We start from the raw sequence: 139,059 nt of genomic DNA, 5'->3' as shown, positions 1-139,059 counted from the left end.
AAATGTACAATCCTCCTCGTTTTATCCACACGAGACACTAGCTTTAGATGAGACAGATCCTAGCAGTATATCAGACATATCCTACACAGTGTCTCGTTTGTACTTAGCATGTGACTTAGCTGCCAATATGCGTAGGTTGTTTGTCGCTTTAACGAAGGGTTTACGCTCGTAACGTTAGCTTTAAAGACTGCCTTTACATTAGTCGCCCTATACGAAGAGCTAACCGGCTCGATATCCTGCACAGTGTCCCGTTTTTACTTAACAGGTGACTTAGCTGCCAATACGTAGGTTGTCTGTCGCTTTTACGAAGGTTTTATCCTCGTGATGTTAGCTTTAGAACTGTCTTTACATCAGTCGCCCTACCGAAGAGCTAACGCGCGAAAAGTTAGCTTTAGAACCTCTTTGCGGTGGCCAATTTACATTTTAATCTAAGTTGATAAAACTAAATTGTCTACGATAGCTTAATTGGTCTATGATCCGCGAAATCGGTCCAAAAGTCTGAGGTTCGAATCCTTATAGTGGGGAATTAAAATATTTCCTTCTCGCATGTTCGTGACAAATGCTTGCCACCCATCACTGAAAATTTGGTTTCTAAATGACCGATTTAAAGAACATTTTATGCAACAAGTTTGGCTCTTTCCCCAGGTATTTTCCGACATTTTTTAAATTTTCAGTTATCGTTACAAAATGCAAATAAAAGGCGCCTGAAAAGGCTGTTAAACCATGAGACCTAAATTATGGAAAAAACAATGAACTTATTAAGTGCGTAGCCTATAGGTTGATTGATTGACTTTCCGAAAACGTTTCAGTGATGTTGACATTCAACAATACATGGAAATTGTACATTATTGTAATCACTGGTCGATGGAAATTACTAGGAAGTAGGATGGGCTCATCTACAAATACGACCAATGACTCGCTAACAGCAACCGAAAAATGACTGTACCCTGAGTGCAGTGAAATCGTCCGCGTCTATAAACCTCTATGAAAGCAAGGGGAACTTATGTTTTGCTTTCTTTAAGATATTTCCTGACGGCTGAATGGCTATTAGAATTTCACTCCTATTAAGAAATTGGATTAGCTTTCTCGGAAAGCCTGAATGCGAGGAAACATCGATCAACTTAATTTCTCGATGTAAACAGGTCTCTCGCGATTCACCAGAGTGCAAAATGTGAGATCCCCATCATTTTTTCTACATGAGACACTAGTTTTTGATGCAACAGATCCTCGCAGTATATGTAAGATATAAATCACGTTTGTAGCTTAGTTGGTCCATGATTCGACTGCGATGATTCGAAAAGTCTGAGGTTGGAATCCTCATCGTGGTGAATTGAAATATTTCCTCGCATGTTCGTGACAGATGTTAACATCTATCACTGAAAATTTGGTTTCTTGATGATCGATTTACAGGACTTTTAATGCAACAAGTTTGGCTCTTTCCCCAGGTATTTTTCAGTTATCGTTACAAAATGCACATAAATGGCGCCTGAAAAGACTGTTAAACCACGAGACCTAAATTATGGAGAACACGATTAGTATTTAGTGTGCAACCCAAAGGTCGATGGACTTTCCGAAACCGTTTCAAAAATGATGACACTTGGCGATACATGAAAATCGTATAATTCTTATATCACTGGTCGATGGGAATTACTAGGAAATTGTATGGCTCGTTCAGAGATGTTGCCAAAATAATTACAGCAACCGAAATTAAAGATGACATTACCTTTGAATGCAGTGAAATCGTCCGCGTCTATAAACCTCTCTAGAAGTAACGGGAATTTTTCCTTTCTTGAAATAAATTATGAATTTTCCTTCTTACCGCTCTTTTCCCTCGCGCTGATAGCACAGACTGTCAGTGTTAGGACAAAGGTGCAGCTTCTTATGTAGTGACTGCTTTCGTGGAAAAGCAGATTCACATCTGCTTTGTATAAGGTTTCATTTGTGACCAAAGTGACATGGCAAATGTAGGTACGCAATACGTACATGCGCAAATGTGCGACCGTTCGCGGTATTGGAGCTATTACGTTTGACGCCACTTGCTTTTACTCTAGACTGCATTTGATGATTCATGAGAACAATCATTGAATTTAAAGCTACCTGATCATTCCAAAGAGACACTGCTAACCCTTTTTTAAGCCGTGAAGAGTGGTTCTAAAGTCTTCGACGCACAATGCGGAGATTATTACATTAGTAAATTAAGCTGATATATTTTATCAAACTAATTGAACTTTGGAGGACGTTTGGGAGATTTTGATGAAAACTTGTCTGGTTTCTCAGCCGTTTTGTCAAAAATTCCGATTATATGATAATTTCATGCTGATATGTGTAGCATTTGACTGGTGACTTGCATTCTAACTTTGCAATGGTTTTCCTAATTCCAACATCTGTCTAATATGGAAGCAGGGGACGTGAATTCTCAGTCAAATTTCAAAACATAGCATACAGATGTAACAAACAAAATATGTAAGTGTTTCTAAAATGGGGGCTGAAATCCATTTTTAAGGTTTTGAAGTGTTGATTTTTATAGAAATATTTGGAATGTCCATACCTATTCAGAGACTTCAAAAAAAATATTTGGTGAAAAGATAGCTTTCCCAAGAACAGTGAGAAGGATTTATGAGAATTGTTTGTGTCTGAGCATAACTGTAAAGCTACGTGAGTTGTGGAGCTTTGTGTTCTTGTGCAAGGCCGCTAAACTAACTCTCACAGTTTCTCTCTCCACCCCCAGGAGTATAGATGGGTCAGTGACGAATTGTCAGGGAAGATTGATGAAATGCTTGGAGGTAACATCGCGATGGACCAGTATCTAATCCCAGGGAGGGGGGGGGGGGGAAGGGGGGGAGGGGTACTCCTAGTCGCTTCATGCTACATAAAAACCATAATAGTTTTTTTCTTCCATTTCTAAGCCATCAAAGAATGATAAAAGGGAGAAAACTAAAATAAAACGAAATCGCAAAATCGATAACATTCTGTTGCGATTGTTGTAACCTCGTTATTTACCATAATGAGGTTTTGCTGATCAAAGCTAAGAAAGGTAACCATTGACAGTTCAAAGTTTATACTCTAAGATTTATTTCAACCAGAGTTCAACAAACGATACATAGACAGAGTATTCTATGTGACACCACGTACGACCGTATGTCTCTTACGATCATCGTTTCTTTAGGGTGATAGGTGCCACAGTTTTACTCAAAAAGACTGAAGTACATGCTTGTCATACTTAAGTTTAAAAAACCAGTAAGGGAAAAAGAGTAACCATGATAAATGTGGAATGCAATTAAAGGGCAGGTCAAAACTAACTAAGTTTCAACACAGCAGCTCTCTATAACGTTTTTTATGCAGCTAATCAACAAAAATCAATCAAAGCTAAGGAAGCACTTTCAAACAAAGCTGTCTTCTACAAATTTAGTAAACTGGTAGCGTTGTCGCTGATCCAGGCTGCCGCGGTTGAAGGTCAGTTAAGAGGCTACTGGGAATCATTAGCCGCAGCAATTTCCTTTGCTCTTTGCAACCTGTACATCCTTGTCAGTGGCGGGATGTCATCCAAGAACATGAAACAGACCACCCCACCAGTCAACTGCAAAATGGAGAGAGAAATCTTCACGAAAGATACCTTTTTGTTAGTTAAGCCAGCTGTGATTTTACCGCTTGCTACACGTTTGTAAGTTTATTGTATATTTAATCTTTCAAAATTATCGGCCAATCTATGTTGCGGTTTTCATAGCATGGTCGGAAGAGTTTGGAGAAGATCACGTGGTTTTAAGAGGGGGCTGGGTAGGGATCATTCGTCGCTAGGAGAGCATAAAGGATGGCAGGGGGGTAGGAGCACCACTGAGCCTTAGGGGGTGAATAAGGTAAATGGTATTGTGACACTACCAAAATCCTCGCCCCTCCCTCCCCTCTCCCGGCGATAGATAACAAACAGTCTCTAATGCTTAACACACTCCTGCCTGGAGAGAGGAACTGTGAGAGTAAAGTGTCTTGCCCAAGTAGGCAACACGATGGCACTGACCAAAATCGAACTGAGATCTAGCGATCCAGTGTCCGGAGCGCTGATTATTAGGCTATCCCTGGGGGAATATATAGGAATTTTTGGTAGGAAAGGGGCAGAGAAGGAGGGGCGAGGGGTACCAAACTCATTAAACTCAGAAATTTTCAATGCTTCCTATTTAGTGATTTTTTTACCATCCTATTGTTACTAGTGTCTGTTAGGTAGTTAAAAAAATCAATAGGGAATGGGGTGGGGCGAGGGGAGTAGTTCAGATCCCGAGACCCACCCCTTGGATTCACTAGTGCCTCCATTCGTCAGAAAACAAGACACTATGCCTGATTGTTTCTTCTGCTCGCCAAGGCGGTAGGAACAGCAAATTTAGGGAAAAAGTTAAATAACGTACCAAGGCGAAACCAAGGAATACATTGTTTTCGTCGTAAGGTTTGCCTTCACCGTATTTATCACGGTGAGCTTGGTCAGCTTTAAACAATTCGACACCGACCATAATCAGGCTTGTAGTACTAGCGATGAGAAGTATGGTCATAAGGACATGAACAGCTATAACCTGCAAGAAAAGAACAGGTGTTTTTGACTGGTTAGAACAGAAAAAGATTAGTTTTAAACATTCCATTGCCAGTAACAACAATGGAAGAGCAACAACATGTCGTCTGTCGCCCACACGTCAAAATTACAGCCTCACAACCTCGTTCCTGACAGGGAAAAGCCTGAGAAAGTGTCAGACATCTTGAGTACAAGGCAATATATCTGGCGGTATTTTGTGCAACTGAGATAGTCAAGAATTCAGTCTTCCACAGTTCTTTAATTAGTGTTGATAGTCTGTAGTTAAATATACGAGAGCCTTTTTAGGTAATAACTTAGTTGGCCAAATATTCCTTCAAAGTTATAAGCTGCTATGTTTTTGTCCCCCCCCCCTTTGATGGCCATTTCCCAGTAAAGATGGTGCTAAATGTCCCTTTACCCGATCAGTGATATAAAATACCAGTCTGAGTTCCAAAAGTCAAGAGTGCAAAACCCTTCTTGTGAAAATGATTTTTATCGGAAGCACAAAAATGAGGCTGCTTTTTGTCCCAGCACCTTTCAGAAGCCTCACACGAACACTGACCCGATTTCAGAGAGTCTTTGGGCATCTTGAAAACGGCCATGTATTCGTATCACATTAATGAATTATCAGAATGAATTAGTTGCAATACTCACTATCAATGTGGAATTTGATGGTGTCCTGAAGTATCGCCGGTCTTTGTGGATGCCAAACATTAACACAATTTGGAGGACTATCACCATTACCCAACAAAATGTGGAGACTCCTGCGAAGAACGTTGCTCGACCATCCACACCGAAAGTACGGTTTGAGTAAACAACACCACATGGCCAGGCGATTAACAAGGCGATCTGTGTAAGAGGACAAGGTAAGCTTGTGATCAATGATTATGACCATCACTCTTTGATTGTTGGTACAAAGCTGGAGAAGGGCAAGAGAACATCACAAGTGGTGTTCCAACGAGGTTTCCTAATGAATTCGAACTTAGAAAGAGGGTATCCCGATGCGCGACATGAACCTATAAAGACCCATGCGATACTCATCAACATTACATTTGTAGGTCAAATTCATTTCATTGCATACATCATTAAGGAAAAAACTATCGAAACATTTAATTTCTAAAAATGTTAGGAAGTGATAAATTTAAAAGTTTGGAAATAAAAGAACAATTTGTTGGCTAAGAATACTAAGATGGCACAGCATCTACACATAGAAATCCAAACATGATATTACTTGGATCGAGCAAAGTTTTAAATCGAAAAAACCCCTGCTGATCCGATATCATTCGTTAAAACCCCTCCATATCCTTTAACTGCTTACAAACTCAACAAGTCTCGAGGCGCTCAGCAAAGTTTTCATGTAGGTTCTGTCGAGCCGCCCTTCCCTAGGTTGATTCACTGGAGGCTGCATAGGGACACCAGGGCCTGGAACGGATTGGACAGGTTGTCTAGTGGGGTCATGGACAGGTTGTCCTGTGAGAACATGGACAGGGTGTTCAGTAGGGACATGGACAGGTTGTCCAGGGATATGGCCTTGTCCCATTGGAAACTGTGCTCCAGACACTGTCCGTGGCTGATCAGGATATATCTGCTGCATGACTATCTAAGTGGTCTGACCTTGGCCGGTTTGACGTTTGGCTTCACCTGTGATTGAAATAACGAATTATTGCCTGAGCTAATCTGACGTTTGCCGTGGTCACGTGACTCTGTTTTGTCTATGAACTCTATTAACACTCTCAAAAGATATTTAAATATCAATATTACATTAGTTGATTCAATGGTAGAAAAAAGATGTTTAAGCTTTTCGAATCAAATAGCCAGAAAAGCAATTTACATTTTATTATCAATTGTTTCCTTGAAGATTCTATCAAACAGGAGTCAAATTTCTAATTATCTTTAAGATACTCAGGTTACCATGGGGACACTTCAGACCCTCGGTATTACCCTTTGCTGCTGAGGTTTTGTTTATTAAATCATATTAACTTGCGTTCTATGTTGGAAAAATGACTAGGTTGGATGGAAACTGCGACTTTATATGATGCCATTATTGAGGAAAAACATTTAAAAGGATATGTTTTCTATGAGCCACAAAACTTAAGGTCCTAAAATGTTTATTTGATGATAAAGCCGCATTTGTGCATGTTAAGAATTCAATTTTTGCGCTGTTATTAAAATTTGCGGAAAGATTTCAGTTTCTTGCTGAATAACGTATATTTCAGTTAAATGTCGCCCTTTTGAGATTATGTTTTGTTGATTACCCCCTTTATCAATAAAGGGCAAAATTACTGAGCGCTGATTGGTTGAGAGAGAGGGCATTTTTTTCTTAATCGAGGGCATTTTTAGTAATCAAGAGAGGGCATGATTACCTGTTAATGATTGGCTAATCCGTTGCATAGCAACCGTTCGTTATCTTGAAATTTGTTAAAAATAGACTGCGCGCGTGATTTTCCTTCGTATAAATTTTGCCCTTTATTGATAAACAAGTAATCCCATGAGACCTCGTACTATTAAGGATTAATTGCACTTGAGTTTTCAAAATTTTCCAAATTGCCCTCGTCGCTTCGCGACTCGGGCAATTTTGGAAAATTTTGAAAACTCTCGTGCAATTAATCCTTAATAGTACTTGGACTCATGTGATTACATATACTAATAACAGTAGTAATTATATCAAAGTAACCTTCGGGTGAAATCTAAATGGAACGAAGGAAATGTATTCAAGTTCCGAGAAATACTTAATGCTGTCACAAATGTAATACCTTTTGTTGTTTTACATTTGTTGTTCGAATTAAATTGCTTATTTTGATATTGGTGGGCTCATTTACTGCGAAGATCGCCTCTTGAGGGTGAGACAGAAGCCTGATCTCTAGCTCTAGACCGACTAACTTGCCAACTATGACGAAGCGATGTTCTGAAAAGGGATCAACTGTACTAGACCCGAAATAGTATAATTTTCATTGCACCCGTTTATCCTTGTATCGTATTAACTGCGGAATCTCGCAGCTATGGACATCAAATTGAATGAGGCCACTAAAGGACTCTTTTTTGTACTCCCTAGTTAGATTTTTACAACAACGAGTTGACTTTCTTTTATATGGAGGACGTGGCATGTCTCCCAAGCACGTGATCTTTGAAGCTTGCAAGTATCCGAATTGGAGTAGATTTCGTTTTGGCGGGAAAAATCAGTCAGCATTTCCATCTTCTGTACAAGAAATTCTGCTTCATTGATTTAAATAACACTCCATTCGTGTCCATCCATAAAATGCAAAACATGTGATTCAGTGTTGAGGAGCATTGTCTCTTTAGCGAGAATCTAAAATTCGAAATTGTAAAGTCGTTTTAAAATTTTAATGTTACCAGCACTTGGTTTAAAAACATACCTTCGTTTTCTGAGCGTTTTGAGACCCTTTAAAAATCCTCTTGCTTCAGACACAAACTGTACATTGGCAATAATCGTTATTTCCTCGACTCTCTGCGAAGAAACTCGACACTTGAATCACAGGTAGCCCAAGTTCCAGCTGTAAGATGGTCATCTTGACAATAACAGTCATGGCGGAATTAAAAGAGTTTGTATGGGAATATTTACGACCGCTCTGAGGAATGAAAAAAAAGTCAAATTCTTAATAAAAATATCTGACCTTACTTCCACAGCGTATCACTTGTTATCTGACCGCTTACTTTGATGATAAGAATCCATTTTAGCGAGTTGTACATTTCGAGGTTTCCAACGCACATAAGAAAAGTTGGAAACCACGAAATGGACAACTCGCTAAATTGGATTCATTTCGTCAAAGTAAGCGGTCAGATAACAAGCGATGCGCTATGGAAGTAAGGTGGGGTATGTTTATTGAGAATTTTACGTATTTATTTATTCCTTAGAGCGGTCGTAAATATTCCCATACAAACTCTTATAATTCCGCCATGACTGTTATTGTCCCTAGATGATCATCTCACGGCTGGAGCTTGGGCGGCCTGTGCTGGAATAAGACGCTTGAGCGGTTTCCTAGAAAGACAGAAGGAGCCATAAGTTTGTTTATGAAGCAACCCAAACATTTAAAAAGAGTTACGCTCAGCTCACCACAAAGACGACTCCAGTTACAATCTTCATATAAGCAATGATTATTTCGCCGATTTTCTGCGTAGGAACTCGATACCCGAAGAATTTGCATAGGCGATAGGTTTCCTAGAAAGATGAAGACAAGCTTTTAGGCTGTTTCCACAGCTACCAAAATATTCGTTGATGAATGACATTCGTGCGGTTCGGTTACTTTTTCCGAGAATGTAAATTCTAATTGTGGACGTATACTTAGAATAAAACAGACACGAACTTATTCAGAGGAATTGTTTTCGTTTTTTCCTGATTCGGAGAAATAAAGAAGAAGTGTTTATTACAGAATCTCCCGATAGAAGTGGTTAATCGCGCGCCCTACTTATGAATATAATCGCGTCCAATTTCAAATTCAAACACGCTTTCACAATTTTAATAACTTAGATTGCAAACGACACTCAATTGAAAGCAGCCGCAAACGCGAAATCAAGATTCTAAACAAACCCAGAGCTTCGATCATTTATTGACGGTGATTTCGCGGAATGCAGAGAGATGGAACTAACTTAAATTACCATCGATATTTAATACTCTGTTTAGTATAGGTAATCACATGATTTCGAGTACAACTTGGAATAAATAAGCGACGAACTGAAAAAGCATATCATCTCGAGTTGTGATATTACATCAGCAAACCAAACAGCGATCTACGACTTAACCGTTTAACCCCTAGGAGTGACTGGCATCTAATTTCTCCTTACAATATCAGCCCTGAATCAAACATTAAGGTCATGCGAATTAGGGAAATGATCAATAACTAAAGAACTCTTGACTGTTAAACGAATTCTCCTTTTCAGACCCGTAAGAAATGTCTGGAGAACAGTATACGGATAATATGCATACCGATATTAGGATGTAAAGGATTCATTAAAAGCGACACTTGCCTCATCGCTACGCGAAAATAATCTGCCAGAAACATCGAAAACCCATAGTTAGAACATTTTTCTGAATCAAGATGAGAACAACGGTGTTGCAGTTTAGGTCAGGAGCAATCTGACCATGAACAAACTTTATTTTTTTGCGTTCACATAAAGTACGTGACTAACTACATCTCTCTAAGTCAGTAAGTTAAAAAAGAGCATAAGAGGATATTGTTTAGGCCCAGCCAAGTAAAAAAAAGGCCTAACAAAAACCCATTACAGTGAAGTTTGTCGGTTTTTTTTTCGACTGATTGCCTTTTATTACATAACTATGAACAATCCGACTGAAAAAAGTACAAACAAACGTGATCCCATGGTGTAAAGCACTAAAACACGAAACCTAACATCGCAAAAAAAGATAGCTAAAATGGGTAACATATATCATCAATTTTACCAAACCGTATTCAGGCATCTCTAACTTAACGTTAACTCTTTTACTCCCAGAAGTGATCAACATAAAACTTCTCCCTATAATATCCCCACATTATCCAGCAAACAGGTAATGAAAATACTCATATGTATCAGGTGGAAGTTGTTATTTGATCTAACACCCAATTCTCCTAAAAATTCAAGGAAATGTGTTTCAGCTAGAGGAGAGAATTAACAATCAGATCTTGGGAGTTAAAGGGTTGACTACATTCAGTACGCTAGCATATCTCGTAATCTAGTTAAAAGTTTTCTTTCCTTGCTCAAATATCAGCTTTGGGTTATATAGCAGAAGACTGAATACCAGGCCCCTGAGCCGTCTGTGCAGTGTTGTCGGTTTCTTCCTCTCCTCTTTGTGTAACGATCATTTTGTAGAACAATCGAACGCTTTCGAAGAAAGAAAAGCAGACCAGGAAACCAAAAATCTGTCGGAAAAGGAAGAAAATCGTTATTACACGTTGAGGTTTTGTGAGTAAAAAAACTTTTTAGTACCACTCCTCAAAGGAAAACCCTCCGTCCTCTTATAAGGCGGCTGCTTATGTTTTGTAATTTGGCTTCAAACAATAAAAACGGATTCTTCTCGGCGAACCACCTATACGAATAATTTGCTCGGCTCTGATCTCTCTTCATACGCTTATTTTCCTTATAATGATAAAAGGTCCCATAGTATAATCGTAAACTTTTTTTCTGTGTGACACATATTAAGGCCTAAAGGAGAGACTGCCGTTGTAGATTACCAGTGCCAAGTAGAGTTCATCAAGGTTAATCCTTATAGCCGGGAGCAGTGAGTCGTAAGCCTTGGACATCTCATGCGCATAAAACACGAGGCTCAGTGTACAAGCCACCAGTAAGATGGTCAGGATGATATGCACAATGAAGCACTGTGGAGAAAAAAAGAAAAGCTGAATCTGATAGGTTCAGAAGTGACTATATCGCCGGACAAACGATAAAACTTCGTTATTTTTTATCATTTTCATTATCGTCATCGTTATCTTCATCGTTATTTTCATCGACATCGTCATCATCATTGTTGTCGTCATCGTCGTTATCACTATCATTGTCATTATCGTTATCATTTTCATTATCATTACTATTATCATCCTATAATTACAGTCATATTTAAGAATATATCTTTTTGGGGAGGGAGGGGAGGAGACAGAGGGGAGGGGGGAAGTCTTTAGAGCATTTATTTTCAAACCGTTGAATGATAGCTCGTCAGAAAAAGGCAAAAAGATTTTTCAAGAGTGGAGAAAATTAAAATGAATTGCAAATGATAATTATTGACGAACACACAAAGATTTGAGATAAGTCTTTCGAGATGCACACAAACTGTGAAGTGGCTTCTTTTAGTGATATGGTTCCCTAAGTTCATGCCCACGTGCAAAGAGGCTTGAAGTGATGAATGACGAGCGAGGATTTGCTTTGTTTTTTTAAAGGAAATAAATTTGACTAGAGGCCCAGGAAAACAAGCGCAAAAAAGGCAATTGGAGAAAGATTTCGATAAAAGTTAGGCTGCGAAATTTGATTTGGGCAAAACCTAGGCTGGAAAATGGGATTTCTACTTCACCTTGCATTCCTATTTGTGGTTTTGCATATAAATACTTGAGGAAAATGTGATGAACCACTAGTAAGATGACATTTTATTCTAGAGGAGTATCTATACACTTGAGCTGTCGATTATCGCGACAATCTTCCACACCCATGGGATTCTATTAACTGGTCTCAAATGTAAAATGTATTTTCACCAACGATAAACTTACCACAATTGTCAAGTGTGACGGTCGTGACAAGAAACGCTTGATGTAGTTGAAGCCAAAAACAAACCCAATTTGAAATACAATGGACACGATCCAGCAGAACACTGTGATTCCCTTAAAAAAATTCACTCTCCCGACTTCATATACGGGACTATCTCCGGAATATTTGAAATATGCCGAATATCCAATCTTATTCCAAGAATCGCTTCCACTCAGGCTGGAATATCTAACAATCGATATCCAAGCAGCTGACAGGAAAAGCTACAAACAAGAAATAAACTGTATAAGAAATGTTATAAGAGTGAATTACAGCGTGGGTTTTTCAGTGCCAGGTGGCTTTTTAGGCTGTAGTGGTCAATTTAAAGATTGTTCCCAAAACTGTATCGTTATGCTTCAGAGCACCAAGATTTCATTTTCTTCAAAAATCAGAAAAAGCTGTATCGCAGCCTAGCTCAATAAACAATCTTTCTTATAAAAAGGTGGCAGCTTATTCTGGCATCAATTTGTGGAAAAAAGGAACAACAACTCACAAACTCAACCACTCTTTCTGCAATCAAGGCACTGTTCCAATAATCGGTAGTCTTTGGCAACGTCGGTTCCTGAGCTGCTGCTGCAGGCTGAACCAGTTGGACCTGTTGTACAACCTGTCCAACTGGTTGTTGAGCATACTGTCCAGGAGGGGCCTGGGCCTGGAAATACATGGGCTGCGATTGACCTGGAGGGACTTGGCGAACTGGTTGCTGATAAGCGAAACGCTGGTTCCCAGAACTTTGATTCATTTTCCCACAAGTTCTCGTTTCTCTATCTAATAAAGGAAACAAGTCTTTTAAATCAAATCACCCATTGTGAACTAAGCCTGACAAAAAATGTTGTGTTTCGAGATTAAGTTTTTGTAAATCTGTAAATATGGGCATCTTGTTTCGACTTCAAGACGAGACTGACATGTCACTTTTCCTTACAATTTAGCATTACTATATATCATTATATCATTACACATGGAAAGATTAATATATCATCATGTAAAAATAAATTTCCGAGAGTAGATCAGTGCTTACTATTGCAAAATTCTACTACTCAGTATTAGCAGCTTTAAGGGTGAATTTGAATTAGATCTTAGGCTGATTTAGGTTTGATTAACTCCTGCAAAGAAGGCTGTAAATGCCTTACTGCTGGTCTTTGGCAACCATGTAAGAAGTTCAGTGTTTTGTGGTTACCGCAAAAACCAAGACGAACACATAAATTACAAACAGCAGGAGAATATTAACTAATATATTCTTGCCAACTAGAGAATATTAGTTTGCTTCCAAGATGAATTGGAAGCAACATTTTGCTCCTTTGCTTTCAAGCCTAAGTTGTTTACTCACGCTACTAAGTTATTTGCTGTAAACGCTATCTCACTTAATACGTAAAAACATACCTTAATCTAAACCATCTACTCGAGAATCATACGTTAGAATCATAAAATGCCCACTTCATGACGGAAAGGATTAAGAAAATGACATTTTCTGGTCGTTTTTACCTTTTTCTCGACAGTTGAACGGTTGTAAGAGCTTCGTTCCTATCAAGAAATTGGATTGGTCTTCTTGGAAAGCCTGAAGGCGATTACACCACATCACCTCACATTCCTTATGTAATCAAGTCTCTCACGATTACACCAGGATGCAAAATGTACGATCAATCTCATTTTCTCTCATGAAACACTTTCGACACAACAAATCATAGCTGTAGCAGTATATAGGATTCGTGTCACATTTGTACATAGCCTACGACTTAATTAGCTGCCAGTAGGTAAGTTGTCGGTCACGCTCGAAACGTCAGCTTTAGATACTCTTTACGGTGACCAATTTACATAAGTTGATAAAATTTACATCAATTGATAAAACCAAATTGTCTGTAGCTTAGTTGGTCGGTTATTAGACAACAAAAGCGGTCGAAAAGTGTGAGGTTCGCACCTTTATCGCGCTGCCGATTAAGATATTTCCTAGTAGCGTGTTCGTGACAAATGCTTGCCATCTATCACTGAAAATTTGGCTTCTTAATGACCGTGTTATGGGACTTTTCGATGCACCTAGTATTGCTCCTTCCTTAGGTCTTTCCCAATTGCATTTATCAGCAAGTACACTCTGTAAATTAGAGGCGCCTGAACCGAAGGGCTGTTCAGCCACAAGACCTAAATTATGGAGAAACACAGAATTAACTTACTTGTGAGTGTAGCCTGAAGGTTTATTGCCTTTCCGGAAATCAAGTGAATGTAAACTCCGAAAACGTGTCAGCTATGAAAAAATTAAGTAATTAATGAAAGTTTTACACGACTTATATCCCTGATCGATGGAAATTAAAGGGAAATGGCGTGGCTTATCTTGAGATGCGGCCTTTCATTGAAACGGTGTCAGCTTAAAGCCATTCTTTACACTCGCTCTGACGAAGAGCTAACGTTCTAAAGGTTAGCTTTAGAAACTCTTTACGGTGGCCAACGTACATTATCATCTCAGTTGACTAAACCAAATTGTGTATAGCCCAGTTTGCCTATGATCCGAGAGCGAAATCGGTTGGATGGTTTGAGGTTCGAATCCTCATCGCCTCTTCTCGGGGCGTATGTTCGTGACAAATGCTCGCCACGTAGCCGGCTAAAAATTTGGCTTCTTAATGATCGATTTATTGGAATTTTTTGATGCAACTAGTTTTACTTTTTTCCCCAGGTATTTTTCAACTGCATTTAACAGCAATTATACACTTTGAAAATAAAAGGTGCCTAAAGCCATAAACCTAAATTATGGAGAAACAACTAACTTACTTGTGTGTGCGCCTAATTAAAGGTTTGTTGACTTTCTGAAAACGTATGAACCATGATAACATTTAGCAAAGCATTCATGAAATTGTACATTACAAATATCACGGATCAATAAAATTTACTAGGAAATAGTGTGACTCATTAAGAGATGTGGCCGATCATTACAGCAACCGAAAAATAACAGAACCTTTGAAGAGTGCAGTGAAATCGTCCACCTGTATAAACCTCTACGAAGGCAAGGGGAACTTATATTTTTCTTTCTTTAAGATATTTCTTGTCGGCTGAATGGCTATCAGAGTTTCGCTCCTATCAAGAAACTGGATTAGCTTTCTGGGAAAGCCTGAATGCGAGGAAACATCGATCAACTCAAGGTCGCAATATAAACCATATAGGTCTGTCGCAATTCACCAGGATGGAAAACGTACAATCCTCCTTATTTTATCCACACGAGACACTATTTTTCGATGCAACAGATCCTAGCAGTATATGTAGGATATGTGTTACGTTTGTACTTAGCATATGACTTCTGACAGCTGCCAATACGTAGGTTGTCTGTCAGTTTGACGAAGGGTTTACACTCGTAAAGTTAGCTTTAGTAACTGTCTCTAAATTCGCCCTGACGAAGAGCTAACGCTCGAGACGTTAGCTTGAGAAAGTCTTAACTGCGGCCAATTCACATTATCATCTTAGTTTACTAAACCAAATTGTCTATAGCCCAGTTTGTCGATAATCAGACAGTGAAATCGGTTGGTTGATTTGAGGTTCGAATCCTAATCGCGGCGAAATGATATATTTCCTAGTCGCATGTTCGTGACAGATGCTCGCTATATATCGCTAAAAATTTGGCCTCTTGATGATTAATTTATTTTCCTTCTTGATACAACTAGTTTTGGTTTTTCCTCAGGTATTTCCCAATTGCATTTATCAGCAATCACTCTTTGCAAATAAAAGGCGCCTGAAAAGGCTGTTAAACCATAAATCTAAATTATGGAGAAACAATTGATTTTGATGATAACATTTAAAAAAGCATGCATAAAAATTGTGTATTACTTTTATCACGGATCAGGAGAAATTACTAGGAAACGGTATCGCTTATTTAGAGATATGGCCTATGTCATCAGTTACGGCAACTGAAAAATAACAGTACCTTTGCGGAGTGCGGTGAAATCGTCCGCGTTTATAAACCTCCACGAAAGCAAGGGAAAACATAGATTAAATCAAATTTGCAATATAAACAGGTCTCTCCCGATACACCAGAATTCAAAATGTACAATCCCTCATGTGGTTTATCCACATGAGACACTAGCTCCCGATGCAACAGATCCTAGCGGTGAATGAAGGATGTTTGTATATAGCATATCAGTCAGCTGCCAATACGTAGGTTGTCTGTCGATTTGACGAAGGGTTTACGTTCGTAACGTTAGCTGTAGTGACTGTCTCTACATTCGCCCTGAAGAAGAGCTAACGCTCGAAAATTTAGCTTCAGAAACTCTTTGCGGTGGCCAATTTACATTTTAATCTCAGTTGATAAAACCAAATTGTGTGCAGCTTGGTTGGTTGATGATCCGACAGCGAAATCGGTCGAAAAGTCAAAGGTTCGAATTCTTATCATGGGGAATAAAAATATTTTCTAGTCGCATGTTCGTGACAAATACTTGCCATCCATCGCTGAAAATTTGCTTTATTAATGATCGATTTACAGGACTTTTGATGCAACAAGTTTTGCTTTTTCCCCACGTATTTTCCGACATTCTTTTACAGTTATCGTTACAAAATGCAAATAAAAGGCGCCTGAAAAGGCTGTTAAACCATGATACCTAAATTATGGAAAAAACAACGAACTTATTAAGTGTCTAGCCTAAAGGTCGATCGACTTTCCGAAAACGTTTCAATAATGTTGACATTCAGCAATACATGAAAGTTATACATATCTTAGATCACTGTCGATGGAAATTACTAGGAAATGGGATGGGCACATCTACAAATACGACCTATCACTAACAGTAAACAAAAAAGGGCAGTACCATTAAGTGCAGTGAAATCGTCCGCGTCTATAAACCTCTATGAAAGTAGGATGAACTTATATTTTTCTTTCTTTAAGATATTTCATGACGGCTCAATGACTATCAGAATTTCACTCCTATTAAGAAATTTGATAAGCTTTCTCGGAAAGCCTGAATGCGATGAAACATCGATCAACTCAAATTCCCAATACAAACAGGTCTCTCGCGATACACCAGAACCCAAAATGTACAATCCTCCTCATTTTATCCACATAAGACACTAGCTTTCGATGCAAAAGATCCTAACAGTATATGCAGGATGTTTGCATATGACTTAGCTGCCAGTACGTAGGTTGTCTGTCGACTTGACGAAGGGTTTACGTTCGTAACGTTAGCTGTAGTACATTCGCCCCGAAGAAGAGCTGACGCTCGAAAATTTAGCTTCAGAAACTCTTTGCGGTGGCCAATTTACATTTTAATCTCAGATGATAAAACCAAATTGTGTGTAGCTTGGTTGGTTGATGATCTGCCAGCGAAATCGTCCGAAAAGTCTGAGGTTCGAATCCTCATCATGGGGAATTAAAATATTTTCTATTCGCATGTTCGTGACAAATACTTGCCATCCATCCCTGAAAATTTGCTTTCTTAATGATCGATTTACAGGACTTTTGATGCAACAAGTTTTGCTTTTTCCCCACATATTTTCCGACATTCTTTTTCAGTTATCGTTACAAAATGCAAATAAAAGGCGCCTGAAAAGGCTGTTAAACCATGATACCTAAATTATGGAACAAACAATGAACTTATCAAGTGTGCAGCCTAAAGGTCGTTCGACTTTCTGAAAACGTTTCAATAATGTTGACATTCAGCAATACATGAAAATAGTACATATCTTAGATCACTGGTCGATGGAAATTACTAGGAAATGGGATGGGCACATCTACAAATACGACCTATCACAAACAGCAACCGAAAAATGGCAGTACCTTTGAGTGCAGTGAAATCGTCCGCGTCTATAAACCTCTATGAAAGCATGGGGAACATATATTTTACTCTCTTTAAGATATTTCATGACGGCTGAATGGCTATTACAATTTCGCTCCTATTAAGAAATTGGATAAGCTTTCTCGGAAAGCCTGAGTGCGAGGAAACACCGATCAACTCAAATTCCCAGTACAAACAGGTCTCTCGCGATACACCAGAACACAAAATGTACAATCCTCCTCATTTTATCCACATGAGACACTAGTTTTCGATTCAACAGATCCTAGCTGTATATGTAGGATATATGTCACCTTTGTACTTAGCATATGACTTAGCTGCCAATACGCAAGTTGTTTGTCACTTTGACGGAGGGTTTACCCTCGTAAAGTTAGCTTTAGAAACCGTGTTTACATTCGCCCCGACGAAGCGCTAACGCTTGAAACGTTAGCTTTAGAAAATCTTTGCGGTGGCCAATTTACTTTTAATTTCGGGTAAAAAAAGAGCAAATTGTCTGTAGCTTAGTTGTTCCATGACCCGACTGCGAAATTGGTCGAAAAGTCTGAGGTTGGAATCCTCGTCGTGGTAGTCGCATGTTCGTGACAAATGCTTGACATCTATCACTGGAAATTTGGTTTCTTGACGATCGATTTACGGTAATTTTGATGCATCAAATTTGACTCTTTCCCCAGGTATTTTCGGAGATTCTTTTCAGTTATCGTTACAAAATGCACATAAAAGGCGCCTGAAAAGGCTGTTAAGCCACGAGACCTAAATTATGGCGAAAACGATTAGTATTAAGTGTGCAGCCCAAAGGTCGATCGACTTTCCGAAAAGGTTTCAATAACGATGACACTTAGCAATACATGAAAATTGTACTATTCTTATATCACTGGTCGATGGGAATTACTAGGAAATGGTATGGCTCGTTCAGAGACGTGGCCAAAATAATTACAGCAACTGAAAAATGACATTACCTTTGAATGCAGTGAAATCGTCCGCGTCTATAAACCTCTATAGAAGTAAGGGGAACTTTTTCTTTCTTAAGGATATAAATTATGAATTTTCCTTCTTACCGCCCTTTTCTCTTGCGCTGATAGCACAGACTGTCAGTGTTAGGACAAAGGTGCAGCTACTTATGTCGTGACTGCTTTCGTGGAAAAGCAGATACACATTATCTTCTTTGTATAGGGTTTCATTTGTGACCGAAATAACATAGAAAATATAGGTACGCAATACGTAATGTGCAAATGTGCGACCGTTCACGGTATTTGAACCATTACGTTTGACGCCACTTGCTTTTGATGATACATGAGAACAATCATTGAATTTAAAGCTATTTGACAATTTTTTTTTAATCCAATATAAAGAGTGGTTTGAAAGTCTTCGAAGCACAAGGCGGAGATTATTGCAACGATAAATTATGCCGATAAATTTTATTAAACGGATTGAACTTTGGATGACGTTTATAAGATTTTGATGAAAAATTGTCTGATTTCTCTGCCGTTTTGCCAAAAATTCCGATTATACGGTAATTTCATGCTTATGTGTATAGCATTTGACTGGTCAATTGCATTCCAACTTTGCAATGGTTTTCCTTGTTCCAACATCTGTCTAATATGGAAGCAGGGGACGTGAATGCTCCGTCAAATTTCGAACATGGCATACAAATGTAACAAAAAAAATATTTAAGTCTCTCTAAAATGGGGAATGAAAATCCATTTTTAAGGGTTAACAGATGAAGAATTGATTTTTATAAAAAAAATATTTGGAATACTCATAGCTATTCAGAGACTTCAAAATAATATTCAGTGAAATGATAGCTTTCCCAAGAACAGTAAGAAGGATTTCTGAGAATTATTTTTGTCTGAGCCTAACTGGAAAGCTACGTGAGTTGTGGAGCTTTGCGTTCTTGTTCAAGGTACTAAACTCTCACAGTACCTCTCTCCACCCTGTAGGAGTAGGGTCAGTGGCGAATTGTCAGGAAAGATTGATGACACAGCTTGGAGGTAACTTCGCGATGAACTAGTGTCTCGTCCCGGGGGGGGGGGGGGAGGGAGGGAAGGGGTACTCCTAGTCGCTTCATTCTGCAAAAGAACCAAAATAGCTTTTTTTCATCTATTGCTAAGCCATCAAAGGATGATAAAAGGAAGAAAACTAAAATCAACGAAATCACAAAATCGATAACATTGTGTCGCGATTGTCGTAACATCGTTATTTACTATAATGAGGTTTTGCTGACCAAAGCTAAGAAAGGTAACCATTAAAAGTTCACTGAGACTTTTTAATCAAAGTTTATACTCCAAGTTTTATTTCAAATAGGGGTCAGCAAACGATATAGAAAAAACCTTGTATTCTATGTGACACTATGTAGGACCGTGTGTCTCTTTCGATCATCGCTTCTTTAGGGTGATAGGTGCCACAGTTTTACTCAAAAGGCCTGAAGTACATGTTTGTAATAGTTAAGTTTAAAAAGTCTAGCTAGGGAAAAAGCCAGTAACCCTGATAAATGTCGAATATGATTATAGGAAAAGTCAAAACGAACTACGTTAATACGGGATCGTTTCAACACAGCAGCTCTCGATAACTTTTTTTATGCAGCTAACCAACAAAAATCAATCAAAGCTAAGGACGCGCTTTCAAACAAAGCTGTCTTCTACAAATTTAGTAAACTGGCAGCGTTGTCGCTGATCCAGGCTGCCGCGGTTGAAGTTCAGTTAAGAGGCTACTGGGAATCATCAGCCTCAGCAATTTCCTTTGCTCTTTGCAATCTGTACATTCTTGTCTCTTGTGGGATGTCTCCCAAGAAACTCAAACAGGTCAACGAACCACAAAACTGTAAAATGAAGAGAAATTTTTATTTATTTTCATCACTTGTCTGCTTGATACTGTATTGATATTGTAACGAGAAATTCTGTCTTGGTCACTTATGGGAGTTGAAGGGTAAAGAGGGAGTGGAGGAGGGATTAGTCGTCGCTAAGAGAGTTTAATAGAGTGGGGGGATGGGGGGGGGGTAGGAATGCTATTGAGCCTTAGGAGGGGTATGGGTAAATGTTATTGTGACACAACCAAAATCCTCGCCCCTCCCTCCCCTCTCCCGGCGATAGATAACAAATGGTCCCTAATGCTTAACACACTCCTGCCTGGAGAGAGGAACTGTGAGAGTAAAGAGTCTTTCCCAAGAAGGAAACAGGATGGACAAAGATCGATTTGAGATCTATCGATTCAGTGTCCGGAATGCTTATTATTAGGCTATTCCAAGGGGAAGAGCCAGGAAATTTTGGTAGGAAGGGGGCAGGGTGTACCCAACTCAGAAAACATAAACATATTCATCTACACACCAGGGCCTAAACAAGTTAAGAAATATTTCAATGCTCATATTTAGAGGTTTTTTATTGTTGCCAGTGATTGCCAGGTAGTTGAACTTATTAACAGGTCTAATGGGGAGGGAGGACGGGAGTGATCTGGATCCTGAGACCCACCACCTACGATTCGCTAATGCCCTCATTCGTCATTCGTCAGTAAACAAGATACTCTGCATGATCTTTTCATTCTGCTCACCGAGACAGTATTCAGATTTAGGTAAAATAGTAAAATAACGTACAAAGGCGGAACCGAGCAGTATATTGTTTAAGTGGTCACCAGGTCTGCCTTCACCGTATTTATCACGGTAAGCTTTGTCAGCTTTAAACAAGTCGACACCGACCATAATCAGGCTTGTAGTACTAGCGATGAGAAGTATGGTCATGAGGACTTGTACAGCTAAACCTTCAAGAAAAGAACAGAAGTTTTTGACTGGTTAGAGCAGAAAAAGATTGGTTTTAAACATCCCATTGCCAGTAACAACATTAAAAGAGCAACAACACGTCGTCTGCCGCCTAAACATCAAAATTACAGCCTTAAAACCTCGTTTTTAAAGTGGAGGAGCTTGAGAAAGAGTCAGTCATCTTGAGTACAAGGCAATATATCTGCCAAGTGACTGGCTATATTTTGTGCAACTGAGATAGTCAAGTGTCCAGCCTTCCACAGTTCTTTAATTCCTGTTAATAGTCTGTATACACGAGAGCCTTTTTAGGTAATAACTTAGTTGGTTAAATTTTCCCTCAAAGTTCTAAGCTGCTATAATTTTATCCTCACTCACTTTGATGGCCATTTTCTGGCGAATTTTTCTACATGGTGTTAAATGTCCCTCTTCCCAATCAGTGACCTAAAATATCACTCTGAATTCCAAAAGTCAAGAGTGCAAAACCTTTCTTGTGAAAAGAATGAGGCTGCTTTTTGTCTCAGCACCTTTCAGAGGCCTCACACGAACACTGACTCGATTTCAGAGAGTCTTTGGGCATCTTGAAAACGGCCTTGTATTCGTATTACATTCATGAATTATCAATGTGAATTGGTTGCAATACTCACTATCAGTGTGGAATATGATGGTGTCCTCAAGTATCGCCGGTCTTTGTGGATGCCAAGCATTAACACAATTTGGAGGACTATCACCCTTACCCAACAAAATGTGGAGACTCCTGCGAAGAACGTTGCTCGACCATCCAAATCGAAAGTACGGTTAGAGTAAACAACACCACATGGCCAGGCGATTAACAAGAAGAACTGTGTAAGAGGACAAGGTACGCTCATGAACAATGAGTATTGACCATCACCCTTTGGTTGTTGGTACAAAGCCGTAGAGAAGCAAGTGGTGTTCCAACGAGGTTCCTAATGCATTCTAACTTAGAGAGAAAAGAGGGTAGGAGACAAAGCATCTATTGAGGGCCACTAGTTCATCAGTTGAATTACTGTTGTGTGTTACCCTCCTTAAATAAAGTTGATATTATTATTATTATTATTATTATTATTATTATTATAGAAATCCAAATATGATACTACTTGGATCGGGCAAAGTTTTAAATCGAAACCCTTGTCGATCCGATATCATTCGTTAAAATAAAACCCCTTCATATCCTTCAACTACTTACAAACTCCAAATCTCTCGAGATTCTCAGTGCAGTTTTCAGGTAGGTTTTGTCGATCCGTCCTGCCCTAGGTTGGTTCACTGGAGGCTGTATAGGGACACCAGGGCCTGGAACGGATTGGACAGGTTGTTCATTAGGGGCATAGCCTTATTTTCCAGTAGGGAAATGGCCTTGTTGTCCAGTGGGGACATAGCCTTGTTGTCCAGTGGGGACATAGCCTTGTTATCTCATTGGAGACTGTGCCCCAGACACTGTCTGTGGCTGATTAGAATATATCTGCTGCATGACTGTCTAAGTGGTCTGACCTTGGCCGGTTTGACGTTTGGCTTCACCTGTGATTAAAATGACGAATTATTGCCTGAGCTAATCTGACGTTTGCTGTGGTCACGTGACTCTGTTTTGTCTTTGAACTATATTGATACTTAAATTAAGATATTTAAATATCAGTAACATTAGTTGGTTCAATGGTAGCAAAAAGATGTCCTAACTTTTTAAATCAAATAGCCTCAAAAGCAATTTATATTTAAATTATCAATTGTTTCCCTGAAGATTTTATCAAACAAAAGTTAAATTAGTGGTTATTTAAGGTACAAAGTTTACCATGGAGACACCTCAGCCCCTCAGAAGCACTCTCAGCTACTGAGGTTTCGTTTACCAAATCTTATTAACTTTCGTTCTATGTTGGAAAAATGACTAGGTTGGATGGAAACTGCGACTTTATATGATACCATTATCGAGGTTAAACATTTAAAATGACGTTTTCTTTGAGCCATAGAACTCAAGGTCCTAAAATGTTTGCTTGATGATAAAGAAGAATTTGTGCATGTCTATCAATTTTCGCAGTGTTATTAAAAGTTGCGGAGCAACTTCAGATTATTGCTGAATAACGTATATCATTTACAGTTAACTATCGCGCTTTGTCACCTACCCTTTTAATAAAAGTAGTAATTGCATGAACGTAACCTTTGGGTCAAATCAAAAAGGAACAGAGGAAATGACTCTAAGAGTCCTGGAATTGGAGATACTTCATACTGTCACAAACGTACAATTTCATTGTTTTACATTTGTTTTTCGAATTAAATTGCTCACAGTTTATATTGGTGGGCTCTTAAATGCGAAGATCACCTCTTTATAACATAAAAACCTGATCTTCAGCTCTAGCTCGACTAACCTGCCAACTAATGAAGAAAATATCATCTGAAAGGGATCAACTGTAGTAGACCCGAAATAGTATAATTTTCATTGCATCCTTTTATCCTAATTCTATTCTTTTAACTGCGGAATCTCGCAGCTATGGACATTGAATTGAATGAGGCCCCTAAAGGACTCCTTTTTGAAGTCCCTAGCTAGATTTTTACAACAACGAGTTGACTTTCCTAAATATGGAGAATATGGCATGTCTCCCAAGCGCGTGATCTCGTGATCCTTTTGGGGCAAAAAATTAGTATTTCCATGGTCTGTACCAGAAATTCCGCTCCATTGATTTGACTAACGCTCTGTTCGTGTCCATCCATAGAATGCAAATCATTTGTTTCAGTATTGAGGAACATTGTCTATGTAGCGAGAGTCTAAAATTCGAAATCATGAGGTCGTTTTTACAATTTTATAAACATACCTTCGTTTTCTGAGCGTTTTGAGGCCCTTAAAAACTCCTCTTGCTTCGGACACAAACAGCAGATTGGCAATGATCGTTATTTCATCAACTTTCTGCGAAGAAACTCGATGCTTGAATAAGACACTTGAACGGTTTCTTAGAAAGACAGAAAGAGAAGCCATAAGCTTGTTTATGAAGCAACCCAAACATTGAAAAGATGAGTTACGCTTAGCTCACCACAAAGACGACTCCAGTTACAATCTGCATATAAGCAATGATTATTTCGCCGATTTTCTGCGTAAGAACGCGATATTCTGCGTAAGAAAGCGATACCCGAAGAAATTATAAAGGCGATAGGTTTCCTAGAAAGATAATGAGACAAGCTTTGAGGCCGTTTACGCAGTTACCCAAACATTCGTAGAAAAATGACATTCGAGCGGTTCGGTTGCTTTTTCTGAGAACGTGAATTGTAACGGTGGTCGTATATCTAGAATAAAACAGACATGAGCTTGTTTAGAGGAATTGTTATCGTTTTGTCCTGATTCGGAGAAATAAAGAAGAAGTGTTTATCACAGAACCTTTCATTGAAGGCGGTTAATCGCGCGCCCTTCCTATGTTTGTAATCGCGTTCAATTTTAAATTCAAACACACTTTCATAATTTTTAAAACCTAGATTGCATTCGACACTCAATTGAAAGCAGCCGCATTTGCGAAATCAAGATTCTAAATAAACTCAGAGTTTCATCATTTATTGACGGTGATTTCGGGGAATGCAAAGAGATGGAAGTAACTTAAATTACCGTCGATATTTAGTACTCTGCTTGAAAGCATAATACATCTTTATAAATCCTAAATAACTAACATAGTTGTGGCTCAACATACTGCCAAATATTAGTATTCCTTAAGACAGCACGCAGACATTGTTAAAATAACCACATCATGTTTTAATTGACATATTTGTTTTTCTATATCATTGACCATAACAGGGAAATAAATTTCCCTAGCGAACACACATGATTTTTCTCCGCGGTGAACTGAACTTCTTTGCGCTTTTTCTACAAAGCAGATAATTTCGAGTTGTGATACTACATCAGGAAACCAAACAGCAATCTAAGAATTAACCTTTTTAACCCCTCAGAGTGACTAGCATCTAATTTCTCCTTACAATATCAGCCCTGAATTAGGTCATCAAGGTCATGAGAATAAGGGAAATGATCAGTAACTAAAGAACTCTTGACTGTTTCGCAAATTCTCCTTTTCAGACCCTTACGAAACTTACGGAGAACAGTATGGAGAATATATATACTGATGCTGGGTGTAAAGGGTTAACTAAAAGTGACCCTTGTCTCATCACTACGCAAAAATAGTTTATCTTTAATTACTTCAGAAACATTGGAAATCAATTGTAAGAATATTTTTCTAAATCAAAGACGAGAACAACAATGTTGCAGTTTAGGTCAGGAGCACTCTGACCATGTACAAACTTTATTTTTTTGCGTTCACATAAAGTGACTGACTACATCTCTAAGTCAGTAAGTTCAAAAAGAGTATAGGAGTATATTGATTAGGCCCAGTCAGGTTGAAAAAAACTAAACAAAAACTCATCTCAGAGAAATTTGTCGGTTTTTTTTTTTAACTGATTACCTCTATTACATAACTGTGAACAATCCAACTGAAAAAAATACAAGCAAACGTGATATCATGGTGTAAAGCACAAAAACATGAAACCTAACATCGCAAAAAAGGATGGCTACAATGAGTAACATATCTCATCAACTTTACCAAATCGTTTCAGGCATCTCTAACGTTAACTAGGCTCAACACGCTGGTATATCTCTTAAGCTAGATAAAGGTTTTCTTTCCTTGTTCAAATGGCACCTTTGGGTTACATGGCAGAAGACTGAATACCAGGCCCCTGAGCCGTCTGTGCAGTGTTGTCGGTTTCTTCCTCTCCTCTTTGTGTAACGATCATTTTGTAGAACAATCGAATGCTTTCAAAGAAAGAAAAGCAGACCAGAAAACCAAAAATCTGTCGAAAAAGGAAAAAAACTCTTTATTACAGGTTGGGTTTGATGAGGAAAAAAGTTTTGGATTACTTAAATCATTAAGTTTTACTCCTCAGAGAAAAACCCACCGTCCCCTTATGAGGCGGCTGTTTATGTTTTGTATTTAGATAATTTGGCTTCAAACATTGAAGACGGATTCTACTCGGCGAACTACCTACGAATCTGAGTTCTCTTCATACGCCTATTTTCTCTGTAATGATGAAAGGTCCCATAGCATATTCGTAAACTTTTTCTCTCTGGCACATATTAAGGCTTAAGGGATAGACTGCCGTTGTAGATTACCAGTGCCAAGTAGAGTTCATCAAGGTTCATCCTTATAGCCGGGAGCAGTGAGTCGTAAGCCTTGGACATCTCATGCGCATGAAACACGAGTGTCAGTGTACAAGCCACCAGTAAGATGGTCAGGATGATATGCACAATGAAGCACTGTGGAGAAAAAGAGAAAAGCTGAATATAATAGGTTCAGAAGTAACTATATCGCCGGACAAACGATAAAACTTTGTTTTTTTTTTAATCATTTTCATTATCGTCATCATCGTCTTGGTAATGGTCATCGTCATCATTATCATCATCGTCATCGTCATAGTCATCGTCTTTATCACTATCATTGTCATTATCATGATTATTGTCATTACTATTATCATCCTCTAATTACAGTCATATTTTAGTAGATTTTTAGGGGGAGAGAGAAAGAGAGGGGAGGAGAGAGAGGGGAGGAGAGGGGAGGGGAGGGGAGGAGAGGGGAGGGGAGGAAAAGCCTTTGCACCTTTTTTTTTTCAAACCGTTGAATAACAGCTGGTCAGGGTAGGCAAAAGCCGAAAATAAACTAAAGAAACAAATTTTTTGAGAGTGGAGAACATTAAAATGAATTGCAAATGATAATTATTGACGAACACACAAAGATTTGAGATATATCTTTTAAGATGCACATAAATTGTGATGTGGCTGTGATATGGCTTCTTTGGTTCATGCCCACGTGCAAAGAGGCCTGAAGTAGTAAATGACGAACGAGGATTTGCTTCGTTTTTTTAGTGAAAATAAATTTGACTTGAGTCCCAGGAAAGTATGCACAAAAAATGCAATTGGAGAAAGATTTTGACAAAAATTAGGCTGTGAAATTTGATTTGGACAAAACTTGGACTGGAAAATGGGATTTCTACTTCACCCTGCATTCCTATTCCTAGCTCTGCATGTAAATACTTGAGGAAAATCTGATGAACCACTAGTAGGGTTTCATTTATGGAGTATCAATACTCCCGAGCTGTCGATTATCGCGACACTATTTCTCAGCCATGGGAGTCTATTAACTGGTCTCAAATGTAAAATGTATTTTCACCAACGATAAACTTACGACAATTGTCAAGTGTGACGGTCGTGACAAGAGACGCTTGATATAGTTGAAGCCAAAAACAAACCCAACTTGAAATACAATGGACACGATCCAGCAGAACACTGTAATTCCTTTAAAAAAATTCACTCTCCCGACTTCATATACAGGAGTATCTCCGGAATGTCTGAAATATCCCGAATATCCAATCGTATTCAGGCTGGAATATCTAACAATCGATATCCAAGCAGCTGACAGGAAAAGCTATAACCAAAAAGTAAACTGTATTAGAAGTGTCATAACAGTGAATTAAAGCGTGGGTTTTTTTCAGTGCCAGGTGGCTCACTGGGCTTCTAGAGGTCAATTTAAAGATTGTTCTCAAAACTGTATCGTTATGCTTCAAAGCACCAAGCTTTCATTTTCTTCAAAAATCAGAAAAAGCTGTAGCAGCCTAGCTTAATTAATAAATAATCTTTCTTATAAAAAGGTGGTAGATTATTCTGGCAACAATTTGTGGAAAAAAGAACAACAACTCACAAACTCAACCACTCTTTCTGCAATCAAGGCACTGTTCCAATAATCAGTAGTCTTTGGCAACGTCGGTTCCTGCGGTTGGCCCTGTTGTACAACTTGTCCAACTGGTTGTTGAGCATACTGTCCAGGAGGGGCCTGGGCCTGGGCCTGGACATACATGGGCTGGAATTGACCTGGAGGGGCTTGGCCAATAGGTTGCTGATAAGCGAAACGCTGGTTCCCAGAACTTTGATTCATTTTTCCACGAGTTCTCGTTTCTCTGTCTAATAAGGGAAACAAGTCCTTCAAATCAAATCACCCACTGTGAACTAAGCCTAACGAAAAGGGTTGTGTTTCAGTAAATATGGGTATATAATGGTTCTTTGGGAAGCTTGTTTCGACTTCAAAACGAGATTGACATGTCACTTCTCCTTACAATATAACATTACTATATATCATTCAGTATCATTATACATAGATAGATTAATATATCATCACGCATAAATAAATTTCTGAGAGTAGATCAGTGTCTTAGCTATTAAAAAATTCTACCACTCCTTATTAGCAGCTTAAAGGGAGAATTTGAATTAGATCTTAGGCTGATTTAGAAAGTTTGAGTAACTACTGTAGAGAAGGCTGTAAATGCACCACTCCTGTTTTTATGCAATGATGTAAGAAGTTCAGTGTCTTGTAGTTACCGCAAAAACCAAGACGAACACATAAATTACCAACAGTGGGAGAATATAAACTAATATTCTCTTGCCAACAAGATAATAATAGTTTGCTTTCAAGCTGTATTTGGAAGCAACATTTTGCTCCTTTTCTTCCAAACTGAATTGTTTACTCACGCTCCTAAGTTATTTGTTAGAAAACGCTGGCTCACTTAAGCTATGCCATCTACTCGAAAATCATACCTTAGGATCATAAAATGGGTATTTTATGACGGAAAGGATTAAGAAAATGACATTTTCTTAATGTCGTTTTCACCTTTTTCTTGAGGGTTGAATGGCTTTAAAAGCTTCTTTCCTATCAAGAAATTGAACTGGCCTTCTTGGAAAGGCTGAAAGCGACTAAACATCAGCTCACATTCGCAATGTAATCAGGTCTCTCACGATACACCAGAATGCAAAATGTACAAAAAAAATCAATCTCATTTTCTCGCATGAAATTCTTTCGACACAACAGATCATGGCTGTAGCAGTATGTAGGATTCGTGTCACATTCGTACATAGCCTATGATTTAATTAAGTGTTTCGCCATAATTTAGGTGTTATGGTTTAACAGCCCTTCAGTTCAGGCGCCTCTAATTTGCAGAGCGTATTTGCTGATAAATGCAGTTGGGAAAGACCTGAGAAAGGAGCAAAACTAGATGCATCAAAAAGTACCATAAAACGATCCGCAATAAGAAGCCAAATTTTCAGTGATGGATGGCAAGCATTTGTCACGAACACGCGACTAGGAAATATCTTAATCGGCACCGTGATAAAGATGTGAACCTCACACTTTTCGACTGATTCTGTTTTCTAATAACCGACCAACTAAACTACACACAATTTGATTTCATCAACTGATGTAAATTTTATCAACTTATGTAAATTGGTCACCGTGAAGACCATCTAAAGCTGACGTTTTGAGCGTGACCGACAACCTACGTACTGGCAGCTAATAAACTTACTTGCGAGTGAAGCCTGAAGGTTTATTGACTTTCCGAAAATCAAGTGAATATAAACTCCGAAAACTTATCAGCTATGGAAACATTTAGTAATAAATGAAAGTTTACACTACTTATATATCTGATCGTTGGAAATTATAACGAAGTGGTATGGCTAATTTAGAGATGCGGCCTTTCAATGAAACGGCGTCAGCTTAAAAACACTCTACATTCACTCTGACGATGAGCTAACGCTCGAAAAGTTAGCTTTAGAAACTCTTAACGGTGGCCATTTTATATTATCATCTCAGTAGACTAAACCAAATTGTCTATAGCCCAGTTTGTCAATGGTCCGAGAGCGAAATCGGTTGGATGGTTTGAGGTTCGAATCCTCATCGCGGCGAAATCAAATATCTTCTGGTCGTATGTTCGTGACAAATGCTCGCCAAGTAGCCGGCTAAAAATTTGGCCTCTTAGTGATCGATTTATTGGACTTTTTGATGCGACTAGTTTTGCTTTTTTCCCCACGTATTTTTCAACTGCGTTTAACAGCAATTATACGCTTTGCAAATGAAAGGCGCCTGGAGCCATAAACCTAAATTATGGAGAAACAACTAACTTACTTGTTTGTTGCCTATTGACTTTCTGAAAACGTATGAACCATGATAAAATTTCGCAAAGCATTCATGAAATTGTACGTTACCAATATCACGGATCAATGGAATTTACTAGGAAATGGTGTGACTCATTTAGAGATGTGGCCAATAATTACAGCAACCGGAAAATAACAGAGTGCAGTGAAATCGTCTACTTTTATAAACCTCTACGAAGGTTAGTGGAACATATTTTTCTTTATTTAAGATATTTCTTGACGGCTGAATGGCTATTAGAGTTTCGCTCCTATCAAGAAACTGGATTAGCTTTCTTGGAAAGCCTGAATCGAGGAAACATCGATCAACTTAAGTTCGCAGCATAAACCATATAGGTCTGTCGCAATTCACCAGGATAGAAAACGTACAATCCTCCTCATTTTATCTACATGAGAGACTAGCTTTTCGATGCAAAAGATCCTTGCAGCATATGCAGAATATGTGTTACGTTTATAATAAGTATATGACTTAGCTGCCAATACGTAGGTTGTTTGTCGCTTTGACGAAGGGTTTACACTCGTAAAGTTAGCTTTAGTAACTGTGTTTATATTCTCCGACGAAGAGCTAACGCTCGAAACGTTAGCTTTAGAAAATCTTAACAGCGGCCAATTCACATTATCATCTTAGTTGACTAAACCAAATTGTCTGTAGCCCAGTTTGTCGATGATCCGACGGTGAGATCGGTTGGATGGTTTGAGGTTTGAATCCTCATCGCGGCTAAATGAAATATTTCCTGGTCGCATGTTCGTAACAGATCTTTGCGGCTTTGATTTACATTTTAATCTCAGTTGATGAACCCAAATTGTCTATAGCTTAGTTGGTCCATGATCCGACAGCGAAATCGAGGTTCGAATCCTCATCAAGGGGAATTAAAATATTTCCTTCTCGCATGTTCGTGACAAATGCTTGCCATCCATCACTGAAAATTCGGTTTCTTAATGATCGATTTAAAGGACTTTTGATACAACAAGTTTTGCTTTTTCCCCAGGTATTATCCGACATTCTTTTTCAGTTATCGTTACAAAATGCTAATAAAAGGCGCCTGAAAAGGATGTGGAACCATGAGACCTAGTTATGGAAAAAACAATGAACTTATTAAGTGTGTTGCCTAAAGGTCGATCGGCTTTCCGAAAACGTTTCAATAATGTTGACATTAACCAATACATGAAAATTGTACTATTCTTATATCACTGGTCGATGGAAATTTCTAGGAAATGGGATGGGCACATCTACAAATACGACCTATCACTAACAGCAACCGAAAAATGGCAGTACCTTTGAGTGCAGTGAAATCGTCCGCGTCTATAAATCTCTATGAAAGCAACGGAACGCATATTTTTTTTTTTCTTTAAGATATTTCTTGACGGCTGAATGGCCATCAGAGTTTCACTCCTATTAAGGAATTGGATTAACTTTCTCGGAAAGCCTGAATGCGAGGAAACATCGATCAACTCAAATTTCCGACACAAATAGGTCTCTTGCGATACACCAGAACACAAATTGTACGATCCTCCTCATTTTATCCACATGAGACAATAGCTTTCGATGTAAAAGATGTATACAGCAAATGTAGGATATGTGTTACGTTTGTACTTAGCATATGACTTAGCTGCCAATACGTAGGTTGTTTGTCTCAGCTAAAAAACCAAATTATCTGTCGCTCAATTGGTCCATGATCGAAAAGTCTGAAAATTTGGCGCCTGAAAAGGCTTTTAAGGCCAATACGTAGGTTGTTTGTCACTTTGACGAAGGGTCTACGCTCTTAAAGTTAGCTTCAGAAACTGTGTTTACATTCGCTCTGAAGAAGAGCTAACGCTCGAAACGTTAGCTTTAGAAAATCTTTGCGGTGACCAATTCACATTTAATCTCAGCTAAAAAACCAAATTATCTGTCGCTCAGTTGGTCCATGATCGAAAAGCCTTAGAATTTGGCGCCTGAAAAGGCTGTTAAACCACGAAACCTAAATTATGGTGGAAACGATTAGTATTTGTAAGTCTGCAGCCCAAAGGTCGACCGACTTTCCGAAAAGGTTTCAAAAATTATGACACTGGGCAATACATGAAAATGTACAATTCTTATATCACTGGTCGATGGAAATTACTTAGAAATCGTATGGCTCATTCAGAGATGTGGCCAAAATAATTACAGCAACCGAAAAATGACATTACCTTTGAGTAAAGTGAAATCGTCCACGTCTGTAAACCTCTATCGAAGTAAGAGGAACTTATATATTCTTTCTTGAGGAAATGAATTATAAATTTTCCTTCTTACCGCTCTCTTTCCTCACGCTGATAGCACAGACTGTCAGTCCTAGGACAAAGATGCAGCTACTTATGTCGTGACAGCTTTCGCGGAAAAGGTGTTAGATGTTACCTTGTAAGTATAAGATTTCATCTGTGATGGAAATAAACATAGAAAATATAGGTACGCAATACGTACATGTGCAAATGTGCGACCGTTCACGGTTTTAGAACTGTTACGTTTGACGCCACTTGCTTTTACTCTATAGTGCATTCGATAATTCATGAGAGCAATCAGTGAATTTAAAGCTACCAGGTGACAAGGCGAAGATTATTACACCAGTAAATTTAGCTGATAACTTTTATTTAACGAATTGAATTTTGGAGGACGTCTAGAAGATTTTGATGAAAACTTGTCTGATTTCTCTGCCGTTCTGTCAAAAATTCCGATTATATGATAATTTCATGCTTATATGTATAGTATTTGACCGGTGACTTGCATTCTAACTGTTCAATGGTTTTCCCAATTTCAACATCTGTCTAATGGAAGCAGGGGATGTAAATGCACACTGAAATTTCAAACGTGGCGTACAGATGTAACAAATAAAATATGTAAATGTCTCTAAAATGAGGGCAGAAAATTCACTTTTAAGGGTTAATAGATAAAGTGTTGATTTTCATAAATATTTTTTTAATATCCATACCTATTCAGAGACTTAAAAAAAAAACACAACAACAAACATTCGTTAAAAGGAAAGCTTTCCCAAAAGCAGTGAGAAGGATTTCTGAGAACTGTTTTCGTCTGAGCCTAACTGGAAAGCTACGTGAGTTGTGGAGCTTTGTGTTCTTCTTTTGCAAGGCCGCTAAACACATATCCAACTCTTTCCCCAGCGCGACGAATATTTGTTTTTCTCGGTTCCAGGTGTACGCGTCCACTAACCCCACTTCCGTTACGAATTTTCAAAATGGCGGACAGGTCAAAGAGGGAAATAAAAAAAGCAAAGCGATTTTGCAATAAATACTTAACATACACCCCCGTTAGAAAGGCGAATCCACGATAGAAAGATACAAAACTGTATGATATTGAGATCAGGGAGGTTGACAAAATCAACAAGAGAGGTTGAAAATTCATTACGTTGGCTATAGCACATTCTTCGATGAATGGACACCCTTCAGGGCCGATAGAGGATCTGGATATCTTTCCGTTTATTCGCAGCGAAAAGCTGTTCATTTCCTCGGAAAACTCTCTAGAGGATAGAAAAGAATCGTTCCATGGCCAACTTGCTCGTGAAATAAAGAAAAAGCTTTGGTCCGGACGGCGAGAGGACCCTGATATAAACATAGACCTTAATGTTGACCAAGATATTTTCATGGAAGGTCTTGGGAGTGTTTTGCCCGGCGTTCTTCAAAGAGGGAAGATGGTTTACCAGTTGGAGTCAAATAGGGTGCTTGATTCATATCTGGGGCTGAAGTGGGATGAAAGAATTTTAAATGTAGCAGAAGATTTTGCCTATGTAATTCCAGGAACTATTAAGTATTGGCTGGGACAAAGAAGTTTAATCATTGAATACAAGGTCATCGTTGTAGGTGTTCTTAGCCCTTTCATTACCTGCTGCCTCCAGGAACTGAATCCTGTTTTCCTTCAGAAACAGTTGTTTGAGGGCATCAACCCCTTTGTGATTTGTGGATCTGAAGAAATCTTTAGAAGCTCTACTATTGTATTTTTCCAAGCCTTGCTGTGTGTAATATGCTTTGTTCTGATAAAGTGACAGGAACTCAGGAACATGATAACATAGTGCATGCATGTAGGGAGTGACATCTTTTGCTTGGTAAACTTTGAGAAAGTGCTCAAACCATGATTTGATATTTCTTTACAGTTCAAGAATACCCTCTTCAGATGTAAAATCTAGCTTCAAATCACCAATTATGTCCATAAATTTAACCCAGATTACTTGTATGTATTTGTTTTGACTGCAATGAGGGACAAGCATAGGTCAGAATGTTTATATTCTGAAAGAGTTTCAACTTTTCTGGTTCAGTAAGATCTCTATATTCCAGCTTTTTGCTCTCTTTGTTGATTCTAAAATTAAAAGTGATTCCCATACTTTTGATAAATTCTTCATAACATGCCATGTGTTTATATTTATCCCTTGGGAATTCATCAGAGGTTTTTTTTTCTCAATAGCATCACTTCTTCTCAGCTCTCTTATGAACAAGTTAATCAAAACATCTGAAATCCTCAGAAAAAAATGTAATGTATCTATGATGACATGGTCCATAGGTATAAAATCAAATAATGGTTGTGCCTTACAGGCTAATTTCTTTCCAGTGGAAAACCTTGATATTTTGGTGACAGTTTTAGCACCAAATTTGGGGTCATTAATTGACCATGTTTTGCTTGTGTCCCACTGTTGCTCCCTGGGACACTTGCACCACACACAAGCATAATCCTCATTTGCCCTGCCTAAACCACATACCAGTGCTAAAAATTTCAAATCTCCACCTTAAAAGTATTCAATTTTATAGGTGCAATTATTTGCACTTATCTCGTTTAAGTTTGACATTTCCATTCGAAGGTCTGCTAGGCTGCTTCCCAGATTATCATATGTCTCTGTAGTTTTTATAACAGCAAGTATATAATTTCCCTTCACACCCATTGCCACATCCTTTTCATGGAGAATAGTAAAAGTGAAGTTGACAACTGTAAGCCCCTTTCCAATATTTGTACCATCACCACTAAGCTTGATCTTAATAGTTTCTCCATCATTGATTTCTCCATTCTTCTGAAGCCTAACAATGTGCTCTTGCAAGCTTTCTGCAAATCCTAACTGAACACCTTCAGCATCTCCTGGTGTTGGTTTCAAGTTCCATTCACTGTTTAGCTCATTAATTTGCTTCTTGATGGAATATGTATTTGGGAGATCATTAGCCTTAATGGCAATTTCATGCCACGCCTCATTTGAAATAATGAATTTATCTTTGAGGTAGAGCCACATATTTGTTATCAATATCATCATTATTAAGGGCCTCTGGGTCAGACTCTGTAAATGGCAGCTCTCCCTCTCCAACAAGATTGAAAGTTTCATATTGATTAGTCTCAGTGTTGAGGACTTCAATTTTGGTTGCAACAAAATTATACAGCCCAAGAAAGGAGAGTGTAGTTTGGCACTCCTCCTTCAGTTGGTTTTTAATTCTCTTTTGATGGTGCTTAGAATAGTCATTAAACTTCTTCTTAGCTGGGCCTCTAGCTTTTTTCCCATTTGTAATCACTTTTTTGGCCAACTGAATAAATTTTTTATTGTAGAAGGCCCCTTTCTTCTCAGCTTTCTCGAGAGCTTCTCAGGCTTTTTTATCCACTCGTAATCGCTTTGCCTTCTCCTGTACCAACGATTCTTCTAATTTTATTTTTTCTCCCCTCAACTGGCTGTTCTCATCTTTAAGCTGATGTACATCAACCTCGTTGTAATACACCTTAAATCGATACCGAGGGCCCGTTTCCAAATTGCTAAGAAGTGCATTTAATTGCCACGATTACTAGCTTTCTTGACAGCTTTCTGAAAACAGAATAGTTTCTTTCTGAAGACTTCTGATATATGGCTATTGATTATTATACCTGGTATACCTGATTGCTCAAACACTTTGTTTACAATTATTGAAAGGACCGACTTATGGTTTTCTCTGAAAACTTCTTTGCTTTGAAATAGTATAGATTAGTAAGCTGAAACGAAAAATTAATTAGGGAAGTTTACGAAAAATCCAGCGAACAAGCTTTAAAAAAGCATTTATTTAGACTTCATACTGCGATGAACTTCACAAATCTTACTTGTTTATCTTGTAAGTAAACAATGGCAGATTAATTCCCGAAGTGCTTTCTGAGTTTCCCGATCCCTCTCCTACTGCTTTCACGCTCACAAAATAGGAAAAAATCAAAAGGAGGAGAAAAAGGAGGAAGTTACAGCTGTTTTGAAACGCCATTTGACGAGGGTAACTCTGCTTTTTGTTCGACACGTTACATATCAAAACAAAGGAAATTTGTTCCTCTTTTTGATTCTGGCGGTACATTTTTAAATTGCGCTTGCATAAAAGGGATATCACCCGAGACGCTTCGCTCGGTTGTGTTTTGAACAAAAACGCCTTGTTAATTTCACGCAACCGCTCGGAGAAAAGGTTAAAATGACGAGGGAAAAACTTTACCTTCAAGTTAGAAAATTAGCGAAATAGGAAGCCACAATATAACAGTTTAATATTTCAGAGATACATTGAGTACTTTTTCCGTAGAGAATCCGCACGATGGTAAAATGTTCGAAAATTACACTCGATTTGAGTGGGGCGTTTAAGTGGGCGTGGTCACTATATTCATGTTAAGACTATTTGTACCCCGTGAGTTTGATATGACTCTCACAGTAACTCTCTCCACTCTCCCCCCCCCCCCCCCCAGGAATATAAATGAGTCAATGGCGAATTGTCAGGGAAGCTTGATGAAATGCTTGTAGGTAACTTCGCGATGGACTAGTATCTCATTGGGGGTAGGGGCTGAGGAGGGTACTCCTAGTTGCCTCATAATACATAAAAACCATAATAGCTTTTTTCTTCCATTGCTAAACCATTAAAGAAGGATAAAAGGGAGAAAACTAAAATGAAACGAAATCGATAACATTGTGTGGCGATTGGTTTGTAGCATCGTTATTTACCATGATGAGGTTTTGCTGATCAAAGCTAAGAAAGGTAACCATCGACAGTTCAGTAAGACTTTTTATCAAAATTTATTCTCTAAGTTTTATTTCAACAAGGGTTCAACAAACGATCTATAAAAAAGACAGAGTATTTTATGTGACACTACACACGATCGTATGTCTCTTACGATCATCGCTTCTTTAGGGTGATAGGTGCCACAGTTTTACTCAAAAAGCCTGAAATACATGCTTGTTATGCTTAAGTTAAAAAAATCTAGCTAGAAAAAAAAGATTAACCATGATAAATGTGAAATATGAATAAAGGACAAGTCAAAACGAACTAAGTTTCAGCATTGTAGCTCTCTATAACGTTTTTTATGCAGCTAACCAACAAAATCAATCAAAGCTAAGGACGCGCTTTCAAACAAAGCCTTCCTCTACAAATTTTGTAAACTGACTACTTTGTTGCTGATCCAGGCTACCGCAGATGAAGGTCAACAGAGAGACTACTGGGTATTATTAGCCGCAGCAATCTCCTCTGCCCTTTGCAATCTGTACATCTTAATCAGTTGTGGGATGTCATCCACGAAACACAGACAGGCCGACACACCGCCCGCCTGTAAAAAGAAGAGAGAAAAACTTTATGAAAGAGGTTTTTTTGTCAAGTGAGCCAGCTTTGATTTTACCGTTTGCTATGTGTTTGTAAGTTTTATTGTATATTTAATCTTCTATAGCATGGTTGGAGGAGTTTGGAGAGGATCACGTGGGGGGGGGGGGGGGGGGGAAGAGAGAGAGAGAGGAAGAAAGTCATGGTTTTTTTCAGCTGCCAATGAGAGGGGGGGGAGGGGGTCAGAATACTACTGAGCCTTAGGGGGGGAATCAGGTAAATTTTGTTGTGACACAACCAAAATCCTTGCTTCTCCGCCCCGGCGATAAATAACAAACGGTCCCTAATGCTTAACACACTCCTGCCTGGAGAGAGGAACTGTCAGAGTAAAGTGTCTTGCCCAAGTAGGCAACACGATGGCACTGACCAAAGATCGATCTGAGATCTATTGATTCAGCGTCCGGGGCGCTGATTGTTGGGCTTTCCCAGGGGAAAGATCCAGGAATTTTTGGTAGGAAGGGGGCGGAGAACGAGGGGTGAGGGGTACCAAACTCAGAAGACACAAATTTCAACTTCACACCAGGGTCTAAACAAGCTGAAGAATATTTCAAGACAAGCAGATCTCAAATGCTTTATATTTAGTTTCTTTTTTTTGTTTGTTTGTTTGTTTTTTTACCATCCTGTTGTTACCAGTGTCTGTCATGTAGTGAAAAAATTAACAGGTTTAATAGGGTGGGGCAAGGGGAGTAGTTCAGATTCCGAGACCCACCCCTTGGAGTCACTAGTGCCCCCATTCGTCATTCAGAAAACAGTACACTCTGCATAATTATTCCTTCTTCTCACTGAGGCGGTAGGAACAGAAAATTTAAGGAAAAAGTAAAATAACGTACCAAGGCGAAACCGAGAAACACATCGTTTACGTCAAAAGTTTTTTCTTCACCATATAGCTCACGGTGACGTTTGCCAGCTTTATACAATTCAACACCGGGCATAGCCAGGCTTGTAGTACTAGCGATGAGTAGTATGGTCATGAAGACTTGTACAACTAAAATCTGTGGGAAAAGAACAGGTGTTTTTGACAGGTGTTAGAGCAGAAAAAGATTAGTTTTAAACATTCCATTGCCAGTAACAAAAAATAAAAGAGCAACATGTCGTCTGCCGCCTAAACGTCAAAATTAAATCCTCACAACCTCGTTTCTAAGGGGGAGAAGCCTGAGAAAGAGCCAGACATCTTGAGTACAAGGCAATATATCTGCCGAGTAACTAGCTGTATTTTTTGCAGTTGGGATAGTCAAGTGTCCAGCCTTCAACAGTTCTTTAATTCCTGTTAATAGACCCAACGCTTCGATACTCCTGTCTATTGCCTTCATCAGGGGTGATCTAAACGCTGCAACAAGAGGTCCTTTTATGTGATCACTAATTAGCGGCCTTTTTTCTGACGAGGTGTAAATAGGCGTCAGGAAGCAAACCGCCATCGTCACGATTTAAAGGAGCGTGGGCGGAGTTAATATGTCAAGCCTCCAAACAAAGGCGCTGGTGGTAACACCCATTAGTGGTGATAATTTTAGAATTATCCCACTCAATTGTGTGGAAGCAGCATCAAACTATGTCAGTCTGTAGTTTAACATATGAGAGCTTTTTAAGGTAATTACTTCGTTGGTCAAATATTCCTTCAAAGTAATAAGCTTCTATGTTTTTATCCTCTCTCACTTTGATGGCCATTTCCCAGTTAATTTTTCTAGATAGTGCTAAATGTCAATTTACCCGATCAGTGATCTAAAATACCACTCTGAGTTCCAAGAGTCAAGAGTGCAAAACCTTTCTTGTGAAAATGATTTGTACCAGAGCACAAGAATGAGGCTGCTTTTTGTCTCAGCACCTTTCAGAGGCTCCACACGAACACTGAATCGATTTCAGAGAGTCTTTGGGCATCTTGAATACGGCCATGTATTCGTATCACATTCATGAATTATCGGAATGAATTAGTTGCAATACTCACTATCAGTGAGGCATATGATGGTGTCCTGAAGTATCGCTGGTCTTTGTGGATGCCAAGCAAAAACGCAATTAGGAGGACTATCACCATTATCCAAGAAAATATGGAGACTCCTGCGAAGAACGACGCTCGACTATTCCAAACGAATGTACGGTTTGAGTAAGCAACACCACATGGCGAGGCGATTAACAAGACGACCTGTGTAAGAGGACAAGGTAAGGTCATGAACAGTGAGTATGACCATCTCTTTTTAATTATTGATACAAAGCTGGAGAAGGGCGAGAGAGCACCACAAGAGGTGTTCCAACGAGGCTTCCTAATGATTTCTAACTTAAAATAAAAGTATCCCGATGCACGGCCTTAACCCTTAGGGATCCATACGATACTCGTTTTGATTACATTTGTAGATCAAATGCATTTTATTGCATACAACATTAAGAAAAAAAAAACTATCATAACATTAATTTTCCAAACACGATTCGAAGTGATAAATTTAAAAGTTTGGAAATAAAAGAGAAATGTGTTGGCTAGGAATATTAAGAAGACACCGAGCAAAGTTTTCACTCAAAACTCCTGCTAATCCGATATCATTCGTTAAAACCTTTTCATATCTTTTAACTACTTACAAACTCAATAATTCTTGAGCAACCCAGCATAGTTTTTAGATGGGCTTTGTTCATCCGCCCTGCCCTAGGTTGATTCACTGGGGGCTGCACAAGGACACCAGGGCCTGGAACGGATTGAACAGGTTGTCCAGTGGGGGCATGGGCAGGGTGTCCAGTGGGGACATAGCCTTGTTGTCCAGTGGGGACATAGCCTTGTTGTCCAGTGGGGACATAGCCTTGTTGTCCAGTGGGGACATAGCCTTGTTGTCCAGTGGGGACATAGCCTTGTTGTCCAGTGGGGACATAGCCTTGTTGTCCAGTGGGGACATAGCCTTGTTGTCCAGTGGAGACATTGCCTTGTTGTCCAGTGGGTGAGTGTTCTCCAGACTCTGCCTGTGGCTGATCATAAGATATCTGCTGCATGACTGTCTAACTGGTCTGTCCTTGGGTTTGACTTTTGACTTCTCGCCTGTGATTGTTGAAATGATGAATTATTGCCTGAGCAAAGCTAACGTTACCGGCAGTCACGTGACTCTGTTTTGTCTATGAACTCTATTAATATTCTAATTAAGATATTTAAATATCAGTGACACTAACTGCTTCAATGGTAGCAAAAAGATGTTTAAACTTTTTAAATCAAATAGCTTTTAAAAAGCAATTTATATTTTCTTTCCTTTTCAATCGTTTCCTTAAATTTATCATACAAAGTCAAATTATCGCTTATTTAAGGTACTCAGGTTACATGACGAGCTTTGCTCACCAAAAGAATTTATGCAAATGAGGCTGAGGCGGATCTGAGATCCGCCTGGCAATTATTAACTGTAAGAGAAGAACTGACTTCGCACCCACAGAACGACCGAGATGTTGCGGATGAATTTTCAGTAATTACTTTTTTGGCACTTTTCGGCGTCCAAATTGCATGGCGAGAGTAACCCAAAACCTTAAAGCAGACCCTTCTTGTCACAATACGAATGTTTTCCAGATAGGGACACGCGTTAATGTCAGCTCCACTCGCGTGATTGCATTTTTCAAGGTTAAACCATCGCGTGGATCTAACAACTCAAGTTTACTTTAAAGCGTACAATGTAAGCCAAAGTAATTTTATAATTTAACTCCATGATCGAAATTTTGTTTACAAAGGATAGTAACGGATCGACATCGACCTAGAGCGTCAGCTTCACTCGCGGGGAGTCAACCATTTTCTCTTGCCCCTTGCGCAACATAGAATGCAAATTTGCTGACCCACTCTATTGATACACACAACTCGACAGTCGGTTAAGAGTTGAAAAAGATTAAGGTTTTTTACCAAAACCATGTATTTCCGATTTTTAAACGCTAACAAAAATTTAGTAATGGTATGTCCACTCCGGAAAATAATACCGCAAACAACAGCAAGCCCTAACCGCGATGAGAACACTCATGGATCACACAGCGCAACAGAACTCATTTTGTTTGTTTGTTTGGGTTTTTTTCCGATAATATTGGCCTGTAAAGAAATATATAATGGAGTTTTTTTGTACCCTCCGCCGGCACCATATAATTGGCTAAATGCTAAGGAAGTAATATACTCTAAAGAGATCATTAAAGGAGTAAAATCTTTAAAATAATTTTTCCTGCTGGGGTTTCCTGGCGTACCACTGCGAACACAGCGAACCTCATGTATAAGGCTGCGAGAAAATAAACAAAGACAAGTAGAAAAAGTTCTTTACTCACAAATCTCTTTTACAATCTACGACCGATTTTACATCTCGTGTCTGAAGCAAGAGTTGGAAATGTAAATGCAATTTAATACGTTACGTGAAGAGGTATTTTACTCGTTGGTAATTTTATTCCTAAATTCGTTATTTATTTTTAATTGAAAAATCAAGGGATTTGAGGACAGACACCACCAAGGCAAACACAACATCGACGTAAAAATTACCAGTCAACGGAACGTGCACTTATGATGTGTAATTAAGTTAAGGTTGGTTGGTCATCTAAACAGGAAAACTATCTTTTTCTATTAAAACAAACATTGCTTTTTCATCACGGCTTTTCGCGGTTAACGTTCAATTAAATCTGCAAAGGAAAAAAAATCAAGACAAGTAAATTTAATTATGTCGCAATTCAAAATTAGTTTGTCATAAGATGAAAACGCACAGTCTAAAATGAAACAACTCCCAAAGAGAGACAGAACCAAAAAAAAAAAAAGGAAAGATTTTGCCTTCAGATAACAACAGCCCAAATAGGACTGACTACCCAAGAGGGACAGAACCAGGTGAAAAAAAAGGGAAAGGTTCTGCCTTCAGATAACAACAGCCCAAATAGGACTGACTACCCAAGAGAGACAGAGCCAGGTGGAAAAAAAAGGAAAGGTTCTGCCTTCAGATAACGACAGCCCAAATAGGACTGACTACCCAAGAGAGACAGAACCAGGGAAAAAAAAGGGAAAGGTTCTGCCTTCAGATAACAACAGCCCAAATAGGACTGACTACCCAAGAGAGAGAGCCAGGTGAAAAAAAGGGAAGGTTCTGCCTTCAGATAACAACAGCCCAAATAGGACTGACTACCTAAGAGAGACAGAACCAGGTGAAAAAAAAGGGAAAGGTTCTGCCTTCAGATAACAACAGCCCAAATAGGACTGACTACCCAAGAGAGACAGAGCCAGGTGGAAAAAAAAGGAAAGGTTCTGCCTTCAGATAACAACAGCCCAAACAGAACTGACTACCCAAGAGAGACAGAACCAGGTGAAAATCAAAGTGCTCTGTGAGCAAACTCGTGAATTGACACATGATTTTTTAGATTATGTTTAATGTTATCTGGTTTAGGGAATTTTGTGGTTGATTGTCATATCTAGAGTACGAGCAGTAGTTCAGTGTTCGCTAATGTAGCAAAGAAACAAAGTAACGTTGGGATAAGAAGGCATTACCATTGAAATGATCATGCTATTACATTTGGCAAGGTGGATGATGTCATGTATTTTAAACGTCTATCATTTTTGTTTCTGGTTTAAGAGAAAAGGTTGGAAGTAAATGTGGGTGAAAAGTGAGATTTACTGTCTTTCGTTGTAAATATTAGAAAATCAAGGCAATACTGTCTTAATGAAAACATTAACGATTCCCTCTTTATCAAAAGAGACAAACGGGAACGAGTTTTGAGTGATATAACTAAGCTAAGCCTGCCACCGTCATTTTGGATCTCCGCCTGGGTAGATTTAAGTCACGTGCTAGGCAACGTAAAATTAATAACAAGATAGAATTTCATTTCAGGCCTATTTACCAATTTTGTGGTGTGTAACTTTCGCATTTTAGTACGTTGTATGTATGTTGAATCTTCAAATTGTCTTGAAACTTAAAAGAAAATTGTTCTTTTAAAATTCACTGAAAATCGGTAGCTAAAACTGTTTGTTTAGGTGTTATTTGATTTTCGTGTTAACTTGTTATTTCGTCAGTCGCCGGCATCTTTTGTTGCTTCACACAGGAAAAACACACACGACGAAACGTAATGATCAATTTTGTCCTCAATCTCACGCTATAACAGAAAAAGCTTTTGAACATCTGTAAACTCCGAGCGCTTCGCAGTAAGTGATATTTTCAATGAATCTTCGGATTGTTTTCAAGTTCAAGGATTGTAAATTACAATTTTATGAAAAACGAAGGTTGTTCTGTTATTTCAGTGTGAATCCTTGCATGCCTGCCAGTCGCTGGCGCCGCTTGTTAAAACTAAAACGTAAAAAAAAAACTCTTTAAAGATTATAATTGGCTTCTTTTTCACCCCACCACTATTCTTAGCAACAAAGGTCACCATTTCGTCTTTTTATTGCTCGCCAAAAACTATCAAATGCACTCAAAAGCCTAAAATCTAAAAAAAGTTTACAGGAATCGACCAATCGAGCGAGCGAGCGAATGCCATTCCCCACATCGTACCTATAACTCGCTCTTGCGCATGCGCGCAATTCACGAGTTAAAAAGGGAAAGGTTTTGCCTTCAGATAACAACAGCCCAAACAGGACTGACTACCTAAGAGAGACAGAACCAGGTGAAAAAAAGGGAAAGGTTCTGCCTTCAGATAACAACAGCCCAAATAGGACTGACTACCCAAGAGAGACAGAACCAGGTGAAAAAAAGGGAAAGGTTCTGCCTTCAGATAACAACAGCCCAAATAGGACTGACTACCCAAGAGAGACAGAACCAGGGAAAAAAAAGGGAAAGGTTCTGCCTTCAGATAACAACAGCCCAAATAGGACTGACTACCCAAGAGGGACAGAACCAGGCGAAAAAAAAAGGGAAAGGTTCTGCCTTCAGATAACAACAGCCCAAATAGGACTGACTACCCAAGAGGGACAGAACCAGGTGAAAAAAAAGGGAAAGGTTCTGCCTTCAAATAACAACAGCCCAAATAGGACTGACTACCCAAGAGAGACAGAGCCAGGTGGAAAAAAAAGGAAAGGTTCTGCCTTCAGATAACAACAGCCCAAACAGAACTGACTACCCAAGAGAGACAGAGCCAGGTGAAAAAAAGGGAAAGGTTCTGCCTTCAGATAACAACAGCCCAAACAGGACTGACTACCCAAGAGAGACAGAACCAGGTGAAAAAAAGGGAAAGGTTCTGCCTTCAGATAACAACAGCCCAAATAGGACTGACTACCCAAGAGAGACAGAACCAGATGAAAAAAAGGGAAAGGTTCTGCCTTCAGATAACAACAGCCCGAACAGAACTGACTACCCAAGAGAGACGGAACCAGGTGAAAAAAAAAGGAAAGGTTCTGCCTTCAGATAACAACAGTTCACATACGAATGACAAAACCGGGAAAAAATTTAAAAATGAAGGTTCTTCCCTCACGGAGATAAGTCTGATTACACAAGAAATAACAAAAGAACGAGAGTATCTTCAGGATTCTACTTTCGAAACTGCGAAATAGTACAGTACGATTAGTAAGAAAACACACTAACCTGCCAAGAGCGCGTCATCTTATAGGGAAGGAATATTTGAGCTGTGATGTCAGGGTTCATTCCATAATTAGTTCATCTTGCTCATGTTAGGTTTCAACAGTTTGATAATACATCATGTGATTTTAAGCATCTGTCACCTAACTATCACAGAAATAATTCCTTCTCTTGCTTCGAAAGCACAGAAGTAAAGGTAAACCTTGCTTTGCTGATTAAATGGTTTGGGCATCATCATTTTCGACTCAAAGGTTATTAAGCAGCGAGATTTATCGCGCGTCATCATATAGCTCTAGACAGAAATTATCAGGCATACAACCTTATCTAAAAGCCAAACTGGACAGGCCAGCGAGTAGAATTTCTTCCTCGCGAAGTTTTACACAGTTAAGACCTTACCTTAAGGAAAGAACGATGGCCCCTTTTCGCAGATACCGCCGAATATACTCGTACCTTCGCACAGAATTTTCGCGGGATAAGTTCCCGCGCTTACCTGATGATTGGGACTACTGTCTATTTTATTCTGAAAGAGCTCCTCAGTATGGACGCCAGAAAAGTATTATCAAAATATCTACCCAATCGTTTCAAGTGTTAAATGATACTCTTGTATCTCCAGAACATACTGCAGTCGAAATCTCTCTTGAAAACAAGGTCCTTACCGAGCGGCTCACCGGCTTCCATGTTGACTTAGGGTCAAAGGTCTGATCAGAGTGAAATATAAGTTGGCTAACACAATTTAATTTTGGTACTGTCGTGACAGAACAGATAAGCGCTCTTTGCGTCACAAACCAATAAATCTGTAGATCACGAACAAAACATGCTGGGTACAATAACTGTTACTTGATAGTCATGTCACGCACTACAACCAGGCTATCCTCAAATGCCATGACACACTACGGCTTAGCTAAGCCGTTCTTGTCGCTGAATCATTCTATAATTATGAAAATTGCCATTCACGCCATGAATGCGTAGTTATCTCCAAAGAGAAAATTGTGCAAAAGAGTCCTAAATTTACGTAGCACTCCTAACGCGCAAGCCGCGCGGATCCTCGCGCCTGTTTACATTTTAATTGTTAACGTCAATTAATTTCACGCTCGAAGCCAAACACCTCGCTTTCACTTGCTAATTGAGCCCTCTCGCTTTACTTTGACAAGCCTATGGATCATTTTACGCATCCCTGGTGAGAATTCTTTTCTTGAGCAAAGCTCGTCATGATAGAGACATCTCAGACCCTCGGAAGCACCCTTCGCTACTGAGGTTACGTTTATAAAATCATATTAACTTGCGTTCTACGATGGAAAAATTACTCGGTTGGATAGAAACTGAGGATTTATATAATACCATTGAAGATTTAAAAATAATTTTTTTTGAGCCACAAATTTGAGGTCTTAATAGGTCTGCTTGATGATGAAGTAGCATTTGTGCTGTCAAGAATTTAATTTTCGCGGTGTAATTAGAATTTGCGGAACGACTTCAGATTATTGCTGAATAACGTATCTTACAGTTAACTCTCGCCCATTTGAGACTATGCTGTCACGTACCTCCCTTAATAAGAGTTAAAATTATGTGAACGTAACCTTCGGGTCAAGTCCAAATGGAACGAAAGAAATGTCTCCAAGTTCTAGGAAATTGGAGATACTTCATGCGGTTGCGAACGTAAAATTTCATTTTTTAACATTTGTTGTTCAAATTAAATTGCTCACTTTGCTGTTGGTGGACTGATTTACTGCGAAGATCACCTCTTTATGACACAAAAACCTGATCTCCAGCTCTAGACCGACCAACATGCTAACTAATGAAGAAGCGATGTTTTGAAAGGGATCAGTTGTAGTAGATCCGAAATAGTATAATTTGCATTGCACCCGTTTATCCTTTTATCCTGTTAACTGCGGAACCTCGCAGCCATGGATATAAAAATGAACGAGGCTCCATTTTAGACTCCTTACCTAGAGGTTTTTAAAAAAAACGAGTTGACTTTCCTTGATATGGAGGATATATAGCATGTCTCCCAGCGCGTGATCTTTGAAGCACGCGCGCCAGGATCCGAATTAGAGTAGATTTCCTTTTGGCGAAAAAAAACTTGCATTTCTATCTTCTGTACAAGAAATTCTGTCTCATTGATTTGAATAACACTCCGTTCGTGTTCATCTATAGAATGCAAATCATGTGATTCAGTATTGAGGAACACTGTCTCCTTTGTGAGAGTCTAAAATTCGAAATTATAAGGTCGTTTTTACAATTTTAATGCTACTACTACTTAGTTTAAAGACGTACCTTCGTTTTCTGAGCGTTTTGAGGCCCTTAAAATATCCTCTTGCTTCGGACACAAACTACAGATTGGCAATGATTGTTAGTTCATCGACTTTCTGCGAAGAAATTCAATACTTGAATGAGACACTTGGGCGGTTTCCTAGAAAGACAAAGAGGAGCCGTAAGCTTGTTTGGAAGCGACCCAAAAATTTAAAAAATGAGTCACGCTCAGCGCCCCACAAAGATGACTCCAGTTACAATCTGTATATATGCGAAGATTATTTCGCCGATTTTCTGCATAGGAACTCGATACCCGAAGAAGTTTTGCAGGCGATAGGTATCCTAGAAAGATAATCTAGACAAGCTTTGAGGCCGTTTACGCAGTTACCCAAACATCAGTAGAAAAATGACATTCGAGCGGTTTTTCCGAGAACGTGAATTCTAATTGTAGACGTATACTTAGAATAAAACAGACATGAGCTTGTTTAGAGGAATTGCTGTCGTTTTTTCCTGATTCGGAGAAATAAAGAAGTCAGTGTTTATTACAGAACCTCCTATTGAAGCGGTTAATCGCGCGCCCTTCTTATGAACACTTTCATAATTTTTAACCTTGTAGTCATGAGACAAAAAACGTATTGACCGAGCTCAAGAGAGGATGAAATGTTTGTTGACCGAGCAAAGCTAGACAAGCTTTGAGGCCGTTTACGCAGTTACCCAAACATCAGTGGAAAAATGACATTTGAGCGGTTTTTCCGAGAACGTGAATTCTAATTGTAGACGTATACTTAGAATAAAACAGACATGAGCTTGTTTAGAGGAATTGTTATCGTTTTTTCCTGATTCGGAGAAACAAAGAAGAAGTGTTTATTACAGAACCTTATATTGAAGGCGGTTAATCGCGCGCCCTTATGTAGGTTTGTAATCGTGTTCAATTTTAATTTCAAACACGCTTTCATAATTTTTAAAACCTAGATTGCAATCGACACTCAATTGAAAGCTGTCGCAACCGCGAAATCAAGATTCTAAATAAACTCAGAGCTTCGATCATTTATTGACGGTGATTTCGTGGAATGCAAAGAGATGGAACTAACTTAAATTACCGTCGATATTTAATACTCTGTTTAAACATAGTATTAACATAGTTGTGGTTCAACATACTGCCAAATATTATTATTCCTTAAGACAGCACGCAGACATTGTTAAAATAACCACATCATATTTTAATTGACATTTTTGCTTTTTTATATCACTGACCATAACAGGGAAATGAAATCCCCTGGCGAACACACATGATTTTTCTCCGCGGTGAACTGAACTTCTTTGCGTTTTTTCTACAAAGCATATGATTTCGAGTTGTGATACTACATCAGGAAACCAAACAGTAATCTAAGAATTAACCCTTTGACCCTTAAGAGTAACTGGCATCTAATTTCTCCTTACAATATCACCCCTGAATCAAACATCAAGTTCATGAGAATAAGGGAAATGATTAATAACTAAAGAACTCTTAAATGTTTATCAAATTCTCCTTTTCAGACCCTTAAGAAATGTATGGAGAACAGTATGGAGAATATACATACTGATGTTAGGGTGTAAAGGGTTAACTAAAAGCGACCCTTGTCTCATCACTACGCAAAAATAGTTTATCTTTAATTATTTCAGAAACATTGGAAATCAATTGTAAGAATATTTTTCTAAATCAAAGACGAGAACAACAGTGTTGCTGTTTGGTTCAGGAGCACTCTGACCATGTACAAACTTTATTTGTTTGCGTTCACATAAAGTGACTGACTACATCTCTAAGTCAGTAAGTTCAAAAAGAGTATAAGCGTATATTGGTTAGGCCCAGTCAGGTTACTGAAAAAACTAAACAAAACCTCATCACAGAGAAATTTTTCGGTTTTTTTTTTTAAATGATTACCTCTATTACATAACTGTGAACAATCCGACTGAAAAAAATATAAACAAACGTGGTCTCATGGTGTAAAGCACAAAAACATGAAACCTAACATCGCAAAAAAGGATAGCTACAAAGAGTAACATATCTCATCAACTTTACCAAATCGTTTTAGGCATCTCTAACGTTAACTAGGCTCAACACGCTTGTATATCTCTTACGCTAGATAAAGGTTTTCTCTCCTTGTTCAAATGTGACCTTTGGGTTACACGCGGTGTTGTCGGTTTCTTCCTCTCCTCTTTGTGTAAGGATCATTTTGTAGAACAATCAAACGCTTTCAAAGAAAGAAAAGCAGACCAGAAAACCAAAAATATGTCGAAAAGGGAAGAAAATCTTTATTGCAGGTTGGGGTTTTGTCAGAAAAAAGTTTTGAATTACTTCAATCATTAAGTTTGCTTCTCAAAGGAAAACCCACCGTCCTCTTATAAGGCGGCTGTTTATGTTTTGTATGTAGATAATTTGGCTTCAAACATTGAAAACGGATTCCACTCGGCGAACCACCTACGAATCTGAGTTCTCTTCATACGCCTATTTTCCCTGTAATGATAAAAGGTCCCATGGCATAGTCGTAAACCTTTTTCTCTGTGACACACATTAAGGCTAAAAGCGGGATGGACTGCCGTTCTACATTACCAGTGCCAAGTAGAGATTAAATTTCTGAGAGTACATCAGTGTGTTGGCTATTACAAAATTCTACCACTCAGTATTAGCAGCTTAAAGGGAGAATTTCAATCAGATCTTAGGCTGATTTAGAAGGTTTGATTAACCGCTGCAAAGAAGGCTGTAAATGCCTCACTGCTGATCTTTGGCAACCATGTAAGAAGTTCAGTGTTTTGTGGTTACCGCAAAAACCAAGACGAACACATAAATTACTAATAGTGAGAGAATATAAACTAATATTCTCTTGCCAACAAGATAATAATAGTTTGCTTTCAAGCTGTATTTGGAAGCAACATTTTGCTCCTTTTCTTCCAAGCTGAATTGTTTACTCACGCTCCTAAGTTATTTTTTAGAAAACGCTGGCTCACTTAAGCTATGCCATCTACTCGAAAATCATACCTTAGGATCATAAAATGGGCATTTTATGACGGAAAGGATTAAGAAAATGACATTTTCTTAGTGTCTGTTTCACCTTTTTCTTGACGGTTGAGTGGCTTTAAGAGCTTCTTTCCTATCAATAAATTGAACTGGCCTTCTTGGAAAGCCTGAAAGCGACTAAACATCAGCTCACATTCGCAATGTAATCAGGTTTCTCACGATACACCAGAATGCAAAATGTACGGTCAATCTCATTTTCTTTCATAAAACACATTCTACATAACAAATCATGGCTGTAGCCGTATTTAGGATTCGTGTCACATTTGTACATAGCCTATGACTTAATTAGCTGCCAGTACGTAGGTTTTCGGTCACGCTCGAAACGTCAGCTTTAGATGGTCTTTACGGTGACCAATTTAAATAAGTTGATAAAATTTACATCAGTTGATAAAATCAAATTGCCTGTAGCTTAGTTGGTCGGTTATTAGACAACAAAATCGGTCGAAAAGTGTGAGGTTCGCATCTTTATCGCTTGCCATCTATCACGGAAAATTTGGCTTCTTATTGATTGTTTTATGGGACTTTTTGATGCATCTAGTTTTGCTTTTTCCCAACTGCATTTATCAGCAATTACACTCTGCAAATTAGAGGCGCCTGAACTGAAGGGCTGTTAAACCATAACACCTAAATTATGGAGAAACACTGAATTAACTTACTTGTGTGAAGCCTGAAGGTTTATTGACTTTCCGAAAATCAAGTGAATATAAACTCCGAAAACCTATCAGCTATGAAAACGTTTGGTAGTAAAGAAAGTTTTACACTACTTATATCACTAATCGATGGAAATTATAAGGAAGTGGTATAGCTCATCTAGAGATGCCGCTTTTCATTGAAACGGTGTCAGCTTAAAGACACTCTTTACATTCGCTTTGACTAAGAGCTAACGCTCTAAACGTTAACTTTAGAAAATCTGAACGGTGTCCAATTTTTATTATCATTTTAGTTGACTAAACCAAATTGTCTATAGCCCAGTTTATCAATGATCGGACAGCGAAATTAGTTAGATAGTTTGAGGTTCGAATCCTCATCGCGACGAAATGAAATATCTTCTGGTTGCATGTTCGTGACAAATGCTCGCCATGTAGCCGGCTAAAAATTTGGCCTCTAAGGGTCTATTTATTGGACTTTTTGATGCAGTTAGTTTAGTTTTGTTTTTTTACCAGGTGTTTTTCAACTGCATTTATCAGCAATCATACACTTTGCAAGTAAAAGACGCTTTAAAAGGCTGTTAAGCCATAAACCTTAATTATGGAGAAACAACTAACTTACTTGTGTGTAGCCTAAAGGTTCGTTGACTTTCCGAAAACGTATGAACCATGATAACATTAGGTAAAGCCTTCATGAAAATTGTACATTACCAATATTACGGATCAGTGGAAATTACTAGGAAATGATATGACTCATTTAGAGATGTGGCCAATAATTACAGCAACCGAAAAATAACAGAACCTTTGAAGAGAGCAGTGAAATCGTCCATTGTATAAACCTCTACGAAGGCAAGGGGAACTTATATTTTTCTTTATTTAAGATATTTCTTGACGGCTGAATGGCTATTAGAGTTTCGCTCCTATCAAGAAACTGGATTAGCTTTCTTGGAAAGCCTGAAGGCGAGGAAACATCGTTCAACTCAAGTTTGCAATATAAACCATATAGGTCTGTCGCAATTCACGAGGATGGAAATTGTAGAATCCTCCTCATTTTATCCACATGAGACAATAGCTTTCGATGCTGTAGTTCCTAGCAGTATATGTAGGATATGTGTTACTTCAGTACTTAGCATATGAATTAGTTGCAAATACGTAGGTTGTTCGTCGCTTTGACGAAGGGTTTATGCTCGTAAAGTTAGCTTCAGTAACGGTCTCCACATTCGCTCTGACGAAGAGCTAATGCTCTAAACGTTAGCTTTAAAAACTCGTAACTGCGGCCAATTCACATTATCATCTTAGTTCACTTAACCAAACTGTCTATAGCACAGTTTGTCGATGATCAGACAGCGAAATCGGTTGGATGGTTTGAGGTTCAAATCCTCATCGCGGCGAAATGAAATATTTTCTGGTCGCATGTTCGTGACAAATGCTCGTCATATATCGCTAAAATTTTGGCCTCTCGATGATCAATTTTTTTCCTATTTGATGCTTCAACTTTTGCTTTTTCCTCAGATATTTCCCGACTGCATTTATCAGCAATTACACTTTGCAAATAAAAGGCGCCTGAAAAGGCTCTTAAACCATTGACCTGAATTATGGAGAAACAACTAACTTACTTGTGTGTATATAACCTAAAGGTTTATTGACTTTCCGTAAACGTACTGAATATGATAACATTTAGAAAAGTATGCATGAAAATTGCACATTACTCTTATCACAGATCAAAAGAAATTACAAGGAAATGGTATGGCTCATTTAGAGATATGGCCTATATCATCAGTTACAGCAACCGAAAAATAACAGTACCTTTGCGGAGTGCAGTGAAATCGTCCACCGTTTATAAACCTCTACGAAAGCAAGGGGAAACATAGATTAACTCAAATTCGCAATATAAACAGGTCTCTCCCGAATGAAAAATGTACAATCCTCATTTTATCCACATAAGACAATAGCTTTCGATGCAACAGATCCTAGCAGAATATGTAGGATGTTTGCATATGACTTAGCTGCCAATACGTAGGTTAACTGTCGGTTTGACGAAGGGTTTACGTTCGTAAGGTTAGCTGAAGTAACTGTCTCTACATTCGCCCTGAAGAAGAGCAAACGCTCGAAACTTTAGCTTCAAAAACTCTTTGCGGTGGCCAATTTCCATTTTAATCTCAGTTGATAAAACCAAATTGTCTGAAGCTTAGTTTGTTGATGATCCGACAGCGAAATCATTCCAAAAGTCTGAGGTTCGAATCCTCATCATGTAGAATTAAAATATTTTCTAATCGCATGTTCGCGAAAAATGCTTGTCATCTTCAAGATATTTTTTCTTGACGGCTGAATGGCTATCAGAGTTTCGCTCCTACTAAGAAATTGGATAAGCCTTCTCGGAAAGCCTGAATGCGAGGAAACATCGATCAACTCAAATTCCTAATACAAACAGGTCTCTCGCGATACACCAGAACACAAAATGTACTATCTTCCAAATTTTATTCACATGAGACACTAGTTTTCGGTGCAACAGATCCTATAGCAGTAAATGTAGGACATGTGTCACGTTTGTACTTAGCATAGGACTTAGCTGCCAATACTTAGGTTGTCTGTCGCTTTAACGAAGAGTTTACGCTCGTAAAGATAGCTTTAGAAAACTGTGTTTACATTCGCCCTGACGAGGCGCTAACGCTTGAAACGTTAGCTTTAGAAAATCTTTGCGATGGCCAATTTACTTTTAATCTCAGTTAAAAAACCAAATTGTCTGTCGCTTAGTTAGTCCATGATCAAAAAGTCTGAGGTTGGAATCCTCATCGTGGTAGTAGCATGTTTGTGACAAATGCGTGACATCTATCGCTGAAAATTTGGTGCCTGAAAAGGCTGTTAAACTATGGTGTACACGATTAGTATTTATAAGCGTGCAGCCCAAAGGTCTATCGACTTTCCGAAAACGTTTCAATAACGATGACACTCAGCAATACATGAAAACTGTACAATTCTTATATCACTGGTCGATTGAAATTACTAGGAAATGGTATGGCTCATTCAGAGATGAAGCCAAAATAATTAAAGCAACCAAAAAGTGAGATACCTTTGAGTGCAGTGAAATCTTCCACGTCTATAAACCTCTATAGAGGCAAGGGGAACATATACTTTCTTTCTTGAGGATATAAATCATAAATTTTGCCTCTTACCACTCTTTTCCCTCGCGCTGATTGCACAGACTGTCAGTGTTAGGACAAAGGTGCAGCTACTTATGTCGTGACAGCTTTCGTGGAAAAGGTAATACACATTACCTTGTATCTATAAGATTTCATTTTTGACCAAAATAACATAGAAAATATAGGTACGCAATACGTACATGTGCAAATATGCGACCGTTCTCGGGATTGGAACCATTACGTTTAACGCCACTTGCTTTTACTCTAGACTGCATTCGAGAATTCAGGAGAACAATCGGTGAATTTACAGCTACCTGACCATTCCAAAGAGACCATATAAACCTTTTTTAAGCCGTGAAGAGTGGTCTTCAACGCGCAATGCGGAGATTATTACACTAGTAAATTAAGCTGATATATTTTATTCAACGAATTGAATTTTGGAGGATGTTTGGAAGATTTTGATGAAAAACTGTCTGATTTCTCCGCCGTTTTGTAAAAAAATTCCGATTGCTTATATGTATAGCATTTGACTGGTGACTTGCATTCCAACTTTGCAATGGTTTTCTGTCTAATATGGAAGCAGGGGACGTGAATGCTCAGTCAAATTTCAAACATGGCATACAGATGTAACAAACGAAATATGTAAGTGTCTCTAAAATGGGGGCTGAAAGTTTATTTTGAAGAGTTAATAGATAAAGTGTTGATTTTCATATAAATATTTGGAATATCCATACCTATTCAGAGACTTCAAAAAAAATATGTGGTAAAAAGATAGCTTTCCCCAAGAACATTAAGAAGGATTTCTGAGAATTGTTTTTGTCTGAGCCTAAGTGGAAAGCTATGTAGGTTGTGGAGCTTTGTGTTCTTGTGCAAGGCACTAAACTCTCACAGTACCTCTTTCCACCCTGTAGGAGTAGGGTCAGTGGCGAATTGTCAGTGAAGCTTAATGAAATGCTGCGAGGTAACTTCGCAATGACTAGTATCTCTTATTCTGGGGGAAGTCATGACACTCCTAGTCGCCTCATGCTACGTGGAAACCGGAATAAGTTCCGGCTCGGTGGGCCACTTGGCTCGAATACAGACTGTACCTTGAGCTTTTTTCCTTCCATTGTTAAGCCATCAAAGAATGGTAAAAGTAAAAGAAAACTAAAATAAACGAAATCGCTAAATCGATCACACTCACTGTGTCGCGATTCTTGTCACATCGTTTTACCATAATGAGGTTTTGCTGATCAAAGCTAAGAAAGGTAACCATTGACAGTTCAGTGAGACTTTTTATTCAAATTTATACTCCAAGTTTTATTTCAACTAGGGGTCAGTAAACGATATATAAAAAAACATAGTATTCTATGTGACGATCGTAAGTCTCTTACGGATATCGCTTCTTCGGGGTGATAAATGCCATATACTTAAGTTAAAAAATCTAGCTACGGAAAAAGGTTAACCATGATAAATGTCGAATATGAATAAAGGACAAGTACAAACGAACTAAGTCAATACAGGATCGCTTCAATACGGCAGCTCTCTATAACATTTTTTTTTTTTTTTGCAGCTAACCAACAAAAATCAATCAAAGCTGAGGACGCGCTTTCAAACAAAGCTGTATTCTAAAAAGTTTTGTAGACGGGCTGCGTTGTTGCTGATCCAGGCTACCGCGGTTGAAGGTCAGTAAAGAGGCTATTGGGTATTAGCCGCAGAAATTTCCTTTGCTCTTTGTGTTCTGTACATCTTTGTTAGTTGTGGGATGTCTTCCAGGAAAGCCAAACAGGTCAACGCACCAGCCGCCTGCAAAAAGAAGAGAGAAAAACTTTTTGTCAATTGAGCCAGCTGTAATTTTACCGCTTGCTATGTGTTTGTGAGTTTTTTATATGTTCAATCTTTCAAAATTATGGGCCAAATAATATTGCGAGAGCATATTCCGGTTTTCATAACATGGTCGTTGGAGTTTTAACCCTTTAACTCCCATGATCTTATCAGTAATTTTCCTTACTGTCTGCCATAAAGTTGTTGTGATGTTTGTTCGGAGAATTTGATATTGGATCAACTAATAATCCCCTGATTGATATTTTTCTTTATTCTAATCATTTGTCTGCTTGATATTTTATTGATATTGTAAGGAGAAATTCTGTCTTGGTCACTCATGGGAGGTGGAGGGTAAAGAGGGAGCGAAGGAGGGATTAGTCGTCGCTAAGAGAGTATAATAGAGAAGGGGGGGGGGGGCTAGAATACTTCTAAGCCTTAGGGGTGGATCAGGTAAATGTTATTGTGACACTACCAAAATCTTCGCCCCTCCCCCCCTTCCCTCCCGGTGGTTCCCGAGACCCACCCTCATGGATTCGCTAGTGCATCCATTCGACAGGACACTATGCCTGATTGTTCCTTCTGTTCACCAAGGCAGTAGGAACAGAAAATTTAGGGAAAAAGTAAAATAACGTACCAAGGCGAAACCAAGCAGTACATTGTTTTTGTCGTAAGGTTTGCCTACAATGTATTTATCACGGTGAGCTTTGTCAGCTTTATACCATTCGACAGCGACCATAGCCAGTCTTGAAGTGCTAGCGATGAGAAGTATGGTCATGAGGACTTGTACAGCTAAAACCTGTGGGAAAAGAACAGGTGTTTTTGACTTGTTGGAGCAGAAAAAGATTGATTTTAAACATTCAATTGCCAGTAATAAATAATAGAAGAGCAACAACATGTCGTCTGCCACCTAAACGTCAATATCACAGCCTCACAACCTCGTTTCTATGAGGGAGAAGCCGGAGAAAGAGTCAGACATCTTGAGTACAAGGCGATATATCTGCCGAGTGACTGGTTGTATATTTTGTGCAACTGAAATAGTCAAGTGTCCAGCCTTCAACAGTTCTTTAATTCGTGTTAATAATCTGTGGTTTAATATAGGAGAGTCTTTTTAGATAATTACTTAGTTGGCCAAATGTTCCTTCAAAGTTTTTAGCTGCTATGTTTTTATCCTCACTCACTTTGATGGCCATTTCCCAGTGAATTTTTGTAGATAGTGCTAGATGTCCCTTTACCCGATCAGTGATATAAAATACCACTCCGAGTTCCAAAAGTCAAGAGTACAAAACCTTTCTTGTGAAATGATTTGTATCGGAAGTACAAGAATGAGGCTGCTTTTCGTCTCAGCACCTTTCAGAGGCTACCCACGAACACTGACCCATTTTCGCAGTCTTTGGGCATCTTAGAAACGGCCTTATATGAGTATCACATCCATGAATTACCGGAAATGAATTGGTTGCTATACTCACTATCAGTGTGGAATATGATGGTGTCTTGAAGTATCGCTGGTCTTTTTGGATGCCAAGCAAAAACCCCATTTGGAGGACTATCACCATTACCCAACAAAATGTGGAGACTCCTGCGAAAAACGTTGCTCGACCATCCATACCGAAAGTACGGTTTGAGTAAGCAACACCACATGCCGAGGCGATTAACAAGAGGATCTGTGTAAGAGGAAAAGGTAAGCTCATGAACTATGATTATGACCATCACTATTTGATTGTTGGTACAAAGCTGGAGAAGGGCAAGAGAGCACCACAAGTGGTATTCCAAAGAGGCTTCCAAATGAATTCTTACTTAGAAAGAGAGTATCTCGATGCGCGACCTTAACCTATAAGGATCCATGTGATACTCGTCAACATTACATTTGTAGGTCAAATGCATTTCATTGCATACATCATTAAAGAAAAAACTATCCTAACATTAATTTTCCAAAATGTTAGGAAGTGATTGATTTAAAAGTTTGGAAATAACATAAAAATGTGTTGGCTGAGAATACTAAGAAGACATCGAGCAAAGTTTTAAATCAAAACCCCTGATAATCCGACATCATTCGTTAAAACCCCTTCATATCCTTTAACTACTTACAAACTCAAAAATTCTCAAGCCACCCAGGATAGTTTTCAGGTAGGTTCTGTCCATCCGCCCTGCCATAGGTTGATTTACTGAGGGCTGCACATGGACACCAGGGCCTGGAACGGAATGGACAGGTTGTCCAGTGGGGACATAGCCTTCTTGTCCAGTGGGGACATGGCCTTGTTGTCCAGTGGGGACATAGCCTTGTTGTCCCGTGGGGACATAGCCTTGTTGTCCAGTAGGGACATTCCCTTGTTGTCCAGTGGGGACATAGCCTTGTTGTCCAGTGGGGACATAGCCTTGTTGTCCAGTAGGGACATTCCCTTGTTGTCCAGAGGGGACATAGCCTTGTTGTCCAGTGGGGACATAGCCTTGTTGTCCAGTGGGGACATAGCCTTGTTGTCCAGTGGAGACATAGCCTTGTTGTCCAGTGGGGACATTACCTTGTTGTCCAGTGGGGACATAGCCTTGTTGTCCCATGGGTGACTGTGCTTCAGACACTGCCTGTGGCTGATCAGAAGATATCCGCTGCATGACTGTCTAACTGGTCTGTCCTTGGGTTAGACGTTTGACCTCCCACCTGTCATTGTTGAAATGACGAATTATTGCCTGAGCTAAGCTAATGTTTCCCGTGGTCACGTGACTCTGCTTTGTCTATTAACTCTTTTAATACTCTCAAAAGATATTTCGATATAAGTTACATTAGTTGGTTGAATGGTAGCAAAAAGATGTTTAAACTTTTTAAATTAAATAGCCTCAAAAGCAATTTATATTTTATTATCTTTTCAATTGTTTCCTTAAAGATTTTATCAAACAAAGTCAAATTAATGATTGTTTAAGGTAAACAGGTCACCACAGAGACACCTCAGTCTCTCATAAGCACCCTTATAACTAGCTGCTGAGGTTTCGTTTATAAAATCATATTAACTTGCGTTCTATGGTGGAAAAATGATTAGGTTGGATAGAAACTGCGGATTCATATGATACCATTAAACATTTAAAAGTACATGTTTTTTTGAGCCACAAAACTCGAAGTCCTAATATGTCTGCTTGATGATGAAGTAGCATTTGTGCATGTCTAGAATTTAATATTCGCAGTGTTATTAAAATTTGCGGAACGATTTCAGATTGTTGCTGAATAACGTATATTACAGTTAACTCTTGCCCATTTGAGACCATGCTGTCACGTACCTCCTTAATAAGAGTAAAAATTATACGAACTTAACCTTCATGCCAAATTCAAATGGAAGTGTCTCCAAGTTCCAGGAAATTGGAGATACTTCATGCAATCGAAAACGTAAAAATTTCATTTTTTTACATTTGTTGTTCAAACTAAATTGCTCACTTTGCTATTGGTGGGTTGATTTACTGCGAAGATCACCTCTTTATGACACAAAAACCTGATCTCCAGCTCTAGGCCGACCAACATGCCAACTAACGAAGAAACGATGTTCTGAATGGGATCAGTTGTAGTAGATCCAAAATAGTATAATTTGCATTGCACCCGTTTATCCTTTTATCCGGTTAACTGCGGGATCTCGCAGCCATGGACATAAAAATGGATGAGGCTCCATTTTAGACTCCTCACCTTGAGGTTTTTAAAAAAAACGAGTTGACTTTCCTTGATATGGAGAATATATAGCATGCCTCCCAGCGCGTGATCTTTTGAAGCATGCAAGGATCCGAATTGGAGTAGATTCCTTTTGGCGAAAACAAATTAGCATTTCTATCTTCTGTACGAGAAATTCTGCTTCATTGATTTGAATAACACTCCGTTCGTGTTCATCCATAGAATGCAAATCATGTGATTCAGTATTGAGAAACACTGTCTCCTTAGTGAGAGTCTAAAATTCGAAATTATAAGGTCGTTTTCACAATTTTAATGCTACTACTACTTAGTTTAAAGACGTACCTTCGTTTTCTGAGCGTTTTGAGGCCCTTAAAGTATCCTCTTGCTTCTTACACAAACTGTTGATTCGCAATGATCGTTATCTCATCGACACTCGCTACTTGAATGAGACACTTGGGCGGTTTCTTAGAAAGATAGAAACTTGTTTAAACTTGTTGTTTAATTAAAAAAAATGAGTGACAGCCAGCTCTCCACAAAGATGACTCCAGTTATCATTTGCATATATGCGAAGACTATTTCGCTGTTTTTCTTCGAAGGAACTCGATACTTAACTGAAGAAGTTACATGGGCGATAGGTTTCCTAGGAAGATAATGAAGACAAGTTTTGAGGCTGTTTACGCAGTTATCCAAACATTCGAAGAAAAATGACGCTCGAGCGGTTCGGTTGCTTTTTCTGAGAACGTGAAGTCTAATTGTGGAGTATTGAAGCGGTTAATTGCGCGCCCTTATTATGTATGTGATCGTGTTCAATTTCAAATTCAAACACGCTTTCATAAGGAAAAAAAACTTATTGACCGAACCTAAAAGAGGATTAAATGCTTATTAACTGAGCTTGGTCAGGCTGGACGGGAAAATATTTGGCTTTCCGTCATGACGCACAGACCTCACTGAAATCGGTCATCATGACCTCGAGCCAAATATTTTGCAATCCGGCCCTACCACTCAGTCAATAATTAAATACATTAAACCATCTCAGAGGGACGTGTTTTACTAAGTTAAGATTGGTTGGAGAGAGTTTCCCTGAGAGTGGGACGATCATCATGACCATCAATTTTTGAACGATGTTTTACCCGGCGTGCCTAAAATACCTGTTTTATGTACACGTCGGTTGTCGGTTAGGATTTCATTACGGGGAGGACCTTGATAAGGATAATTATCAGCTAATGTCTATTAAAAAGAAATATATCACTTACTGTCAATGTCCATCGGGAGGAGAGGCCACAAAGCTTATCAAAGCTCAACACAAATGTCAGAGTCAAAAGAACAGCCATCACCCAGGAAAAGATGGTGACTCCCTTAAAAAAATCGGCCTTTGGATCCTCAGTCGTAGTCCAGAAGATATCCATGTCAAAGTATATGACAATGCACACCCATGCCGCAAACAGGAACATCTGAAAATATGTGTAAAATGTTGATGAAGATCGATGTTACTAAGATTATGTAAAACAAAAGGATTTTCAACGGACCATTTCGCTATGGAAATATTTGCATGTTTTTTTAATAACAATTCCGAAGTGGCATAACTGTAGTTCAAATTTTGTTGCTGCAGTGACTATCTTACAATGTAATACCCTTTACAGAGTATTGCCTCAACAAGGTTGCTGTTAAGGTTTTTATTTGCTATATCCTACGATAATTAGATTTATAAGATTCCAAAGTTCTAACTCGTCAAAAAGAAACTATCCGTTCTCGTGGAAAACAATTTCTCTCGAAGGCATAAACTTAATTCTGGTATATGAACGCTATGCGTGTGTCAATAAACACGCCCTTTGATGAGATAAGCAGTATTTGGTTTCAAGCTAGGTTCTAATTAAAAAAATAACATAAATGTTCGCAGTGTTGAGTTCTTAGGTTCTTAAGGTTCGCAAGGTTCAGTTCTTAAGGTTTACAAGGTTCAGTTCTTAAGGTTTGCAAGATTCAGTTCTTAAAGTTTGCAAGGTTCAGTTCTGAGATTCGTGTTCCGTTTCTTTACAGTTGCGATGAAAGGGATGGATTAAACGTGGACACTAAAATCTACATTATAACATCAACGATCAATGCTGTTAGCTGTTCACAGCATTTAGGGGGATACTAGGCATCGATATAAACAATAACCCAACCGCAAGGCAAGTGCACTCCATCGCGTCCAACCCAAACCAAAAACTTCGAAGTAACATCTTAATCGGCGGGGTAAAATATGTTAACTCTGATCGCAATAGTGTGAGTTTAATATAAAATTTTACAGGGTTACATCGTACCCTCTGGCCTTTCGGTTAGGACTTTGATTAACATCAAACTTAACAAAACAAAATACAGTGATTGAGCAAAGTACATTGTACTTCACCGGGTGATGCTAAGATATCTGATTCTTTAGTTATTGGTCCCTTGTGAAATCATTATCGTAGACAATAATAAAAACTTACAATTTCCACTAATTTCACTTTGAACGTCGTAGACTTTAAGAAGTCGTTATTGATATCCCAAACTCGTCTTTGGGGAGGTCCCTGAGAATGTTCAGTGGGTGTCCCTTGAGCTCGTTGCGTCTGAAACAGCTTGTAGTGCAACACCATATCCACGCCAAATGCCCCACACGATAAGAATCCAAACCCCTACCAGAGAGTAGATTTAGAAATATGGTATACTTTCTGGCCATCAAGGATTGAGAAACGTCCCACCAACCTAAATACCCACTGCAAAGGGTTCGTAATTCCAGCCTTAACTAAAGTTTCCCTAAGAGTCTGCCGGTAACTAACCCCCCCCCCCACCCCCCACCCCCCCCCCCCGAGTAGAAAGAGGCAATGTGAGAGTAAAATGTCGCGCCAAAGAATAGAGCACAGTCAGGACTCAAACCCAGACCCCTTGATGTGTAGTCCAGTAGGCTAGCCCAGAGGCCATCTTGTCTCCCATTGCACCCACATAAGAGTGTTGTGTACGTGAAGTATCCATACTTTAATCGAGGTAGAAATTTACAAATGTACATTTCTGTCAACGCTACCAGGTTGAAAATTCACCTCTGATTCGCGTCTACGAACCAATTCACACTTTTTCGAAACTTACATTCCGATAAACAGAGTTCTGTGTACAAGTTCGTGCGTAAGGTATATCATTTGTGACTTGCCGCCGTAAAAAATGAGCGTGCCCCGAAATTTCCACATAATTCATTGCAATCAACGTCATTCTTCTACACCCTAGGGCGTGTGCGTTCCTTCTTGATTACTTCAACCGACTGAGAGTTTGTTCTATCTCACCAAAATTGGAATTAAAGCAATCCAGCATATCGCGATAAACAATTGTCAATGTCAAGAACAACCGCCTAACTTAGAGTTCTGAATTCCGCGCCGAAGCGAAAGAAAAAAAAAACATTACATACCAGTCCTACAAACAGAGCTAGTACATTGGACTTGTAATCTGTAATCACATTTTTGTAAACCTTTCCAAATCTGACAACCTCAGGAGTCAGATTCCCACAGCAAGCAATTATCAACGAAAACAAGACAAAGCCTACGGAGAAAAGATAAAAAAAATTAAACCGAGATTGAAAAAAGTTCACATCTTCATCCCAGGCTCAATCCCCATATCAGAACATTTAAGACAAGGCCACATAGGAGTTGACGAAACCCAAGGAGCATAAAACTTATGCCATGTAAAAGTGCTGATCTATGCAAAACAAATTTGGCTGTAAAGGTTACACCTGGACAAAAAAATATGCGAAACTTAATAAGAAGGTTTTAATCATGTCACTGTTTGTGGACGAGGATCTTGAGAAAATTGACATTTTTCAAGTCTCACTGTTATTTACTTTTTAGTTTCGTCTTTCAAAGGCATACTCGTCCCTAATATGATCGCCTCTTTCTACCCATAGAGAACTCAAGTGCGGCCTTTTTAACCCTTTAACTCCCAAGATCTGATTGTTAATTCTCCCCTCTAGCTGCTACACATTTCCTTGTAAATTGGTTACGAAAATTTGGTGTTCAATCAAGGTAATATCTTGTACCTGATGAGTTTAAGTATTCTCATTACCTGTTTGCTGAATAATGTATGGATGTTAGAGGGAGAAGTTACATGTTCATCACTTCTGGGAGTTAACGGTTAAGACGAGCAGGGTCATTTTTCTATCAAAGAGGGGGCCATGGGAAGAAAAAGGGGATCGTTACTTGCCTTCAATGTCCAGTGTGAAGGCCGTGCACAAAGCTTGTCGAAACTCATCACAAATGTCAACGTCACAAGAACAGTCATCACCCAGGAAAAGATCGTGATTCCTCTAAGGAATTCTGCTGCCGGTTCTTCGTAAGTCTTATTCGTATATTTAAAAATATTCATGTCTAAGTATTTCAGGACGCACACCCATGCCACAAAGAGCAGGAACTGAAAATGGGGGTGGGGGAGAAAATGAAAAGACAAACCCTGCTTTCATCCTCACGTGCTCTTTCTGCGCTTCTTCGCTGATGTTTAAAGAAGTAAAATAGCTTTACACAGATTTCTTCCACAAACACTCATAATTTACCAATTCCGCTCGTTTGACGAAAAAGTATTGTGACTGTAAATACTCCTTGTTGATATCCCAGGCCTGTCTTTGGGGAGATTCCTGCGCTTGTTCGGTTGTGTCTCCTGAGCTCGCTGTGTCTGAAACAATTTGTACTGTAATACCATATCCAATGCTAACGCTATACATGACAAAAATCCAAAGACCTGCCAAGATTTAAAAAAGAGAAATTATATCTACATGGTTATTTCGACCGAGTGTCGGGGACCGAGCCTTACAAACCGATCAAAACGGAAGAAAACATCAAAAGAAGCTGATAAGAGTTAAAGAAGGTAAAAAGTAAAGGAAACCGCCAGCAGGTAGCGGTTTTCTTTAAGATATAAATATGATTGGTTTATAGCGTTGACTAAACAGAGAGTGCAATAAAGTAAGACCAATGATTTTTGAGAAGTCAAATAAGAAAAAATAAATTCATCAAACCCACGCTGCCTCGTCTATACAGAGGCATTTTCTCAGATTTCCCTGAAATACTTCGGTAAGCAACCAAGGACTGAAACAACCGACAAACCTTTTGGGGTTGTCGCGTGCACTGTTAGGCTTTTATCCGACAACCTTTCTCGAAACAGCTGTATACTTAAAGTCAAAGTCTTTCCAGAATAAGCTAAAGTGGGATTCGCCGCGTGAATATTCACCACGTATTGAAACTGATTTCGATTCAATTTGTTTCCCGTCCCTTTTTTTGTGTGTGTGTGTCACCGAAGTGTCCTCGTGTACAAGAGAGTCCAAAGCCTCAATTGATGTTTAATCCTGGTTCAGTACAATACGCCCATGGGGAATCAGAAATCATATTCATCTTCGGATATTTTACATTTTATTGTAGAACTTACCAGGGCAACACTAAGGGATGCCACGAATGGTCTGTATGTGCTTGGCATAATTTTCTGGAATTTTCCAAGGTCAACGGCCCTAGGGACCAAGTTTCCAGTACAGGCGAGCAGCAGCGCAAACATGATGAAATAAAAGACGAGAGACTGCAAAAGATAGAAAACAAATTATATATAAGAAGAATGAAAAAGATAACCATACAGGTTTAAATTAATAGAAAAATAAATGAACACATGAATGAGTGGATGAATAAATAATGAAAGACCAATAAGAAAGAATATATAAATTGATAACTAAATGATTGAAAGATCAATAGGCTAGTTTCGAATTGTTTGTGCGAGAAAGTCTGGTAACTAGTTTTGAGCACCAGTCGGGGCTGAGGGGAATAGGAGTCGTATCGACATGGCAGATTATGATGCACTGACCAAAGATCGAACTGAGATCTGTCGATTCAGCGTCCGGGGCGCTGATTGTTGGGCTATCCCAGGGAAAAGATCCAGGAATTTTTGGTAGGAGGGGGGCGGAGAACGAGGGGTGAGGGGTACCAAACTCAGAAGACACATAAATTTTCATCTTCACACCAGGGTCTAAACAAGCTGAAGAATATTTCAAGACAAGCAGATCTCAAATCCTTTATATTTAGTGTTTTTGTTTGTTTGTTTGTTTTTTTTTACCATCCTGTTGTTACCAGTGTCTGTCATTAACAGGTTTAATAGGGTGGGGCAAGGGGAGTAGTTCAGATCCCGAGACCCACCCCTTGGAGTCACTAGTGTAGCATAATTATTCCTTCTGCTCACTGAGGCGGTAGCGTACCAAGGCGAAACCGAGAAACACATCGTTTACGTCAAAAGGTTTGCCTTTACCATATAGCTCACGGTAACGTTTGCCAGCTTTATACAATTCGACACCGGGCATAGCCAGGCTTGTAGTACTAGCGATGAGTAGTGTGGTCATGAAGACTTGTACAACTAAAATCTGTGGGAAAGAACAGGTGTTTTTGACTGGTTAGAGCAGAAAAAGATTAGTTTTAAACATTCCATTGCCAGTAACAAAAAATAAAAGAGCAACATGTCGTCTGCCGCCTAAACGTCAAAATTAAATCCTCACAACCTCGTTTCTAAGGGGGAGAAGCCTGAGAAAGAGTCAGACATCTTGAGTACAAGGCAATATATCTGCCGAGTGACCAGCTGTATTTTGTACAGTTGGGATAGTCAAGTGTTCAACCTTCAACAGGTCTTTAATTCCTGTTAATAGTCTGTAGTTTAACCCTTAAGGATCCATGCGATACTCGTTTTGATTACGTTTGTAGATCAAATGCATTTTATTGCATACAACATTAAGAAAAAAAACTATCGTAACATTAAATTTCCAAACATGATTGGAAGTGATAAATTTAAAAGTTTGGAAATAAAAGAAAAATGTGTTGGCTAGGAATATTAAGAAGACATCGAGCAAAGTTTTCACTCAAAACTCCTGCTAATCCGATATCATTCGTTAAAACCTTTTCATATCCTTTAACTACTTACAAACTCAAAAATTCTTGAGCAACCCAGCATAGTTTTTAGATGGGCTTTGTTCATCCGCCCTGCCCTAGGTTGATTCACTGGGGGCTGCACAAGGACACCAGGGCCTGGAACGGATTGGACAGGTTGTCCAGTGGGGGCATGGGCAGGGTGTCCAGTGGGGACATAGCCTTGTTGTCCAGTGGGGACATAGCCTTGTTGTCCAGTGGGAACATAGCCTTGTTGTCCAGTGGGAACATAGCCTTGTTGTCCAGTGGGGACATAGCTTTGTTATTCAGTGGGGACATAGCCTTGTTGTCCAGTGGGGACATAGCCTTGTTGTCCAGTGGGGACATAGCTTTGTTGTCCAGTGGGGACATAGCTTTGTTATCCAGTGGGGACATAGCCTTGTTGTCCAGTGGGGACATAGCCTTGTTGTTCAGTGGGAACATAGCCTTGTTGTCCAGTGGAGACATTGCCTTGTTGTCCATCGGGGACATAGCCTTGTTGTCCAGTGGGTGAGTGTGCTCCAGACTCTGCCTGTGGCTGATCATAAGATATCTGCTGCATGACTGTCTAACTGGTCTGTCCTTGGGTTTGACTTTTGACTTCTCGCCTGTGATTGTTGAAATGATGAATTATTGCCTGAGCAAAGCTAACATTACCTGCAGTCACGTGACTCTGTTTTGTCTATGAACTCTATTAATACTCTAATTGAGATATTTAAATATCAGTGACACTAACTGCTTCAATGGTAGCAAAAAGATGTTTAAACTTTTTAAATCGAATAGCTTTTAAAAAGCAATTTATATTTTCTTTTCTTTTCAATCGTTTCCTTAAATTTATCATACAAAGTCAAATTATTGATTTTTTAAGGTACTCAGGTTACCATAGAGACATCTCAGACCCTTGGAAGCACCCTTCGCTACTGAGGTTACGTTTATAAAATCATATTAACTTACGTTCTACGATGGAAAAATTACTCGGTTGGATAGAAACTGAGGATTTATATAATACCATTGAAGATTTAAAAATAATTTTTTTTGAGCCACAAATTTGAGGTCTTAATAGGTCTGCTTGATGATGAAGTAGCATTTGTGCATGTCAAGAATTTAATTTTTGCGTTGTAATTAAAATTTGCGCAAAGACTTCAGATTATTGCTGAATAACGTATCTTACAGTTAACTCTCGCCCATTTGAGACTATGCTGTCACGTACGTCCCTTAATAAGAGTAAAAAATTATGTGAACGTAACCTTCGGGTCAAGTCCAAATGGTTGGAAAGAAATGTCTTCAAGCTCCAGGAAATTGGAGATACTTCATGCTGTTGCAAACGTAAAATTTCATTTTTTTAACATTTGTTGTTCAAATTAAATTGCTCACTTTGCTGTTGGTGGGCTGATTTACTGCGAAGATCACCTCTTTATGATACAAAAACCTGATCTCCAGCTCTAGACTGACCAACATGCTAACTAATCAGGGTCGGCCAGGGGGGGTAGTGGAATACCAATATACCCGAAAAAAAATCGACAAAATACCCCAAAATACCCCAAATTCCTCCAAATATACCCAAAAATAATCGAAGCTTTGAATACTTTATACCTGAAATTCAAAGAAAGTGATATACTGAATACCCATATTTAAGCTGCAATATACCGTATACCCGATTTAAAACACCCCTGAATACCGAATACCCAAAAACCCTGGCCGACCCTGACTAATGAAGAAGCGATGTTTTGAAAGGGATCAGTTGTTGAATTGCACCCGTTTATCATTTTATTCTGTTAACTGCGGGACCTCGCAGCCATGGACATAAAAATGAATGAAGCTCCATTTTAGACTCCTTACCTAGAGGTTTTTTAAAAAAAACGGGTTGACTTTCCTTGATATGGAGGATATATAGCATGTCTCCCAGCGCGTGATCTTTGAAGCATGCGCGCCAGGATCCGAATTAAAGTAGATTCCCTTTTGGCGAAAAACAACTTGCATTTCTATCTTCTGTTCAAGAAATTCTGTTTCATTGATTTGAATAACACTCCGTTCGTGTTCATCTATAGAATGCAAATCATGTGATTCAGTATTGAGGAACACTGTCTCCTTTGTGAGAGTCTAAAATTCGAAATTATAAGGTCGTTTTTACAATTTTAATGCTACTACTACTTAGTCTAAAGACGTACCTTCGTTTTCTGAACGTTTTGAGGCCCTTAAAATATCCTCTTGCTTCGGACACAAACTACAGATTGGCAATGATTGTTAATTAGTTCAACGACTTTCTGCGAAGAAATTCGATACTTGAATAAGACACTTGAGCGGTTTCCTAGAAAGACAGAAAGAGGAGCCGTAAGCTTGTTTATGAAGCAACCCAAAAATTTAAAAAATGAGTCACGCTCAGCGAACCACAAAGATGACTCCAGTTGAAATCTGCATATAAGCGAAGATTATTTCGCCGATTTTCTGCGTAGGAACTCGATACCCGAAGAAGTTTTACAGGCGATAGGTATCCTAGAAAGATAATCTAGACAAGCTTTGAGGCCGTTCACGCAGTTACCCAAACATCAGTAGAAAAATGACATTCGAGCGGTTTTTCCGAGAACGTGACTTCTAATTGTAGACGTATACTTAGAATAAAACAGACATGAGCTTGTTTAGAGGAATTGCTGTCGTTTTTTCCTGATTCGGAGAAATAAAGAAGTCAGTGTTTATTACAGAACCTCCTATTGAAGCGGTTAATCGCGCCCCCTTCTTATGAACGCTTTCATAATTTTTAACCTTGTAGTCATAAGACAAAAAACGTATTGACCGAGCTCAAGAGAGGATGAAATGTTTGTTAACCGAGCCTTGTCAGGCTTAGCTTGTTTAGAGGAATTGTTATCGTTTTGTCCTGATTCGGAGAAACAAAGAAGAAGTGTTTATTACAGAACCTTATATTGGAGGCGGTTAATCGCGCGCCCTTATGTAGGTTTGTAATCGTGTTCAATTTTTATTTCAAACACGCTTTCATAATTTTTAAAACCTAGATTGCAATCGACACTCAATTGAAAGCTGTCGCAACCGCGAAATCAAGATTCTAAATAAACTCAGAGCTTCGATCATTTATTGACGGTGATTTCGTGGAATGCAAAGAGATGGAACTAACTTAAATTACCGTCGATACTTAATACTCTGTTTAAAAATTGTAATTAACATAGTTGTGGTTCAACATACTGTCAAATATTATTATTCCTTAAGACAGCACGCAAACATTGTTAAAATAACCACATCATATTTTAATTGACATTTTTGCTTTTTTATATCACTGACCATAACAGGGAAATGAAATCCCCTGGCGAACACACATGATTTTTCTCCGCGGTGAACTGAACTTCTTTGCGTTTTTTCTACAAAGCATATGATTTCGAGTTGTGATACTACATCAGGAAACCAAACAGCAATCTAAGAATTAACCTTTTGACCCTTAAGAGTAACTGGCATCTAATTTTTTTACAATATCAGCCCAGAATCAAACATCAACTTCATGAGAATAAGGGAAATGATTAATAACTAAAGAACTCTTAAATGTTTATCAAATTCTCCTTTTCAGACCCTTACGAAATGTATAAAAAACGGTATGGAGAATATGCATACTGATGTTAGGGTGTAAAGGGTTAACTAAAAGCGACCCTTGTCTCATCACTACGCAAAAATAGTTTATCTTATGCGAATTACTTCAGAAACATTGGAAATCAATTGTAAGAATATTTTTCTAAATCAAAGACGAGAACAACAGTGTTGCAGTTTGGTTCAGGAGCACTCTGACCATGTACAAACTTTATTTTTTTGCGTTCACATAAAGCGACTGACCACATCTCTAAGTCAGTAAGTTAAAAAAGAGTATAGGAGTATATTGATTAGGCCTAGTCAGGTTACTGAGAAAACTAAACAAAAACTCATCACAGAGAAATTTTTCGGTTTTTTTTTTAAACTGATTACCTCTATTATATAACTGTGAACAATCCGACTGAAAAAAATACAAACAAACGTGGTCTCATGGTGTAAAGCACAAAAAACATGAAACCTAACATCGCAAAAAAGGATAGCTACAAAGAGTAACATATCTCATCAACTTTACCAAATCGTTTTAGGCATCTCTAACGTTAACTAGGCTCAACACGCTGGTATATCTCCTACGCTAGATAGGTTTTGTACGTAGATAATTTGGCTTCAAACATTTAAAACGGATTCTGCTCGGCGAACCACCTACGAATCTGAGTTCTCTTCATACCCCTATTTTCCCTGTAATGATAAAAGGTCCCATGGCATAGTCGTAAACTTTTTTCTCTATGACACATATTAAGGTTAAAAGCGGGATAGACTGCCGTTCTACATTACCAGTGCCAAGTAGAGATTAAATTTCTGAGAGTACATCAGTGTGTTGGCTATTACAAAATTCTACCTCTCAGTATTAGCAGCTTAAAGGGAGAATTTCAATCAGATCTTAGGCTGATTTAGAAGGTTTGATTAACCGCTGCAAAGAAGGCTGTCAATGCCTCACTGCTGGTCTTTGGCAACGATGTAAGAAGTTCAGTGTCTTGTAGTTACCGCAAAAACCAAAGCGAACACAAATTACTAACAGTGAGAGAATATAAACTAATATTCTCTTGCCAACAGATGATAATAGTTTGCTTTCAAGCTGTATTTGGAAGCAACATTTTGCTCCTTTTCTTCCAAGCTGAATTGTTTACTAACGCTCCTAAGTTATTTTTTAGAAAACGCTGGCTCACTTAAGCTATACCATCTACTCGAAAATCATACCTTAGGATCATAAAATGGGCATTTTATGACGGAAAGGATTAAGAAAATGACATTTTCTTAGTGTCTGTTTTACCTTTTTCTTGACAGTTGTATCAGTGGCTTTAAGAGCTTCTTTCCTATCAAGAAATTGAACTGGCCTTCTTAGTTGACTTAACCAAACTGTCCATAGCACAGTTTGTCGATGATCAGACAGCGAAATCGGTTGGATGGTTTGAGGTTCAAATCCTCATCGCGGCGAAATGAAATCTTTTCTAGTCGCGTGTTCGTGACAAATGCTCGTCATATATCCAGCTAAAATTTTGGCCTCTTGATTTTCAATTTTTTTCCTATTTGATGCTCCAACTTTTGCTTTTTCCTCAGATATTTCCCAATTTCATTTATCAGCAATTACACTTTGCAAATAAAAGGCGCCTGAAAAGGCTCTTAAACCATTGACCTGAATTATGGAGAAACAACTAACTTACTTGTGTGTATATAACCTAAAGGTTTATTGACTTTCCGTAAACGTACTGAATATGATAACATTTAGAAAAGTATGCATGAAAATTGCACATTACTCTTATCACAGATCAAAAGAAATTACAAGGAAATGGTATGGCTCATTTAGAGATATGGCCTATATCATCAGTTACAGCAACCGAAAAATAACAGTACCTTTGCGGAGTGCAGTGAAATCGTCCACCGTTTATAAACCTCTACGAAAGCAAGGGGAAACATAGATTAACTCAAATTCGCAATATAAACAGGTCTCTCCCGAATGAAAAATGTACAATCCTCATTTTATCCACATAAGACAATAGCTTTCGATGCAACAGATCCTAGCAGAATATGTAGGATGTTTGCATATGACTTAGCTGCCAATACGTAGGTTAACTGTCGGTTTGACGAAGGGTTTACGTTCGTAAGGTTAGCTGAAGTAACTGTCTCTACATTCGCCCTGAAGAAGAGCTAACGCTCAAAACTTTAGCTTCAGAAACTCTTTGCGGTGGCCAATTTACATTTTAATCTCAGTTGATAAAACAAAATTGTCTGAAGCTTAGTTTGTTGATGATCCGACAGCGAAATCGTTCCAAAAGTCTGAGGTTCGAATCCTCATCATGTGGAATTAAAATATTTTCTAATCGCATGTTCGTGACAAATGCTTGTCATCTTCAAGATATTTTTTCTTGACGGCTGAATGGCTATCAGAGTTTCGCTCCTATTAAGAAATTGGATAAGCCTTCTCGGAAAGCCTGAATGCCGGCGAGGAAACATCGATCAACTCAAATTCCTAATACAAACAGGTCTCTCGCGATACACCAGAACACAAAATGTACTATCTTCCAAATTTTATTCACATGAGACACTAGTTTTCGGTGCAACAGATCCTAGCAGTAAATGTAGGACATGTGTCACTGTACTTGGCATAGGACTTAGCTGCCAATAGTTAGGTTGTCTGTCACTTTAACGAAGGGTTCACGCTCGTAAAGATAGCTTTAGAAACTGTGTTTACATTCGCCCTGACGAAGCGCTAACGCTTGAAACGTTAGCTTTAGAAAATCGTTGCGGTGGCCAATTTACTTTTAATCTCAGTTAAAAAAACAAATTGTCTGTCGCTTAGTTAGTCCATGATCGAAAAGTCTGAGGTTGGAATCCTCATCGTGGTAGTCGCATGTTTGTGACAAATGCGTGACATCTATCGCTGAAAATTTGGCGCCTGAAAAGGCTGTTAAACCGCGAGACCTAAATTATGGTGTACACGATTAGTATTTATAAGTGTGCAGCCCAAAGGTCTATCGACTTTCCGAAAACGTTTCAATAACGATGACACTTAGCAATACGTGAAAACTGCACAATTCTTATATCACTGGTCGATGGAAGTTACTAGGAAATGGTATGGCTCATTCAGAGATGAAGCCAAAATAATTAAAGCAACCGAGAAGAGAAATACCTTTGAGTGCAGTGAAATCGTCCACGTCTATAAACCTCTATAGAGGCAAGGGGAACTTATATTTTCTTTCTTGAGGATATAAATCATAAATTTTGCTTCTTACCGCTCTTTTCCCTCGCGCTGATAGCACAGACTGTCAGTGTTAGGACAAAGGTGCAGCTACTTATGTCGTGACAGCTTTCGTGGAAAAGGTGATACTCATTACCTTGTATATATAAGATTTCATCTTTGACCAAAATGACATAGAAAATATAGGTACGCAATACGTACATGGGCAAATATGCGACCGTGCGAAATATGCGTTCTCGGGATTGGAACCATTACGTTTAACGCCACTTGCTTTTACTCTAGACTGCATTCGATAATTCAGGAGAACAATCAATGAATTTAAAGCTACCTGACCATTCCAAAGAGACAATGCGAACCTTTTTTAAGCCGTGAAGAGTGGTCTTCGACGCGCAATGCGGAGATTATTATTTTGATGAAAAACTGTCTGATTTCTCCGCCGTTTTGTCAAAAATTCCGATTGCTTATATGTATAGCATTTGACTGGTGACTTGCATTCCAACTTTGCAATGGTTTTCTATCTAATATGGAAGCAGGGGACGTGAATGCTCAGTCAAATTTCAAACATGGCATACAGATGTAACAAACGAAATGTGTAAGTGTCTCTAAAATGGGGGCTGAAAGTTCATTTTGAAGAGTTAATAGATAAAGTGTTGATTTTCATATAAATATTTGGAATATCCATACCTATTCAGAGACTTCAAAAAAAATATGTGGTAAAAAGATAGCTTTCCCCAAGAACAGTAAGAGGGATTTCTGAGAATTGTTTTTGTCCGAGCCTAAGTGAAAAGCTACGTAGGTTGTGGAGCTTTGTGTTCTTGTGCAAGGCACTAAACTCTCACAGTACCTCTTTCCACCCTGTAGGAGTAGGGTCAGTGGCGAATTGTCAGTGAAGCTTAATGAAATGCTGCGAGGTAACTTCGCAATGACTAGTATCTCTCATTCTGGGGGAAGTCATGACACTCCTAGTCGCCTCATGCTACGTGGAAACCGGAATAAGCTCCGGCTCGGTGGGCCACTTGGCTCGAATACAGACTGTACCTTGAGCTTTTTTCCTTCCATTGTTAAGCCATCAAAGAATGGTAAAAGTAAAAGAAAACTAAACTAAACGAAATAGCTAAATCGATCACACTCACTGTGTCTCGATTCTTGTCACATCGTTTTACCATAATGAGGTTTTGCTGATCAAAGCTAAGAAAGGTAACCATTGACAGTTCAGTGAGACTTTTTATTCAAATTTATACTCCAAGTTTTGTTTCAACTAGGGGTCAGTAAACGATATATAAAAAAACATAGTATTCTATGTGACGATCGTAAGTCTCTTACGGATATCGCTTCTTCGGGGTGATAAATGCCACATACTTAAGTTAAAAAATCTAGCTACGGAAAAAGGTTAACCATGATAAATGTCGAATATGAATAAAGGACAAATACAAACGAACTAAGTCAATACAGGATCGTTTCAATACGGCAGCTCTCTATAACATTTTTTTTTTTTGCAGCTAACCAACAAAAATCAATCAAAGCTGAGGACGCGCTTTCAAACAAAGCTGTCTTCTAAAAAGTTTTGTAAACGGGCTGCGTTGTTGCTGATCCAGGCTACTGCGGTTGAAGGTCAGTAAAGAGGCTATTGGGTATTAGCCGCAGCAATTTCCTTTGCTCTTTGTGATCTGTAAATCTTTGTCAGTTGTGGGATGTCTTCCAGGAAAGTCAAACAGGTCAAGGCACCACCCACCTGCAAAAAGAAGAGAGAAAAACTGAGCCAGCTGAGATTTTACCGCTTGCTATGTGTTTGTAAGTTTTTTATATGTTCAATCTTTCAAAATTATAGGCCAAATAATATTGCGAGAGCATATTCCGGTTTTCATAACATGGTTGTTGGAGTTTGTGGAAGATCACCTGGTTTTAACCCTTTAACTCCCATGATCTCATCAGTAATTTTCCTTACTATCTGCCATAAAGTTGTTATGATGTTTGTTTGGAGAATTTGATATTGGATCGACTAATAATCCCCTGATTGATATTTTTCTTTATTCTAATCATTTGTCTGGTTGATATTTTATTGATATTGTAAGGAGAAATTCTGTCTTGGTCACTCATGGGAGTTGAAGGGTAAAGAGGGAGCGAAGGAGGGATTAGTCGTCGCTAAAAGAGTATAATAGAGAAGGGGGGGTTAGAATACTTCTGAGCCTTAGGGGTGGATCAGGTAAATGTTATTGTGACACTACCAAAATCTCCACCCCTCCCCCCTTCCCTCCCGGTGGTTCCCGAGACCCACCCCTTGGATTCGCTAGTGCATCCATTCGTCATTCGTCAGAAAACAGGACACTCTGCTTGATTTGTTCTTTCTGCTTACCAAGACGATAGGAAAAGAAAATTTAGGGAAAAAAGTAAAATAACGTACCAAGGCGCAAAAGAGCATTGCAACGTTCACGCCGTCAGTAGACCTGCTTTTACCGTATCGATCTATTTGATCTTTGTGAACTTTATACCATTCGACAGCGGGCATAGCCAGTCTTGTAGTGCTGGCGATGAGAAGTATGGCCATGAGGACTTGTAAAGCTAATACCTGTGGGAAAAGAACAGGTGTTTTTGACTTGTTGGAGCAGAAAAAGATTGATTTTAAACATTCAATTGCCAGTAATAAATAATAGAAGAGCAACAACATGTCGTCTGCCACCTAAACGTCAATATCACAGCCTCACAACCTCGTTTCTAAGAGGGAGAAGCCTGAGAAAGAGTCAGACATCTTGAGTACAAGGCAATATATCTGCCGAGTGACTGGTTGTATATTTTGTGCAACTGAGATAGTCAAGTGTCCAGCCTTCAACAGTTCTTTAATTCGTGTTAAAAATCTGTGGTTTAATATACGAGAGTCTTTTTAGGTAATTACTTAGTTGGCCAAATGTTCCTTCAAAGTTTTTAGCTGCTATGTTTTTATCCTCACTCACTTTGATGGCCATTTCCCAGTGAATTTTTCTAGATAGTGCTAGATGTCCCTTTACCCGATCAGTGATATAAAATACCACTCCGAGTTCCAAAAGTCAAGAGTACAAAACCTTTCTTGTAAAATGATTTGTATCGGAAGTACAAGAATGAGGCTGCTTTTCGTCTCAGCACCTTTCAGAGGCTACCCATGAACACTGACCCGTTTTCGCAGAGTCTTTGGGCATCTTGGAAACGGCCTTATATGAGTATCACATCTATGAATTATCGGAATGAATTGGTTGCAATACTCACTATCAGTGTGGAATATGATGGTGTCTTGAAGTATCGCTGGTCTTTGTGGATGCCAAGCATAAACCCAATTTGGAGGACTATCACCATTACCCAACAAAATGTGGAGACTCCTGCGAAAAACGTTGCTCGACCATCCATACCGAAAGTACGGTTTGAGTAAACAATACCACATGCCGAGGCGATTAACAAGAGGATCTGTGTAAGAGGACAAGGTAAGCTCGTGAACAATGATTATGACCATCACTATTTGATCGTTGGTACAAAGCTGGAGAAGGGCAAGAGCACCACAAGTGGTGTTCCAACAAGGCTTCCTAATGAATTCTTACATAGAAAGAGAGTATCTCGATGCGCTACCTTAACCTATAAGGATCCATCTGATACTCGTCAACGTTACATTTGTAGGTCAAATGCATTTCATTGCATACATCATTAAAGAAAAAACTATCTTAACATTAATTTTCCAAAATGCTAGGAAGTGATTGATTTAAAAGTTTGGAAATAACATAAAAATGTGTTGGCTGAGAATACTAGGAAGACATCGAGCAAAGTTTTAAATCAAAACCCCCGCTAATCCGATATCATTCGTTAAAACCCCTTCATATCCTTTAACTACTTACAAACTCAAAAATTCTCGAGCCACCCAGCATTGTTTTCAGGTAGGTTCTGTCCATCCGCCCTGCCTGGCCTGGAACGGATTGGACAGGCTGTCCAGTGGGGACATAGCCTTGTTGTCCAGTGGGGACATAGCCTTGTTGTCCAGTGGGGACATAGCCTTGTTGTCCAGTGGGGACATAGCCTTGTTGTCCAGTGGGGACATAGCCTTGTTGTCCAGTGGGGACATTGCCTTGTTGTCCAGTGGGGACATAGCCTTGTTGTCCAGTGGGGACATAGCCTTGTTGTCCAGTGGGGACATAGCCTTGTTGTCCAGTGGGGACATTACCTTGTTGTCCAGTGGGGACATAGCCTTGTTGCCCCATGGGTGACTGTGCTTCAGATACCGCCTGTGGCTGATCAGAAGATATCTGCTGCATGACTGTCTAACTGGTCTGTCCTTGGGTTAGAAGTTTGACCTCCCACCTGTGATTGTTGAAATGACGAATTATTGCCTGAGCTAAGCTAATGTTTCCTGTGGTCACGTGACTCTGCTTTGTCTATTAACTCTTTTAATACTCTCAAAAGATATTTCGATATAAGTTACATTAGTTGGTTGAATGGTAGCAAAAAGATGTTTAAACTTTTAAATTAAATAGCCTCAAAAGCAATTTATATTTTATTATCTTTTCAATTATTTCCTTAAAGATTTTATCAAACAAAGTCAAATTAATGATTATTTAAGGTAAACAGGTTACCACAGAGACACCCCAGTCTCTCAAAAGCACCCTCAGCTGAGGTTTTATTTATAAAATCATATTACCTTGCGTTCTATGGTGGAAAAATGATTAGGTTGGATAGAAACTGCGGATTCATATGATACCATTAAACATTTAAAAGTACATATTTTTTTGAGCCACAAAACTCAAAGTCCTAATATGTCTGCTTGATGATGAAGTAGCATTTGTGCATGCCTAGAATTTAATATTCGCGGTGTTATTAAAATTTGCAGAACCATTTCAGATTGTTGCCGAATAACGTATATTACAGTTAACTCTCGCCCATTTGAGACCATGCTGTCACGTACCTCCTTATAAGAGTAAAAATTATGTGAACTTAACCTTCGTGTCAAATCCAAATGGAACGAAGGAGATGTCTACAAGTTCCAGGAAATTGGAGATACTTCATGCAGTCGAAAACGTAAAATTTCATTGTTTTACATTTGTTGTTCAAATTAAATTGCTCACTTTGCTGTTGGTGGGTTGATTTGCTGCGAAGATCACCTCTTTATGACACAAAAACCTGATCTCCAGCTCTAGATCGACCAACATGCCAACTAACGAAGAAACGATGTTCTGAAAGGGATCAGTTGTAGTAGATCCGAAATAGTATAATTGCATTGCACCCGTTTATGCTTTAATCCTGTTAACTGCGGGATCTCGCAGCCATGGACATAAAAATGAATGAGGCTCCATTTTAGACTCCTTACCTAGAGGTTTTTAAAAAAAAACGAGTTGACTTTCCTTGATATGGAGGATATATAGCATGTCTGCCAGCGCGTGATCTTTGAAGCATGCCATGATCCGAATTGGAGTAGATTTCCTTTTGGCGAAAAAAACTTGCATTTCTTTCTTTTGTACGAGAAATTCTGCTTCATTGATTTGAATAACACTCCGTTCGTGTTCACCCATGGAATGCAAATCATTAGATTTAGTATTGAGGAGCATTGCCTCCTTTGTGAGAGTCTAAAGTTCGAAATTATAAGGTCGTTTTTACAATTTCAATGCTACTAGTACTTAGTTTAAAGACGTACCTTCGTTTTCTGAGTGTTTTGAGGCCCTTAAAATATCCTCTTGCTTCGGACACAAACTGTAGATTCGCAATGATCGTTATTTCATCGACTTTCTGCGAAGAAACTCGATACTTGAATAAGACACTTAAGCGGTTTCTTAGAAAGATTGAAAGAGGAGCTGTAAGCTTGTTTACGTGACAACCCAAACATTTAAAAAATGAGTGACACCCAGCTCTCCACAAATATGACTCCAGTTACCATCTGCACATATGCGGAGATTATTTCGCTGATTTTCTGCGAAGGAACTCGATACTTAACTGAAGAAGTTACGATAGGTTTCCTAGGAAGATAATGAAGACAAGTTTTGAGGCTGTTTACGCAGTTACCCAAACATTCGAAGAAAAATGACGTTCGAGCGGTTCGGTTGCTTTTTCCGAGAACGTGAATTCTAATTGTGGTCGTATACCTAGAATAAAACAGACATGAGCTTGTTTAGAGGAACTGTTATCGTTTTGTCCTGATTCGGAGAAATAAAGAAGTGTTTTATCACAGTACCTTCCATTGAAGCGGTTAATCGCGCGCCCTTATTATGTATGTAATCGTGTTCAATTTCAAATTCAAAGACGCTTACCCTAGTAGTCATAAGAAAAAAAAACTTATTGACCGAGCCTAAGAGAGGATTAAATGCTTATTAAATAAGCTTGGTCAGGCTGGACGGGAAAATATTTGGCTTTCCGTCATGACGCACAGACCTCACTGAAGTCGGTCATCATGACCTCGAGCCAAATATTTTGCTATCCGGCCCTACCACTCAGTCTATAATTAAATACACTAGTTATAGTTCTCACTAGAGCTGCCCCCGCCCTACAGTACCATTTTCTATTGTTTTTTTTTTTGAGTTGGGCTTGTTGTTTACAGTTGTGTAATTTTTCTGTTATGTTGTTACGGAATTGCGGCTCAGTACTTTGGTTTTAATAATTTTGGATCTCAAAATACTACAAGTGTACAAAATGTAGTTTTGGGAAGTGCTTGGGATGTTTTTTTTTGCTGTGTGGTTCAACTTAGGATTTGTTTGTTCTTCACGATCAAGAAGAAGCAGAATGTAGGGACTTGGGTGAGTTTTGACATTGGAATGTTATAGGTGGCAGACTTGCCTCTGACAAATCCAGAAATTGCCGAGTCTTTCGGCTTTGTGCAATAAGCTTGATTTGCGGCTGACAAATCGGAGTTAACTGAGTCTTTCGGTCAAAATGCTAAACTTACACCGTCTTCTGAGCATCGGTGAAATTATTTCTGTATTAACTTCTGTATAACACAAATGAAACTCTATAACTCTGAGAATAATCCAACATCAAAGCAAACGAGTTAGAAGCTCAACTTTTTCATGTATTTGATATCTGGTTATACTTTAATTATGCTGCAAGTTCTTTGCTTTAAGTTCTCACGTTAGCTGACTGAGCTGTGGACCCTCCGTCGCCTTCGATCGAGACTTCACACAACTGTTTCTCTTTTGACGGATTTTGATCACCTTTTAAACTCAAAACTACCTTTAATTGTTAGAAAGATGCTATACACACTTACCGTTGGACTTGGAAACGCTTCTCGACGCTTTTCAGGGACGCTTAACTCGAAATCTCGACAAGGACAAAGCTTGTATCAAAGACGCCGATCCCAATAGTACTCGCGCGCGTTTTTGCTGGCCGCCCATGACCATTTGCGGGAAAAACGTTGATACCTTGCGGCCGTGCAAGCGATCAAATCGAGATTTTTTCTGGTTACGATCTACCGAAAATACCTACATTTTCTCTTCTCCAGTCTTCCTCTATATTACGCGGGGAGTCCTAAGGTGCCTCCTCGGGTTTTTGGCCCTCTGGGGCCAAAAACCCTGCGGGGGCAATTAAACCATCTCAGAGGGACGTGTTTTACTAAGTTAAGATTGGTTGGAGAGAGTTTCACTGAGAGTGGGCCGATCATCATGACCAATCAAAGAGTGAAGGAGAGCAAACCCAAGTTAATCGCGGATTGCAATCGACATTCAACTGAAAGCTGCCGCGAGCGCGAAATCGAGATTCTCAGTAAATAAACTCAGAGCTTCGATCATTTATCGACGGTGATTTCGTGGAATGCAAAGAGATGGAACTAACTAAAATTACCGTCGATATTTAATACTCTGTTTAAAAGCATAATACATGTTTATAAATCCTACCTAGCTTAGTTGTGGCTCAATATACTGCCAAATATTAGTATTCCTTAAGACAGCACGCAGACATTGTTAAATAATCACATAATATTTTCCTTGACATTTTTGCTTTTCTTTATCACTGACCACAATAGGGAAATGAGATTCCCCGGCGAACACAAATAATTTTTCTCCACGGTGACCTAACTTATTTGCGCTTTTTCTACAAAGCATATCATCTCGAGTTGTGATACTATATCAGCAAACCAAACGGCAATCGAAGACTTAACTAAAAGCGACCCTTGTCTCGTCACTACGCCAAAATCAGTTACCTTAGTTCTAAATTTTGCAAAATTGCTCTGCGCATGTTAAAGAAGACTTCGCTTTACAAAGCACGTTGTTACATTTCATTTTTCATTTTCTCCATTCTGTGCTTGCAAACCGTAGGCAGGAACTCCTGCCATCACAGGGTGTTGTCCCGGATACTGGACGGGCTGATGTCCCGGATACTGGACGGGCTGTTGTCCCGGATACTGAACGGGCTGTTGTCCCGGATACTGGACGGGCTGTTGTCCCTGATATTGGACGGGTTGTTGTCCCGGATATTGGACGGGCTGTTGTCCTGGATAAGCAGCTGGTTGATAAGGAACTTGTTTAGCGCCTTGTGGGACAATCACGACGGCAGGATGTTGGACGACACCCGACTGTGCCGAGGAGCCAGCCTCCTGCGCTCTTTGTTGCTGGTACAACTTGTACATAAGGATGATATCTACAATCACAATTATCCACGAGATGTACCCCAGCGGCTGTCAAGTCAAAATCGGTGTACTCTCATTATTCAGTGTTTCTCCTTCATCAGCTCAAAATTGTTGATGAAAACGATCGAATCATATACAAATGAATCAAAATAATTTTACTTTCGACTGTTGGTGAAACCACATTAAAGGTCGTTGGTCACAGGTCGTTCTGCTAGGGCGGAGGAGGGAATTTAAACTTTATTGAATCAGTGTGCAAACACACAAACATTACTTACCGCTGCTATAATCAGAGCTAATATATTAGCCCTGTTATTCGTGCTCACATATTTGAAAGTCTTTGCCCAGTCGATGGCAGGCTTAGTTAGGGTTCCGCAGCAAGCGATCAACAAAATGGCGACAAGGAGGTAAACACATAAAGTCTGAAAATATCAAAGATATAAACAAACATTTCAAATAATGCGTTAAAATTCTAATTTTCCCTTCTAGCATCAACAATCGATCTCTCATTTCCTTAGTCGATTTAATAAATCACCTACAGACTAAATACATAAAAATTGATTAAACAGGGCAACACAACCAATGCGAGGCACACGGTTTGTAGTTAAACTAATAGACAGGAGAGACCAACCTGAGAGAGAGCAACACTTTTCTCCACCCTCGATACGAACATTAGTCCAAAGGTTAATTTTCCATATAAAATCAAGTGTTTGGAGACTATCGTGATATTGCGTTACGTTCTCATTGCACGTGGTCTTGCGCGTGCACTTAATCCATCAGCCAATCCTGTGCAATTTTGTATGATTACCTAACGATAGTCCGAGCAGTTGAATTGTAGAATATTTTCGTGAGCATTCGAGATGAAGAAACCATGCAGAAAATCATCTGGGAAATTTACTGAGTTCAAAGTCTTCTAAGTAACGTGACAGAGATCCAAGAAGTATCTTGTAATAAAAAATTGTACCGCAAATTTTGCTCAGGCGCCTACCCGTGCGGCGGTCTTCGCTGAAACATTCAGCCAACGCGAGGGGAACAAGCGACAATTACGCGTAATCACGAAATAGTGTGGATTCTGAGAAGGGAGCCTCGACAATTTTTGAACGATGTTTTACCCGGCGTGCCTAACATACCTGTTTTATGTACACGTCGGTTGTCGGTTAGAATTTCATTACGGAGAGGACAGATTCATTTGTCTAAAAAATAACTTGGGCAAGACTGCCTTTGGAATAAGGCATATAGGTTACTCAGTCTCCCAGCTTGATAACCTCGATAAGGATAATTATCAGCTAATATCTATTAAAAAGAAATATATCACTTACTGTCAATGTCCATCGGGAGGAGAGGCCACATAGCTTATCAAAGCTCAACACAAATGTCAGAGTCAAAAGAACAGCCATCACCCAGGAAAAGATGGTGACTCCCTTAAAAAAATCGGCCTTTGAATCCTCAGTCATAATCCGGAAAATATCCATGTCAAAGTATATGACAATGCACACCCATGCCGCGAACAGGAACATCTGAAAATACGTGTAAAAATGTTGATGAAGGTCGATGTTACTAAGATTATGTAAAACAAAAGGATTTTCAACGGACCATTTCGCTATGGAAATATTTGCATGTTTTTTTAAAAGCGATTCCAAAGTGGCATAACTGTAGTTCAAATTTTGTTGCTGCAGTGACTATCTTACAATGTAATACCCTTTACAGAGTGTTGCCTCAACAAGGTTGCTGTTAAGGTTTTTATTTGCTATATCCTACGATAATTAGATTTATAAGATTCCAAAGTTCTAACTCGTCAAAAAGAAACTATCCGTTCTCGTGGAAAACAACTTCTCTCGAAGGCTTAAACTCAATTCTGGTATATGAACGCTATGCGTGTGTCAATAAACACGCCCTTTGATAAGATAAGCAGTATTTGGTTTCAAGCTAGGTTCTAATTAAAAAAATAACATAAATGTTCGCAGTGTTGAGTTCTTAAGGTTCGCAAGGTTCAATTCCGAATTGAACCTTGCGGCTTAAGGCTTAAGGTTTGCAAGGTTCAGTTCTGAGATTCGTGTTCCGTTTCTTCACAGTTACGTTGAAAGGTATGGATTAAACGTGGACACTGAAAATCTACATTATAACATCACCGATCAATGCTGTTAGCTGTTCACAGCATTTAGGGGGATACTAGGCATCGATATGTACAATAACCCAACCGCAAGTGCACTCCATCGCGTCCAACCCAAACCAAAAACTTCGAAGTAACATCTCAATCGGCGGGGTAAAATATGTTTACTCTGATCGCAATAGTGTAAGTTTAATATAAAATTTTACAGGGTTACATCGTACCCTCTGGCCTTTCGGTTAGGACTTTGATTAACATCAAACTTAACAAAACAAAATACAGTGATTGAGCAAAGTACGTTGAACTTCACCGGGTGATGTTAAGATCTCTGATTTTTTAGTTATTGGTCCCCCTGTGGAATCATTATCGTAGACGATAATAAAAACTTACAATTTCCACCAATTTCACTTTGAACGTCGTAGACTGTAAGAAGTCGTTATTGATATCCCAAGCTCGCCTTTGGGGAGGTCCCTGCGATTGTTCAGTGGGTGTCTCTTGAGCTCGTTGCGTCTGAAACAGCTTGTAGTGCAACACCATATCCACGCCAAATGCCCCACACGATAAGAATCCAAACCCCTACCAGAGAGCAGATTTAGAAATATGGTATACTTTCTGGCTATCAAGGATTGAGAAACGTCCCACCAACCTAAATACCCACTGCAAAGGGTTAGTAATTCCAGCCTTAACTAAAGTTTCCCTAAGAGTCTGCCGGTACCTAACCTCCCAGCCCCCCCCCCCCCCCCCGAGGGTAGAAAGAGGCAATGTGAGAGTAAAATGTCGCGCCAAAGAATAGAACACAGTCAGGACTCAAACCCAGACCCCCTGATGTGTAGTCCAGTAGGCTAGCCCAGAGGCCATCTTGTTGTTGACGTGAAGTATTCATACTTTAATCGGGGTAGAATTTACAAATGTACATTTCTGTCAACGCTACCGGGTTAAAAATTCACCTCTGATTTGCGTCTACGAACCAATTCACACTTTTTCGAAACTTACATTCCGATAAACAGAGTTCTATGTACAAGTTCGTGCGTAAGGTATATCATTTGTGATTTGCCGTCGTAAAAAATGAGCGTGCCCTGAAATTTCCACATAATTCATAGTAATCAACGTCATTCTTCTACACCCTACGGCGTATGCGTTCCTTCTTGGTTACTTCAACCGACTGAGAGTTTGTTCTATCTCACCAAAATTGGAATTAAAGCAATCCAGTATATCGCGATAAACAATTGTCAATGTCACGAACAACCGCCTAACTTAGAGTTCTGAATTCCGCGCCGAAGCGAAACAAAAAAAAAAAAAAAGATTACATACCAGTCCTATAAACAGAGCTAGTACATTGGACTTGTAATCTGTAATCACATTTTTGTAAACCTTTCCAAATCCTACAACCTCAGGAGTCAGATTTCCACAGCAAGCAATTATCAACGAAAACAAGACAAATCCAATGATCAAAGCCTACGGAGAAAAAATAAAAAAAAATTAACCGGGATTGAAAAAAGTTCACCCCTTCATCCCATGCTCAATCCCCATATCAGAACATTTAAGACAAGGTTTCCTCATAGGAGTTGACGAAACCCAAGGAGCATAAAACTTATGACATGTAAAAGTGCTGATCTATGCAAAAAAAAATTGGCTGTAAAGGTTACACGTGGACAAAAAAAAATATGGTAAACTTAATAAGAAGGTTTTAATCATGTCACTGTTTGTGGACGAGGATCTTGAGAAAATTGACATTTTTAAAGTCTCACTGTTATTTACTTTTTAGTTTCGTCTTTCAAAGGCATACTCGTCCCTAATATGATCGCCTCTTTCTACCCATAGAGAACTCAAGTGCGGCCTTTTTAACCCTTTAACTCCCAAGATCTGATTGTTAATTCTCCCCTCTAGCTGCTACACATTTCCTTGTAAATTGGTTACGAAAATTTGGTGTTTAATCAAGGTAATATCTTGTACCTGATGAGTTTAAGTATTCTCATTACCTGTTTGCTGAATAATGTATGGATGTTAGAGGGAGAAGTTACATGTTCATCACTTCTTGGAGTTAACGGTTAAGACGAACGGGGTCATTTTTCTATTAAAGAGGTGGCCATGGGAAGAAAAAGGGGATCGTTACTTGCCGTCAATGTCCAGCGTGAAGACCGAGCACAAAGCTTGTCGAAACTCATCACAAATGTCAACGTCACAAGAACAGTCATCACCCAGGAAAAGATTGTGATTCCTCTAAAGAATTCTGCTGCCGGTTCTTCGTAAGTCTTATTCGTATATTTGAAAATATTCATGTCAAAGTATTTCAGGACGCACACCCATGCCACAAAGAGCAGGAACTGAAAATGGATGAAAAATAGGGTAAGCTTTGGAGGAATTACTGATATTGATGTAAAGTAAGTGAGAATGATCTGAAATAGAGGAGAGGATTGGCCCACTAAACGTGAACTGTTGTTATAGAACCCTACACTCCACCGTTTGGAGGTCATCCTTCCAAAATTATCTCCACCCGCTCAAGCACTCCTTGCCCGTTGAGTGAAGGTAGCACCACCTTACGTCCCAACCAATTTCCGTTATTCATTTTAATCGTTCTGTTTTAAAGTTACTAATCTGTCAAGTAAAAAGGCATCATAGGCATGCATAACTGATTTTTGATCGTCGTGTTTATCAAGTGGAAGACAGTTAATCGTCTTTCGGACTACAGTGCTGCCCAGGAGTAGGACTTAAAGGAAAAAAAAACTATTCATTACAAAAAAAAACCTGTTGCCCCATGATTCTTGACCGTCTATCCTAACTGAGCCGCTGGTGCCTATATAATTATCAGTTCACGGGCCTTCTGTATTCTCCAAGTTTAGAGCTCGAGTTCCCGCGAGAACGCAATAAAAGGCGCTGGACATTTGACTAATACGAACACAAGAGCTTAGAGGGGGAGGGGGAGGGGGTGGGGGAGAAAATGACAAGACAAACCCTGCGCTTATCCTCACGTGCTCTTTCTGCGCTTCTTCGCTGATATTTAAAGAAGTAAAATAGCTTTACACAGATTTCTTCCACAAACACTCATAATTTACCAATTCCGCTAGTTTGACGAAAAAGTATTGTGACTGTAAATACTCCTTGTTGATATCCCAGGCCTGTCTTTGGGGAGATTCCTGCGCTTGTTCGGTTGGTGTCTCCTGAGCTCGCTGTGTCTGAAACAATTTGTATTGTAATACCATATCCAATGCAAACGCTATACATGACAAAAATCCAAAGACCTGCCGGGATTTAGAAAAGAGAAATTATATCTATATGGTTATTTCGACCGAGCGTCGGGGACCGAGCCGTACAAACCGATCAAAACAGAAGAAAACATCAAAAGAAGCTGATAAGAATTATAGAAGGTAAAGAGTAAAGGAAACCGCCAGCAGGTAGCGGTTTTCTTTAAGATATAAATATGATTGGTTTATAGCGTTGACTAATCAGAGAGTGCAAAAGTCAAATAAGAAAAAATAAATTCATCAAACCCACGCTGCCTCGTCTATACAGAGGCATTTTCTCAGATTTCCCTGAAATACTTCGGTTAAGCAACCAATTGCAAGGACTGAAACAACCCACAATACCTTTCGGGGTTGTCGCGTGCACTGTTAGGCTTTTATCCGACAACCTTTCTCGAAACAGCTGTATACTTAAAGTAAAAGTCTTTCCAGAATAAGCTAAAGTGGGATTCGCCGCGTGAATATTCACCACGTATTGAAACTGATTTCGATTCAATTTGTTTCCCGTCCCTTTTTGTGTGTGTGTGTGTGTGTGTGTGTGTCACCGAAGTGTCCTCTTGTACAAGAGAGTCCAAAGCCTCAATTGATGTTTAATCCTGGTTCAGTACAATACGCCCATGGGGAATCGGAAATCATATTCATCTTCGGATATTTTACATTTTATTGTAGAACTTACCAGGGCAACACTAAGGGATGCCACAAATGGCCTGTATGTGCTTGGCATAATTTTCTGGAGTTTTCCAAGGTCAACGGCCCTAGGGACCAAGTTTCCAGTACAGGCGAGCAGCAGCGCAAACATGATGAAATAAAAGACGAGAGACTGCAAAAGATAGAAAACACAATATATCCAAGAATAAGAAAAAGATAACCATACAGGTTTAAATTAATAGAAAAATAAATGAACACATGAATGAGTGGGTGAATGAATAATGAAAGACCAATAAGAAAGAATATATAAATTGATAACTAAATGATTGAAAGATCAATAGGCTAGTATCGAATTGTTTGTGCGAGAAAGTCTGGTAACTAGTTTTGAGCACCAGTCGGGGCTGAGGGGAATAGGAGTCGTCTCGACATGGCAGATTATGATGCTCTTTTCCCAAATATGAAAGTTCCTGAGCTAGCTACAGAAGTTTTCAAAGGAAAGGGATATTCAAATTTCTGTAAACGGTAAGAGGGCGGAAAGGGGCAGAACTGTTAGAGCTTGGTAAGAATGCGGACGAAGTGAAGGTTCCAAAACTTGACAAGGAAACAGTGCAACGCGACGAGTTGATTAATTCCAAGATAACACTACCAGGAGGAAAGTTACTTCCCCATCTACTTTCGCGCAAGTTTTGGACTCATGAATTCACCGGTATTCAATCAATCAAAATCGAAACAAAAGTTATTTAAATGAATCATAACTTACCACCAATGTAAGTCTAGACTCTCGACCACAACTACAAAGTTTGGTAAAGCTGAAAATATGAATGATCATGTAAAATATCACCATCAGCCAGCAAAAAATGGTAATACCCTTGAAGAAGTTGGCTTTTTCGTCTGCATCTGGAACGCTAAGATCACCAGAGTACTTCACGATACTTGCCCAGGCCCCTAGGAGAACAACCTGCAAAACAGATATTTTATAATTCTCGGAGGAAATAGGTCATGACAAATGCATCAATTTTTTTTTGCAATGCGGCTTCATCTTCTCCATCCTTTATCATATCTTTTAGTCTTTTCTTGTCCCTTATTGTTTTTCTACCCTGACAAATGTTTTGTAAATAAAGGAGAAGTGTGGTCCGGGAACCCATTAATTTTCATTTCCGCCATGAAAAAAATGAAAAATCACTGCGGTTTATTCTCTGCAACTAACAAGCTAACCAATCGCAAACCGTTTCCAAATGTGCAAATGTTCGACTACGGAAGGCCGCCATTATGTAAATGCTCGGTAACCTGGCCGCAAAGAGAAGATGACAACACATGGTTCATGAACTGTTCCTACCCTGTTTATCGCAGAAAAGCCTTTATGTATAGCTCCGAATTAGTCCAGCAGATTTATAAGACTCATTACTGACTTGTGAGCGAGCAGGTTGCCAGGTAAGAATCAAAATGGAGGCGTTCTTGGCCTAAGTCTTAGCACATTGAAAGAAAAATTCGAACGGCTATTTTTATTTTTAAATATCAAACTGCAGTCTGTGTCATAATCTCATAAATGAATTCTAATGGCAGAGGTAAAAATTGTATGGTTTCTGAAGACAAACTTTTCTGTTAAGGTTCTCTCTGGTTAACGACAACTACCATAACTGAGAAACAAAACAGTGCGACATAGTAATAAGACCTAACACTTAAGATTTGTGAACAATTAAGAAACCATACCATTGTTCTCTTAGGGTTGCATAAGCCGCGTAAACCTCAAATTTACACAAAATCGTAGGCACCAAAACCTTTTGTCTTTACATTAGAAACCAGCAAAGTCAGTACTTACAAATTCCACTATCTTAATGTAGCAGAGAGGGGACTTGAGGAAATTGGTATCGATCGTAAGGTCTAGACCCTGTCCAGCCTGTGGTTGAGAATATACAGGTTGACCAGGTTGGCTTGGGACATTAACCGGTTGAACCGGTTGCATTAATTGACCTGGCTGAACTGGTTGTTGACCATAGTAATACTGAATAGGCTGCCCATCTGGTGTTGTTGCTGGGTGACCAGCAGGCATTTGCACAAAAACCGGTTGTTGTCCGGGTGGCATCTGGTACATGATTGGCTGTCCAGGGGTGGGAGCCATGATTGGCTGGCCGGGAGCCATCTGTTGATGAGATGTTACAGGCTGACCAGGGGGACCCTTCACCTGGGTTTCGTGCTTGACTGGAAGTTCGGCTGGACTTTCACCCTCCATCTACGATAACACAAGACGAGTGTCTAAATGCTAAAGAGGATTTCTGCACTTGAAAAATATTTCTGAACTAGCGATTTAATGTTAGAGACAAGCTCGGAAAACTCCTCCCCTATACTAAACTATACTTTGGAAAAATCAAAATAGATTTTGAATCGCTTGACATTTCTAAACAAACATCAGATAGCGTTAAAATTTTGAAAGAACCTTTTAGTGGAAATTCTCTGAAAATTTCTCCCTTCGGGGTATTTCAAAGTCAATTAAAGACCATGCTTGGCGCACTGCGTTTCCCCTGGTGAAAATCTTTCAAGGATCTTTAAGGATCTTACAAGATCTTCATGAGGATCTTCAAAATTCTTGTTAAGATCTTCAAGGATCCTTCATTTTCTTGCCAAGATCTTCAAGGATCTTTCATTTTCTTGCCAAGATCTTCAAGGATCTTTCATTTTCTTGCCAAGATCTTCAAGGATCTTTCATTTTCTTGCCAAGATCTTTGAGGATCTTTGACTTTCTTGACAAGAAAGACTAAATACACTGAATTTACAGGGGCGACGGCAGATTGTGAGAGTTAAAGAAATATTATCAAATTTCCATTTCAACTGAAAAATAATTAGCTATAGCGACCACATACGTTTTCATGCTCTCTCCGCTACCATCACTTTCAGGATCGGATCATGTTAATGAAATTAGATATTTTGCGTGACAAGCCAAAATAAAGTCTGCGTGACATAATTGAGCGTGGGCCTCACTAGAAGTTTTTTTCGCCCAAAAAACCTAACGGACCGGATCACGGTTCGGAAAAAAAAGAGAGAGATTTGAGAAATAAACAATCTAAATTTCGAGATCATTACGCGATGTCAATTTCACTAATCCCTTGGGCATGGAGTTTCCACTACATATTTCACGGTTGTTCAAACAAAACCTTGCGCTACCCTTGAATCATTAATACCCACATCCATTTCTAATAAGAAATGATGACTGATCTCTCGCCAAAATCGTTTTTCTTGGACCTTGAAACAACTTTTTACCATACATTTCTTTCTAGCGAGTTGTAATTTTTGCCCTGTGGCAATCGCAGAACTATTTTCCGCAAACACAAGGCCCGATTACTAGCATCTCATTCATTAGAGAGGTTAAGTTACGACCAGCTAAGAAACAAGAGAAGTGAGTGTCGTATAGACAAAAGAAAATTAGCATATAATTTCGCAGCCGTTGAATTGCAAGCTATCAAGTTATCGTACACAGTAGTGAAAGCTCTTGAATACAGTTTCGAGAGCTCTCAAGCTCATTTTTGAAACAAAAACGGATCGTTCAACATCTAAACCGTTCTGATTGAGAGAAATTAAGTCTAACCGAAGCAGAATGCTCCATCGAATGGCGTATAAATCAACAGACTGTATCGAGCTTGTTTAAAAATGTTAGCTGTTTCCTAGATATTAAAGACAACACACCCTTTGAAAAGGTGATCACTTTACAACGCAAGTACCGATAATGAAAGGAAATCAAGGATTGCTAAGTAATAAGTGTGGTAAAAACGCAAAAAATTCAGGCGGAAATTGTTAAAAAAAAACGAGGTGTTGTTGTGATCTCATGGATGCTACAAATTTCGAATGCCGTGCGTTATCCTTACCTCACTTCAGCTATGATCCTTGCACTACTTTTTTCTCCTGTCACCGCAAATCGAGAGGCACGATGTTGTGTTCTGTTGAATATTGTAAAACTTCGACACGCCAGCTGAATACTCACGCTAACATATAGCCGTGGGTGTTGTCTAGACGTCATGTACGTTTCTCAGAAACTCCGGAACCAAATCAAATCAGCAAGCGATTGACTGAAGCGTCATGATCAAGTGCTTAGTAAACCGGAAGTAGTTTTATCAGAGGTATGTTAGCTCACTTCCGTTCAGTCGCATTTCAGCTTGAACGAGCGGGGGTCTTAATTTACCAGAAATTAGTGTAACCTTGCCAAATAATCCTTAACCTATCCATACTTTTGCAGCACAGAAGAGAAGAGCTGTTTTGAAAGTCGTCCAGGTCCTTGTCTGATTATTGTGTCTTGTGCTTCTGTTTCCGTTTTTCTCCGAATCAGTACGTGACTGAATGAAATGCCTCAACCGGAAATGACACAACTGGCCTATTGAAAGACTCATTTGAGCTCTGAAACGAAGAAAAAAGAGGAAAAATTTTCTGTATCGTCTAGTAACCACTAGTGGTTTAAAAGGAAAAAGTAGGGCACATTTCGCAGAGATCTGATGCTGGTTTATTCCAACGCCCATTAATAAAGACACGTCACGTAGTTTCAAGCAAATCTGATTGATCTTACAATATCTAACAACGCTCGTAATGTACTTCGTAAAACTCGAATCAGTAACGCGTTACCATATCATTTTATGTTAAATCCATCACTTCGTGTTAAGGTCAACTTTTTTTTTTTTTACGTTGAATTCTGGACACAAGTTTTGCTTTCGGTAGGCAAGCGTTTGCTTGCTTCTGGTGTGCCTAGACTGCCTGTGACAAAACAAACAAATGACAGAGTATCTTGCACAACCCAGCGTTGACCCCGAGATGTACAAAAATGGTCGCGCTAGGGAGCCTAACGTTCAAGAGGAAAATCGATACTGAGGGCCTCTTCATATGAGCCCGGTAACCGGGCTGGCCCGGTTACCGGGACGAATTTTGTCGTCTGTTCATATGGGAAATTTCAGCCCGGTTACCGGGATGAAAAAGAGTCGAAAAGGGCGCGAAACGTGGACTGAGGCCCTGTGAACGAGTTTGAGCATGCGTAGTTGAAAAATTTTCATCCCGGTAACCGGGCTGGAGTGTTCATATGGGAAAATATTTCATCCCGGTTACCGAGATCTCGGTTTCTACAACCGAGTTCTCGGTAACCGGGCTGGCCCGCCTTCTCATATGAACACATCGAAATTTTTACAAAGGAAATAGGAGTGAGGCGAGATCTCGGTAACCGGGCTAGCCCGGTCAACCGGGCTCATATGAAGAGGCCCTGAAACCGTCTGGATCCACAAATCATTTCTATATCTCATGATCTTATCAGTAAATTACTCAACGTATACTCAATATGCTACTCGACTTACTCGTTCCCGGACAGTCTGCTGCGTGTACCTTTGCATTTCGAAAAGTGTTTCTCGTTAAATCACTTGAATCAGATAAGGCATAAAACTTTCCACTACGCTTTCTAATACGAGAATTACTTCTGAACTATTCCCCCCTAAGTGGTCAGTTATCGGAAACACAAAATCAAACCTTGAAAGAGGTTGTAGTCGCTCAGGAAGTCAAAACCGCGTTCGTTTATTACAGTCTAGACCCTAAGTTTAAGAGACAGTATGTCTGTGTGTGTACGACTTTTTTTCTTAATAGCATTTTAGGAGAAAACTACGGAATCCGAGGTGGCTCAGTCACTATTCAAGTGTTTTGATTTTTATAGACAGAACGGTTACAAAATTGTCGCTTAAGAGCAGTGGTCGAGTAATAGAGTTGTTGTCGTTTACTGTCACATTCCAGACATGAAAGGCTTCAAAATAAACAGTAAAATGACATGTATGAGTAATACATAGAATTTTAGGAGGAAACTACGGAATCCGAGGTGGCTCAGTCACTATTCAGGTGTTTTGATTTTTATAGACAGAACGGTTACAAAATTGTCGCTTAAGAGCAGTGGTCGAGTAATAGAGTTGTTGTCGTTTACTGTCACATTCCAGACATGAAAGGCTTCAAAATAAACAGTAAAATGACATGTATGAGTAAAGACATATGACGAATACAGTGAGAAGCAGAAGATTAAAATGCGTTATTAAATGAGCCAGAATGAAATTTACGGAATTAAAAGTACCGCGATTTCCACTGATCTTAAAACATGGCGACATTGGTGATAGATTCTCTTGTAGATATAGAGAAAGCAACAGCTGTATTTTCTATGAAGCAGTCAAAGTTTTTCCTTTCCTTTCTACCATCAGGTTGTGGTAAACTCTGTGTTTTATTACGTGTTAAGCTCCCAATCTTAGTTCCTTTTTCGTAGTTGTCTGATTAAGGAACTACCAAAGTATTTAATTTTCATATAATATTTGACATCGTCTACTAAGGTGGATAAACTCAAAAGAGATAAGAAAAATCACAAGCAGGCAAAGCAAAGGAGTAGGAACCTCTCGCTAAATACATGAACGACTAAATTATTGACATATTTATTTAACCGATTTCTTTTTTCTTCCTCTCCTAAAACCAGTCTTTCAGCATGATTGTCATTCCTTCTGTAGCGTGTTATTTTTTTTAGTAATTCCTTTATTTATCTATTTGTCTTGCCCTCTAATTGTAATTGTGATTAAGCGCTTGAAGTTTCCCTCCTTTCTTTTCTCTTTTGACACTTATTACCATGGCTAACAACAGTATGCATGTTTTCCATACTGTTCTTTATTCCTTTTGAGCTGACTGGAGAAAGTTGCATGTTCAAGAGCTTCTTTAGTTGGTGATCATTCCCTTTACTCCTGTGATCTTAATGTTTGATTTAACCCTTTAACTCCCAGGTCAAACTTGTCATTCTCTTGACTGCCAACCATGCAATTCTTATAATGTTAAAAATTAGATGCTAAACACTCGTAGGGCTGAAGCCGGACTTATGACATAATAGATAACAACGTACTTTTTGGTTCATTCGCACAGAACGTTTGTTCGTGTTCCCTGAAGAGCTTTTATTTGGTCTCCTGTTCCATGACGAGACAAAACAACAGCTACGAAAAAAGGCACTACCTTTGTTGCGGGCTAATATTTAATAGGTTTTACCTTAAAAGCTGTACCATAATAAAGGACCATAAGTAGGAATAATGAAGATCTGAGACACATCCAGAAACGGCTATTTCGGTACCTTGAAAACCTTCCCAAAATCACTCTTGTTACTTCTTTTACATCTGGACAGGCAGCGTTTACTGATGTGACAGTATCGATAACGAAATAAATCGAGGAAATAAGAGAAAATCAAGCGCCTTTAGGGTGGTCCAAGTCTATAAAGCGATTTGCACTTGCGTCTTTCCAGTAACTTTTAGGAATTCCACAACAGCATCTCCAATGAACACAAACATGGCAATGAAGCCAAACGCCTTTAACAGAAAAAGTGTGAAATCGGAGTTAATTTCAGCGGAATAATGAATCTTAGTCATCCTTTCCTGTGCTAACGTCAAGAGAATAAAGGAAATGGTCATCAATAAAAGAATCTTTTGGTTTTTTAAAACGAATTCTCCTTGTCGGCACCATAGGAAATGTATAAGAGCAGTGTGGAGAATATGTATACTGATCTTAAAGTTTAAAGGAGTTAAGTATTCAAAGACGATCTGTGTCTTTAACCCTTATCGTGCGGCTCTTAACGAGTGATATTGTAGAGAGAGATTTAATTCTTGTCACTCTTAAGGTTTAAAGGGCTAAAAGGCCCTTGAAACACCAGTAGGTGTCATGGCTGATCAGCTAGCCGGCCTTCATTATTAACGCTGCAGGACGCGCGTTTCCACGCTCGCAGAAAGATTTGAGACGAGCCGGGGAGAGATATTGTGCGCCAGACACCTTGCAGATCCCTCGATTGCTAGCATTGCTCAAGGTCTCATACATATCCCTAGGGAAAAAAACTCTTGTGCCGAAACGCTGTACAAAGAGGGCATGTGCTCGCAGGCAGTTGAACTTTACGTAAGACATACCACAGCAGCGCGTAATGAGTCCAGGTTCAGGTTCAGGTTCCGTTGCAGGTTCTGCAGGTTCTGCAGGTTCGGGGTGGGATTTGCAGAAAATTCACGATAGGACATTGGCTTAAACTTCCTGACATCATCAGCCAACAACGCCGAACTGATCAGCAAAAGAAAAGCGACAACAGCAGCAAATATCAGGAGCTGGAAAGGAGAGCAGAGGACTTCATACAGATGATGAACTAACTTAAACCTTTAGCCTAATTTACGTAGATAAACTGATTAATTTTTCCTTAATTAAGTAGATTTGTCACGAGACAGCGTAATTGTCCAGTTGGCTGTAATCGGCTATTGACATCAGCCAATTAGACTAAGCACACTTCAATGAATCCTTAATCAGAGGATTGACTCGGTTCAGAGCCACTTTATCAATGAATTAAGGAGGCACCGAACGGTTTGCAAAGTTTTTTTTTTTTCAAATTTGCAGAGGGTTGTGTCTACTGATTGCAATTCAATGATTTAGTAGTTGCTTTTGAGCTTCAGACTAAAGAGAAAAAATTGGATGTTTTAGGGGGCTGCAGTGTTGCCTTGACAACTTTGCAAACTGTTGAAGTTACGTTACTTTTTTTATGGAGTTTAGTCAGTTGTTTTAGAGCTTTCATCCGCATAAAGTTGTTACCCCTTTGTTTGGAATTTGAAGAAGATTCGGAGTTTTTATTTTAGCCAAATTCTGTGGTTCATTTAACAGGTTTAAGACATATTTTTAACGGAGTTTGGACTCTAGCCTCTTTTTTCGTAAATTGATTTTCAACACCTTCTATCGACTGGAGCTTAATGAAAAAAAAAAACAATCTTTTACCGTAATATTCCAGTTAATGCTGAGGTTGATCTTTGTGTGCAAATTGAAGGTGAACAGCACAAACCAGGCGATTACAAGAAGCCATGAAGTAATGGTAACAAAAAGGAAAAAACTCATGCGTCCCCGGTCTGCGACGTTTATGTCAGCGGCGATAGAAAACGCTAGCAACAACAGGATCTGTGGAGAAGATGATAAGAAAAGTTACATTACTCTTGATTAATACATATCGCTTTTCAAATATATTCGGTAACTCAAAACTACAATAACCTAGAGGACAAATGCAAAATTACTTTAAAAAAAGAGAATTTTGAGTAAAAACGTGTAAACAGTGTTGAACCCATAAAATACAAGTGACTGAGTCACAAAGTTGTTTTTCTTCATCTTTCTGATTGTACTGGAAGAAATTAAAATTATAGTGGTGCGTGTTTCCTCGGCCAATCGCAAGACGTGATAGAGAAAAACCATGGACAGTCGATCATAATTGCCCTGCTGCGATTGATTTGAACATAATCAGCTGACAAATTTTTGTCGAAACCTAAAACAATTGAAATTCAGCGGCCTTTATTTTTTTCTGTCGACTGTTTTACAGTCGTCTGACATATTACATTCGAGCAAGGGGAAAGAATAGGAAAATCATTTTTTCTTGATTCGAGATGATAGAAGGGGGGAGAGGGGAGTTGATCCTGTGCCTTTTCCAGGCATTTACAAAGTGGGACAGCGAATGAGAAAAAACGGCGATTATCAAGAAAAGGTTTTCATGCACCTGCTCTCTTCCACCGACCGAGAGCCTCGCGCAAGCTAGAGGAATACAGATTTTACACCATAATTTAAATGTGCGCAAATCACACCGTTTGCCTTAGACTACTGAGATGAATTTCCCATCGAGTGTGAAAAGGGTAAAGGATTGCTGTGATTTTTGCTTTTCATCGGTCTGTGATTGGTTTAGAAAATTCCAGCCATTTCTCAACCAATTAGATGTATACTAATAGGAAGATCAATCGAGACTTAAGTTGCTCGCGTTTTCCCGCGCTTCAGGCAGTTCAAATTTCCTTTCTTGACGTTGAGTTCTCTCTCTATTTATAGATTAGTTTTTATGAATACTTTCTTTTGGTTTTATGACAGTGAATGGAAATGCACTTAAGTGGAACTGTAACGTAAGGAGCGAAGCACTATGCGCCAAATAAAAAAAAGTACCAAAAGTATCAGAACATCTTATCCACAAATAGTACGTACAAATTCCACGATCTTCAATACTCCAGGAATTGACACGACGTAAGCTTTGTTAAAAGTTATTGTAATGGACACACCAGCTCCACCTGCATTCCCTCCTCTAGAACTGTCCATAATGGCCGCATTAGGTCTGGATACAGCCTCTTTGTCCTCTGGGTTTGACATCTTTAAAATTGACTTCTAATAAATTGTAAAATAAACATTAAAGAAATACATCTAGATAAGTCGAGATCTACCAATTTGCACAAGAAAGAAAGGCTAGTCTAGAGCGCATCTCAGCCAGTAGTCACCACTGATGCATATGAGATGGAATACGACTGAGCATGTCTCCCTACACTTCATGTAACAAGCCTGAATTATTTTGGTAGAATCAACCTCTCCTCGACGTTCGATTGTCACCTATTCCTATATGCAGAAAAGCTGTCTTAAGTAAGTCACCAATGCTGCACTCATTATGGAGTTTTTTGTTTAGGCGATAATTTGCGGACACGTCGGGTCAATTACGCTGTTGGTACCCCAAGTGGCATATTCTTATCCATCAGATCTGTGTTTTTACTCGGCTTGAGAGACTTAAAGAGTAAAAATCAAAGCCAACGTTATTAAGCTTAAATTATTCTTAGTTTAAATAAATTGTCATAATTCTGTAACTGTACACTTTTGGCTACCGCGAAAAATTAGCATAATAGTTCCTTCGCACTCTAGATCTCCATTTGAGGTTAAAATGGTGGGTAACAACAAAAAATAATAATTGAAAGAGAAAGGGAAGAGTTAGTTCAGAAAATTAACAGTATAAAACAAATTTACGTCCTAAATCTGTAAAGTATTTTTTGGAAACTACTGTAGTAGCGGCTGAATGTGATCGTCGTTTCGGTAGCGAACACAATCGACGGAGTGTCGCGTCTGTTCTTTCTTCTACATAACCACCATTTTGCTTCCTGTTTGGCTTCTATACTTAATAAATCAAAATAGAGAAAGCAATAGACATTTTTAAGCGACTCACTGATTCGTTGGGCTATCTGAGACCAGACAGGAGCCACGTATAAACCTTTGTGGTAAACGAACATATTCACAAATATAAACTGTAGTGCAAATGTTTTTTGTAGTTTTACAGAAACGCCATATTGTCGCTCGGTACACTATAGTACATCTGTCTCAATCATTTTACTTTTTCTGAGAGTTTCTGCTAAATTTCCTCGAAAATGGATGATTTTTTACTTCATTCGGTTACCTTTAAGGTAAACGGTTCGCGTTTGATTCGGTTCAGCGGGAATCTATCTAATGTACCATGGTTAAGTAGTCCAATCGGTCTCGGAGCGACGGCCCAAAAGGTTTAAATTGCTCTCAATAACTAAGCAGACCGCGCCAATTTCGAGGAAACAGAAGACACGCTGAATTGCGAAGCAACTCCAACGATTTACAAAATGCGCGAATTCAAAATTGAGCACCCTCCATGAAGCTATCGAAGCTTGCATTTTAAACAATATTATTCACGCTTTAATACACTACCTTGATCTTACCAGTACAGTTTCAATTTCCTTTCTATCCTTTGATGGGTAGCTGACCAAAAAAAAAACCCCAAGCGAAATACTGCTTCGTGATTGCCAAACAAGAATGACTCGATATTTACTGTAGTAACTATAACAACTTTTAAATACAACGCAGAGGTCGCGTTAACGGAAACTTGACACCTAAACGCTAAAATTATATGCAATGAATTAAATAGAGACGATTTTAATTCACATCTCAAAGTGAGCCCGCAGAACTCTAAGATTTTTCAACTGAAACTTGTCTTTTAAACCTGAAATGCTTACTCCGCAAGAAAATGTGCCTTCAGTCGATGGGCGCTGAAATAAACAAAAATGGACATTTCTTATCGTTTTAATAAATTTACTTCCTAACGATTATGTTTGCAAATGTAAGCTCAACTGGGATGTTAATTCATGATCTGCAACCAAAGCGAACTCAGTCAATCGTGGAGTGAATCCACTTTGGCTGACACAGAATGTATTACTTCTATTACAAGCCACTTTAAATCATAAGCTACGCCACATTAATTATGCAACATGCAATATGATGAAATTTCTCAAACTTATAAAGCCATTTATTTTTTTGTCATATATATTTCAACTTAAAAAGAGAACGATCTCAATTCTAAAACTTTTCGGTGTTAAGGCTAATAGATCTTCCAGGTCGGGTTGTCGTGGTAATTGGATCACTGTTAGTTTGTTGACGCACTGGGATCGTGATAGCACGAGTTTGAGTGAAGTGAAATTTGGAGCAAAAGAAGCAGAGGTAATTTTTTTTCTGGGCTTACAAAACTTCACAAGTCTCTGAGAGCAATGTGCATAAATTTACAAGCACGTGTATCGATAGATGTCAAACTTTTGATTTGGAAAGTTTCAAGTCAAATCCATTCTATTTTAATAACTCAATCCCTAGCTGCGTTCCAGGATGGCTTGGTTTTCCTCAGTCAAGGTGTTTCCTAATGCGGTAGTTTGTCCTATTTCTGTTTCAATGGCTGAAACGCACAACTACTTTCAAAGTCGTTAGCTTACATGGCACACTTCCAATCAACAAAACGTGGCTGGCCATCTAAGACTACTGGACCAACTGGTTTTCTTAGGTTCAAACCGCTCAGCATACAAATAAAACAGAGTTGATGGAACATTTTCCCTTATTGACAAAGCTCAACAGATTATGTCTATATTCTTTTCCCAAGCTGCAATCAAACAGTTTCATTCTTTACAGGTGTTATTTACAGGTCTCCTCTACTTAGACAGTTCGCTGCGATTGTGTTTTAACCCTGTCAGTGGATACACCTGTATCATTCATAACATGTACATATGCACTTTTAGATTTGGACAGCGGTTTTCCCCGATTAGAAAACGGAAATGCCTCGTTATCAGGCAATTTTTCTTAGCGGAGATTACTTTTGGAAGGAAAAAAAATCTCAGCTCATGAAAATAGGTTATTCATAAACATAGCCTCACCTTTGAAAAAAAAAAAAAACTCACCACCATTGATCCTACAACAGGCCCTGAGGGACAGCTGAGGGTGGGGAGCTGGAGGTTTTTTTTTGGGGGGGGGGGGGAGCACATGGTTTTCAGGGAGAACGAAATGGGCATCAGTTGTTGCCAACAGAGTAAAAAGGTTGAGCTATAGAATATTGACAGCCAATGAACGAGGATTATAAGAACATTACAGAGCCTTATGGGACAAAACTAAGAAGTCGTGGTTCACACAAGGTTCAATTGAAGACACAATGAGCTCCATTCCTTAGTCATAATTACGAGGAGTCAGAGAGATTTTAGCATAAAACTGCCATTAGTTATACCAGAGAAAATAAAGTATATATCTATGGAACTATTACAGCACATGTCAAGTTCCCTGGAGGTTTTAAGGCCTTATTAACGCGCTAAACGATGAGAAAATCTCTTTTTTTTCTTTCTTTCCACATGGGTTTGATTACAACTACTTGCATTAACTTAACTTTGTTCGGTGGGTTGATTGTTTGATTGAGGTGAATTAAAGCTTAAAGCACGATATCAATAAATTCTAAACTACTATGCCAATGACTGGTATAAAAATTAATAGGAAGCTGCCAACGTCAATGTTGCCGTTGTTTAATGCCCATTTCATAATAAGAGTATAATCATATGGAATATACTCGTTAGTGATTGGTTAAAAGTAGAATATACGCTCAGATTGTATCGCTATCTAAGAAATTATTTGAGTGACTATAGCAAAATATACTTTTTTCCTGTAGTGCAGGCGTATAATTTGAGGTCTAGCATCGCAGCAAAGGTAGCATTTCTTAAGATTTCTCAGTCGTAGTTCTGATGCCGCTGAGGTTGGATGAGACAGCAGGCTCTCGAAGCCCAAATCAAACATGGCGGCTAAGTGCACAATAGCGAGCTGCTTACGTTATAACCCGTTCTCTCAAACACTACCTTTTCCCAAGATCTGATTGTAAATTCTCCCCTCTGGCTGCTCCACATTTCCTCGTGAATTCTTTGCGAGAATTTGGCTTAAGATCAAAAACAACTCACACTATCTGATAACTTTGGGTATTCTCATTACCTGTTTACTGGATAATCTATGGATATTGTAGGGAGAAGTTACATCTTAGTCACTTCTAGGAGTTAAAGGGTTAAATATACGCATTCTCCCTGTCTATTTCTAGATTTGTTTCATTCGTTATAGATTAAATTCTAATTAACGGTTACCGAAATGGCTATCAAAAAAGTTTAAACAAACTCGCAGGACTACACAGTTCATCAAAATGTGGGCGTTGGTTTACATCCTTCCAGTTCTCCTCAGGAAATAAACAACAGCATCTGCGATGAAGACGAACATGGAGATGAATCCAAAAGCCTGCGAAGAAAGACAATGCAAACATGTAAGTTGCCGTGGTATTTTTTTTCGCCAGAAATTGGTCAAAAGATATTCGTTTTTCTTTCAATAGTGCCGGATCTGGTATGAAATCAGGCCTTTTCTTCAAAATCCCGGTAAACATGATAAAGAAATTATCCTAATAGATTCTAAATGCTTTTGAAATTTTTACCACCCGCTGCCGCTCCCAGATAAGCGCCCTCCTTCTGGAAATCTTACGAAATTTCATTCAGTCGCTTGCTTTTTTCAACACGGAAATGGAATTTGATGATTGAAGAAAACTTAAAAGAATACCAAGTGTTTTCATGTGGAGAATGAAATAAGTTGGTTTAGCAAGGGGTTATCGGCTATACTCCGAGTGCTGTATGAAACATGAAACATGATAATTCTGTATATGGAAATTTTTCTCTCAGTGATAAGTTTTGATTTCCGGATCCGGACATCAATTTGGAAGAGGGTTTAATTCATGCCAAACACCATCTTCGTTATCCTTTGTATTTATGCTTGACATCTTTGTCGTATTGTAGAGCAGTCTCTTACCCAGACCTTTCAGAGCCAAGTGGTTATATTTCAGTTACAGTCACACGGTAGGATCTGGGTACGAGATTAATTGTAGAGTAAACTCAAACTCACCACAGCAGCGTTTAATCTGTCAGAGAACGGACCATAACCACGTGCTGTCTGAGCAGCTAGCAAGGCAGAACTCAACAGAAGAAGAAATGCTGCTACAAGAGCAAATACAAAAACCTAAAATGAAAACATCACGAGGTTATGGCATCTGATTTGTTTTTGTTTACGTTGAAGCTTTGACTTTAAGTTTCGTTGCTCGATAATTCACCGTTATTATTATTTTATGATGTTCTGTACAACTAATGAGATTGGAATACATGCAGTAGCTAAGCAGTAAAACATCGAGCATGCACAAGGGAATCAATGTTTACCAGCCGTGCGCAGTGCGCTCATTTCTCGCGCAAATTTTCAAAGTGGAACAAAGGAAACAACCGCTGTCCTGCAACATATGCGAAACGTACGTTGAGACTTCTCGTATACAAAGTTTGTGGTTGCACGTTTCCTGCTGAGTTACCATTTTGTTTTGAGCTTTACCAAAAAAGTGATATGGTTTTCAAACAACGTTACCTAATAGCTAGTGAGCTTTTTTCGAACACAGGGTAAGTTAGTCTTATCAACTGAGTTTAAAATGTAAAACTGTAAAGAGTTTAAAGGCTGACGTTTCGAGCGTTAGCCCATCTTCATCGCTCTTACGAAGGGCTAACGCTCGAAAGTCAGCCTTTAAACTCTTTACGGTAGCCAATCTACGTTTTCAACTCAGTTGATAACACTAAATTACTCTGTTCCCTTATTGATTTTGTTGGAACAAATAGTTACATCTCGTTATTGAGCTATGTATTTGTGGCTTTTCCACTCACCGGGATATTCCAGTCAATACTGAGGTTGATTTTTGATATGATATTGAATGCGAACAAGACAAATACGGCGATCACAAGAAGCCATGACGTCACAGTAACAAAGAGGAAGAAATCCATACGTTCCCAATGTACGACAATATACTGAGCTAAAGCTGCGTACCCATCAGCAGCTAGGGCAAACGCCAACAACAGCGTGAACTGTAGAGATTTAAGTAAAAATAAAACTTATTGCTTATTGAAATATGCAGGCATGGATTTCATCAAGTTTAAAACTCTTAGTACCCAACAAACTTAGTAGGTACATATATATAATGGTGTATAGGGAATAATGGTAAATACATGGCCCCAGGTGGATAACGCTATCCAATGGTTAGATCTCTATCCAGCGCAGTCCTTTTTATTAACACTTATCCATCAGATAGTGATTTATTGGCTGGTCAGCGTTATCCGCTTCTTATATACCAGCATTTTGCAACAGCTGTGCTAAACCCTTTGACTCCTAAAAGTGACTAGTATCTAATTTCTCCTTACAATATCACCCCTGAATCACATATTAAGGTCACGAGAGCAAAGGAAATGATCACCATATAAAGAAGCTCTTGATTGTTCGACAAATTCTCCTTTTCAGCACCTTAGGAAACATATAAAGAACAGTATGGAGAATATGCATACTGATATCGGGTTTTAAAGAGTTAAGCTTCAAATTCAGTGTCTTCCTATTAGTCCTCATTAGTCCCCCTCCACCCTCTCCCGCCTTTCATTCGCTACAAAAATGACTCAACACACTTGACGGAAGTACTTACAAATTCAACGATCTTCAGTATTCCAGGAATCGAGATAATATACGACATAGTTAGCCCGATATCCCCAGACGCCGGGGCCTCGTGCGATCTAGCTGTAGTATCTGGGTTCTCAGGATCTGCCATCGTTTATCTGTTTTACTGAAAATTTAAAATTGAGAGATAAGAGATGTTTTCTGTTGGACTTTCTTTACCATAAACACCCTAATAGCAGCTTCACCCTAACAGCAGCCCCTTCTCTTTCTCAGATTTAACTAGTGATTTGTTATACGTTTGCGTTGAATTGCAAGCCATCAAGTTGTCGTATACAGTTTCGAAAGCTCTTTAATACAGTTTCGAAAGCTCTTAAGCTCAGTTTTGAAACAAAACGGATCGTTTAACATTTAAGGTTACTTCCCACTGTCAGAGGCCGCAAAAAAGCGATTTTTCTCTTATTTAAAAAAGTTGAATTCAAACATGAAACCTTATGTTTCCTTTTAAAAAAAATCTGAAATCTTTAAAAGCACCCGAGTTATTAAGAAAAACATATTTTTAAATAAATGTTAATAAATCAGGAAGGTGTCATAATCTCGGACATGGGCGAGTCCCCCGGGGGAATTTTCGCGGTAACCGCTCATGTTTCACTCGATGTTCGTGTTATTTCCATATCTTGTTTACATCGCGCACTTTAAAAAATTCACATAGGGAAGCTCTTTGCCTATGGAAAGTCTTTGCTCATGGAAAAATCAAAAGCGGAAAAAACTCCTTGGAAAAAAAAAAGAAAAAAAACAGGCTTAAAGAAGGAAGAAAGGGTACCCCTAATGAAGGCCTAAATGTAATAACTGTCCTAAATGTAATTAAGTCCTGAATGTAATAATATTTGGTCCTAAATGAAATAAGCCTCCAATACAATCGTTTAACTGCGCTAGAACATTGTTGTTAGAGCGGACATTAACATTGAGATGTTAAAGTGACAGCTGTTGCACCAAAGAATCCTCTGATCAATATTCATTCGCTGGTATCAGTCAGTGTCTTTTTATTTGCCAGAGATGTAGGTCAAGAAGCGCTGGCCACAAACCCTTATACTGATGTGCTTTTGGCATTAAATTGACAGACGTCAATACAATGAAAACGATGACCAATACCTCTCTTTATATCATAGGCTCAGACTCTTTAGTGCAACAGATTTTGACGATATATTTGTGTGATCAGTGCTGAAGTTAACACTTTATGAACCAAATTACAGGGAAAGGAAGTCTACTGACCTATACGTTAGACAAATTCCGGGTTCGGAAGTGCAATGATTTTTTGTACTGTCTTCCCTTGCCAGATTTGTATGGGTCTGCACGAAATATATTCATATGCGATATTGACAAGGTCAAGGACGTGAGGTCAAGATGGCTAGATATTGGCTGAGTTCTTTTGTTGCGTTTTCATGGACCGAGACAAAGTCGAGGTCCATAAAAACGTAGAAAAAGACCGAGGTTAATATCTAGCCGTCTTGACCCAATAAACTTGGTCAAGAGAGAACATAAATTCCACGGTCGATCTAGAGTTTTATTTCATTTTTTGTCTTCATCTCTCCTAACGGCCGTGAGGGGAGAAGATGAATAGATAAAAAAGATACATTAAAAAAGAAAGCTCAACAGTTTCCACTTATAATCATATGGTACATGAACTGATTACCGAGGTGGAGTGAAGCCATTGAGGGCTAGAAATGCAATCCCAGGTTCAAAATTGAATAAATCAAGATAGTCATTCTTACAGATGAACTCAAAGGCTTCATTAAAATAAAGTGACACTGAATAACCTTTATGGGCAAAATTTTAAGCGACCCTTGTGATATTAATACTTTTGTTTTGGATTAACAAGTGACACAGCGAAATCACTGAACCTGTTCTAAAATTGTGAAACACTACTGACGACTTTAACACCAACAATAATATCAACGATAGTGGGCTAGTTTACTATCAATTGTAGTCAATTTTTTTCTCAAAGAATCCTAATGATTACGTATCAACCTAGTCTATCCACTTGAACTTCCAGCCAATCATTGGCCCACACTGGACTGGAAATTATTTTCCTCAACTCAATCGATAAACCGCTGAGAGACAGATCATGCGATTACCGTGCTTGTCATTGAGTTCAGTCGGCGATGACATGCTCCAGATTTTTGTTAAACGTCTGTTTTGTGATTGGCAATCTGAGTGGGCGATTTGTGAAGATGTGCTCGTCAGCAGCTTCTTTGCAATAATGCCTATTCAATGTAAGTCACTCAGTGTATAATTTGATGCAGACCCATGTAATACCTTACTCGTTGGTCGGATTTGTGCATGCATTTCAAGTCCGGATTTATACATGCATATCAAGATCAAGAGAACATAAATGTCCCAATTATGTTCCCTTGGAAGGAAAAATGATTTGTCCATACTGATATACTCACGAAGATATTCGAGATTTTGAGAGTAATAACTCTATTAAGTGCTGTCACGAGGTCCGAATTGGGAGACAAAATGTGCATGCTAATAAGGTCTATTCCGGTAAAGAAAAAAAAAAAGGAATACCGTACCCGAACCTGCAAAAAGTCAGTGGACTCCTTTGTCCAAGTTTGTAATTTGGATCGCTATGACGAAGGGCTAACGCTCGAAACGTCAGCCTTTTAACTCTTTATGGTGGCTAATTTACGTTTTAAACTCATTTGTTAACAATTAATTACCTCTTATACTCTCCCACCGACGCAGCACCACGGTTTCTTTAGAAACTTACCCCTTTTGTTATTTGGTTTATGACTTGTTAGCTCCATCACTGATCACAAAAGTATTACGTTATCATATTTTTCCAAAATCTAGAGTACTTAAGAGTCTGAGTCAGTGATATATGGAGAGGTATTGGTCACCGTACTCATTGTTTTACCAGCTGTTATTTGATACCAATTGTTCATCAGAATAACGGTTGCAGCCAATGCTTCTTGACTTAAGTCTAGCACATAAGAAGACGCTGATTGATATCTGTGAGCCCGCAATCTTACATGACTACTGGTCAGAGGATTCTTTGGTGCAACAGCTGTCACTTTAACATCTCAATGTGGATGTCCGCTGTAACAATGCACTGGTAGAGTCATACGATTGCAATGGAGGCTTACTACATTTAGGACTTTATTACATTTAGGAGTTATTAAATTTAGTCCTTCAACATACCGTTTTGTCAAGTAAAGGAAATTATTCCTTTATGAAAGCGACTTATACTGGCGAAGCTTCACGCTGGCGTCCAGATTTCGAACAAAGAAGTTGCTGTTAAACCAAAATTTGCCATACATGATGTTAAAAACGAGGTTTCCTTTTATGCAAGTACCAGCTTTACAAAAAGAAAAAACAATCGCTTCGAATCGAAAAATTTTGAAAGCTGTATGTCGATCCGCTGTCTTGTGTGGGGTGTAATTACCGTAAAAAATAAATGTTTAATAATGGTAATTGAACTGAGTGGAGCGAAATTTGGGCTGAAATCACAAGTATGATTTCAGGCCAAAATTGCACGTCACAAGGTTCAATTACCACTTTATTACATCCATTTTGAAATCGCCCAAGCACAGGACTTGGTCAGTTCAAATATTTTATTGATGCAGTACTGAGCTAGTTTGAAACTAAATTCATCCATTTTTTAGGGGGAAAAACAAGAGTTTTGGAAATAAAGTTGCAAAATTTGCCACATGTTACTATTTGTCTTTCATTTTCCTGCAATTACATTGGTTACTTTAAACAAGCCTTGAAATCTGATTGGTTGTTTTGTTTTCAGTGTAGCCTCCTCATTGGCTGGAAAAATGAATCGCGATTTAAAGCAAAAAATGGTGCGATTCGTGAATTAATCGCACCAATTAGAGCCAATCAGATTACAGGGACCACCAGTGATTTCAAAATGGGTGTAATAAATTATGATATCCACAATTTCAGTCATGACATTGAGATATTTAATTGTGCTTTTCCCATATGACGTCTTAATTATGGGGTGCAACTACTGCCCAAATTAGTATTTGGTATTTTTTCACTGCAATATGCTATTTGGTCCCTGTGTTATGACATTATTCTATCCCAGTTGACTATTTTGCTTTTGAAATGTCCTGATTTGTCACTGTTCCTTGGCGTTCGGCTATTATACTTTGCTGTTTTGCCATTGCATTCTAGTATTCTTCAATTTCGACATTGGGACAAGCAGTTTTGTTGTTGTGATTTGTCATTTTCATAGCGTGCGTTTCGTTATGGTGTTTTGACAAGGTAACCTGCAGTTCGGCATGACACTCAGAAACGAGTTTCAGACATGATAATTTATTTCCCGCCAGAATTATAATTATGTTAATATATTTCCGCCCCGTCGCACTGTCCTGGTTGGAAACATGGCAGCTCTTCGTAACAGAGCGGTGAATTTATTAGAAGAGGCGATCCGTCTCATCAGGGAGCACACATCCCAGGGTCCCGATAACGATTCTCCAAGGTACGGTGCAGTAGCCGGTGCATTGAACGGACGGGAAACCAACGGGTGAGTACAGGAAAATTTTCGAAATTTATTTCCGCCGTACACGGCTCGCGAAAGGTCGACTAGTTTCTCAAGCAGCAGCGGCAGACAGTGTATCGTAAATTTGAATCCTCCTTCAAATTCAGTGTATCCTGAATTTGGAGGAGGAATAACGCTTAATTCAGAAGGGCTCGGACCACGTCTTAGTGTTTCGAACCCTCTACGAGCAATTAACTTAGGGTAGCTTTCTTCTAGCTTCGTCTTGACTTCCATTGCGTTGGCCTTGCGGTTGATGCATGATGAATTTTATTTCCCGAAGGACACCCGCGAAGGTGGGAATTAATCTTAAAACGTTCTGATAGAGAGAAATCTATAAACCTATAAACCGACGCAGAATGCACCATCGAATGGCGTATAAATCGACTCTGCGCGAAACTTCAGGTGGAAATTGTTAAAATACACGAGCTGTTGCTGTGATCTCGTAGATGCAACAAATTTCGAATGCTGTGCGCTATCCTTACCTTACTTCAGCTATGATCCTTGCGCAAATTTTTTCTCCGGTCACCACAAACCGAGAAGCACGATGTTGTGTTCTGTCGAATATTGTAAAATTGCGGCACGGCGCAGTATAATGACGCTAACATATAGCTGTGGGTGTTGCCTATACGTCATGTACGTTTCACGGAAACTCCGGAACCATATCAAATCAGCAAGTGATTAACTGAGACGTCGTGATTAACTGCTTAGTAAACCGGAAGTAGTTTTATCAGAGGTATGTTAGCTCACCTCCGCTCAGTCACATTTCAGCTTGAACGAGCAGGGGTCGTAGAGGTTTGCAAAGGGGGGTTCCAATCACATATCACGCTGAAATTTTCTATTAAATCACGCATCACCCTGCAAATTTTGGGGCCATCACGCGTCACGCAAAAACCCCTTGCCACCCACGTCTTTGTTAACCGGAAATTAATGTAACCTTGCCAAATAATCCCTAACCTATTCATACTTATGCAGCTCAGAAGAGAAGAGCTCTTTTGAAAGTCATCCAGTACCTTGTCTGATTATTATATCTTGTGCTTCTGTTTCCGTTTTTCTCCGAATCAATGCGTGACTGAATGAAATGCCTCAAACGGAAATGACGCCAACTAGCCTATTGTAACATTCATTTGAGCTCTGAAACGAAGAAAATGAGGAAAAATTTTCTGTAAGGTCTAGTGACCTCTAGTGGCTAACGATTTTCAGAATTATTTGTAGACATTTTTTTAGTTAAGAGGAAAAAGCGGGGCGCATTTCGCAGAGGTCTGATGCCGGTTTCTTTCAACGCCCGTGAATAGAGACATGTCACGCAGTTTTAAGCGAATCTGAATGATCATACAAGATCTAACTAGACTCATTATGTAGTTTGTATAACTCGGATAAAGAATGCGTTACCATATCATTTTATGTTAAATCCATCACTTCGTTATTATGTCAGCCATCTTTTTGACGTTGAATTCTGGACACAAGTTTGCTTTCGGAAGGCAAACCTTTGCTTCATAAAAATTTCTACTGTTGCTTCACGAAAATAAAATCTGGTGTGCCTAGACTGCCTGTGACAAAACAAACAAATAACAGAGTATCTTGCATAACCCAGTGTTATTACGTGGGGAGTTTACATCAACTCTGATCCTCGCGCTGTAACAGAGTATTTTCACATAATTGTTCGTGTTGAATCAAAACTGATGATAGATTCTCCGGCTTAGATATAGAGACGGTAACAGCTGTATTTTTTTTTTTGAAGCAGTCAAAGTTTTTCCATTCCTTGCTACCGAAAATTCTGTGTTTTATTAATAGTTAAGCTCCCAACCTTAGTTCGAAGTTGTCTGATGAAGGAACTACCTAAGTGTTAAATCTTCATAAAAAAATAATATTTGACATCGTTTACCAAGGTGGATAAACTCTATGCCAAAGAGATAAGGAAAATCACAATCAGGCAAAGCGAAGGAGTAGGAACCTCTCGATTAATATATAAACGACTAAATTACATATTTATTAACCGTTTTTTTTTCTTCCCACCTTTCCTCAGTCTTTCAGCATGATTCTCATGCCTTCTGTGGCGTGTTATTTTATTTAGCAATTCCTTCATTTTTCTATTTGTCTTGCCCTCTAATGGTAATTGTGATTAAGCGCTTGATGTTTTCCCCTTCCTTTTCTTTTTTAGCCCATATTTCACATACTGTTCTCTATTCATTTCCTAAAGTGCAGACTGGGGGAATCTGCATGTTTAACAACGTACCAAGAGCTTCTTTTGTTGGTGATGATTCCTTTTACTCTCGTTACCTTAAAGTTTGATTTAGGGGTGATACTGAAAGAAAGAAATTACATAGATGCTAGATACTCGTAGGGTCTAAAGCCGGGTTAATGACATAATCGTTAACAACTCTTAAAAAGCTGTTATTTGGTCTCCTTTTCCGTGACGAGACCAAACAACAGCCACTGCAAAAGACACAACCCTTGTTTGGGGTTGATATTTAATAGGTTTTGCCTAAGAAGCTGTACCATAACAAAGGAGGATATCCTCTCTTGATCATAAATGACAGTGAAGATCTGGGACACAGTCAGAAACGGCTATCTCGGTACCTAGAAAACCTTTCTATAAATACTCTTGTTACTTCTTTTACATCTGGATAGGCCAGCCTTCACAGGGCAATTGTTGGTTTTAAAACGTGATGTTTATTCAGTTCTTTTCGCAGGAACTTACCATACCGTAGATGTAATCAAGTAACTGTCACTTTCAACCAAGGCCTTACATGCTTATTAAATCTGCCGTGGTTAACCAGCCCTCAGCTGCTATTTCCGATAGGAAATAGTTATAATTGCTAGGCTTGGCTTACGTGTTCTTTGTTCCCCGGTTAGATCAATTCAAGTGCGAGATTGCACTGCGTGAACTTCTACTCGGCATTGGGCCATAGTTTCTCTTTACACTGTTACTCGTCTATTCTATCGAGTCAAATTCAGTGAGTGTGCAAACCAAGTAAGTAATCGATTCCATGTCTTTCAGGCTCAGTTCTTAGGCTTTTTCTTTCGTTATTCGTTTCAGTTAAGTCTCCCTTTATCACCTATCAAATGGCTTAGATTAACTTAGATTGTTACTGAATCGGTTAGTTAGATTTTTGTACGCTCGGAATCGCGCTTGCAACAACAACAACAACAACAACGTATTTATATAGAGAAATATAAAGTTTACAAAACTTCATGTCCTGCAAATAGCTACAATGCTAATGTAGGTAGGACAAGACTTTAACTAAAGGCGTTATTAAATTACATAAGAAAAAAGAAAAGAAGAAATACAAAAACATACAGAAAGAAACAACTTACATACAAATTCAAGTACAAGGGATTTTGTTATTTGAAAAAGACTAAAATTACAACTAGAGGTATATACAATATATCAGGTTAACTTCACAAAATATTCTATTAAAAAATTAACATTCGAATAATTATCTTCATTACCTAGAACATTAAGGAGTATTGATTTAATTTTTTTACGAAAATTAGAAACGTTGAGAGTCTTAACAGAAAGTGGAATAGAATTCCAAATAGACACACCGATTCTAGTAAAAGATTTTTTCATTTTTTCAGTTCTAGAGAATTTGACAGAGAAGCATTCTTTTGCAGATAATCGCGTATTATAATGATGTTCTGTATTGATTTTCGCAAACTTATCGAGAAGACTTATCGAGAAGGCTTGATTAGGTCCAAATCTCCAATATGGGGATATTCAACATAAAGCTGGCGTCCGAGTTAAACAACGTGTAGCTTATTAATCGTTTTCCAGCCTTCCTTACGATCAATAAAAGTGCCGATTATATTTGACACTTTCATGTTACGGTCGTTATTGCAATGTTAGCGATAGTTTCTTCATTTGTATTATTTTATCATGTTAGTAAATTTAGCTTCTATTACCGTTTTATTATTTCAGTTTGAACCGGCATACGGTTAATATCATACGATTCACTACTAAGCTTACAGCATGCGATTCGTTTTAACTGGAGCATTGGTCTCTGTCAATTAAATGCTGGTTACGTCGTAGTCAGAAGTTCTTGTCGAGTTCGTTAAACACTACGCACTGTTCTACGCATGTGATAACTTGGATTTGGTCGGTTACATTCTATCCTTGTAATTCACAGCTATATATCCCGGAAATAAGAAAAAAATAAACGTCTTGAGGGTGGTCCAAGTCTGTAAAAATGCACCTTTAGGAGGCGATTTGCACTTGCATCTTTCCAGTAAATTTTAGAAAGTCCACGACAGCATCTCCAATCATGACACAAACATGGCGATGAATCCAAACGCCTTTAACAGAAAAAGTGTGAAATAGGAGTAAATTTCAGCGGAATAATGAATCCCAGTCAACCTTTTCTGTGTTAAAGACACAGATCTTCTCTTGATACTTAAAAGGCCCTTAAAATATCAGTAGGTGTCATTGCTGACCAGCTAGCCGGCCTTCATTATTAACGCTGCAGGACGCGCGTTTCCCCGCTCGCAGGAAGATTTGAGACGAGCCTGGGAGAGGTTTGCTGGGAATCTGTCACTAATATTGTGTGCCAGACCCCTTGAAATTCCCTCGATGGTTAGCGTTGCTCAAGGCCTCAAACCTTTCCGCGGGCGAAAAGACTCTTGTGCCGAAACGCTGTACAAAGAGGGCGTGTGCTCACAGGCGGTTGAACTTTACGTACGACATACCACAGCAGCGCGTAACTTGATTTACAGTACTAGTTTGCTTTTGAGCACCTAGAGGAAAGAATAAAAAATTTAATGCAATACGATGAAATTTCTCAAACTTATTAAGACATTTATGTTATTGTCACATATATTTCAACTTAAACAGAGAACGATCTCAATTCTAAAACTTTTCGATGTGAAGGCTAATAGATCTTCCAGGTCGGGTTGTCATGGTAACTGGATCGCTGTTAGTTTGTTGACGCACCAGGATCGTGATAGCACGAGTTTGAGTACAATTTGGAGCAAAAGAAGCAGAGGTAAATTTTTTTCTGGGCTTACAAAACTTCACAAGTCTCTGAGAGCAATGTGCATAAATTTACGAGCACATGTATTGATAGCTGTCAAACTTTTGATTTGGAAAGTTTCAAGTCAAATCCATTCTATTATGATGAGTCAATCCCTAGTTGCTTTCCAGAATGGCTTGGTTTTCCTCAGTCAAGGTGTTTCCTAAATGCGGTAGTTTGTCCTATTTCTGTTTCAATGGTTGAAACGCACATCGACCGTCAAAGTCGTACACTTCCAATCAACAAAACACGGCCTTGTAGGCTGGCCATCTAAGACTACTGGACCAACTGGTTTTCGTAAGTTCAAACCACTCATTGTACAAGGAAAGCAGAGTTGATGGAACATTCTCTCTCATTGACAAAGCTCAAGAGACTATGTTTATATTCTTTTACCAAGCTCCAATCAAATCCTGATAGTTGTTGCTGTGTGATGACGGGTTGTAGGATGACTCGTCCAGTAATCTGTCGGTATGTGTCGGTTTCCTGTAAACTGTTGTCCGTAGTGATTTGTCGTCACGGCTTACCAGGCAGTCTAGAAAAGGTAGTTTACCATTTTCTTCGACCTCTCTGGTAAACTGTAATTTTCCGTTGAGGTGGTGCTTTGAATTATCAAAGTTGTACTGCTGTAGGACTCCAAACGACCAAAAGTTTAAACCAAACCAAAAGAGTATGATATGTAAACAAAGAAAGATTGTAAGGCTATTGTGTTAACTACCCTGATAATGATGCTAAAATGAAGAGCTTTTAATTTTAAAAGACAATGCGAATTATCTCTCATGTTGGCCTCTTCCGCGTATGTTGACAATTTTATCTGCGTTTGTTATGGTGCAATTTCAAGTCAATTATCGTACAGCTTTTTAGCTACCTCTCTTGCTTCGGAGAAATCCAAGGTTTATGTTAACTTTGCACAAATACGATAAGTTTGCATTCTGAAATGGGTTTTGCAAATCTAGAATCAATAATCAGTATGGAATGATAAAATTAAGAAAAGATTCAGTTGGCAGCGAAGGGAAATCACTATTAAACTAGTAAGTCGTGGTTCACACATGGTTTAATTGAGGACGCAATGAGCTCCACTCCTGAGTCATAATTATGAGACGTCAGAGAGATTTTAGCATTAAACTGCCATTAGTTACACCAGAGATACTAAAGTATATAATTATGGAACTATTGTAGTAAATGTCAAGTTCCCTTAAGGTTTTTAGGCCTAATTAACGGGCTAAACGATGAAAAAAATCTATTTTTTTTCTTTCTTTCCACATGGGTTTGATTACGACTACTTACATTTACTCAATTTTGCCAGGTGGGTTGGTTGTTTGATTGAGGTGAATTTTAGCTTAAAGCACGATATCTATAAATTCTAGACTGCTATGCCAATTGACTGCTATAAAAATTAGTAAAAAGCTGCCAAAGTCAGTGTTGCCGTTGTTCAATGCCCATTTCATAATAAGAGCATAATCATATGGAATATACTCGTTAGTGATTGGTTAAAAATAGAATATACGCTCAGATTGTATCGCTACCTAAGAAATTATTGGAATGACCATAGCTAAATATACTTTTTGCCTGTAGTGCAGGCGTATAATTTTAGATCTAGCATCGCAGCAAAGGCAGCATTTCTTAGGATTCTGATGCCCCTGAGGGTGGAAGAGACAGCAGGCTCTCGAGGCCCAGATGAAACATGGCGGCTCAGTGCATGATAGTGAGTTGCTTACGCTATAACTCGTTCTCTCAACCGTTACCCTTTCCCAAGATCTGATTGCTAATTCTCCCCTATGGCTGCTACATATTTCCTCGTAAATTATTTGCGAGAATTTGGCTTAAGATAAAAACAACTCACACTACCTGATAAGATTGGGTATTCTCATTACCTGTGTACTGGATAATCTATGGATATTGTAGGGAGAATTTACATCTTAGTCACTTCTAGGAGTTAAAGGGTTAAATATACGCATTCTCCCTGTCTATTTCTAGATTTTTTTCATTCGTTATAGAGGAAAGGTATATAGATACAACGATTAAATTCAAATTAACGGTGACCGAAAAAGCTATTAAAAAAGGTTAAACAAACTCGAAGGACTAGACAGTTCATCAAAATGTGGGCGTTGGTTTACATCCTTCCAGTTTTCTTCAGGAAAAAAACAACAGCATCTGCGATGAAGACGAACATGGAGATAAATCCAAAAGCCTGCGAAGACAGACAATGCAAACATGTAAGTTGCCGTGGCCCTTTTTTCGTAAGAAATTGGTCAAAAGAGATTCGTTTTTCTTTCAAAAGTAAGTCTTAGTACGAGACCAGGTCTTTCTTTAAAATCCCAGTAAACATGGTAGAAACATTATCCTGATAAATTCTAAATGCTTTCGAAATTTTTTACCACCCGCCCCAAATAAGCGCCCTCCTTCTGGAAATCTTACGAAATTTCGTTCAGTCCCTTGCTTTTCTCAACACTGGAATGGAATTTGATGAGTGCTGATAAATTTAGAGAACATCGAGTATTTCCATGAGTGGTTTAGTAATGGGGTATCGGATGTACTCCGAGTACTGTATGAAACACGATAATTTTGTCCAAGGAATTTTTTTCTCTTGGTGATAAGTTTTGATTTCCGGATCCTCTCACTAATTTGGAAGAGGGTTTTAATTCATGCCAAACACCATCTTCGTCATCCTATTTATTTATGCTTGACATCTTCGTCGTATTGTAGAGTAGTCTCTTACCCAGACCTTTCAGGGACAAGTGCTTGTATTTCAGTTACAGTGATACGGTAGGATCTGGGTACGAGATTAATTGTAGAGTAAACTTAAACTTACCGCAGCAGCCCTTATTTTGTCAGTTTCCTTAGGAAAAAACCCCAAATAATCTGTTACCATATCAGCTAGCAAGGCAGAACTAAACAGAAGAAGAATTGCTGCTACAACAGCAAATACAAAAACCTAAAATGAAAACATTACGAAGTTATAGCATCTGATTTGTTTTTGTTTACGTTGAAGCTTTGACTTTAAGTTTCATTGCTCGATAATTCACTATTATTATTATTATTATTATTATTATTATTATATGATGTCTTGTACACCTAATGGGATTGGAATACATGCAGCAACAAAGCGGTCAAACGTCGAGCATGCACAAGGGAATCAATGTTTACCAGCCGTGCGCAAAATTTCAAAAGAGAACAAAAGAAACAGCCACTGTCCTGCAACATATGCGAAACGTTTACGAAAATCTTCAAAAGGAAACAAAAGTAGGAAAAAGGAAAACTTGAGACTCCTCGTACAAAAAGTTTATATAATTGCAGGTTTCCTGCTGAGTTACCATTTTGTTTTGAGCTTTACCAAGGAGGTGATAAGGTTTTCAAACACCGTTACCTACTAGCTGGTAAGCTTGTTCCTAACACAACCGACATAGTTTTGACACCCAGAAACACGCCACCTAGCCTCAAAAACGTTTGCACATGCGCAGATGCTTGACCTTTGTGTTGCTTGCAGCCAGCATCTCAATGATTATCAACATGACTCTCAAACAGTTTGCAGATACCAAAATCCAATTTGAAATACTGACTACAAGAGTATTTATGTTGGCATTCTTTTAGAGCACTTTATATTTCATCCAAAATTTTGGCAATGGCTAAGGTTCATTCATACTTTGTGTAAACAACGACGGATAGAGAAAACGTTGTCGCCTAAGTAAAAGTCGTTTTTCCTTGACCGCGTTTTATTCTGTTGATATTCATTGGAACAATTATTATTCTACTCCGTTTCGCCGTACATTGATTGATTCAGTAAAGGTGTAGGTCCAGGATCAGCATTCCAGTGTAAGATCTGATAATCCAGATTGTAAGGTTCTCCTAAAAAGAAATCCGTTGTTGGCTTCTACGACTAAGTCAGTTTAGACAACCTGAGGAGTTAAGTTACTAAACTATTTGAGTCGTGCAGAAAACTTCTTGGGAGCCTGAAGGGGAAGGCTAGTCAGGCGCGCTAAAGACAGACTTCTGTTTCAAGAAAATTCCTAGATATTTGCGTGCGACATATATAGAATATATCACACGATGGAGAAAAGACATGAATTTTCTGCGTCGAGTGGCGAGAACAATGCTTCACGAGGGAGCACAACAAACGAGTGAGATATTGATCACTCGCATTAAATAACAAAGATAAGCCACTCGGTTCCCGGATGTAGTGGTTGTATTGATTCTAAGAGTGTTTTTGTTCCCATGTCTTCAAATTATTTGTTGAAGTTTTTTTACTTATTGATTTTGTTGGAAAAAAAGTTATATTTTGTTACTGAGCTTTGTATTTGTGACTTTTCCACTCACCGGGATATTCCAGTCAATACTGAGGTTGATTTTTGATATGATATTGAATGCGAACAAGACAAATACGGCGATCACAAGAAGCCATGACGTCACAGTAACAAAGAGGAAGAAATCCATACGTGACTTGCTTGCTATGATATTTACATCAGCAGCTATGGCAAATGCCAACATCAACGTGAACTGTACAGATTTAAGTAAAAGTAAAACTTAGCTTATTGAAATACGCAGGCATAGATTTCGTAAAGCCTAAAAGTCTTAGCACCTACAAACGAAGGAGGAATGTAATGGTGTATAGGGAATACCCCAATTGTATTAATATACCAGCGTTTCGCATCGGTTGCGCTTAACCCTTTGTCTCCTTAGAGTGTCTAGTATATAATTTCTCCTTACAATATCACCCCTGAATCACATATGAAGGTGACGAGAGTAAAGGAAATAACCACCAACTAAAGAAGCTCTTGGTTGTTCAACAAATTCTCCTTGTCAGTGACTTAGGAAATGTATGAAGAACAGTATGGAGAATATGCATACTGATATAAGGGTGTAAAAGGTTAAGCCTCGAAATCAGTGTCTTCCCATCAGTCCTCATTAGTCCCCCCCCACTTCACCCTCTTCCGCCTTTCATTCGCTTCAAAATGACTTAACACACTTGATGGAAGTACTTACAAATTCAACGATCTTCAGTATTCCAGGAATCGAGATGATATACGACATAGTTAGTCCGATATCTCCAGATGCAGCTCCTCCGCCGCCGGACTTTTCCGCGGGGGCCTCGTCAGATTTAGCTGTGGTATCTGGGTTCTCAGGATCTGCCATTGTTTATCTGTGCTTCTGAAAATTTAAAATTGAAAGATAGGACGTGTTTGCTGTTGGACTTTCTTTACCATAAACACCCTCATAGCAGCCCCACCCTAATAGCAGCCCCACCCTAATAGCAGCCCCACGCTAATGGCAGCCCCACCCTAATAGCAGCCCCACTCTATTAGCAGCCCCACCCTACTGTAACAGTCCCTCCTTTTTCTCAGATTTAACTAGTGATTTGTCATACGTTTTACACATGTACCTCTTGTTCAAATGAAGAGCAACCTCATCCCATCTCATGACACTAATAAATTGATTGACTGATTAATTGAAATATTAGATTGATTGTTCCCATTTGGAAGCACCGGAAATTAACCAGCACCCGGTCAGCTTATCGTTTACGTTAACTATCACTCAAAGCATTCTTGTTTGCCCCATTGCTGTTGGTTTTAAGTTTACCAAGAGAATGACAGTTAACATCGCCAGACACTCGGAAATGTCTTTCGCAATAGTATTATGGTCAATTGCAGGTAGACACTCAACACAAGAAGCGAGGTTTAAAAAAATACAAATTCCGGTTATTCTTCTAGGAAAAAAAGAAAGGTACACTGGGTTGAATATCTTCAAGGAACATAGGTTTGGAAATAAATCAAAGGGTTATTGCACCCTTTTGTCAGGTGTAAGACATTGTGTGTAACGTTAACGCTCTCAACACGTCAAGTCGAAGCTTGCAAAACGGCCTCGGAGACATTTTGTTTACCAAAGGTGTCATTAGAAATCTCCGGGAAAAGGTGGACAGTTGATCAGCCTTTTATGGTTTGTTACAAGCCTGATGATATGCATGACTTCTAAATAACAAGTATATATTTCGGGTCCTCTTTTACAATAATTTTTCTGCTTTGCCCAGCGGGGGTTGGCATTCAGTCAATAAATTTGATTGTTATAATAACTCCGCCCCTCTTGCCCTCTTATGACAGAAAGCCGTCAGCTTTTAATAAACAAAAAAAAATTAATTATTAATCATTAATTTTTTTCCATCCATTCAAAACTTGACAGCATCTTTGTTTCTGGTTTCTCAAACTTTTTCTGGTTGTTCATTTTATTGTTATATTTGATGACCAATCTCGTTCACAAGCAAGTTCGCTATCGAAACCGTTTCGAGTAAATGTTCATGAAGTGACTTAATGAGCATTCACTCGTTGAATAAAGAGGGTTTGTAGCTAAGATCATAGATAGGCCTTGCCTGTAATTGACCTGATTTTTTTTTTAGCCAATTATTAAGTGACAATATCTCGCGTGATGTGTGAGTTAAAATAGAGCGTCAAGTGGTGTTCAAGAGCAATATTAAAACCATGCAAGAGATTTAAAACTGATAATCTCCTATACCATTTTATCCTGCTTGATGGACATACATTAATATCTAAATAATTTGGTTTTATCAACTGAGTTGTAACACTCCCCTACCGAGCAGCACCACAGTTTCTTTAGAAACTAACCCCTTTATTCATTGAATTCCTAGTAAGTGAATTAGGCTTTCTATATAGATGTAATTTTGATACATAGTCCAACAGAAATAAAGTGACTCTAACGAATCCAAAAATAAAATTTTTCTAGATGGCAGGCCAGGTTTGCCTGCCTCTTAAAAGAGTTCCATTTTTTTTCAGCTAAGAAACCCTTTGACACTTCTCAGCCATGAATTCTCATCGAGTAACGAAATTACCAATTCAAATGAATCTGCGAGAAACCTGATTTTGTTTTTTATCTTTCGCAGTAATTTGTATTGGACTATTAATTTAAGGCCTGTAATCTTTATTGCTTTTAAAATCCTTTGCTCCACCTTTAAAACAGAAGCATTATCATTTCATACGGTATAGCAATATGAGGCAACCATTAATTTCAAATCAAGTATAATTAATTTTACTGTTTCATCGAAACTTTTATGCTTTATTTCATCCAAGTCACGCACTCTATCTTAATTTCGTATAAGAGATTTCTTTTGCTCAGTTTCTGCCGTTTGCCTCGAATAAGTTTTTCAGTAGAAGTTGAATCTTGTTTAAGAAGAGAAAATGTGATGATTGAAATTTGACTGACTAAAATTTCGAACTAGAGATGCTGTGCTTATGAAAATCACTTTGTCAAAAAGAAACGTGACCGAGATTTTCCTAAATATTTTGTATTAGTCCTGCTCTGTTAAACGTTCTTCAAAGCTCTATCGATATATAATGTAGTACGAAAGCCTCAGTTTCGATTAAAGTCTTCTAAAATTCGTTCCCTGCGAACAATTGATTTCCGCGTTGGGAGTTCTTTTGTTTGACTGACTCTTGATGGACTATTTTACTATCAATCATAGCAGTCCCACAATCGACACAACTGTGGATGTACTTTTGAAAGATGACAAATCACATCTACTTTTTGCGCGTTTCACGACAACAAAATGAGCAAATGTTGTTTGGGTCTCAGAACAGTAATGATTAGTATGCGCGAACAATTTGCTACTATTTTGCATATGCAAAATTGAAAAAACGGTTTAAATTTTTCGCTCAACATCTGTTTGAGTTGTTGTGGTCCATAGAATCAATAAACAATCCCGCTTTAAGGAAAGTGCTTCGTTGGAAGAACGTCTTAAAATTCTGGTGTTTTGCGCACCTGTAAAATTTTGACTGACTTCTTGGAGTGCTTTCAATAGCTCAGTTCTCCTAGTTATGAGTGACAATGGCCGCAGCAGTTTTTATGTTTGTTTTTGCTTTTTTCTCTTCTTTGGCTTTAACCGCCGGCTGCTGGAACACTGCACTGATTTCGCTGAAGGCTAATCAGTTCACAACCTACAGAAATCATTAAAACGGTGGAAACTGTGCCTGAATTTAAAACGTTAACAACCAACGCAAAGTTGGTTAATACATTTAGCGACGTTTAATAACGAGGCGAACGCATTCAAAAGTTTTGTTGTATTACATCTAAACATAAAATAATTCGATGTACAACATTTCAGGTAACTCTTACCCAAAGATAAGTCCAATTTCTCTTGACCTAGAGGCGAAGATTTTAAGCTTCCAGAGCTGGATGATCATAGGAGCTAGGATACCGTAAGCGTCGCTTAAACAGCGTAAACAAGAGTGAACGCCTTCTTTTAATTTATGCAGTTGATTAGAGATCATTCAAAAACGTGACAATTTTAATGACGCTGACTCTGGGGAGTCCAAATAAGTAGGTTGGCAAAGTTTTTGCGAAAGATCCTCGTCAACAATGCACTACTAGTTACCTAAGCAGCCCATATGATCTAAATTTTCCATCGTTACTCATGTTGTATTCATGTCAGAGCTGTTATTAATAACATTTTCGTTGATGTAATTCCTTAGAATATTCTAAATGGAAAATTCATTGCCTTCATTCAAGCGTGGAAAGAAAGTAAAGAATAAGTAAAGGAAAGGAGAACAAATTATGCAGAGAGTTGATTCTTTTCAATGCGAATAAAAAATTTAAGTGCAACAGGAACAAAAAAAAAATTGACTAATTATTCATATCCAATGACAGCCATTGAGAAAAAATAAGTTGACATTTATTGTTTCTTGTATTCAACAAAAGCTGTATTTCTTTGTGATCTGAAAGTCAAATGTCGATTAGCAATAAAACTAAAATTGATTGAATCCGTTTAGTGAGATTGTTTGGAAATGAAAATTATTAACTCATCTCAGTGATCTTGCGTGTTAGGCAGCCCGCTCAAGGCCTGAAAAACACATTAACAGTGGTTGGTCGGCCAATATCATCGCGTTACATTTTGCGTTACAGGTGTTCATTTATAATGTAAAGGGAAAAGTAGGAGGGGGATTGGGAAGAGCAGCAACCAATCCCCCTCAAGTTTTCTTCTCATTGAAGTTCCTGTCGCACTGTCATCGTTGCCTTGGCTATTTGTGACACGGCTGTTCGTTTTTGAACAGTCTAGACTAATATTTATCGACTTAGAATCTAATTACTGAGAAACAATATCAACAGGTTAAAAAGCTGTAGTGGGGAATAGGTAAGGAACCCACACTGACGCTTTCCTCTTCCAGCATTTGATTTCTCAGATCCTCACGAGCACACAACAAAGTCATATCTCAGAATGACTAAAACAACAATCAATTGTTGTTTTATCTTATGGACACACCTTGATCAAACGTAAACTGACTGGCTATAAAGCTCTTTCAAACAAAAAAGATAAACAAACTTATTCATCAGAGCAAACAGAACGTGACGCTCGATTTGCTCGATAGTACACAATCGGTACATCAACATGAGCTTACATCAGTACTAAGTATCCTATTTCCGACACTACAAAGAGTCGAAATTTTCGGAATAGAAGAACTCTTAGGCGAGCAAAAATAGAGAAGCGAATTTCCGAAGCTACTCACTCCTTCAAAAATGAATTGTTACTCCCAGGAAGATCTCCACTGGAGTATTTTCTTTAACAGGTTTTCATAAAAATTCCTAGAGCATTGTGACTTTGGAAATAATGATTTTCAAAAGAGGGATTCGCCTAAACTGTTAAATTTCTCTTCATTCTTTTTAGAATACTGTACGCCTATTTTCCACCATAGCCTTCCTGAATATCTTAGTGAAGACCTCGAGCGTGTCAGTAAAAGAGCCATGTCAATAATCGCGCCTTATCAATCAAATAAACAATGCCTAGATGGCTATGGACTCTGTACTCTGCGACAAAGACGCTTTGATCACTGCTCTAAGCTATTCGGTGGCATCACCAATTCGAACGATCACAGTCTCGCCCACCTGCTCCCCCCACGTCATCAAGGCTCGTATAGCTTGAGAAGCAAAAGAACTTTCAATCTGCCGCGATTTAACCGTTTTAAAAACTCATTCATCACGGCTATGTGCCAACGAGTAAATAGAATTGTTTAGTAAACTGCAATGCTCGTAGCCAGTAATTTGTACAGAGCACTTTAGTTATAAAGAATCCCCATTGTAAATATCCCTAGTTTTAATTGTACTATATTTATATTGTAAAAAATTATTCAATCCAGCCTTTGGCTGCGAGTTAGTTATTCCTATTAACGATCAACTTTCAACTATCAACCATCAACTAGTTAGCGCTACCCGGCAATTTTGTGCGCAAAACTTTTCTGATTTCAATGCAAGCTTGTTAATTTACCAGTTAAAGGTACAGAAATGATTGAGACCAAAAATAAAACAACCATAAATTGAATATTGAATATTAAAGCGGCTGACGGGGAAAAGTTGTTCAATTCGTGTAGCTACATTTGGTAACAGACGATGTAGTGTAAATACCTCGATGTATTGCGATGTGCAACATCATCTATAACTCTTACCTATAGATTTCTTCGCTTTCTTTGTATCTTTTGGTTTAATTTCTGACTGATGAGAAGAAATGGTTTGAGTTAGACGGGACTTGTTGTTATGGGTTGTGGCGTCAAAAGCGGTCGCTAAAACAGAGCTAACAACGTCTACCTTGAAAGCTTTGCAATTGACAAGGGAGTGTCACGCAATTAAGTTTCCGGCTGGAGGTACGCCCAAGGAGCACTTGTGACGAGTTTCTGAGTCGGGCGATTATCGGAAATTGTCGGCAATTGCATTATGGCGGACTATTCCATTAACACCATTCGTGATTTTCCACAATCAAGCGACTTGATTGAGCCGGACATGAACACTATAACATGCTTTACGTATGAAGAATACATTATTGACTTTAAATCAAGGAAAGTTCGCTAAATTTTGTGTGGCTGTTTCCTTTACCCTCGTCGATCTTAAGTTTCTTGCTCAGCAGAATTTTAGCCTAACACTGTAGCCGCTAAGACCTACGCTTTCAAAGGTAAACAAAACTTATGAATTGTATCGCCACTATAATGCCCTTGTCACAGTGCTACTGGTTAGAAAGATCTCCAAAATGAAATTTCTATTGTCTTGTACCTCTAGCCGGTAGGATCTCAGATGGCTTAGAAAATACTACCGACTGGAAGTAAAGTTTGCATATTAAGTCAACTTTGCCCAATTGTTACAACGTTTTGCTTCGCATTTTACTTTTTCTGCACCCCAAGTTAGTCTTACACTCCGTTGAATCACTTTTTTTCAAGAATACGTATACACTTATTAATTTTTTATTTGGTCTTGTACCTCTAGCTGGTAGGATCTGAAGGGGCTTATAAAATACTACCGGCTAGAGGTACAGCTTACATACTTAGTGGACTTTGCCCAATTTTTATGATGATTTGCTCCACATTTGACTTTTCTGCACTCCAAAATATAGTCGCACACTTCTTGGAATCACTTTTTACAAGAGTACATTTACATTTATTTTTTCTTAATTTGGTCTTGTACCTCTAGCTGGTAAGATTTTAAGAGGCTTAGAAAATACTACCTGCTAGAGGTACAGCTTGCATATTTAGTCGACTTTGCCTAATTTTTAAACGGTTTGCTTCACATTTTACTTTTCTGCACTCAAAATTAGTCTTACACCCCTTTGAATCACTTTTTTCAAGAATAAGTATACATTTATTTATTTTTATTTGGTCTTGTACCTCTAGCTGGTAGGATCTTGGGTGGCTTAGAATATACTACCAGCCAGAGGTTCAGCTTGCATACTTAGTGGACTTTGCCAAGTTTTTTAATGGTTTGCTCCACATTTTACTTTTTTGCACTCCAAGTTGTAGTTTTACACTCTTTGGAATCATATTTTTTATGAATACATTTGAATTTTTGTTCTTTTATTTGGTCTTGTACCTCTAGCTGGTAGGATCTCAGGAGGCTTGGAAAAGAATACCAGCTAGAGGTACAGCTTGCATATTTAGTCAAATTTGCCCAATTTTTACTGCAGTTTGCTCATTTACTTTTCTGCGCTTCAAATTAGTCTTACACTCCTTGGAATCACTTTTTTCATGAACACATTTACATTTTGTTCTCTCTTATTTAGTCTATAACCTCTAGCTGGTAGGATCTTAGGAGGCTTCAAAAATACTTGAAGTACAGCTTGCATATTAATTGACTTTACCCAATTTTTATTACAGTGTGCTTTGCATTTTACTTCTTTGCATTCCATTTTAGTCCTATACTACATTGGAATCATTTTTCAAGAATATCTTCTTGTTCCTTGGTCATGCACCTATCACTGCTTATTTGATGGCACAGCACACAAGATTTGAGCATCAAATGACTCTTCATGGGGAATCCGCTGAAACTAAAGCAGGCATTATTAGGCAATAAGCAAGGGGTTTCTGGTTGGTGTTCAAATAAGAAAGGTTGATTTCTTTTTAATAATAGCAATTTTTATTAGAAAATACAATAAATAACACAGGCACAGGTTAATCTCATTTCAGTTATATAATTGTATAAATTCTGTATGTATAGTAGATGACTATTTTCTTTTTCAAGAATAACTTGCCTTAAGGTCTTCATGCACTCATACATGCTGTTAAATATCATTGAAAATACAAAGGAAAAAGGCCAATATGGTGAATGAAAATCATGTTATCCTACGACTACCTAAAGATGAATTGATTTTAGCATTTCAGACAATGGTTGGCCTTGTCAACAGTACTTCAAATCAAACAAAAATATCATGAAAATAGAGACTGTTTTTTCTACAAAATTCCACTCATACTTAAGCAGATTATTACATGACAAACTTCTGTAAACCTAGTTGACATGTTCAAGTCTAAAATAAATTTCGAGTCAAATTAATCTAAAACTGATTATTTATATTAGAATAAATCCACAACTGAAGAAAATAAAAATCAGGCTAGTTTAAAATTTATTAACTTGAAATTCATTTAAAACTTAACAATGATAAAGATTTCAAGCTTACTTCACATATATAAGCTGCCCCCTCTGGCTGGTAGTGTTTTCTGAGCAATCCAAGCTCCTACTAGCCAGATGAACATGACTGCAAAGCATGAAAATATACCTATGGAGTGACTCCTCAACAGTATAAGACTTACATGGAATGTAGAAATTTTTCCATAAATCAAGAAGTAAATGAAACGAGCTAAATTCACCTTAAATGCATGAAGTACCTCTAGCCTGTAGTATTTCCTGAGCTACCAAAGATCCTACCAGCTACAAGGACACGACCAAGAACCAAGAAGATATTCATGAAAAAAGTGATTCTAATGTAGTATAAGACCAAATGGAAGGCCAGAAAGTTAAATTCAAAGCTAACTGTGATAAAAATTAAGTAAAGTCGATTAAATATGCAAGCTCAGGTACCTCTAGCTGGTAGTATTTTATATGTCCCTTCAGATCCTACCCGCAGGTAAAAGACCAAATAAAAATGAATAAATGTATACTTATTCTTGAAAAAAGTGATTCAAAGGAGTGTAAGACTAACTTAAAATACAGAAAAGGTGAAAAAAAGTAAACGTCGCTTGACTATTGGTAAATTGCAATTGGTGTTACTGGAATAGTCCGTCACAGTGCCGACGATTTCCGATAATCACCTGACTCGGAAACTCGTTACTAATGCTCCTCGGGCGTACTTCTACCCAATCAGTGCTGCCATGATCGGAACGAAATGGCATCACTCACCACGGCTATCGGAGGAAAGCTATTTTCCAAAAAGTCAGCTTAGAATTAAGCTGTTTAACTGTATAAACATACCCAAATTTTTACAACCCAGGTTTCCTGACGTTAATGTAGAAAAGGAAGAGAAAGGCAGGAGGTTCTCAATTGAATCCAGGTTAAAGACCCTCCCGTAGGACCACTTTGCCTCACCCCTTAACTAATGCCTCCAAACTGGCCAAAAAAGATCGAAAACTACTGAAAAAGAATATGAAAAGACAGGATAAGAGCACCACACGCTGAAAACACATTCTTCGGTGGAGGTGGAGAAGGGAGGGCAGGCCGTAGTTGCTATTACGAGACTCCCTAGCGACAGGGCGATCGAACAATATAAAGTGGGTCCGCGAGCCTGATCGAAGAAGTTGAGACTGGTCTGAAAACCTTGTTGTTAGTCTCTGAATTGTATTTCTACAACGGGAGTACACTGGATATGGTTTCGAGACATAAACTAATGTCAATGCAGGAGTAAGCTTTGTCATGCTAGCTATCAACAAAGTCGACAGACGTGGCTATCATCAAGTCTGTATTTGGAGTCTAGTAGTCTAGTTCCAGAGGAGTGGGGTGTCTCTGAAAACTGCGATAGACTTTTACTCTCATTTCTCGTCATTATGGCGAAATTTGACTCTCAGTCTCCCGGCCAAAAAGGTCTTTGCAGGGGGCAGAGACTTGGGAGGAGATGAGTGCTTCGTTATGCTGGCCTGAGCTGAAATGTCGAGTATTTTAGCAAGCCTGGTTCTCAGAAATAAAAAAAAATCAATAACGCTTCAATAAAAATATGTGAACTTCATTACAAGCAGAAAAGGTGCTTTTATTCTGCATGTGCATTGCTACGTTTTCTTTTAAATTTAAGAAAAATTACATTCCAAGTTAGCAGCATTCAATGAAAAGTCTGCTGTGTCACATATTAGGTTTTGAACATACAATTAGCGACGCAATTGTTGACACATTGACGTCCACAGCCCCTGTCACTAAATCTTATCTCTCTTCTCCCATCTAAGGTAACCTCAGTTTGCTCCCCTTTCCCCAAAAACAGTATTGTACCGTGATTCTGTGAGCTTTAAGCTACAAATGTGACAAACGGGGGAAGGGGGCCTTGTCAAGCGCGGTGCAAATAGTATTATAGTCTACGAGTAACCATACCCTCTCCCTCAAGGAGTAATGGAAGTCCGTTTCTATTTGGGGGGGGAGGGGGAAGGTACGGCTAGACGTAAGGTAGTAGTAGTGTTATTCTACATATATAAAGAACTGTTCAAACACAAAGTATCAACTAACTTTTTTATGTACAAAGATAATTATAAAAGCACAAAAAACCTGATGAAGCACATTCAAACACAAAGAGCCGACGTACTCCTCGGAGTCAGCTTTTGGGCTATCACGTAACTCTTTCAAGGCGACGTTCCATAACTTAAACCTAACTACAAAACCCGCGTGACAACGTCATTGGTTACTCAATGAAAGAGATTATCGTGGAGTCATATTCACCGATTAGTCCCTAGCGTTGTCCCATTTGTCTTAAGCGGCGATACTGAAACAAACTGACGATGATATCGATGATGAGTAACAGCACGACAACAAACGCCAGAACCTGAAGATAAAATAAATATGAATATGTGATATCTACTGAATAAATACTTATGGAGCACTGGCATTGATGCTTCGGATCAATGTCAGCATCTAAACATCTGTACAGCTACTGCCCCCCTGACCCAACAGTAACCATACTCAACTTGTCAACTTGTTTGTTATCAGTTGACTGTTTGTTGGGTTAGGGGAGGGGTAGGTGCGCAGTCGTTTAGATACTGATATTGATCCGATGCTTCATGTTCAAAGGCCCTTTTACGGCGGGTTTCTTTTTTCTAACGGTCTTTCGAGCGTGAAGGGAAAGTTGACAATATATTGAAAGTAAAGCACCGCCTGCCGAGACGATGGGAAAAGACTCATCACTTCCTTCTCTGGTCCCAACTTTATATCGTCCTGATGTCTTTTAACCAAAGTTTGCACAGAAAGGCCAAAAGGTCTTGAAGATGTGATCGAACAAAGTGGCAAGGGTCTTAAAAAAAACTAAGCCATTGAAATCTATATTTGAATTTGTATCCCTGGTTCTGACGTGATGTCATTGACGGCAGCACTCAAGTAGAGAAAGTCAGTTGTAATCGGTCAACCAAGGCGGAAATCCCTATTAGTGCAGCACCTTTAGCATCTGAACAAAAATTAGCGCAACAAAAATAGGCTACAGAGACTTACTGATTCGAAAATTAACTTACCACTGCAGCCACGAGACGATCGTAGAGCCAACCAGAAAAATCATTTCCGTGTCTCTCCCTGAAGTCTGCCTCTTTTGCCAGGAGTCCAGCACTTGCTGTGAGCATCACGGCTAAAAAGCCACAGAAGATTACGTCCTGTAATGTGACGAATAGGAAACAAATCTCAATGAAAAAAAACCTTTGAGTTTTTATTATATTCTAATTCTTATAATAACTTCGCGCAAAGAGAGTTACACCAAAAGCGTGGACATCTGTCTTCTCCAGTATCACTCTCCCCAATTTTTACACCCACCTCATACGTCGGTGTCAAGGTGTTGACGGCATGCGCATGCGTCTGTTTGACCGACGCTGAAATAAAGGTAGTAAAGATATTGGTGCGCAGGCCTAATTTGAGGAAATTTGATGGAGCTGGCCTCATCAACCAATTGCTGCCCGACATTAATGACAGGCGATTTTCTCTCACTACAGGGGCGGATATAAGAGTTTTTGTTTTTAGGGGGTGGGGTCCGAAATTGCTTCTCGACCAACCCACGCCCGCCCTCCTCTTCCTCCATGTGAGCAGTAATGACATAAACTACCAGGCATCGGTTGTTTGAAGGTTGGATAACGTCATCCACTGGATAAAACTCTATCCGGTGGATAACTCTATAGGTTTTGCCATCACTTATCCGCCAGATAGCGATTTATCCGCCGGATAGCGTTATCCGCTCTCTATGCAACTGAGCCCAGAGTGATATGCTTGAGGTACACAACCCAGCCGGATGCATAGATGACTTTTGCAAAACTGATAGTTTCAATCGGATATTTTGGGTTCAAGGTTTCTTTCCTCTTGATTTTATGTACTCACCATAAGATACCAGTTGAAGGTCTCAAACCGCTTCTCCAACGAGAACAGAAAGAAGGTATAGAGCAGAAGGAGAAGTATCATTCCCACAAATACAGCCACGAAGAAGTAGGGTAGGTGAGGGGGACTGTAAAATGATTCATAAAGCTGACCGAATATGAAGGAGGCCAACAGCAAAATCTAGAAAGAGATGGCAAGCACAGTAAGCGCTCTCTGTAAGCCTAGCTAATGGGTGCTTTCATTGTTAAATGCTTCAACCAGTTTTGAAATTAACTGTGAATATATGGGCATTATATGTGTGAACTGCGGATAAAGTCGTGAATATGAAAGCGATCTTGGCAGTAATGAACACTACTCGAGCATGCAGCAGTTAAAATAAGGCCTGAAAAAAATTCATTTAAATACGGGATTTGAACCCATGACCTCTGCGATACTGTTGCAGTGTTCTTCTGACTGGGCTAACAAGTCAACTGGGAGCTTATCATTATGTTAGTTCTAAATAAATTGAACCCATGAACTGATGAATAAATAACTGTAAATATATGAAAATCATGTATGTGAACTGCGGATAAGGGACCGGTCATTATTTATCGCCTGGGGGGGGTCGGAGTATTTTTGTTGTCACATCGGAGCATTTACCTGATCCCCCCGTAGAGTATCTAGTTTTTTAGAGATCCCCCCTTATCGGTAGTGGAAAGTTTCATGATCCCCCCCCCCCCTTTTCTCCCAGCCACCGCGTGTTTGAAACAGAGCTGGCACGCAATTTGAAAGTGGTAGTGGCCAGAATGAACGAAGAGAATAGCAGTAATGGTGCTGAAAAAGGGTCAAGTTCGGGCGAGGATTCAGATGAATCTGACGAGGAGACTGTGCAAGAGCCAGTGGAAAGGGCTGCCGAAGATTCTGACACGGAAGCGGAACAAGATACAGCCTCACCAAAATAAACACTTTTTTATTTGTTGTTTTCATTCGGCCGCGTATTAAAATAATGAAAGTTTATGATTTTAGATTACGATTCTCTATAAAACAAACTGAAACGTTATGAAACAATTTTGAGCAATTGTAAGTATTCCATTCTCAAAATCTTGATTACCTTTCTAATTTAGATCGTGCCTGAATAAAAACGTGTATGTTAGACTACGATAGCGATTCTTTTTTACAAAATGGAGGGTCTGTAAAAGGGTTTGGGTTTTGTGTCTGGGCTAGAATAGAGTTTATATAATACAAAATACAACTGAACGTGGTCTTGAATATATGGTTGGGGGTTTAGAGTCCCAGCGGCAAATCCTACCAAAGTATTTACAAATGCAATCACCCGGGGTCCCGGCGCGACCTAAAATTCCTTTTTTTTTGGTCTGATCCCCCCCATTATGCTTGTCAATTACGGCTGATCCCCCCTAAAGGTCTTCAAAAAACCATGTGATCCCCCCCTAAATACTCCGACCCCCCCCCCCCCCCCAGGCGATAAATAATGACCGGTCCCTAAAGACGTAGATATGATAGTGACCTCGAGTAAACAAATGCGGGCACCAACGAATACACTTCCCCTTCTTTAGTTATTATTCGGTGCATTGGAATTAACTTTAAACCCTAGAAGTGACTAGCATCAATTTTCTCCCCACGATACCACCCCTAAATCAAAGACTATAGTCATGAGAATATGGGAAATGATCATTAACTAAAAAAAAAGCTCTTGATTGTCGAACAAATTCTCCTTGTTAGCACCTAAGAAAATGTATAGAAAACAGTATAGAGAATATGCATACTGATATTAGGGTGTAAAAGGTTAACTTACGCTCTCTAAGATCTTAAGAAATCCTCGTATGGAACAAATGTAGGCGCTATTGATCATAGGTCTGCGGCTATTTGGATAACTACTCATCTTGACAGCTGAAAAAAAAGGAACATCTCCTTTCATGCAGGTACAGTTTACTACATGACTTAATTGATCAGTAGGCGATGTTTTTACGCTTGGAAGAAAATTGTCCCACTGCCCGTGAATTCTTATTAATTCTTTCAGCTTAATTCTTTCCATAAATCGCTAATTGTTAACGTCATAAAATTTCTGACAAATGGATAGAATCACCTTAAATTTTTAAGCCGCTTAGGTCCAGGGAAGATTAAGGAGAATTTCGAAAAGTGATTTTTTACAAGCTGATTATTATCCCAACCAAGAGTCACCAAACCTATCTGTTAGCGTATAAAAGGAAACTAAGAATGCGTTTGATAGGATTTTCCATTGCTATGTAAATTTTTAGGGGTCGGTTATTCAAGCTGCTTACTGCTGCCGGTCGCTGTAGCCCTAAAAGAGAATCCTACAGCTTATATTATCTCAGAAAGGCCTATTTGATAACACAAGTTATTTCAAGACTCTTCTTCCAATCGTTTTTGGTGGCAGGCCTGTTGAAGGTCACGTGGGAAACAAATTTCTTTTTAACATGATTTAACTTTGCTAGAATTTCCAGACCGATCAGTAGTTTGAACCTTGCAAATGCAAAAAGTTAGGTATCACATTATTAGGACTGTAAGTGTCACGAATGGCAAGTTTGATACCTGAAGTCTTCATTCACAACGTTAAAGATAACTTCACTGTCTCTGTTTGATGTACAACTTTTAGTAGTTACATGTCTACGTACACGCATGTAATAAATATTCATCACCCAGATAAACTGATGTTTTAATGTTTGTTAGATCCACATGCTATAAGAATGAATTTGCTTGCCAGCTGACACTCTGACACTATCCAAAGTATTAGTGCTTTTTCTGTGTAAGCTACTGACGGAAGCTCAGGGGACATCTACTTGAAATTTCGATACGAGTTGAGGCAAACCCATTGTACGCGCTCAAGTGAAATTATTGACCGACATGTATAAAAGTTGCGTCTTGTTTACAACAGACGCTCGAGAAAGGGTTTTACTCGACATTATAAACACTTCTATGTCTTTATTATATTTGACTAAAGGCTTTTAAATCTTTCAGTAAAATATTTAGTACAACAAAAAGTTGACCCCAGCCTACACCGTCATGATATAAAATTTCAAATTTTTTTTCGAAATTTACGGTTCGCTTCGTTATATTTATCGTACACAAGCGCCTCGATCGCCACTATTATGATTGCTTCAAACGCTTCAGTCCTTACCTGCCTGTGAACGCTTCAGCTGAACTTCAAAGAAAATTCAATCCTGAGTTTGTTAAGGGCACAATTCAGTACAGAGATTTCACCGAGTCCACTTGCCTTCGCAAAAAACACGAGACAAATCGGCGTGATAAAACCACAGCACAGAAGAGCTGCAATATCTGTAATTATAAATGCTAATTGTTCAATGTCATGCATGAGGTACTTTAATATTCCAAGTACACTTGATTGATTGGTTAACAACCCTAACCTTAAATGACATAGGGTCTGAAATATGAAGCATAACTTTATTTCCATTAGCATTCGTTATTGGCTTAGTAAAAGCTCGTACAGTCCACAATAATTTCAACTCAGTGGGTTACTTAAACACAATAGCTTTTAAAGACTCGATATCTCTGTTTGATAGTCCTTACAAGCATATTTAATTTTGCATCAATCCTTAAAGTTTTACTGACCCAGGGTACATTTTTAATGAGATCCCTTGATAAAGGGCTATCATAAAACGCCAGCAGCACAAATACATATGTCATGGTCGTGACTTTCACAAAGCTTCTTGCGATTAAGTGCTTTCGTATCAGCAAAAATAAATCAAATGATAACAGGCTAACAAAGCATTTCTCAACTGAACAATACGTCAAGGCGTGCGCTTGAATGGAATTTTTTTCAGTTTTTCACTAAGATCAGAGAGATCTGTCCCAAAATATTCCACTCTGGAATATTCCTATTTTTTTGGAGAATGCGACCAGCTCTATTTCTAAGTGCTATTTAAAGGTTTTTTTTAAAATTATCTTTAAATTTTCAGTGACCTTCCTACTTAATGGCGACCAAGCGGTACATCCGCTCTCCTCTACCAACACCTGCTCGATCCTCCTTCTTTCGCCTTTATGTATCTTCAATCTTTCAGAGGCAAGTTAGATTCCGTAAAGACCTCAACACACGATGAGATACCGCCAAGATCCAGACGAAATCTTGTTAATTTAAAGGACAAGAAAAGGGTGGGGAGGGAGAAGGCTTCTTATTTTCTTTTTCTTTCCTTTTTTTTTTTTTTTTTTTTTTTTTTTTTGGGGGGGGGGGGGGGCTGGCTGGTAGCCGCCTTGATCAAAACACCTGTAATCGTCTTATTGATATTCGAGAAAACTTTCAGTTTCACATTTTCGACGATTGCGAGGTGTTGAACGACCGAGAAAATTTTAAAAAAGACATATATTTGTATAGTGGGGGATGTATGCCATACTAAGAGTATTTATGTGTGTCAAGATACTTGCCAGAACCAGAAGCCAAGTAATAGACTCCCCCTATGACCCTCTCGAAATTTTGGCCGTACATGTGCGCTTTCTCGATGATGTGGGATCTACATAAGCATTTGAATTCCTTGTTTTACAATTCTAATTTTGGACGTTGTTTTGAAGAAAGGCCTTTTAGTCGATAATTACTGACTACCGAATGACAGCGTTTACTCTTTTTAGAAGGTTTTGTATGAAAGCTGGTCATCTAAACTGTTGCTTAGTTACCGCGACACTGCACCCGGCTTTGTGACTTCAAGCCGGGCACAGTTGTTCATGAAACATCTGTTTTCGCTGGCTACAGCCATAGGACTTGCTAAGTGGAGTTTTTTTTTAATAAAGAAGTGACGAAAATGCAGAGAGGGTAAAACGAATTGTTCTCAAAATGAGGTATTGAGTTTTTTATCCGGCAGCTAGAAAAGGTGTCAAAAGTAATATCCTGAAGCATTCATGTATTTGCTTAGTTAAAAACGCATCGTCTTTTTGTGCAGTTTAGTTGTTAACGCTCGTAATTGAGTGCTTTAGTTCGAGCGAAATCAAAAGAAAGACGCTGCAACTGCTGAGTTATAATTGTTGCAATCACATTTTGAATTTTGTATAAAACTGACGCACTTTGATCATTAGGCAGAAAAAACTATGGTCCGTAGGCCAAGCTGAATGGATTCATAATGTCCCTGTTGAATTGAAATACATGAAATAGGGAGCCCCTCTTTAAGATGGTGAGATAAGGAATTCTAAGGCGGGCCAATTTGTAAAAGAAGTTCTTGACCAGCAATCAACACACCATTCTTTACCTTTTAGCTTAATATTTATTTGAACGTGCAGGTGATTGAAGTGAAAGTAAATAATGGACTAGTTTTAAGTAAATATCGTTTATCTCTGCCTCCTTATTCATCACAGTCACTTTTCGAAAACTGAAAGGTGAGTTTCAAATGACGAAACAAGATGATGATTTTAATGAGAATTTTCCTGAAATAACCGTGAGAAGCGCTTTTTTTAGAATAAGAACACTTCAAAATGCTATCCTTTTTCTCATTGAAGTTAATTTCGGCCTCGAATTGCTAAATGTATGTACATAACATGTGTAGCAGGAGAAATAAAAAAACAAGACGGATCTCTTTCTCAGAAATAGCTATTTTCAAAGATTTCAAGGTCGGACAACTCAGTATTTCTAAAGTAATGATAGTTTCGGGTTTAGTGTTCTGTTCGTGATTTATGTCACTCCCTCGTTTCACCTCTGAAAAATTAACTCCACTCAGATACAACTCTACTGTGTATGCGTATTCCTTTTTTTTTACTCAAATTTGATGCCTCACTCGAACTTCTTTACATTGTGAAAAACTACCTGTAACTGTGAAAAACTCATCTTCAATTTAAGGGCAAAGAAGATGCCGATGTCACAATTTGATGTCCTAACTACTTTACGTGGCTTAAAGCTACTTCATGCCTTCGCTCATCCGCCATAAAAGGCAAAGAAAATCAAACATTTGCGACTCCTATGATGTGAGCATAAGATAAAGTGAACCAATTGACCAAATGCAAATGAGAAATAAAGACCATTTATTTTACATTCCGTGCAATATTGATATGAAACATATATGCCTACGAGATTTTACATGAATCGACCGGCTAAATAAACATCAATGTTGTCGATGTTTTCGTCACTTGGTCGAGCGCTTAAAATCGATTCCAAGAAAGTAACTGTAATCTTAAGTAAAATATACGTGTGCGATTATATAAAAAAAAATTTAAGACTAATGCATGGCCAAAATTAAAGCCAAAATCAGTCTGTCTAGATCTTCGCTTGAACACAAAACAAAAGTAACTTTACTTAGTGCTACTGAGATTACACATGTAAACCACGTCCTCCTAGACTTGTCATTAATAAAAAAGTCTCAATTATTTTCTTTTAGTTTTTCTTATGGTCACTCCGGCTGTTTTATCATAATTACAAACATACTGCGTTCCACGACAGCGGCAGCTTTTAAAATAAGAATCTACAACGAGTTTTTTCAGGCTTTAAGTACACGGACATGCATGAATCAACGTTACAGTTTGCCGCTAAAATTTACTGAAGAGTTCATGAAGACTTGCAAGTGATGATTTTCTTGTATTCGATGCGAAATGACCTGTTAAGGAGTCCGTACAGAACAGGATTGATGGCGGAGGACATGTAAATTGACAAACCGTAAAAATAATAAACTTGCCTCGGCAACATTGGCGCGCCGTTGGTAAAGTCGATCTGGTCGATGATCATTATTGGAAACCAACAAAGAGAGAAGCCAATAAGGACAGCCGCCAGAGTTTTGGTGACCTTCACCTCCTGCACGTGTGCATTTCTTTGGCTTTCTGAGTCGGCGTTGCCGCTTTGAGGGAAAACTGCGCGACGTACCGACCAATAGATGCGGCAATACAGGCATGACATGATGATGAAAGGACTCATGATAAACCCCATTCCCATGCAGAGGGCGAAGATGAAATTCTGCTCCATGGCGAAGGCGCAGTATGCTTTTCCCGGGTGAAACGTGAAATCGTCGCGAGCGTAAAACATCGGAGACAGGGTCGGAAGGCATGCAAAGCAGAAAACACCCACGGCGAATCCAATAGATTTCTTCACCGTAAAAATCCGGCGATACAAATTGGGTTTGACGACACAAAGGTATCTGTTGATGGCAATGACAACCATGAGTTGTAGCGATATAACCGCCAATGTCAGAGGAAACGATCCCTGAAATTGACACACTTCTTTACTGTAGATCCAGCGCCCCGATATCAGCACACCAACGGTTAGAGGCATCGTACACACCGACATTGTGATATCGGTCACAGAGAGAGCGCAGATCAGAACGTTCGTGGGTGTGTGGAGACGCGGGTTTCGAGTGACCGCTACACACACCAATATGTTTCCAAGGAAAGCGCTCAGTGCTACGAAAGCCATCACTGCTGATTCCACCACAACCAGAAGCGTTGTTCGAGATACAAGTTCGTCAAAGAGCCGGTCGTTGTGAAAGTTTCTCAACTCTTCCAAAGTTGACATGGTAGAATGCTTTGGAATTATATAGGGTACAAAAAAGAGTCCAACTTGTGGTTAACGCGCTCGTTGCTAAGTGCCTTGTGATTCAAATCACTTCGCTTACCAATCTTATATTCGAACGTCGCTTGGCAATTGGCAAGATTTCCGCTGAAGCCAAGATTATAATCAAAAGTAGCTTGCAGCTGGCATTACATCCTCCAAGCTCAAAAGCTACTTTCTCCTAAATTGCACCACGCATTTCTCACAATTTATCAATGAGAATTTCTTTTTGAGTCGGGTCGTCGTATGCTTAAATTATAACTTTGTTTAATATCAACTTTCTCGCTTAGCTGTAAATCGATGATCGTGGGGGAAATTACTTGACGATCGATCTGGGCAATCCTTAAAGGTGTTAATAAAAATGGTACTGTATCCATGACTACTTACGCTTACAGGTAAACGCTGATGAAGATTAAACAAATGTGCCAAAAAATATTTATTTTTCAGTCTGCGATCAATCGAAGACCTTTTCATCAATTTTTTCAACCTCAAATCTGTTTGAATTATTGCACTTTATAT

At 38.8% G+C, this 139,059-nt stretch overlaps 13 protein-coding genes, 2 long non-coding RNA genes and 1 pseudogene across 45 annotated transcripts in view; 1 reads left to right on the top strand and 15 right to left on the bottom strand.

Annotated features, from left to right (window-relative positions):
• LOC113665649 (uncharacterized) overlaps positions 1-1,968 on the bottom strand; it is a 6,733-nt gene extending 4,765 nt beyond the window's left edge. Inside the window, exon 1 of one of the 4 annotated variants that reach the window (XM_089200205.1) lies at positions 1,820-1,968. The gene's annotated coding sequence lies outside the window, so the exon portion shown is untranslated. Of the gene's footprint in view, positions 1-1,723 lie in introns of all 4 variants that reach the window. The other 3 variants (XM_027181369.2, XM_027181370.2, XM_089200204.1) reach the window with 3 other exon arrangements.
• Positions 1,969-3,054: 1,086 nt separating this feature from the next.
• LOC113665650 (uncharacterized) lies at positions 3,055-8,744 on the bottom strand. The gene is made up of 6 exons (XM_089200197.1): positions 8,625-8,744; positions 7,927-8,549; positions 5,871-6,193; positions 5,207-5,401; positions 4,395-4,556; positions 3,055-3,577 (listed from the first exon to the last, which is right to left on the bottom strand). The coding sequence occupies exons 3-6, from the start codon at positions 6,144-6,146 to the stop codon at positions 3,467-3,469; spliced, it is 744 nt and encodes a 247-aa protein (XP_089056323.1). The 5' UTR covers positions 6,147-6,193; positions 7,927-8,549; positions 8,625-8,744; the 3' UTR covers positions 3,055-3,466.
• Positions 8,745-9,621: 877 nt separating this feature from the next.
• On the bottom strand, positions 9,622-18,811 carry LOC149048012 (uncharacterized). Of its 4 annotated transcripts, none has more exons than XM_089200196.1 (5): positions 18,606-18,811; positions 12,285-12,559; positions 11,758-12,015; positions 10,735-10,878; positions 9,622-10,422 (listed from the first exon to the last, which is right to left on the bottom strand). In XM_089200196.1, exons 2-5 carry the CDS (start codon positions 12,531-12,533, stop codon positions 10,279-10,281), a joined length of 795 nt encoding a protein of 264 aa, XP_089056322.1. In that variant the 5' UTR covers positions 12,534-12,559; positions 18,606-18,811; the 3' UTR covers positions 9,622-10,278. The 4 variants fall into 4 exon arrangements, with proteins under 4 accessions (XP_089056322.1, XP_089056320.1, XP_089056321.1 ...); XM_089200194.1 differs by having other exon boundaries at positions 18,507-18,669; XM_089200195.1 differs by lacking the exon at positions 18,606-18,811 and adding an exon at positions 13,957-14,022.
• Positions 18,812-19,701: 890 nt separating this feature from the next.
• LOC113665652 (uncharacterized) lies at positions 19,702-24,233 on the bottom strand. 2 transcript variants are annotated; one of them, XR_003445738.2, is made up of 5 exons: positions 24,112-24,233; positions 22,500-22,828; positions 21,940-22,249; positions 21,134-21,297; positions 19,702-20,365 (listed from the first exon to the last, which is right to left on the bottom strand). It is a non-coding gene; the product is annotated as an uncharacterized LOC113665652 (long non-coding RNA). The 2 variants fall into 2 exon arrangements; XR_016184932.1 differs by having other exon boundaries at positions 21,940-22,134.
• A 1,302-nt stretch (positions 24,234-25,535) lies between these two features.
• On the bottom strand, positions 25,536-32,822 carry LOC113665653 (uncharacterized). Of its 3 annotated transcripts, none has more exons than XM_089200191.1 (5): positions 32,569-32,822; positions 28,021-28,280; positions 27,508-27,747; positions 26,439-26,582; positions 25,536-26,119 (listed from the first exon to the last, which is right to left on the bottom strand). In XM_089200191.1, the coding sequence occupies exons 2-5, from the start codon at positions 28,252-28,254 to the stop codon at positions 25,976-25,978; spliced, it is 762 nt and encodes a 253-aa protein (XP_089056317.1). In that variant the 5' UTR covers positions 28,255-28,280; positions 32,569-32,822; the 3' UTR covers positions 25,536-25,975. The 3 variants fall into 3 exon arrangements, with proteins under 3 accessions (XP_089056317.1, XP_089056316.1, XP_089056318.1); XM_089200190.1 differs by having other exon boundaries at positions 32,466-32,730; XM_089200192.1 differs by lacking the exon at positions 32,569-32,822 and adding an exon at positions 31,573-31,983.
• A 4,459-nt stretch (positions 32,823-37,281) lies between these two features.
• LOC149048011 (uncharacterized) lies at positions 37,282-54,586 on the bottom strand. Of its 7 annotated transcripts, none has more exons than XM_089200185.1 (7): positions 54,363-54,586; positions 53,099-53,139; positions 47,615-47,750; positions 40,440-40,887; positions 39,817-40,011; positions 38,708-38,869; positions 37,282-37,827 (listed from the first exon to the last, which is right to left on the bottom strand). In XM_089200185.1, exons 4-7 carry the CDS (start codon positions 40,839-40,841, stop codon positions 37,717-37,719), a joined length of 870 nt encoding a protein of 289 aa, XP_089056311.1. In that variant the 5' UTR covers positions 40,842-40,887; positions 47,615-47,750; positions 53,099-53,139; positions 54,363-54,586; the 3' UTR covers positions 37,282-37,716. The 7 variants fall into 7 exon arrangements, with proteins under 7 accessions (XP_089056311.1, XP_089056314.1, XP_089056310.1 ...); XM_089200188.1 differs by having other exon boundaries at positions 47,615-47,706; positions 54,363-54,569; XM_089200184.1 differs by lacking the exon at positions 53,099-53,139 and having other exon boundaries at positions 54,466-54,565.
• A 1,100-nt stretch (positions 54,587-55,686) lies between these two features.
• On the bottom strand, positions 55,687-60,342 carry LOC149048010 (uncharacterized). Its single transcript, XM_089200173.1, has 5 exons — positions 60,221-60,342; positions 58,321-58,888; positions 57,702-57,896; positions 56,870-57,031; positions 55,687-56,217 (listed from the first exon to the last, which is right to left on the bottom strand). The coding sequence occupies exons 2-5, from the start codon at positions 58,840-58,842 to the stop codon at positions 56,110-56,112; spliced, it is 987 nt and encodes a 328-aa protein (XP_089056299.1). The 5' UTR covers positions 58,843-58,888; positions 60,221-60,342; the 3' UTR covers positions 55,687-56,109.
• A 3,729-nt stretch (positions 60,343-64,071) lies between these two features.
• On the bottom strand, positions 64,072-73,713 carry LOC149048009 (uncharacterized; annotated as a pseudogene). Its single transcript, XR_016184931.1, has 8 exons — positions 73,508-73,713; positions 72,232-72,272; positions 68,964-69,103; positions 66,812-67,403; positions 66,099-66,260; positions 65,288-65,431; positions 64,422-64,606; positions 64,072-64,282 (listed from the first exon to the last, which is right to left on the bottom strand). The product of XR_016184931.1 is annotated as an uncharacterized LOC149048009 (transcript).
• A 1,067-nt stretch (positions 73,714-74,780) lies between these two features.
• Positions 74,781-80,879, bottom strand: LOC113665651 (uncharacterized). 8 transcript variants are annotated; one of them, XM_089200174.1, is made up of 6 exons: positions 80,778-80,875; positions 79,218-79,662; positions 77,431-77,890; positions 76,814-77,008; positions 75,852-76,142; positions 74,781-75,308 (listed from the first exon to the last, which is right to left on the bottom strand). In XM_089200174.1, the coding sequence occupies exons 3-5, from the start codon at positions 77,842-77,844 to the stop codon at positions 75,864-75,866; spliced, it is 888 nt and encodes a 295-aa protein (XP_089056300.1). In that variant the 5' UTR covers positions 77,845-77,890; positions 79,218-79,662; positions 80,778-80,875; the 3' UTR covers positions 74,781-75,308; positions 75,852-75,863. The 8 variants fall into 8 exon arrangements, with proteins under 8 accessions (XP_089056300.1, XP_089056304.1, XP_089056305.1 ...); XM_089200178.1 differs by having other exon boundaries at positions 75,978-76,142; XM_089200179.1 differs by lacking the exon at positions 80,778-80,875 and adding an exon at positions 79,752-79,975 and having other exon boundaries at positions 75,978-76,142.
• Positions 80,880-81,340: 461 nt separating this feature from the next.
• Positions 81,341-92,173, bottom strand: LOC113675060 (uncharacterized). Its single transcript, XM_089200172.1, has 11 exons — positions 91,982-92,173; positions 89,944-90,354; positions 88,885-89,082; positions 88,153-88,296; positions 87,291-87,476; positions 86,355-86,561; positions 85,549-85,692; positions 84,628-84,813; positions 83,450-83,647; positions 82,409-82,552; positions 81,341-82,181 (listed from the first exon to the last, which is right to left on the bottom strand). The coding sequence occupies exons 2-11, from the start codon at positions 90,352-90,354 to the stop codon at positions 81,783-81,785; spliced, it is 2,217 nt and encodes a 738-aa protein (XP_089056298.1). The 5' UTR covers positions 91,982-92,173; the 3' UTR covers positions 81,341-81,782.
• Positions 92,174-93,963: 1,790 nt separating this feature from the next.
• LOC113675059 (uncharacterized) lies at positions 93,964-99,829 on the bottom strand. Of its 2 annotated transcripts, none has more exons than XM_089200165.1 (5): positions 99,627-99,829; positions 98,124-98,300; positions 96,891-97,067; positions 96,047-96,235; positions 93,964-95,458 (listed from the first exon to the last, which is right to left on the bottom strand). In XM_089200165.1, exons 2-5 carry the CDS (start codon positions 98,283-98,285, stop codon positions 95,363-95,365), a joined length of 624 nt encoding a protein of 207 aa, XP_089056291.1. In that variant the 5' UTR covers positions 98,286-98,300; positions 99,627-99,829; the 3' UTR covers positions 93,964-95,362. The 2 variants fall into 2 exon arrangements, with proteins under 2 accessions (XP_089056291.1, XP_089056292.1); XM_089200166.1 differs by having other exon boundaries at positions 99,638-99,823.
• Positions 99,830-101,448: 1,619 nt separating this feature from the next.
• Positions 101,449-109,900, bottom strand: LOC149048008 (plasmolipin-like). 5 transcript variants are annotated; one of them, XM_089200170.1, is made up of 6 exons: positions 109,746-109,883; positions 107,916-108,008; positions 104,743-104,880; positions 103,940-104,137; positions 103,146-103,259; positions 101,449-102,494 (listed from the first exon to the last, which is right to left on the bottom strand). In XM_089200170.1, the coding sequence occupies exons 3-6, from the start codon at positions 104,863-104,865 to the stop codon at positions 102,417-102,419; spliced, it is 513 nt and encodes a 170-aa protein (XP_089056296.1). In that variant the 5' UTR covers positions 104,866-104,880; positions 107,916-108,008; positions 109,746-109,883; the 3' UTR covers positions 101,449-102,416. The 5 variants fall into 5 exon arrangements, with proteins under 5 accessions (XP_089056296.1, XP_089056297.1, XP_089056293.1 ...); XM_089200171.1 differs by having other exon boundaries at positions 109,751-109,863; XM_089200167.1 differs by lacking the exon at positions 107,916-108,008 and having other exon boundaries at positions 109,746-109,900.
• Positions 108,975-128,730, top strand: LOC149048007 (uncharacterized). Of its 2 annotated transcripts, none has more exons than XR_016184929.1 (2): positions 108,975-109,248; positions 128,002-128,730. It is a non-coding gene; the product is annotated as an uncharacterized LOC149048007 (long non-coding RNA). The 2 variants fall into 2 exon arrangements; XR_016184930.1 differs by lacking the exon at positions 128,002-128,730 and adding an exon at positions 123,928-124,609.
• Positions 115,303-124,889, bottom strand: LOC113675051 (plasmolipin-like). 2 transcript variants are annotated; one of them, XM_027191580.2, is made up of 5 exons: positions 124,703-124,889; positions 119,247-119,411; positions 118,581-118,760; positions 117,079-117,201; positions 115,303-116,457 (listed from the first exon to the last, which is right to left on the bottom strand). In XM_027191580.2, the coding sequence occupies exons 2-5, from the start codon at positions 119,394-119,396 to the stop codon at positions 116,380-116,382; spliced, it is 531 nt and encodes a 176-aa protein (XP_027047381.2). In that variant the 5' UTR covers positions 119,397-119,411; positions 124,703-124,889; the 3' UTR covers positions 115,303-116,379. The 2 variants fall into 2 exon arrangements, with proteins under 2 accessions (XP_027047381.2, XP_027047380.2); XM_027191579.2 differs by lacking the exon at positions 124,703-124,889 and adding an exon at positions 122,382-122,679.
• LOC113675056 (uncharacterized) lies at positions 128,731-134,401 on the bottom strand. The gene is made up of 5 exons (XM_027191587.2): positions 134,188-134,401; positions 132,844-132,938; positions 131,055-131,231; positions 130,208-130,342; positions 128,731-129,528 (listed from the first exon to the last, which is right to left on the bottom strand). The coding sequence occupies exons 2-5, from the start codon at positions 132,928-132,930 to the stop codon at positions 129,436-129,438; spliced, it is 492 nt and encodes a 163-aa protein (XP_027047388.1). The 5' UTR covers positions 132,931-132,938; positions 134,188-134,401; the 3' UTR covers positions 128,731-129,435.
• A 2,611-nt stretch (positions 134,402-137,012) lies between these two features.
• LOC113675064 (beta-1 adrenergic receptor) overlaps positions 137,013-139,059 on the bottom strand; it is a 3,736-nt gene continuing 1,689 nt past the window's right edge. Inside the window, exon 1 of the mRNA XM_089200162.1 lies at positions 137,013-139,059. This exon is cut by the window's right edge and continues 1,689 nt beyond it. Coding sequence (XP_089056288.1) covers positions 137,548-138,504 — 957 coding nt within the window. The 5' untranslated portion in view covers positions 138,505-139,059 and the 3' untranslated portion in view covers positions 137,013-137,547.

Source organism: Pocillopora damicornis, chromosome 3, assembly GCF_964200805.1.
Source record: "Pocillopora damicornis chromosome 3, jaPocDami1.2, whole genome shotgun sequence".
Lineage (NCBI taxonomy): Eukaryota > Metazoa > Cnidaria > Anthozoa > Scleractinia > Pocilloporidae > Pocillopora > Pocillopora damicornis.
Note: the sequence above shows the minus strand (reverse complement) of the source record. Positions and strands in the feature narration are given on the sequence as shown.

Bases quoted from the DNA above. Each gene is read 5' to 3' on its own strand.
- LOC149048008 (XM_089200167.1), bottom strand. From the start codon at position 104,865: ATGGCAGATCCTGAGAACCCAGATACTACAGCTAGATCGCACGAGGCC. The intron at 104,138-104,742 runs GTAAGTACTTCC...AAATCTCTACAG, and splicing joins TACTGAAGATCGTTGAATTT to TTCACGCTGTTGTTGGCGTT. The intron at 103,260-103,939 runs GTGAGTGGAAAA...TTTTCATTTTAG, and splicing joins GTATTGACTGGAATATCCCG to GTTTTTGTATTTGCTCTTGT.
- LOC149048010 (XM_089200173.1), bottom strand. From the start codon at position 58,842: ATGCAGCGGATATCTTCTGATCAGCCACAGGCAGTGTCTGAAGCACAG. The intron at 57,897-58,320 runs GTAAGTAGTTAA...CCTCTTACACAG, and splicing joins GCTTGAGAATTTTTGAGTTT to ATCCTCTTGTTAATCGCCTC. The intron at 57,032-57,701 runs GTGAGTATAGCA...CTTTTCCCACAG, and splicing joins CATCATATTCCACACTGATA to GTTTTAGCTGTACAAGTCCT.
- LOC149048011 (XM_089200185.1), bottom strand. From the start codon at position 40,841: ATGCAGCAGATATCTTATGATCAGCCACAGGCAGAGTCTGGAGAACAC. The intron at 40,012-40,439 runs GTAAGTAGTTAA...CCTCTTACACAG, and splicing joins GCTCAAGAATTATTGAGTTT to GTCGTCTTGTTAATCGCCTC. The intron at 38,870-39,816 runs GTGAGTATTGCA...CTTTTCCCACAG, and splicing joins CATCATATGCCTCACTGATA to ATTTTAGTTGTACAAGTCTT.
- LOC113665651 (XM_089200176.1), bottom strand. From the start codon at position 77,844: ATGCAGCAGATATCTTCTGATCAGCCACAGGCGGTATCTGAAGCACAG. The intron at 77,009-77,430 runs GTAAGTAGTTAA...CCTCTTACACAG, and splicing joins GCTCGAGAATTTTTGAGTTT to ATCCTCTTGTTAATCGCCTC. The intron at 76,143-76,813 runs GTGAGTATTGCA...CTTTTCCCACAG, and splicing joins CATCATATTCCACACTGATA to GTATTAGCTTTACAAGTCCT.
- LOC113675051 (XM_027191580.2), bottom strand. From the start codon at position 119,396: ATGGCAGATCCTGAGAACCCAGATACCACAGCTAAATCTGACGAGGCC. The intron at 118,761-119,246 runs GTAAGTACTTCC...AAATCTGTACAG, and splicing joins TACTGAAGATCGTTGAATTT to TTCACGTTGATGTTGGCATT. The intron at 117,202-118,580 runs GTGAGTGGAAAA...TTTTCATTTTAG, and splicing joins GTATTGACTGGAATATCCCG to GTTTTTGTATTTGCTGTTGT.
- LOC113675056 (XM_027191587.2), bottom strand. From the start codon at position 132,930: ATGAGTAGTTATCCAAATAGCCGCAGACCTATGATCAATAGCGCCTAC. The intron at 130,343-131,054 runs GTGAGTACATAA...GTCACATTACAG, and splicing joins CCTTCAACTGGTATCTTATG to GACGTAATCTTCTGTGGCTT. The intron at 129,529-130,207 runs GTAAGTTAATTT...TTTTATCTTCAG, and splicing joins ATCGTCTCGTGGCTGCAGTG to GTTCTGGCGTTTGTTGTCGT.
- LOC113675059 (XM_089200165.1), bottom strand. From the start codon at position 98,285: ATGTCAAACCCAGAGGACAAAGAGGCTGTATCCAGACCTAATGCGGCC. The intron at 97,068-98,123 runs GTACGTACTATT...TCTTCTCCACAG, and splicing joins TATTGAAGATCGTGGAATTT to ATCCTGTTGTTGCTAGCGTT. The intron at 95,459-96,046 runs GTATGTCTTACG...TTTCTGTTAAAG, and splicing joins ACTCATTACGCGCTGCTGTG to GCGTTTGGCTTCATTGCCAT.
- LOC113675060 (XM_089200172.1), bottom strand. From the start codon at position 90,354: ATGGAGGGTGAAAGTCCAGCCGAACTTCCAGTCAAGCACGAAACCCAG. The intron at 89,083-89,943 runs GTAAGTACTGAC...TCTGTTTTGCAG, and splicing joins ACATTAAGATAGTGGAATTT to GTTGTTCTCCTAGGGGCCTG. The intron at 82,182-82,408 runs GTAAGTAATGTT...TTGACTTGACAG, and splicing joins TAGCTCTGATTATAGCAGCG to CCGCTGGGGTACATCTCGTG.
- LOC149048012 (XM_089200193.1), bottom strand. From the start codon at position 13,367: ATGTGGTGTAATCGCCTTCAGGCTTTCCAAGAAGACCAATCCAATTTC. The intron at 12,560-13,273 runs GTAAAAACGACC...TTCCTTTATTAG, and splicing joins GTTCAACTGTCGAGAAAAAG to ATAGAGAAACGAGAACTTGT. The intron at 10,423-10,734 runs GTAATCTACAAC...CTTTTCCGACAG, and splicing joins ATGAACTCTACTTGGCACTG to ATTTTTGGTTTCCTGGTCTG.
- LOC113665653 (XM_089200191.1), bottom strand. From the start codon at position 28,254: ATGAATCAAAGTTCTGGGAACCAGCGTTTCGCTTATCAGCAACCTATT. The intron at 27,748-28,020 runs GTGAGTTGTTGT...TTTTGGTTATAG, and splicing joins CAGAAAGAGTGGTTGAGTTT to CTTTTCCTGTCAGCTGCTTG. The intron at 26,120-26,438 runs GTAATCTACAAC...CTTTTTCGACAG, and splicing joins ATGAACTCTACTTGGCACTG to ATTTTTGGTTTTCTGGTCTG.
- LOC113665650 (XM_089200197.1), bottom strand. From the start codon at position 6,146: ATGCAGCAGATATATCCTGATCAGCCACGGACAGTGTCTGGAGCACAG. The intron at 5,402-5,870 runs GTAAGCAGTTAA...CCTCTTACACAG, and splicing joins CCTCGAGACTTGTTGAGTTT to ATCGCCTTGTTAATCGCCTG. The intron at 3,578-4,394 runs GTACGTTATTTA...TCCATTTTGCAG, and splicing joins TATTCCTTGGTTTCGCCTTG to TTGACTGGTGGGGTGGTCTG.